The sequence below is a fragment of the Musa acuminata genome, chromosome BXJ1-3 (assembly GCF_036884655.1).
Source record: "Musa acuminata AAA Group cultivar baxijiao chromosome BXJ1-3, Cavendish_Baxijiao_AAA, whole genome shotgun sequence".
Lineage (NCBI taxonomy): Eukaryota > Viridiplantae > Streptophyta > Magnoliopsida > Zingiberales > Musaceae > Musa > Musa acuminata.
Window position 1 is genome coordinate 37108079 of NC_088329.1, and position 114422 is coordinate 37222500.

The window sequence follows — 114422 nt, forward strand, 5'->3', positions numbered from 1 at the left end:
CTATATAATTTTTGCGGCGGGGGGGGGGGGGGGGGTGGTTAAAAAATGAATGATGAAGATGAGATCTAACTTATCGGATGATGATCTGATCTATCAAAGTTTTTATCAATTAAACACGACACTTATGTCATCACTAAACCAATGTTTTAGGTGTGGAAAAAAACAAATGAATTTGAGTCCACATTCTTTGGTTGATGATTTTAATGAGCAGTAAGATTCTTAAAAGAGAAACCACACATGCTTAAAAGATTCTCAAAATGAGTATTAGAGTAGAGTTGGAACTGGACTTCTTTGAGTTCACAGCAAAAGATAGTTGCAAGTAATGCTAATTTATTTTGAGATCTCCCTGTTTTCCCCAACTTTCTATGTAACAACAATGAAATTAATGTCAACTGTTGGCATTCTGATCACACACAATCTGTAGATTTATAGATGCACAATACAGAAAAAAATATGGATGGATGACGCTAAAAAGGGCCTGTATGGCAAGTTGCAAGGACAAAAGTATTTACAACATAGGCTTAGCAAAATAGAAGCTAACTTCCACCAAAAGTATTTCCTCAGAATAAAAAAGGCAGGAAAAAATATACATTTCTGCTGAAATATCCTATATATCTCTATTCCACCGAAATCGATTAAGTAGAGATCAATTTCAGATCTTCCATATGACAAATGAGCAAACATAAGACAACACAGAAAGACGAACCAAAAACATTATGGCAGGCACCTTGTACTTCAAGAAATTATAGAAATTTCATGATTTCAAAGTTTACAAAACATAATCCTTCCTTTCAATTGTGATTAAAATATACTGTTTCAGAAAAATACTTAACCAGAAGACAAATAAATTGCCTGACTCTAGTATTGTTTGGGTTAACCGTTGCAACTCAAGCAAAGAGCTAAGATTTCGATTTAGACATTTTTTGACCAACTCATAGGATCCCATATAAGAGAACAAAATTTTGATATCATATAGGGAAGATGGAGAAACTATCTATCATGAATAATCGGCAGACTTGGGAACTTCTGATAATCAGCTAGCCCTCCAGTTATACACACCGCATTGTGCATCTCAGCTGTTGTGCATTATTTGTTATTTTATACACACTGCAATATGTCTCTGCTCATGTCTGTGATTTGTAATTGCCAACAAGAACTTGTTGTCAAATCAGTTCATTCCTCCTGTAAAACAAAATGGAAATTCAGTGATAAAAGATGACACTGGCATATTAAACTTAGAGAGGAGGATGAAATATGAATGCAAAAGAGATCCAGCAATTTGATGGCATTACCTAAGGTATAGGGAAATCTCGAAAGATGTGCATTGGATCCTCAACGTTTTCTCTTGAGGCTTGTGCCTACAAAGTTAAAGTACTAATAAATATCGAAGCAAAGAAAGATCAATCTTGTATCTCATTCTCTGAGTAAAGAATGCAGCACTATTACACGGACCTATCTAAGAGAGTACCTGAAACATAAGCAAGTTTTCTTCATACAAAATTCTATGTAAGATGAGGTATAGATAAATCCAGACAAATGAGCCCTAGTGCACCATAATATTCAGTGTCTCACATCAGAATTATTCTCATGAATGCCGTTGCATTTTCGAAGGCAACGTCCATATGAGTTATTTGGCTCATCATGTTCTTGACACATAAAAACATCACTAATGAGTGTTCTATTTAGAAAATTTTTTTGCATCCAAGATAATATATTGTAATAAATTGAGTTCAAATCCAATCACCATGGTCCACAAAAGAAAAATACTAAACAAATATGAACTTATGATTGAAAAGTCACCTTTGATGGCCCCAGCAGTTCACAACCTCACTGCCTACTGAGCATTTTCATTGAAGATGGAAGATCAGCAAGGACAACTGTTAAATAACTTGGAATCCATCTAATTATCATGCTGCAAATCAATGCATTTGAAATAGCAACTAGCAAACGGCGCTAATGCTGGTCCCAAGCCCCGATGAGAAAGATGGATGATTGCATTAGCTCACTGACAGCCAGCAAGCATAAGACCATGCCAACCATTTTCAGTATAGGACTGGGTCATCACTCAGAAATAACACGAGGCACCTTAATTGGCTGACTCTGAATGGTTGAGCCATTATGATTTTTTGTTTTCTAGTTGTTGTAACTTGTAATAATAGCAACTAGCTCTTCAGTTGTTTTAGTGTCAAAACCACCTGCTTCATTGATGGTCGAACAGAAAGAGACTCCACTGTACAGGACAACGCAAGCTTCAACATCGATACCAACTTATCTTTTGGTCCATTCTCCCAAAGTAATTGAGAGAACAGCTCACCAGCACGGTCCTCCTGAATCAATAATCTTCCCCAAGCAACGATGGTAAAGCCATTCCCATATTCTGAGAATGATGGATCCAAAGATCTCTTTCCAGACATCAACTCAAGAAGCACAACACCAAAGCTGTAAACATCAGCCTTATCTGAAACCCTACAAGTAGTTGCATATTCAGGTGCAACATAACCAAAGGTACCTGCAACATCAGTCGTTGCATGTGTCTGTGAAACTTCTAGAAGCCTTGCTAAACCAAAATCAGATAGATAAGCATTTAGCTTCTCATCAAGTAGGATGTTACTTGGTTTGATGTCCCTGTGAACTATCCTGGGGACACAGGAGTAGTGGAGGTAAGACAGGGCCTGCGCGACATCTAAAGCTATCTTATGAACCTCATACCAAGTTACATTTCTGTTGGACATATGGCGGATGAATGTCTCGAGGTTCCCACCAGAGAGGTAGTTATAAATTAGAAATGTGTCGATTTCTCCCATATGATACCCAATGAGAGTTACGAGGTTCTTATGTCGAACCCGACCAAGTGTTCTGATCTCAGCATCAAACTGTTGGAGACCTTGGAACCTGCCAATGGAGAGCCTCTTTACGGCTACTAAAAAACCCGGAACCAGTTCTCCCTTATAAGTGGCCCCAAATCCACCGGTACCAATCAAGTTCTGGATGCTGAAATTACCAGTAGCTCGGACAACATTCTCATAAGTCAGCTCAGCTGGAACATCTGTAAAGGTCACGACCAACTTCTTTCTTAAACTGGTGATTCTGACAAATTTCCTTCTTCCAGAAACCAATACAAAAGTTAGCACCAAAAGAACAGAGACTAAGACAGAGGCTGAAGCTACTGCTGCTATTGTGAAGTACTTTAACCTACTCTTTCGATGACCCTGATCAGGTATTTCAGTCTTAAAAGGAATTCCGGATGGTGCACTCATACTTGGATCTTGACATGGTTTAAGAAATGAATTGCCTAAGAAGAACTTACAGTCAGTAGAATGTTCTAGATGTGGAATATCTCCCGAGAGGTTGTTGAAAGAGACATCGAGCTCAATAAGTCGGTGAAGTGCCGAGAAAGATGGAGGAATAGTGCCAGAGAGTTGATTATTATTGAGCAACAGCACTTCAAGGTTAGTAGCATTTGCCAAACTTGGAGGGATACTGCCTGTAAAAGAATTTCTTGACAAGTCCAGCACAGTTAGAGAAGACAGTCCATCAAACTGAGTTGGAATTCCCCCAGAAAAGTTGTTCCCACCAAGCAGAACTTGTTCCAGAGCCTTCAGTCCCCTCAGTTTATCTGGAGTAGAGCCATTAAAGTAGTTATTTCTCAAATCAAGATGTCTGAGTAAATTTAAGTTTCTGATTTCAGAAGGTATGGAACCATGAAGCCGGTTGTTGGCTGCCTCAAAGCTCTTCAGCAGCCAACAATCTGTAAGAATATCATTGACACCACCAGACATCTTATTAACAGTGAGATTAACTGCAAAGCCGCTGCCTACTTGACATGATCCAAAGAGCTTACCAGAAATTGATCCATTGAACCCATTGTTGTTCAAAGACAACCCATAGGGAAAGCTATCATCAAGCGGCATAACAAAAGATGGCAATGGCCCAATAAAGCGGTTCTGGCTAAAGTCATGAAGAACAACAAAACTATTGTCAAGAACTAACGCAAAGGGGTTGTCTCTTTGAGTACTCTGAAGAAGATCAGCAGAGTATGCAATCAGAAGATTGTCCTCAACCAGCAGGTTGCCGCTCTTACTCAATGATGCCAAATTATATGAACAATCCAAGTCCAAGAATCCTGGCAGAGAACCAGTCACAGAGTTCTGGCTGATGTTGAAGTAAGCCATGCAGGGAATTCCTAATGAAGCAGGAAGCAAACCCTGCAAATAGTTTGAGCTCAAATCTAAGAATGACAGGTTTCTACACATTTCAAGCCATTCTGGTATCACACCAGCAATGTAATTCTGTCCAAGATTAAGAATCCCTAGACTACACGAACCGTTCCGGCTATCTGGCAAACTCCCATCAAGATTAGCTCTTGGAGCCCAAAGAATCTCAAGACTTGGAATCGAGAATATCTCTGCTGGCATTGATCCAATGAATGCATTAAACTCCTCGACATTGCTTGAACCACCAGTGGAATCGAAGTCCATCAAGTTGGTGAGCCTAAGAACAGAGAGCTTCTGGCAAAGGGCGAGCTCCCTTGGTATTCTGTCAGTGAGACTGTTCCTTGAAACATCAAGAACCCGAAGATCCAATAACCGACCAATTGCAGCCGGAATCCGACCTTCTAATATGTTCCGATCCAGCAACAAAGTTTGGATTTTGGTACATCTTCCGATCGCCGGGGGGATTCTGCCCACCAAGAGATTACTGGAGAGCCTAAGATGCGTTAGACACGAGCAAGAACCGAGGGGGTCAACAGTAATCTTCCCGGAGAGCTGATTGAACGACAAGTCTACGGATTTAAGGTTGGAGGATCCAATGAGGCTCTCCGGGATCGCGCCGGACAGCGAGTTATGACTAAGATCAAGGACACTGAGGGACGGAAGACGGCTTATCTCATCAGGAATCTTGCCGGAAAAGTTGTTGCGATGGAGGTCGAGCACCTCGAGGCGGCAGAGGCTCCCGATCGCCGCGGCCGGAATGTCGCCGGAAAAGGCGTTATGGGGGAGGGAGAGAACGCGGAGCTCGGTTAGATTCCCGAGGGCGGCCGCCAGCCTCCCGGAGAGCGGCGACGACGGGGTGCCGGTGAGGTTGAGGGCGGTAACGCGGCCGGAGACGGCGTCACAGGTGACGCCGCGCCAGGTGCAGTGGCGGCGGGCGACGGGGCTCCAGCCGGAGAGGAGAGAGGCGGGGTCGAGGGCGACGGAGCTTTTAAAAGCCAGAAGGGCGGCCTGGTCGGTCGAGGCGGGGCCGGGCGAGGGGGACGAGGGGGCGAGGAGAGAGAACGAGAGCGCGAGGACGATGAGGAACGCCATTGTGGCCAAGGGAGAGGTAGAAAGAAGCAGCGCGGCCGAGGTGGCCGCCGGGGCGGTGGTGGCGGAGGTGGCGAGGCTCCGCAAACGCTTACTACAGAGAGAGCGAGCGAGAGAGAGAGAGAGAGAGAGAGAGAGATGTAATTTGAAGGTATAGCTGGTTTGATTTCAGGGTGCCATACCGAGATCGGACGGCTGAGGCGAAGGGGTGGGATAGATCGGACGACTGAGGAGAAGGGGTGGGATAGATCGGACGGTGAGATGTATGGTTAGGCCATTGAAGACCTGCAATAAGAGGGAAGGGCCTAACAGGGGGGACCCGACGATGATGATGATAGTAGTAGTCAAAGATAGATGAGACTTGAGGAGGTGAAGGACAGTAGGAAAGGTGGTGTTTGTGATTGCGTGGTGTATTGGCTTTTCATGACCAAAGGGAAAAGAGGAAGGAGAAGATTGACGGATGGACGGATGGACGGATGCACAACTTACTCCACTAAGGTATTTTATTTGCACTACAAATTCCCTTCTCGTATTATTTTTATTATGTTTTCAGTGTTCCTCCATAGGTCGAGCGGACCATGAGTTAGCTCACGAATTCTTTTCTTTCCATTTTATTATTTTTTATGTAAAAAAAAAAAATTAGATTAACATATTTAATATTTTGTTTTAATTAATTTTCTATATTATGTTTTAGTATTAAAGTCTTTTTTTTCTAAAAAAAATATTATCAAGATATGGAAAGGCTTTTAATTTAAAAAAACCTTGTTAAATATGAGGGTAAAAGAGTTCCTTTCTCTTTATTAGATATAGAGATGACAGAAAAAAAAAAATGAATCTTCAAGTGAAATGATATACAAGAATTTGATTTGAGTTAAGAGATTTATAATGAAAGAACATTTGACTCAATATAATGTTTATTATTTATTATTTATATTTTATTAATGATTCATCATTATTTTTGAAGGTATGTTGCGAGCTAATTATATATTATCCTTGTAATTAGTTATATTATATAATTATATGATATAAATTATATGAAAGTGAATTATTTAATTATATTTCTCCTCACGACTCTATTGATAAATATATCATATAATTTATATGTCAATTTTATCTCACTTTGGTTTATGACCAAGCACGTGTGATATTTTCATCAACACAGTTGATAATATAAGTAAAAAAAATTAATATAATTTAAAATATATATATATAAAAATCGAGATGCTAAAAGTATCTAATTACATGTGATAGTCTATAATTAATCTGTCTATTGCTTCCACAATGTTTATTAGATTGCTGCAAACTGATAACAAAAAAATAACTTAATGCAAAATAAAATCCAATGACCCAACTTAACATGGCACCTAATGCAACCTTAAGTTGTAATTAGTGTCGTTAATTGTGTGATGCTTTGTTGGGAATGTACTGATGGGCAATTATATTTGCGGTGGAGACCGAGGCAGGTGTTGGTGAGGAGCCATGGGATTCCTTGTTTTGTAGCTTCACATGACCTACATAAAAACTAGAAAAGGCCATTGTCCTGCCACTCATCAGTAAACAAGTAGCCTTGGATTCAAGTGCACAGCCTTGTTATACAATGCATTGTTATGGGGAAAAGGCTCCCCACTTTGATCTAAGCATCAGAAGCTTGCTCTCATTGGCCTCTCCCTCCTCCCCTGCCAAACCCACCTCTCTTTCTCTATGTGAGTGATGTCATAACAAAGGTAACCTTTCCCACAGGTTTGGTAGCAGCTCCATGGGGGTAAAAAGAGGAAAGAGAAAGTACTTCAGTAGATCACCAAATCACGATACTTGAATCAGCTCAAAGTGACTGCTGCTGCTTGATTCGAGTGATGAGTTGAAGAAGAAGAAGAAGACTCTTTGACATTGATGTTCTTGCACTCAGGTCTTTTTGTCCTTGTCATGATGGGAAATATCAGGAATATATATATATATATATATATATATATATATATATATATATATATATATATAAACTAGGGATTCTCTTTTACCTTTTAATCTTTCTTTCTACTTCATTGGTCTTTCCACACTTTAATGCATGAGTCAGATTCATTTCCAATTTCAATCTCATCCTCTGGACCATGATAAAAGGATTCTAAATTAATGATGTGAAAAGTGAACTTTGGCTGTCCCATGAATCTCTGCAGCACTTTTTCTTAACAGGTTTTCAGATCCTTGCAATTACTTTGTGATGAATCTGTTTATGCATCTTATTGTTCTATATAATACAAACCTAAGCTCCTCTCCAAGCATCAAAATCATCTTTTAAATAGCTCCTCTAAGTTAGTTACTTACAAAAATATCACTGATACCACAACACCAATAAGGTCATAATTATTTAGGATCAGTTGAATTAATCTTTTATCACCATCCAAATATGTAAAAAGTCTTGTTCCTAGTTAAAGAGTATTTAGATGTTTATTTATAATTTAAAATATATCCATTAGTCTCTTCTGACTATATAATATTTATAGATCTTCTTAGTATATATTCTATATCACATATAAATAATTTATTTATAATTTCTACTTAGATATTCTTTATATTTTTTCTTATATCTTCTTTTAACTATCATATTTCTATAAATAATTCTTTTTTTATTTTTATCAAATATCCAAACTATATCTACAAATTTACACGTAGTTTATATAGTGGAAGCACTATATAGTGAATGCATATGAATATATTTCTGAGTTTATTACATATTATCCCGTATAATTAGTTATCTTTAGCATCCCGATCTCTATACTTTCAAAAATTATATTTGATTTTTTATATTTATAAAGATAAAATATTTAATCATGTTTCTCCTTACGTCATCGATGATAGAAATATCATAGGACTTACAATTAAGCATGTGTTGATTTTGATTGGTTTACAACTAAGCACGTACGTAAAGTATTTTCGTTAATAGAATCAATGACGTGAGGAGAAATGAGGTTAAATACTTCACTTTCATAAATATATGGATTCCAATATAAATTTTAAAAATATAAATATTAAAATATTAAAAATAAACTAATTATAAGAATTAATTTATAATTAATCTTAAACTCAACAACGGCACATTTTAGCGGCATGCCGAGAGGGGGGGAAAAAAAAAAAAGAAAAAAAAAAAAAGAAGAAAAAGAGAGACTGGGAAGCAAATCATTGGGAGCTGAAGCCAAGCATGGATGTGTTTACTGAAACCAAAGCCTTAACTCAGGGGCAAGTCATTGGGACGTGGGAGCAAAAGCCACACATCAAGCTGAATGTCTGTGTGGGAAACCCTCGTCTGTCGGCAAACCTTCTCTAATAACTAGAAAAGATTCCTTCGTTCCCAATGCTACATGAAGAATCATACATCCGATTACTATTAAAAACGTGACCATTGGATCACCTTAGCATCTCGCGACAGATTTTTTCCAAACGGAAACGATTCGTATAGGGATTTAGAAAACATCAGCCTAACAGTGCAGATTGCTGAACTGTGGCCAATAGGGAGGAGTATACATGCATGCTACTCCAGTTTCATTCGGTAGGAAAAGAACAAGCAAGTAGGGAAATGCAGTGAGACAAACATAGCATTGGACCACGGGGAAGTTGCCGGCATGGGCGGTCATAGACAAGTACTCGAGCATGGGGCCAGAGGCCCACAGGTAATGAGGTGAGGTTTTACCTGCAGGGTTCGTCTTTGGAAGAGAGAGAGAGAGAGAGACTTGATTTGCGTGGAAGTTTGGACCATGAGGTCATGCATTCACAAGCTTGCATCACAGGTGGACAAGGCTTGGTTCATATTTTCTCAAAAGAGCATATGCTTTTCGAATTTCCAACAAGATTTTCTTCCTTTATAAAAAAAAAATACACCGATATTGTTTTCCCCATTTTCCAACAAATTTTGGTACTATTGAAAAAAGTGAGATGCTCTACAAGAAAATGAAAGAAATGAATACCACATGTGTAGGAAAAGGAATTGATCCTTTCTTTCACTATTGAGTTTGTATTGTCGGTGCCCGTTATATCGCTCCTTCGCCGCCTAGGCGTGATCAGGTTTGAAACTTTAAAACATCACAGTGTACCTACTAAATAGAATCGACCCCAAATAGTTATTTTTGTCGTGTTTCTACGCAAACAATGTCATATTTAATGTAAGAAATTTAAAGTGATTAAGCTGTTAGTCTGGACTCAAGCGAACCACTTGGAACCCTGATAGGTTTTCCAGATTGATAAGATAATGATCAGTCTATGGTATCAAAAAGAAGAAATGAATCTTTAGATAAAATTATCAAATAACACAGAAAATAAGGATGTTGTCATCATTTGTATTACACACAGCCTCACTGGCATCCAATCCTGTCATCCACCTGGTAACAACGAACATCAAGTTAGAAGACAGTTGTACTCTTCATTACTACCGACAAACATAACAATTTTTTTAATAGCAATTTGTTCCCCAATATGCGAGTAAATTATCTTAGAGAAAACTGTGGTCATCCATGGTTCATACAGCTCACATATGTCCGTCCACGGAGGTAGGGGTCTGATGGTTAAAAACTATGCTGCCACAGAATGATCAAGTCATCCAAGATGTTATGGAGCTACCAGAAAATATGACAAATTGGTATTAGCCGTAAAGTCTGTTTGCAAATCACTCGATTTAACGTCTACGAACACCATCATACATCTGAACTATGGAAGACCTACTCCTTATTAAAAGGGCTGTAATTGGCAGTGCAAACCGATACTTCAAATCATCACACGCTTGCCCAAGAAAGACAATTTCGAATCAAGATCTCAACAGTGCGTACAAGTTTCACACTCCAAACTGTTAATAACAGAGGTAAATTTGTCTTTGCGACATGCGGTTTACGATACAAGTTACCATGGGCATTCAGATGAGGTTACATAGACATTAGGCCTCCACATGATGGATCTTTTCTTTTTTGTCTTAGAATTTCTGAAACCAACAACAGAACACGTGAGAACAAGTCAACAACTCAATCATATAAAGTACATGGCTAATGGCACAATGCTTAAACTAGAAATAGATACCTCAGCTTTTGCAGTCTAAGAGCCTCAGATATATTTCATTCCTGCAATTCTTATACGCCTCGATATCAAGAACTGACTTAGTGAATAAATCACTCCTAACAACCCTATAACCCTCACCGTTACTATGTCTGTTATCACAATTGATGGCAAATTTAGTGGCAAAGTCAGCAACAAAACTGAATCTGTCTGCTTCACATAGTCCCACATAAAGCGATTGAAGAGAATGTGGTTCGGCAAGGTAAGCATAAGGAGGGCCGCATTTTTAACGGCGAAAAACCACCCAGGCCCTCCAATTTCAAGACCCCAACCCATGTTGCCACGCCAGGCTTCCTCCCATATCCTGTACAAAGCAGTCAACACCAAGTAGCCCGATATAGCCAGAGTCACGGGGAAGTATCTTTGTCTGTCACCAAAACCAGCAAATATATCGGAGTCTTGGTTAAGAAGCAGAAGAATTGGCGCCAGGAAAAATATTGCACGGTTTGAGCCACCAGTGAGATGGATGTTAAGGATCAGGCAGATGATGAAGCACATAACCGTGGAGACATTGCCCACTGCAGGCATCCAAGCAGCCTCTGTGGCCAACCTCTTGATTGTGAAGGATGGTGCAGCTGACGGCCTCCGCTGTTGGATGAGTCTTGATTTTGGTGGGAAGCCTGATTTATGGTCAAATTGACTAGTTGGTGCACCTCTGCCAAGAGCCTTCTCACGCAACAATGAAGCCAACTCAAATTTGATTTCTAATGCAATAAGCATAAATATCATTGCATAAAGGCCCAAAAGTGACATTCTTGCGCCTTCAACAGCCAGGAGAGTGTTGAACCTTTCTGCTTCTTCTCCTTCTTCTATGTTCTTGGCTCTAAGCTGTCCTTCCAATAAATATGTAACTGGAAAGAGGGCTACCAATAAAGCAAATACCCATGGCAAAAGCCTCGTACTTGATGCAGACGGAAGGTGTGTGAAAACTATAAGGACGGAAGCACAAACAATGGTGGAGACAAGAAGGGGATACAGAATTATGGCCTCAAAGAAGTATTCTGCACATATGTAGATGCCTAATGTTATTCCAACTCCAACAGCATAGAAGGCCCTTAGTTCGACAATATACTTAATGGGTATAATGGAAGTGACTGCTGCAAGAGTAAGTAAGATGGTCACTATGAGCAGCCATGATGGCCATGTAGGCCGAGTAGCCACAAAACCATATATTGAAATATCATCAGAAGATTGATAAGCTGATTTAATCAAGTCTGAGTGCAATGCCCCTGACAGTGAAATTGGAGGCTGCATTAGAACAAAAAGCAGGCCCATGGACACCACCAGGACAAGGATTCTCTTCGCCAGCTGCAAATAGATAAATATTATAACTAAACTGCATCTCTACCAAATATCATCTTAACAAACTAAGATTATATTTGCAACAACAATTGTGTCACCAAGTCATATCAGAGTGAAACAGGAACAAACATCTATTTCATGGATTGGTAGTTGTAAAAAGTTATGGCATTAGATGGATAAGAGCAACATTGCATTGACCTTTTTTTGTGCACTGCATGACATTGAACTTTTAGTTGTAAAAAGGGAAAATAAATTGGCTTTTTTGTTTGTATATTTTATTGGTATTTTTTAGTTAAAAAAATACGTCAAGCTTACAAGCAAACAAGGCTCTTCTACCAGCAAGTTACTTGGCCTTAAATGCCAATTGGGGAAGTGGGTGTATGAATGCAACAAAAACATTTGTATGGACTGTTTACAAATGCAAACAACGGTATGTAACTACCCTGGGGAAAGAAAACATGACAAAAAATAATTGCTCATGCACCAAACAAATGCAGGCCACTTACTGCAGCATCAGTGCACTTCAATAGATTATCAATGTCTGAAAGCAAAATCCAAAATCCTCCTACTAAGTAACTAGGTTCTCAAATAACTGCATGAAGGGAGAATAAAAAAATATCAAACTGGTGACAAGTACCAAAGAATGGAATCATTAGATCCTATGAGAAAGTGATGATTGACGGGTGGGGCTTAATATATTGTTTAACATACATGGTTACATAAGGTGTATAAGCTTTTTCAAAGTTAAATTATAAATTTGATGACTTTAGCTCCACCTATCCCATATTCATTAGGTCTTTCAATCACGTAACGGAATAAATAAGCATACATCTCAGTTGATGTTTCACTTTGTTTGTACTGATCACTAGTATTGTCAAGTTCAAAGCAATTTTTTACCACCATTAGTTTTTACCTAATGAAACTGGACAAAGCTAATAACTAGCAAAACCAAAATTTCTTGAACCGTAGAAAGAAACCAAGTCTCTTAATGCATAATATAACCCAAAGCTCAAATTAAAATTTTTTTAATCATATATGTGTTGAAATCTTATTCTAATTGAAGCTCCACCGTCTCCGTGGAGGAGGCATATTGAAGCAGGCGATGAGCCAAGCCTCATTGTGTCGCCTGACTAGAAGTCGCATGTGTGTGTGTATATATATCATGGTTTGCAGTACCGGTCCGTACCGCCCGGTACAGGTGGTACGTACCGGTCCGACAGGCTTCCGGTACACGGACCGCCTGTTACCGGTCCGGTACTGTAGCGTACAGTAGCACTGCTAGCCTGTAGCCTGTTACCGGTCCGGTACTGTAGCACTGCTAGCCTGTAGCCTATAGTGCTACAGTAGCACTGTAGCACTGTAGCCTGTTACCGGTCCGGTACTGTAGCGGTACGGGTGTACCGAGCGGTATACCGTACCGTACCGGTACCGAGCCCAGATCGAAACTCCGGTACGGTACGATATTACGAACCTTGATATATATATATATATATATATATATATATATAGAAAGAGAGAGAGAGAGACCTCGGCTTTGGTCCATGTACTGATTGGCAGTCTGACCAATAAATACCCAGTCGAATTGTACCAAACCAACCGGTCTAGCAAATCTAATTCCAAAAATGTGTAATCTCAGCCTGACTTTAACATTATGCACCATCCCTTATTGCCTATATAGGAGAACCTGCTAGTTGGACCACAATCATATAGGAACTCTAGCATTCCCAAAGCTAAAAAGTTTGAACTGAAATATTTTACTATTCATTTCAGAACCTTCTCCCTTTCATTTTAAAAGTCCACATCCACAATCAAATATAAAGTAAAAAAAGACTTGTCCGTTCAACTTCATCTTTAAGAAGCTCCCTACTTTCTTATGATCTTATTAGGTTTGTCAAGGGATTAACAAATGCTTCCATATATGGGAAATCCATTTGATATTTTGACTCTTTGATAGATAGCATGAAATCTCAATATAAATGAGAAGTAAATTAATTGTGGTGGAAACACTTCCAAGATACTATAGCCTTCCTAACTAGCTTTGCTAACAACCAACCAAACCTTTTGAGCAAAGTCTTGCTGCAATGATCTAAACTCCAGTTCATGTGCAGGCAAAATAGCATCAGAACTTTTGATGGGACTAAGACATTGCTAAATATGTTTGTTCTAACACTAGCAAGTCAACTTAACTATGAGATTGAAAATAATCCACATAATAATGCACTATGAAAGTCCAAAATTTGAGATCCAATGCTAGCAATTCATACTCACTAGAGTAATTTGGCTTGCATGATAAATGAAATGAAAAAACTATCAACCTGATGTAGTTGTTTTTCATTTTTGCTAAACCAGTAAAAGGCATAGAGATGGATTGAAAATATTATTAGCATAACATTCTTTTGATAATAACATAATTACAAAAAAAGATACCAATAACCTGAATAGTAACTAAAATCAACCTGTGCAATAAAGATGCTGACTTGTGTTTTACCTGGACATGGGAAAAGTGAAGAGCAACTATTGGGATGCAAGCAATTCCAGCCAAGAGAATAAATGAACCCAAAAGCAAACCATCAGATGGAGGCCTTCCATTCCACCATTGAAGAGCTTCAAAAATTGTTTCTCGACATAACCAAGCAGATAAAGCAACCACAGATGCATGAGCATAACCTTGCCAAGATTTCATTTTCGAAGCTCCTTTTGACTTATCTCTGCATAATTGAAAACCAGAAACCAAGATGAATAGAATAAATTAATCTATTAAGCATTTAAAAGCAATTATAAAATATATCATTAAAGTAACAAATACTTTCTTAAAATAAACATAGTGAATGTGTATTTCATAGCAGAAGATATTAATTATATATGGCTTGGTCTATACTTGTAAAGAAGCAGCGGAGGGGAAACAGCCAATAGTAAAATAGCCGTCATCCACAAAACTGATTTTGATGTAATAAACAGCATTGCCAGCTTTGACAGGTACAAACAGGTCAAGATCCAAACAGCTTTTGGCCCAATCCGTTGATCAACAGATAACCTCCTCACCAAAGCCAAGCCCAGTAAAGTGGTTGTCAAGACCATGTAGCTAGGATACATAACATCTTCATCAAACCCAAAATAATAGATGACAGTGTAGTTGAAGAAGCGGTCCTCTATATAGCACAATAATAGTGCATGACCGGTAAGACCAATCTCAGTTAAAAACCGCAACTTCAAAGGAAGAAGTGCCAAGCCAGGAACAGCCATTGCCATGATTATGCTTGCGACTATCAACTTGCAGAAGGATTTTAAAGACATACCAGCGATCCATATATTTAGATCCCAGTAGTTATGTACAACAAACCATAGAACCATCAGGCTTGCTAACGCAACAAATGCAAAGTATGATGTCAAGCTTTTCTTTGTGAAAAAACGGGCAATGTAGAAGCCAGAGATCATAGGAAGAGGGAGTAACTGCCAAAGTGACACAAGTCCATTTCAATGATTATTAGCAAATAATAATATGACAAAATACGACACACAATAATAGAACAATGGCATACATGTACAAGATTTTCATGTAAACAAAAGGCATCAAATCAGAAAAACAGAACATCCATACACTCAAGTCCAACAGACTGCAAAAAATTCTTATGAACAAATGCCAGTAAATTCAGCAATACAATTGTATCAAAGATATAAATCTTTGATTATCTAAAATATAAATATTACTTGCCACTTACACTAGACATTTAGCTAAAATCCGACTTGAACATGTGGTTTTTATTATTACATAAAAGAAAATATGCTAGCTGCATCATTATTTTCCCCTTCAACCTAGGAGTTCTAAGCAACTCTATTTATGTCTTCTTTTGCTACTATTACATTTATCTTGCCTAATCTGCCATACTAAGTTTATCTTAATCTTTCAATCAAATCAATTCTAAAACTAAATTATATTAGTAATCATCTTCATGGAAAATGATTTTAAACCATGAAATGGAGACTAACTTTAAGACAAAAGAAGATTCTGCATACTATCCAGAGCAAAGAACATAAGGATCTCAGCCATTGTGAACTCTAATTTGTACTTTAATAATCACCTAAAAAGCAATGCAAAAAAAGAAACATTGCATAAAAAATTTAAAATTCGGAGGACTAGTAAAATGTAACAAAGGAATGACACAGAACAAATGTCAGAGGCAACTCAAATGGAAAATTACATACAATGAACTCCATCATGCATAACAACTAGACACTTTAGTATTCTAAAATCCACCACGGAATATCTTCAGGCATTCTATCAGATAGATGGCACTCTATCATTAGACCTCTTCAAAGATAATAAAACTCATAGTTTAAATAAAAAAATTCTGACCATAAATACTAGATGATTTTGCTCAGTCCAGTTTGGGACTATTTTCTAGTCCAGTTCAGGACTCTTTTTCCAATTTTTAAAATATCTCTAGCCAACTGTTGACAGCCAAAACATCTCTTCTCCTCCTCTACTGCTCTCCTCTCCTTCTCCATCTCCTCCTCCTTGTTCCGAATTCTCTCCATCTTTCTGTATGTTTGTACCACCTGGTACACCAGTATACCATGTGTCGATAGGCTAGCATGTACCAGACCCATACCGGTCCAACCAAAGATTGATAGGGGTCTGCCTCGAGATTTGAAACATTGATAAAAACAATTGATAGCATCCAAGATGAATCCCATTCTAACCAAATTCTACATCTTATAATCAGATATTAGCATGAATCAATATAACAAATAGAAGCTAAAAAAATTTGACCAGTTTTGATCAATTCTAACCACATTTGATAACTTCATGACAAGAAAAATAAGAGGGAGAGGACTGAAAGAAGAGGGAGAAGAAGAATGAATGACAAAAACAAAATTGACCATATAAAGTTGGGAAAATTTTCTAAGATAGAGAAAGTGATAGAGCATGAGGAAAGGAGAGGATAGACTAACGAGCAGCCCATAACCTCTTAAAAAGAAAATAAATTTTGTGACAAAGGCATCATGGGATTTAATGCCAAATACCATGGGTGCTCTTTCCAAATAGTCCTTTTCTTTATATGTCTATGCATGAGCTGACACTTCAACCACACAACACTTCAACGCCAAATACCATGTGTGCACTTTTCAAATAGTCCTTGTCTTCATAAGTCTATGCATGATCCAACACTTAATCCACACAAAAACAATAGAGGCACAGGAGTCAAATGGGTGATCACTATCTCCAAGGCTTTTGAATGTCTCAGATTCAATGCTTACCTTGACTAAAGATGCAAAAACACAATTGATCAAACCAAAGCAACATTGGCCAAATATGTATACAGAAGACAGCAAAATTTAATAATCTAGCAAAATATTATCATTAAAGAAACAATCATAGGATAATCAGTATTAGAAAGATTACTAATGGAAGATCATGAAGACCAAAGGAAATAGAGAATCAATGTGCCAAAACAACTACAAAAAATTCTATCCTAATTAAATAAGGAGGCTCAAGTCCAAATGGAAACCAATACCGAAATTATATGATGCAGCAGTAGTTTTATTCACTGATTCAATGACATGTGACATGGGCATCAGATTATACCACTAGATTATGAAGCAATATAAAAGGCATGCATCCCGGCTCACATATATATAACATCATGAAGGTCACGAAGATGAGATCCATGCAAAATCTTTTAGATATATCATGTGGTTAAAATTGAACCTAGTTCAAATTAGGTTAAATTATATTAGGTTTGACCAATACATTCTTTAGGTACCTAACTTCTTTAGATATTGCATCAAAACTCATTTAATATACAAATTTAAGGAAATAAAAATACCTACCCTTATATCAAAAGGGACCTTAATTCTGAAAAACAATGCTTTAAAAACACTAACTTTAGAAAAAGGAACTTCTGGTGAGAAAATAGAACATATATCATACAGTGATTATACCCTAAAAAGACTTATATTTGAGTGAAATTATAGTCAAGCATTTATATGTGAACGCTGTTTCATAATTTTTTGGTTGAAAATGATGACAATGTGTTTTGATTATTGTATTTTTTCAGCTAACGGACCTTGCCTCGTGTTTTTTTGCATTCCCTTGTCTCTCAAACTTACTCATCTACCCCTTAATTAAATACACATTCTATATATTTATCATGCAAATGTCAGTCAAACAGTTGCTGCAGTTAGGCTTAGTTCAAATCAATTCCAAACTGATATGATTTTGACCTGTGAACTAGGGTGTGAAATTTGGAAAATGAGATATTATCACATCAGCTTAGCTCGGACCTCAACATAGAGGTCAGAATCTGACACTAAACCAACTTGGAAAGTACAAGAAAAATAAGAAGTGGTACAATGGTCTCAAGGAGCACCTGGAGTCATTTGTGGCGGGGTTTGCCCTTTCAGGTACTAGACCCAGTTTGACAATCTGTTGGAACGGTACATATCGATCACTAGTGCATAATGATGTTTTGACAAGGAAGAAAAAGAGGGTGAAGGGGAAGGGGGAATGGAAGAATAAATGCGGAAGAAGGAGAAAAGAAGACAGAAGAAGAAGAAAGAAGGGGAGAAGAAGTGAGGCGGCAGTGTCAAAGCGGAGGCGGCAGTGTCAAAGCGGAAGCGACAGTGGCATCATCACAGTGGCAAAAAGCTAGCACCCACAGCGGAGAAGAGGCAATGCCCTTGTAGCATCACAACAGCGAAGAAGCAACAGTGAGGGAAGAGGCAGCGCCCCTGTAGCATTGCAGTAACGAAGAGGGCTCGCATTTGCGAGCACTAACTTGCCCTTTTTTTTCCTGTTTAACGCTGAAATGGATTAGGGCCCACCACTTTTTATTTTTTATTTTACTATTTTAACACTAGGATGGTCTGTGTATCGATCAATGATGGGACTGATATGTACCACTTGTATAGTACTGTCTCAAATGGCACAACAATCATTGGTTTGAGGTAATCTGGAGCTTAAGAAAAATTGAACTAGTAAATGCTTCGATAGTGGAACATTGATCAACAATAGCCTTTCATAAGGGAGAGGATGCAATTGCTTATTAAACAAAGAGATGATGAGTGATGATTGGAGGAACACATAAAGAAGAAGAGATTTTAGAGCATCACGAAAACTGATACTTCTTTCAATGCATGAAATTGAGGGATCAAGCATCAATGGCATACAGATGCATAATGTTCCAGTCCATATACATTGCATAGTAAGTCAAAATAGGCTGGATAAGTGAACAGCAGACAGCAGTGCAATTCATAATTATGGTTTGCAAGTACATGAGTTGCCAGCTAGGTACAGAGCTGTTGAAGGTTGTGGCATGGCTAGTTGCAATAGATGGTTATGTGACAAGATAATAAACCGACAACTCAGTGCAATTGATGGCCATGTAACTTGTTCATTGTCTCAGATATTATGCATAAACAGCAGAGTGCATGCAGTTTAAATCTTGAAAGATTAAAAGAAAACATAGATGATGTTTAGACCAATCCTGAACCACATCATAACCTGGTTGTTAAAAAATAAATAAATAAATATGCTCTTTTTGTTAACCGTCAAAAAAAAAAAGGATGTGAACATGAATGGAAAAAGGAGAAGAAACAAGGGAATTCCCAATGCATATATCGATAAAACTTATGCAAAAGATGCCACTGATGCAGCAACTTATTAGAATTGGAATCTGAATATAGAAATAAACAACTAAATCAAAGTATAAATAGTTAAGCAAGCCACTTCCAGTAACAAAAAAATTTAAGTTCCACAACAATGCCTAAAACACTAAAGCGAAAAAAAAAAAAGTTATCAAGAGATCAATATTTGATCTTATTAAATAGCCACTAAAATAACCTGAACAAGCAGATTGATACAATTAGCACTATAACACGTGACCAAGTCTTATCACTGACCACTAAAATAATCTGAACAAGCAGATCGGTACAATTAGCACTATAACACATGACCAAGTCTTATCACTGCTATATGGAACCATATATACTTAATTAAAACAATAATAAATTCAAAGGGATGTTGGGCTTCAATTTAACATTGAGTTAAATGGGTTTTTTTTATTAACCTGAACAGACCTACCTAATGGCTCCATAGTTCTCGAATAATTGTTTTACCATATTAACTAATACATGGAGACTATCAGCACACCAGAAAACAAGGGCAAAAGCACACAAGGTGGTGCCTATGTGTGTCTGTGCATCCATACCATGCATGATTGTTTAACAATGTAGCATTAAGCATGAGAAAGAATTCAAATCTTCAATTTGTCATGTGCCTTAATCTTGACCCACGAACGCACACCATGCATGAAAATGTTGGAAAATATCTAGAGCACCAGTTGCAACCTATGAGACGGAACATGTCCCAAGTTGGAAACTGATATAACTTTGGGTTTGTTATTAGCACCTGTTTTCAGTCGAGCTCTTCTCAGTAGCTATGTGGATCAGATGTAACCAGAAATAACAGCATTGTTCTAAATCTAACATTTTTCTTATACGAAGATAGCTTAATATAAACTTGGACAAAAACATAATCCATACAACTCGTTGATGTTGCTAATCACGACACCTAATCCAAACCTATTGTTATGTTTTGCTATATAAGCATAATTCCTGCAGTTATTTTCATGTTACAAATGCCCATAAAAGGTCAATAATGAGAACTTCGAGAATGCAATGTAATAACCATCAAGTGGTGCAGATAAGGTTCTACAAGTCAAAAATGGAAGGGTTCCTAAAGGAAGATAGGATCCAGAAGCTTAGTATCTCTAGAACATTGCAAAGATGTACAAGTTCAATTTCCTAACATATGTTTTCTTTTAAAGTCTTCTCCTGCAAGCAGAGAGGCTTACAGGCTTCGAATCAACATGCTTAGAGACAAACATTACCTTTTAAGATTTAAGAAACAAATTTTCAGTTAAAATAAGTCAACAATAAGATATAACAGTACAGCACAACATATTTCCCTTTTTCCGCATTATACTCGCAGACATAATAAACAAAAACTTAAGATAAATATTACAGAGATAGAAGCATACCAGAACAGGGAATCCAATAACTATTGCTCCAGCTGCACTAACCAGAACAGACAAGACAGTAAAAGCTGCCGAACTGAAAGCATCCCCCACCATACCAACAGCATAAGCCCCTACCCCAGATGCCCCCCCAAGCATTGTCACAGTGACCAGAAGATAGTTCAAGGGGGGAGGAGCATGCAAGTACCGTCCAAAGGAATGGAACACAACCCTAACCTCAAGGCAGATGACGACCACCACCATGGCCACCGCCCCATTGACCACCCGAATTTGATGCATCTGGTGGGCATCCCTCGTGACCCACCACAGTGCCCCCTTCATGGATGCATACAGCTGGAACAAAAAGGGGATGAAGAAGAGCAGTAGGAGATCACATACAGATGAGAAAGAGGAGAAGACAGTGGCGTGGTGAGAACCAACGCGGAAGAGAAGCGGCACAAATAGGAGATAGAGGGTGTGGAGGCATCCTTCGAAGGGGCCAAGTATCTGCGATTCACTGGCCTCATGCTTTTGAGAGTTGAAGGCGGAAGAGCGGGGGAGGGCGAAGAGCCAGTAGAAAAGGCAAGAATACGCCATGAGGTAGTAGGCAGCGTTGACCATGCCGAGAGCCGACACGGTGGCCCAGGTGAAGAGCGCGGGAACGATGATGGGGATGCATGCGAAGAGGAGTCGTTCCAGGGCCGGGAGGATGGAAGGGCTCTCGATCTTGATCCATCGGAACTGGAGGGAAGCCCAGACGCCGATCAAGAAGGTAGTCTCGGCACAGAGGAGAAGCGCGAGCCCGGCAAGCAGAGGGGCATAGTAGATGGAGGCGGAGAAGAAGAAGGCGAGCTGGGAGGCGATCAGAGAGGCCCAGACAGCGAAAAAGGCGGCGGACTTGAGGCGGAGCGAGTCGAGGAGGTAGGTGAGGATGAGGCCGACGGAGAGGACGGTGAGGACGGGGGCGCCGCCAAGGTCGAGGAGGAAAGCGGCTGCAGGGGCGAGGGCGAGAGCGACGCGGCCATTATGGGAGAAGGACGGAGGAGAGATCAGGCGGCTCTTGGAGGCAGCGGAGGAGGCCGACGCGGCCGCGGCGGCGGCGGAGGAGGAGGATGGGGAGGGGCGGAGGAGGGGGTTAGGGTTAGGGCTAAGCGAAGGGCTGCGGGAGGAAGAGGACGAGGGGCTGTTGAAGGTGGGGAAGGAGGGGGCACTCACAGAGGCGGAGATGAAGGCGCGGTGGCGAGCGAAGGGATCATCGGACATCATCGTCGCCGGCTGCGGATTTAGGGTTTAGAAATCTGAGGCCAGGCTTAGGGTTCAGAGACGGAGGAGGAGGAGAAGGGAGAGAGGCATAGGAATTGGGGTAGAGATTCGGGTGAGGAGAAGAAAGCCAAGAAAGGGGAAGAAACGGGGGACCTCTGTCCGAGAGAAGAAGGGAGCGCGAGAGAGACGACTCGCTTCGTTTGGGTGCGGCTCACATATCTCCGCCGAGCCACAGAACGGAAACACCCCCTCCATGCGATGGCCTAATTGGGGAGTTAAATTAACCGCGGTGCTGACGTCGTGACCGCGCCACGGTTAATCGGCAGGCGACGGTGGAGCCCACTTCAGCAATTAAGATCTGATTTATACGTATATATTGTGGTAGAAAGTTAGAATCAATCACATTAATAATAGCCTTAAAAGCTCGGATTTATCGCTAATGTATGAAATTACCATAATGCCCTTATCCGTCGTACCAGTTACTGAGCCGATCGAAACTCATCTAACTTAATTAGACGACAAACTTAGGGTTTGTTTGACCAATCTCGACTCTAATCGACTTCGATTGATTGATTTTGATATTAATTTTAATGAATTATTGTGACAATTGATCATTGTTAGGTCTAATTACTTTATACTATTTTATACCCTAATCGATCTCCGGGGACAAATATTTTTCCTCGTTTGAGATATTATCATTCCATCTGTTGGATTCCATTCCTTTAGGTTTGATAGAGTTTATGATGATATTACATATATAATTTTTAGAATTTTTCTTCTTTTTTATGAGTTTCTTTTAAGAATGTATTTTTAGTTAAGAAATAATGATGTGGATTCATAGCTACACCATCTAATCTACTATACATGATTGATTTGCTTCTCATGTTTCATGTGTATTTTCTTTTTGTTTGATGATCTTCCATAAGTATGTTTGATATGGTTCGAGGATTCTCTAACATTGATTTGGGTCATCGAAGGTTGTTGGGAAATTAGATCTAAATTCTTGATTTTTTTGTATTTTTTATTATTATTTATTGTCCTTTCTTATCTCAATTTTCTTCTTTCTCCATTTATTATTTTTATTATTTTTCTCGGTATTTTTGTTCGTATTATATTAACAACAACAACAATAAAAATCTCATAATTTTCATATCAATTCAATGATGTGTATTCGTTTCAAAAGCTTTTTTTTTTATGAGACTTTAGATCTATGTGCACAAAAAATTTAATGATTTTTAAAGACCAACGTTTCTTATTTTTGTATGTATCTATCAATCAAATTTGATTTTATGTATGATGGGTTATTAATCACATAAGATTTATCATAATCTTATTAGATTATATTATCTTATTTAATTAGTTAAGATATATTATAATTACGATCAATAAAAATAAAGTTCAATTGTAGTACAATTCTTTGAAAGATAATTTTGGAAGGGACTCTCTTAATTATCATTCTAAACATTTTGTTCTTGCTTATAAAGGATAGGATTTTCTTGGGACGTAATATCAATTATTATATATATATTCTCAATATCCTAATCCATCGCAAATAATGATTTTATCAAAAATAGAAAAAGAAAAAAAATGAAAGTTTAGTTTTTTTTATAGATCGATATCACTACCGCTTATGAATCCGACGACAGTGCACCTACAAATCAAATAAAAGCTTTCTGAATGATATCGAAAAGTATATATCATAAATTTGATCTATCTCAATTTTTATATTAAATTTTTTTACATTACAGTAATATAATTATAATTTTTTTGCTTATAATTGGTTTTAGAGCTATGTTTTAAAATCAAATACTTTAGATATGTTTATTAGTACCTTTGGTTTGAAAAAAAGATATTATTCAGTTTTGATTTATGATATTTAAATACACGCATAATATCATATTGCTTTGAGATTTTCTATACATCCAATTTCTATGAATTATTTTCTTTTTATAAATATTTACAGTACAGTCAATATCAATTTAACACTTATATTGATATAAAGATAATGAGATTTGGATTATTGTCGAGTCCTTATTTTCATCGGATAGATATCGATCCGATATGTTATCTTCACGTGGTCAACACCTCAATATCATTCAATCATTGTGGTGCTAAACAATTGAGACAACTTATTGATTGGCTCAGTCTTGACTCAATCAATTGTTATCCTATATCATCTAAGTGTGATTATATGTGATCACACTTACGGTTGGATAGAACGTGTAATCAATTTTGATTTTAACAATAATCTTGAATACATGATCTCATACTGTATTATAAAAAAAAATCTCATGTATACTTTTTGGCTTATCATCATGTAATCATACTTATACAAATTTGACACCAGAATAAATCCTCTACACGAAAAATTGACTTAAGTATTTTGGAGATTTTATCATACACATACATCATGCAGTTTTATAGAATCTCAGCTGGGATCCTATCTTCACCTTAACGCCACACCAACCTAAGACATGCATGAACAAATTCTCGATCGGATCAAAATGAATTTTCGTGGGAGATGCAAATTTTGAATTAATAGTGATAAGGGATCATTTGGTTGATCGATCATTGATGTGATTTGTATGCTTGTGAGGAATTATTCATTTTGGATGATGGACGTACCCATATGATTTTGTCGTTTCGAAGCATGTGAAATATAAAAGACGTCTCAACGGATTTATGAGCCATTGGTACCCATAATTAATGTGAGACTAAACGATCTTATTAAATAATAATTATATTAAAAAATTTTCTAACAAGTATCATTTATGATCACATTATTTTATTGAAGGGATTCATATTCAAAACCTTTATCCACGATATCAAAAAATTAATGGTCATAGTTTTTACCAATAAAGCATAAAAGTTTATGACTGAACTATGTCATGGAAAACATGCCGATAATTTGGATCATGGATATCATAATCAGTTCTTCATCGTAAACATCAGCGACAATGTATCTAATTTTTTTGTTCTGCTTTCTTTCCTCACTAACACGATTTTAGTGCTATGATAATAAGTTATAATCTAAAAAACTACACACAAAATTTATAGCCACCGATTCCTAATCGATCATAAAAGTTTCTTGGAACACCAAAACTCTTCCGATCTAACAAACATTATACCCTATAAAAAAATCTCAATTGATCCCTCGTTATCGACTTGGAACTAAAGTCAGTGTCTCGTTGCATGTCACTTGGGTCGAATTCCACAGATGCTGAGCTCTATACCACATCTTTGGCACTTTACGAAAGTCAACCGCGTGGTAGACTTGACTTTTTGTAGTCCTTTTATTGTTTTAAAAGAGCAACGCTTTTGACAAGCGAGGGAAGGTTTACTTGCTAGCGAAGATATATGCATTGACAATTTTCCTCGAGACAAGTCAAGGTCAACCACTTGAGAAATAGCCTATGTGAACGCTTACATAACTCCATGAGGTCAAAATGATATTGAACTTTTCCTTCTTATGAGAGAGAGAGAGAGAGAGAGAGGATACACTGAACTGACTAAGAGAGAGGAGGACTAAGTGAACGGAGTCTGACTGAGAGAAGAGTTTGTATGTTGTCTGAATGATGTGATGTGCTTTTTCTATGAGAAGGGATTGGTTTCACATTGTTGTTTAGAGATAGAATTGCCACTAAAATTATATGTAAGCTTAGCTTTGCATATATATATATATATATATGATGCAATTTTATCTTTTGTTAGGAGAGAGAAATTGTTGCATTAATATGAACGGCTAAGATATCAAGACTAAGTCTCGGCACGAGATATCAACGGGTGGGATCACCGTGATGCCTCGCTCAAGAAGTGGACGCATACGCGCAACCAACCGCGACCGGAAGAGGGAAAATAAGCGGAAGGTCTCCCTCTCGTCCGCGTGTCGTTCGACGAAATGACGAGGACCGTCTCCGGCAGATTCCTCCCAGCAAGCCATTAGCTCACGGCCTACGGCACCTAACCGCGTGGAGAGAGGCGTCCGCATCCCCAATCCATCTCACTACGCCTACTCTGAAACTACCGCCCAAGTGTTCTCCTCCTCCTAACTCTGCCTATGCAAGCGCCCATCCCTCTTCTCTGAGGAACAATCCAGTCGAAGCGTCCGGAGGGCGGCATGGATATCATGGGATTCGGGGCGAGGGATGAGCTACTGAAACGAGTGGCGGATTCTGTCATGCTGTTCTGCGCCGATGCGAGGCACGTTGATCTCGAGCAGGAGAGCTTCCGGAGGTTCTCCGAGTACATGGGCCTGCTCCATGCGCTCGTCCGAGAACTGACGGCCAGGAGGGTGGAGAGGACGCCGGAGTGGGGAACGACGACGGCGGCGCTGCAGCAATTGGAGGCTGAAATCAATAAGGTCAGAGAAACCCTAAAGACCTACGGCGCAAGGAGTCGGCTGTCTCGGCTGCTCGTTTGCCGCGACGTGCTGTCCAAGCTGCAGCGGTCGGCTCACGAGATATGTAGAGCCATCGAAAGCCTCAGCTTGGGGAACCTGGACTCCACCTTGCGATTGAAGTCCAAGGCGGAGGAGATACTCCACGGTCTAGAATCCGTGGAGTTCAAATCGGCAGCGGCAACCGAGGCCATCGTTACGGAGATAGCGAATTCGGCTGCGGAGGATGGGAGGAGCAGGGACTACACGTCGAGGCTCCTGCACCAGATATCGGACGCGATCGGTGCCACCACAAGTGCTTCACCTGGACGAGAAATGGCCCTTCTGAAGCAGGAGAAGGAAGAAATGGAGGCCAGGAAGCAGCACGCTGAAGCCCTGCAGCTCGCGCAACTGATACACCTGTTGAGCAGAACAGAGATGATCCCCATCCCAAGAGGCGAAGGCCCCACACCCCCGACGTCAGATAACTTCATCGGATCCTTCACATGCCCAATCAGCGGCGAGCTGATGCAAGACCCGGTCGCCGTTGTTTGTGGACACAGCTTCGAGAGAAAAGCCATCCTTGAATACTTCGAGCTGGGACAGAGAACATGCCCGACCTGTGGAGAGCTGCTATCTTCCCAGGAGCTAACCCGAAACATTTCGCTTCAGAATTCCATTCAGGAATGGCAGAAAAGGAGCTTGACGATTAAGCTGCAGAATGCAATGTCCGACTTAGCCTCGAGCGAACCCGATACGCTCAACCAAGCTCTGGAGACTCTGCTTGCAGCAATGGAGGTGCCCGGTTATATCGCGGAAATCTCCCAGCTAAATCCTGTTACAAAACTAGTAACCATGTTGAAGAACAATGCGGTGAATTCCAAATCAACTCTGAAGTGCCTCTGCTACTTGGCCAATCACTCCGCGGAAAACAAGGCAAGGAGCAAAGGGAACTCTTTTCATCAAGACATCTCCTTTACTTTTCCTTCTTCCTGTGTGGGTTGACTTGCTACTCTTTGATGCAGGAAGCCATTGCTGCAGCAGGAGCTGTGCGGTGCATCGTGAAGATGTTCTGCAGGGGCGAAACCGAACCCGAAGCTCTGCAGGTGCTACTGGATTTGTCTGAGAACGAGAAGCTCGCAGATCTAATTGGGAACACCAAGGATTGCATCCCCTCCTTGGTCTCTCTCGCTCAGAACTCTGTCCCTGCTATCTCGGAGAAAGCCCTGCATGTGTTAAGCAGGCTATCGTCAAAGACGCATTTTGTCATACAGATGGCGCGAGCTGGACACGTTCGACCTTTTCTCACCTCATTCCAACAAGGTGAGCACGCAGCGTTGCAGATGAAGCACATCAACTGGAGTAGCTCGCTTGATGGTTTGACTGATTTGATTCGTTTCTTGTGCTTCACATCTCAGTCAACACGGAGGGCAGAGCGCAGATGGCCACAGCACTGACAGGGATGCAGCTCCTGGAGAACACCGCGAGACACTTCGAGAGCGAGCAGTTCATCGGCACGCTGACCAAATCGCTCTACTCATGCGTGTGCAAGCCCGCATGCCTCGGCTGCATCAAAAGGTTGACGGCCTTTCCTGGAGTGGTACAGAAGCTGGTGTTGGATAGGGACATCATCCCGGCATTGCTTGGCCTCGTGCACTCTACTACATCCGAGCCACAGTGGAAGCAGGACGCTGTTGAGATCCTGATATCGCTCGTGGGCGCCAGCCAGCCTCAAGACTACTGCAACAATCCAAGCTTGCAGGAGCTGCACTCTCTCCACAACATCCATGTCTTCCTCCACGCCGCATCCGCTTCCTCTCCTCAGACCAAATGTTCCTGCTTGCGCTTGCTCGTCTTGATGGCGACGAAATCCAGTGATGCACGGGACCTGATGCGGTGTGATCAGAGCATGATTAGTCGCCTCTTCTCCACCCTTTCGGGAGATCACCGTAGCGGGGTGAGGCTGCAGGTGCTAAGGCTAATACACAGCATCGCTGAAGAGCATCCGGGAGGAGTTCCTCTGCCACCATCTCCTGAGAAAGAAGGTGCTGTCAACACCCTCATAAATGTATTCACCAGCTCGCCTGACATGGAGGAGAGATCAGCAGCAGCTGGAATCATCGGTCGGCTTCCATCGGATGACGCCGACATCGATGAGATGCTCTACAGGTCGGAGATCCTGAAAGCCATACATGAAGTCATCTGTGCTACACAGGGCAGCAGCAACCACCACCATGTGACGATGAATGAACCAACACCATGGCAACCAACGATGGTGATCAACTGTCTCCTGGAGAATGTTCTTGCATCGCTGCTTCGCTGCATAGAACCCAAAAGGACAGAGCTCCAGAGACAAGCCCTCAAGCTCGATCTTTCCACTTCACTGATCAGAGTCCTCTCGACAGCCAGCTCGCTTGCCAAGAAGCAGGCGATCATTGCGTTGTGTCACTTATCCCATTCCAGTGACCAGACCATGACGGGCTCGGCCATCGATCTGAAGGACCAGAAAGATGGGTTCTTTCCAGTCTCACAGTTGCAGTGGATCTTTAGGATGAAGTCATGGTGTGGCTTCTCTTCGGAACTGTCTCAAAGCCTCTGTTCCGTGCATGGCTCTGCGTGCTCCCGCCACGCGTTCTGCCTGGTGAAGGCCGGCGCCGTGGGGCCGCTGGTGCAGATAGTGGATGAGGCGGAGCCCGTTGCCTGTGAAGCTGCGCTGGTAGCACTTGAAACCTTGATCAGGGAAGAGAGAACGGCCTGTTCTGCTTCCATGGCCATAGCAGAGAGCCAGGGGGTGGCTGCAATTCTTCGGGTTCTGCAGCACAACTCTTCTCTGCCCACCAAGGAAAAGGCTCTCGACCTGTTACATAGCATCGTGAAGCATTCGGAGATCTCAGTGAAGCAATCCCCACGATTCAAGGAGGTTCTCATCAACCTCCTCAAGGTGGAGGAGCTGAGAAAGAAGGCTGCTTGGATTCTAAGTCAGATGCATGACATTCCGCAGATGTCTTCATATTTCTGAAGCTTTATCACCGTGCAGTCAGTTGATATTAGATTTCCAAGACATGTAAACTGTCCATGTTGTTCCATATATGTTAATTTCTTTTTCGTGTACAATATAGGAGTATAGCCATAAATCTAACGAAACTCCAGGACTAAAGAACAGGTTTGTTGATGAAATATTAATTATTATTTTATAAGATAAGACAGATCTTATTAGAAACGTCATCCCTAAAACAACGTAAAAACATCCATGTTCTAAACTTCCTATGCTGGATTGAACCATCTGCAATCGACACACTGTTTTTATAAACTCGATGAAAGGTAGCAAGAAACAAATTCTCATAATGATAAGATATCCACTAGAATCATTGCACAGAGAGATAACTATGTGCTTAAAATCATTTCTGTAAAGCTAATTAATGCAGACATTACAACAAGTCAGAACAAGGTTTGCTTTCTAAACAGACTTTAAACTTACATGCTCCAAGTTGATTAGGGCAAGTAAGAATAAGAGTTGATATCAAACAGGAGTAAATGCTACCACAGACAAGAGACATCATATCATGTAGGTCGATGAGATAAATAAATCAGCATAAGTTATTCAAATATTCCCCATTATGATTCAATCAGTAACATACATAGTTCATGATTCCATACCTAAAGTTGACGATGCTTCCTAGTAGGAGTCAGATGGCCCTTGAGAGCAACAGATGAGGAATATACCTAGGAATAACAATGATGCCGCAAATGATACAATAGATGGACCAATATGGAATTCCCAATAACAAACAACCTACAAAATGATACAACCATGCAGATAGTATACATATTTTAGAGTACATATTAAATACATGGACATGAGTAACTTTTTCTCCAAATACATCAATGTTCCCTTGCAGACAGTAAATTCTCTCTTTTTTCTCCCTTTCTCTCTATTGAATCAAATTGATGAATGTATTGAGCTAAACCAACAACCATTTTGTGGACTTGCCAAGTTTTCTTCACCAGCAACAATGGTTTGTTCCATTTCTTTGTCCATGCAGTGTCTATTGTTGGCCTAGTCGTTCCTGAACCACAATAAAATGTAGGACAAACTGAGAGCTGAGATGACACCAATAAATGAAGCCACAGAGAGTCAAAAACATATATGCATTTAACAAAGTTTCTTCAGAGGAAGTCATTACAAAATTAGGAATGTATACAATTAGATAGATCCAAATAAGCATATTGAATATAAACAAGGCAGATCTAATACAAATACCCCTTATATTATAACTTCCAACAAGTAATCAAGGCATCTTAAACAATGCAATGTAAAGCTATAAAAGATAATTTCTATGAGAATCATAGGGAGGAATTGTCTCCTTCAAGTAGGGAAGCCAATCTTTAGTTGAAGCAGGAATGGACTCGTTAGCTCGATCTCTATCTTCCCACGTCTCTCAATGTAAGATGATTGTTAAAAATTAGATCACTGAACATCATGACTCCTCACTACTGTTGATATTGAAAACCTATTTTACACTGCTCTAAGTACCATCCTAACTTGGTTGTGATTGCATCTTGCATTAGATACGCATTCAATGTTCCTGATAGATTCCAGGAGTCCTGCTACCACAAACTCATTTTACAGCCAGCACACTGTCACGGACAAACTTCTAAACAAGGTGTTTGATGTAATGCTTATGTATGTCCGTGTCTTTTGGCATGTTCATGCCTTGTACAGAATGTAAAGGGGCGGCCGAAGGCTTAATAGTCCCATTTTAGTTGGGTTGGTGGCCTCTTTAGGCTTGTAAATAAAGATTGTGTCATGTGGACACGCTCGAGAGCTTTTCGGTCTGTAATGGACCATTTTACCCTTTGTTGTGCCACTGTTCAGAGCTTGTAAAGTTTGTTTGTAATTTGCATTGTCTATGAAGTGTTTTTCGGAGATGTTTGCTTGTGGATCCCGTTGGAGGCGTTCTCTCTAACCCGTTCTCTCTTTTGGTGGTCCTAAGGGACAATGGGAGGCTTCGGGGAGGCTGACCTTTGCGGACGGACGCGCGAGGGTGCCGCACGACTTAGGCAAATCCAGCTAAGTCCGTGTCATATGGTATCAGAGCGGGACAAGCACTCATAGAAACACTTGACATGCAAACGTGGGGGACCTAGCGGGGCTGCGTTGAGGGCAGTCAGCACATGCGCGACCGTTTGAGGGAAAACGGGCATGGAGATGTAGGGAAAAGAGTCGCTCAGAGGAGCGGGCATCTGAGATTGGCATTCAGAGGAATGGCCAACCCTTCGCGCAAGAGGCACCACGAGAACAGGCAAGCTTGGAAGAATCTGGAGCGCACAAAGGTTGGGATGGCTGAGTTTGAGCTACGGCTCAACGTTGACAACTTTACTTGATGGTGCTCAAGGCAAGCGAGGCGCTTGGCAAAAGGACGAGACCATGCAAAGTGAAATGAGTTGCTCAGCGACCGAAAGAGTTGTGCAAAGCTCACAGAGGTGAGGGGAATTGCTAACTCGAAGAATTCGGTACTCATGCATGGGCTTGTATGCGGACGATGGATTGTTCGTGGCCATCCCAAGGCGACCGAGACTCGGCGCCATGGAGCATTGAAACTTTCTCTTCGGCATGCGAAGGATACGTCCGGAGGAGGCTGAAGTGTGCAACGAGTTCAGCATGTTGCTAGGCCTGGAGGGGTGCAGCGGTGGCTGTATTGACGTGGAGGCGCAATCTAGCAAGTGCGTTTGCAAGAGGCAGAACAATGCACAGTTTGTTCAGCAGATCGGAGTAGTCCAAGGGGAGGGTGGTCTCCGAAACGAAGAGAGATGTTGCTCCAACGGGACAGTTATCCAGGAGGGATAAGTCTCGGCTCTCCAGAGGGAGAATCATGTGAGACGGACTTCACATGCTGAGGAGGAGTACCTCACAAACAACAACTCCACGAAGCTCAATGGACCGAGCAAGCAGCGAGGAGTTGTCACATGATCTCGCTCGAGAGAATGCATGGGTGGATGCATTGCGAGATCAAGTGGGGGAGCGACTTGAAGCAACTTAAATGAAGGCACACTTAGAGTCGATATGGAGATCGGACTCAAGGGAGGGCTGACCCGTGGAATGGTGGGCGTGAGGGCCACCATCAACTCAATGCAAAAAAAACGAGGAGCGGAGCAACTTGGGGGTAACTTGGCGAAGTACTCAAGCCGCTTGAAGGGAGCCAGCATAGAAGTTGGAACATGGAGCAGAGGCACAGTGCTTTCCTTAGACAGAGGTCAAGGACATGAACTCTTGCAGAGGCAAGAGTAAGATCATGTTGTTCCATGGGTCCTTCATTCTGACGGAGCAGACTCATCTTGCATGGTGCCAAAGACGAAGGGAGCTTCGGGGCACATGCACCTTATCTCGGAGGAGCATTTGATGGAGGAACTAAGGCGACTCAATTTGCGGAGGCGAAATTGAGTTCAGAAGGCCTTAGCACGGGGCAAGAGGATGCAGAGGCGGGTACTCTTGAAGAATATGCCATAGTGTTGCCATTCGAGTTGCTATGAAGGAAGCGGTGCGCAGCGGAGATTGTGCTGGTAGGGGCAGAGGCCCAGGATCCAGGCAATGGTGCACAATTTACAGCGAAGTCGGTGGACTTCGGGAGCTTCTAGGCGACGGACTGTCCTAGAGCGGTGCTTCATCTAGGTGTGACCCAAGAGTGGGTGGATGAAGGTCGATTGCCAAAAGAGCGAACAAAATCGAAGGTGGAGGAGACCCTACAATGTATTGGCAGAGGCCACACATGGAGGGTTCACAATTCGAGTTTATTCCACAAGGATCAGAATGCAATGGAGATGTCACCAGGAGGCGACATGGTGCAGCGGATCGTGGTGGGACAGTTCGTGGCAATGCGATACACACGACAGAGTCCCGGGAGGGACTAGATCATATGGAGGTATGATCGGGAGCTACTGGGAGCTCCGCTTTGGTGAACAACACGACGGCAAGAAGGGCTATGGATTCAAGGAGTGAAGGCCATGGTACCGCACAAGCGGGTCTTCCGGGCGTGCACCGAATTTTGCATCGGATGAAAACCTTGGTCATCAGCATATGGGGGCTGGGTTCCACCAAGGGAAAAGTTCGAATGCAAGTACCAGTGAGTCCCATGAGAGGGACTTGATCATGCAGAGGTATGATCGAAGCAGCTGGAGAGTTGGACTGCTCCAGAGCTCATATTCGCTTAAGGGAGCCCGACAAGTCAGAGGACAAGGTCGAGTAAGCGAACGTTGCTACCAAGGAAGCTAAGGAGAACAGAATCGGTGCAAACCCTACAATGTGATGGCAGAGGCCATGCATGGGAGTTGCAGTCTGTCTTTCCATCGAACAAACAGACTGCTTGGAGAACACAGAGGTGTTGAAGCAGGAGGTCGAAAGGGGCGAGGAAGCGACGACAAGTCTAGAGGGACTTAGCTACCCAAAATCAAGCAATCAGTGAGAATGGAGGTGGACTCAGAGGAGTATCACAGAGACATATCTACTGATTGTGAAGAAAAGGGATTCAGAGGCGAGGCGACGGATAGTAGCGCCATGGGCATGGCAGCGCCATGGTACCGCAGAGGCGGGACTTTCGTGAAAGTCATTGATCCCTTGCTCTCACGGAGGGAGAGTGCTTGGTCGTGAAAGGGGCCGAGGAGGTGGAGCATGCAGAGGCAATCTCCAAGTACCGAGACAAGGCTGAAGGGCAGAGGCCAAGAAACTTCGTAAGACCGGTGTCAACAAGTTTCTCATCAAGATAGCCGTAAGTGAAGGACTTCGGGTCATGCAAGAGTGCACGACCAAGGAACGAAGCAGGCAGTACGTGGTGCTGTACCTTTGCTACTCAGTGGAGTAGGCGGCAGGGTTGATGGAGAAGACGGTACAATCCCAGAGGCGACCTCATCTATCAGAGAATTACTCCAAGTTGGGGTGAAAACTTCCTGCATTCCAGAAGTTCAATGGCATTGAGAAGGTGAATCACAGTAGCTAACTCAACGCAAGGAGTGCAAACACTTCAAGTGCTTCAGAAGTGTGAGCAAAGAGCAGGCGAAGGCCAGTAACCAGCTCGATGCATGAAGTACAACCTCGAGGAGGCGGGCGAAGTCAAGTAACCTTTGCCTTCTCAACTCTTAAGAGAATGGGCGAAACCGAGTACCCCAGTTCTCTTATCTATCCAGCAGAGGAGCTCTGCACAAGTTCAAAGACCCTTCGAAGATAATGGAAGACAATAGTTGTCAAATCCTCACCAACGGTGATCAGTGCTACTGAGAGTAGATTGTCCGCTTCATTTCCCAACGAAATGCCAATCGAAAGCGGAAGTGATGCGAACCTACTTGGATGTGACAACTAACTGAAAGAAGAGTCAATGAGCAGATTTTGTGGAGGAAGGACCCAAAACTTCAGAAGTTTGCGAGGCGATGCTCGTTAAAGCTCCAACAAGCATCCACCCAGTTCAAGCAGCATGTGGAAATTTTGAGAAACTGGCGCAGTAAGAATGGTCTTTTCCTTCATTTGGTGGATCCGCAGGAATCAACGAGGATCAACACAACTCAGCCAACCCCACACCAGAGTCAGAGTCATTGGCGAGTTGAAGCAGCATGGCGGATCAAAGGTTCGACTACTCAAAAACAGCAGCTGGGAGCCAGGAGGCGCATTGCAGCTGGAGCAGAAGATTGAAGACTTAGCAAAGGCGAAGAGTTGCAGTGTTCACAAAGGCTTCGACGAGGACGTCGAAGGGATAAGTGGGGGAGAATGTCACGGACAAACTTCTAAACAAGGTGTTTGATGTAATGCTTATGTATGTCCGTGTCTTTTGGCATGTTCATGCCTTGTACAGAATGTAAAGGGGCGGCCGAAGGCTTAATAGTCCCATTTTAGTTGGGTTGGTGGCCTCTTTAGGCTTGTAAATAAAGATTGTGTCATGTGGACACACTCGAGAGCTTTTCGGTCTGTAATGGACCATTTTACCCTTTGTTGTGCCACTGTTCAGAGCTTGTAAAGTTTGTTTGTAATTTGCATTGTCTATGAAGTGTTTTTCGGAGATGTTTGCTTGTGGATCCCGTTGGAGGCGTTCTCTCTAACCCGTTCTCTCTTTTGGTGGTCCTAAGGGACAATGGGAGGCTTCGGGGAGGCTGACCTTTGCGGACGGACGCGCGAGGGTGCCGCACGACTTAGGCAAATCCAGCTAAGTCCGTGTCAACACGGTAAAAGACAAATATGAGGGACGCTATGCTTATTACCGCTTCTACTCTTGCAGTTAAATACCCAAGTGAACAACCAAGTTTTGAATATAAGAGCAGATCCTGTACCTGATTAGTAATCAAAAGCAGTGTGTTAAGTTGAAATGTACAAACCTGAAGCATCTGCATTAACTTTGGATGCTGCTCTAAAAGCTGGCAAAGTTTATCCCGGTCGCTCAATAAAGACTGTTAAATCAAAACAAGAAAAAGAGTGTCTAAAGCATGACCCAATATGCAGAAAACTAGAATAAGAATTACTTCTTTATATATGACAGACGTATACAGACCTGAATGGCTTCAGGAGAGGCAAAATATTGCTGTAAAGTTATCCCTGAATCTTTTTGCTGCAGAAGTGAATTATCAGCTTGGATATTCTGAGTGGATTGTTGAATTTGCTCAGGCATTGGCTGTAAGGGTTGCAAAGCAGGTTCCTGCTGTTGTGGTTGATAATAAAATTGTAATTGGGGAACCTGAAGCTGCTGGGGCACCTGCAATTGATTGACCTGAACTTGGAAAGAGTTTTGCTGGAATGACATTGCTTGATCGGATAGTGTTTGTGAAAGTTGATTAGGTGGTCCAGGCTGCTGAGAAGGACGTGGAAGCTGTGCTTGAGGTAGTGGTGGTGGACGGGGTAGCATAGACTGCAAAGAGGATTGAGAACTTGAAAAAGGTTGCGAAAAAATTGATGGGGTCTGAATATTTTGCAATGTCGGTGAGGTGAAAAATGTCCCAGGTACAGTGTTAGGTCGGCTAATAAATAAAGGTGGTGCAAATGGAGGTAATGAATAAGTAAGGCTAGTTCCAGAGGCTGACAAAATTCCATAATTTGTGCTACTCAAAGGAGTGGAAGCAATAGAGGGCTGGGCCCCAACATTACTAATCTGATTACTCAATGGAGCCTGGGACCCAGAAAATAGTGTGGGTGACTGATTAACTGAGGCAGACAATGGTGGTGGCAGAGGTGGGAGTGGTGGCACTGGCCGTGCTGAGGTGCCAGGAGCGAAGATGTCAGTATGCAGCCTATTGCCAGATGCCACATTCCAAGATAACTTGGTATCAAGACCAGGTTGAGCATTTGGGAGTGAACTATTGCTAGTTGATGGTGGATTATCTGATTGAAGCTGAAAAAAAGAATAGCAATGACATTCATTTCCATTTGAAATTGTAGATGATGCAGCTAAAATAAGGTGCTGTGGCAAAAAAAAGGTCATCAGATGTGATCCCGTGACAAACATTACCAGTACTTACATCAAAAGATCGAGGAGGATATCCTGAAGGAACTGGAGGTTGTAAATCCCTGGCACTGTTCAAAAATGGTAATGAGTGGCTATGTGCTGGCTCAGCAGTCTGGGCTGACACAGAAGCTGGAGGGGGCATTGGTGGCAAAGGTGGCTGGTTGATTGGAACATTTAATCTTTCATGTGAACCAGACGATACTGAACCATCAACACCTCTCTGTGGGCTGTTGCTCTGATAAAGTGATGATGGAGCCAATGGTTGCACAGAGGATGGAGCAGGAGATGCATTATGTGTGTGTGATGGAAATGCTGTATGCTTCGTTGAGGGATGGATAGTAGAAACCCTTGATCCAGCATTAGGGGAGACATATTTTGATTCTTCAGATTGTTCACAGGAAGAATTTTCTGCTCCTGTGCCTCCAATGTTCTCTGAGGAAGCATTTGCATCTTGAAATACTGGAACTTCATGCCGTGAAGCTAACTGTCTAACAGGAATATTCATATGTATGCTTCCCTCTCTGGTTGCTGGAGGTGTGCTCAATGGAGAAAACCTAGAAGGATCATCTGCATCACCTTCAGTCTCCCCAACAACAAAACTTGGTGAACTTTCTCCAATGACAACAGGAGGGCACAAATTCTCATCTGGTTGAGGGAACGGTAGTCTATCATCAGATTCTGACTCCTCATCAAAGACAATATTTATCTCTTGAAGATCATCATCAAGATCCGCCTTCACATGCCGTGGTTTATCCAGCTTAACAGAATAATTAGGACTCGCATGCGTTAGATTTTTAAACTGTGATCCATCACCAACTGCTGCCAATGTGGGGTTTTGGCGCTCTTTTTGTCTTGCCATAAATTCATCTACATGAATTGATGGAGGTCTACCGCTAGTGGGCATACCACGCTGGGAAGAGCCAACAATACTTGGAACATTACTTGCACCATCAATGTTTCTCTCCCTAGCAACATAATCATCCACATGCATGGAAGGTGGCCTGCTGGTGTTGGGCTTCCGCTGACGAAAGGTGTCCCGTCGAGTAGGCCCAGAAGGACCACTGGGCATATTCAATCCTCGAGAGAATGCACCAGATCCTACAGATTCAGGCCCAAGACTATCGCGTGCACGTTTGTTAGATCCATCTGCTAATGCCAGTTTCCTTTTAGAAGAGGATGTTGGCATCAATTGTCTATCGAGAGAAGAATCAGGACATTCCCATGTAAGCTTCTCTGCAAATTCTCCAACTGAAAAGTCATAGACAATTTTCTCAGCATCTTGTTCAAACTTCCAAAAGTTCGACAACATAAATGCAGCTTCATCATCCACAAATGTTACAGTCAAAGATGGCATATTCTGAGAAGTGCTATCCAAAGGTTGAACAATATCAGAGGAGGCAGCTGAGGCTTCACTTAGTGTGGTGCCTTCCAGTTTTGTTGATGAACTGGAAGAATCCTGTAGGAAACCTAACATCGATTTTACTGATTCCCTAACCTGGAGAGAGAGAAGAACATTGTTTCAAATCTCAAAGTAAAGGAGAGAGAACCAGCTAAACAAAGCTATATTCATCACACCTGATACAAGGTTGGCTTCCCTACTTTTACAGTTACATTCTCATCATCATTAGTGATTCTCTGCTCCAATTTTTCAGTTATATTGTACACTTTCCTTAACTGCTCCTCTGAAGAAACTTCAGAATGATTAACATCATTTGAAAGTCCAAAGAGCCATTTCAGTATCGAGACTCCATCCAACCTAAGGAAGCATAATTACACGATTTAAAAAGTCATCTAATGTTGCATAAATATGTTAGTTAGAAATTTAAAACACTACGATGTAGAAAAACAAACAATCAATAAGCAAAAAACTAGCAAGGAAAAAGTTGAGTACCAAAAGATCAAGAACTATAACAAGAAAAAATTTTCCTTCCAAACCACCAACCCCATAATACTGTAATCAAGATCAGTAAATACCTGAAAAGTTATGCAACCGAATATAAATAAAACAGGCAAAGACAACCACAGAACCACTGAAACAGAATAGAACTAGCACTATTTTAACAATTATAATCATTCAAAACCCAAATAAAGGTCACTGGGCAGGTGTAGGACTTCAGACAAAAAGTAGAATAAATCTGCTTACAAATGTAAAAACAAGTCAAAAGTTTCGCAAGGACCTAGATTTGCAAACTAGGAGATGGGGAGTTCAACATTTTTTCTGTTATAAAAGCATAGAAAAAGATAGAGGAAGATTGGAACCAAGAATAACAGTGAAAAAATAGCTTATGCCTTATATGCACTCAAAAAGGACAAAAGTGGCCTAATTCCTATCACAATCTTTGTGGAACAACAAGAGGTTCCTTTCAAGCAATTGATGCCAAAGATTTCACAACACAAGCAACATGAAAACACAAGATAATTAAAGACGAACTAAAAGCTATTGAACATATAGGCTATGACTATCAACATTACATTAACCAAAACTTTGAGAAAATGCTAAACCATAAATCTATTAAGAACTAGGTAGATGACCAAAGATATGATGGAAAATTTCATATGACAATGGGATTCAAAGCAGTAGTATCACAGTTAAAGATAGGGTTTTGGACCGGAGATGAAGCACAACGGCAGTGCTTTCAATCCATGAGTTGGCAATATGTGAAAGACAGAAGATAAATGACAGGCATGTCATGAGTCTAGTGGTAATGCAACATTGATTGAATGTTTTGATGTATATGAGGTGTTCGTTGCATAAGTTTCAAAGTGTTTTAATAACTTTCAGATCTTAATAGCAACATATTATGCACCTTTAAGAGCTGAAGCTGAAGATTAGGTGGAAAATGAGGTCAGCAGATAATTTAGAAAAGAGGCCATCTCATCTCAAAGATGTTTAACAGGTCAGACATGTCTTATAACATGGCCAGTTGCACAAATAGAAGGAAGCTATATGAATTTATTCTTCTGTAGTCTCAGAAATGGCAAGCAACTCACCGTGGGAAAAATAATTGACAGTGCAAAATCATTTCTGGGAAAAATATGAGCTCCAAAATCTGACCAAATATCAAGGAAAATGAGATCAACAACTAAGATCATGAAAAGCAGTGACTGGTCCCTCATAAAGTCCTTCAAAATATTAGCCATCCATTTGAAAAAGAGGCAGGCAATATCAACAATGGTAGTGGGTTCCAACTCTTTTGGCCCTCCATCACCCTCCTTTCAGTATCAAGACAATCTAAACATTCTAAACTACATGTTCTCATTCTCTTACCTATCCAACTTAATTACAAGACTTGGCAATCTATACCACTTCATCTATAATATAGCACTTGCAATCCACTCTTTAATTTATAGATATGCCACCCCTATAAGCATGGTTTCCTAAAGCATTGTAGTTGTAGGTGTAATGGGATTGACACAAACATTAAACACCTATAGTTGCTTGGAAAATGTAAATTTTTAATTCAATCTCTATATAGTCTATATATGCACAAAACTAGGTCATAATTCCACTAATCATATGTGAAGATTTTAGTTTTATACCTGCATCCGATTACTAATCTCTATATGAACAATCCAACATGGCAGCACACGAATTGTTTGGAGAATTGACACCACTGATGGTACATCCATTCTGACTACATTGGTTGTGGTGGCCAAATGCATTAGGGTATCTCAAGAAATCAAGTTCTTAAGGCAATTTTGGATGGCAGGAAAGCATGTTATGAAGATAGATCAATTACTCTCTCTGATTAATGGTAATTGATGAGCAAGAATTATAACAGAAAAACGTGACTTCTCCCTCTGATTCAAACTCCATAAGGTCCAGAATGATGACAGCAGTGCAGACAATATTGATGACAGTGGATGGAAAATGTGTGCAGCTGGGCAATGCAAAGACAGTTCTTGGGTTCAAAGAGATGACAGAGTGCATAGCTGAAATCAAGTCAGAATTTTATCCTGATGGTAGCCTATTTACCAGAACAGATTTTTTCTTAAGCCATAACATGACGCCAACAATTGGTTCCGGTTTGCCAAAAGTGAAGCATGATACAGCTCAGAGCAGCATGATGATGATGGCAATTATACTACTCAATATCCATCATGATACACTACATAAAACTGGATCCACATCAGCAAAGGTAGCAAGACCACTTGCCACTATCAAAATCAAACTTATAGATCAAGATACCATGACAACTGCTAATCTTATTCAGCAATGGTATACAGTTCTATTAATATCAAATGTCATGTGAGCAATATCATTTGTAATTTGTACAAAATTATAATATTAACATTCAACCATATCCTATTGCAGATCTAAAACTACCTCCCCAGGTAGCATGACATTCATGCCAGTGGTACTAAAGGCGACTAATACTAAACTATGATACAAGTCAGTGACTTGTATATTTGTGATTGTGGTTCATAGGACTTAAAACATATAGTGAATCACTACTAAAGCAGATGTACTAATTACTAAAAAGGTTAAGGTTTGAGAAGGTTTAGGCCTTTGGGAAAGGCAAAAATTAAAACCAGAAAATTTTAAAATTCATGGTTTTTAAGGGTTTGGGGGAGTCTGGAACTGGAACCAACAGGTCCAGATAGTAGCAACTTGGTGCGGGTTGACAACAATAGGTAACAATCTAACTGAAGACCAATATCAGTAGTGGACCAAGGTTTTAAACATGGTTCCAAGTTCCAACCATCTTTTTTTATTTGCCACAAGTTTATCTCGTTTGTGTAAAAATATACCTTTGTGATTTGTACATATAAATTGTTTTTTATAAAAAATTCCACCCAAATTTTAAAGTAAATTTTGCTTCAGCTAACTCCAAGCCATGTATAGGATACTTCTGTTCATACGGTTTTAACTGTCTTAAAATATCTGCAATTACTTTACATGCTGCATCAACTCACATCCTAGACCTTTCCTACATGTATAATTATAAATGACAAAGACCACACTTGAGGAGTTGAGGACAGATGCAGCTTTCAATCTTCTTATGAGTTCCTAGGAACTATATTAGTTTAAACTACACATACTGCACATTCAGGAACAATAGTTACACTTTAAAGTTTAAATGGTAAAATAAAAAAAACAGGTAAGAGTACCAAAAATAAGGACAAATTAGATTATATACTACAGGATTCAATCTAGACTGATTTAAAGAGAGCTACACAAATATGCAATCAAACTTCATAAATAAATTACGGAGCCTTGAATCAACAGACAGATATGGACTGCACAGAAAAAAAAAAAAGCTCCATGAACAAACTAAAAACAACACTGATTACTTCATGGCCATGCTTATTTGCATTTTGCGACACTGTGGAAACTAATAAATTTGTTTGCTTGGATATTGATAGCCTGAATGAAAATAGTAAATAAAAGAGAAACAAGCACAAAAGAAACTTACTTGTCATCCTGAACGGAGAGGCACATCGCACACAAAGACAATGTATAAAGTATTTCAACCACATCCGCCACAGTACAATTGTTGGCATCCAATGACCACAGAAGGTTTTTCAAGCAACATAGAAAAGGAGGAGAAGATCTCCAATCAACCTCATCAAAACTATTACCGTCACCAGTCCTTTCATCTCGTTCTTGTTCATCAGGAACAGCAGATGAAATCTGTGAAAATAAGAATGCAAGAGCACTTCTACCGTGATTGCATGTAACTATTGCCATAAAAGTGACAAGACAAGATAGCAACTCCCTTCCAACTGGTAAAACCTGCAATCAAAAGGACAACTGATCACAGTTCAAAGATAAAAAAATTGAAATGGTTTCATGGACATCAACAAAACAAGCATATAACTGGAACTGCAAAATCTGTAAAAAGGGATTCCCTATTCAACCAACAAGATGCTCCAACTTTGAACTACCAGTGTTGTGCTTGGAACACCAACTGATCATATCAAAAGGAATTTCAAAGGCATATAAAACAAGAAATTAGCACTTGAATGACAGAAAATAAAAATTCATAGTAGATCAATGCCATAATAATCAAGTATCTAATTGAGTCAGAATCTGTTCATAAATTTGACTATTTGTCCTAAAAAATAACATTACTAGCAAAATAACTTGTGAAAAGAAGACAAATTAGATCAGATGAATTACCAAAAATAACTTTCAATGACTTTCTTTGGTCAAGCATTTTACTTAGACATGCTTTATTCAGAGATAAACTCACTGCAAAAAACAAGCTATCAGCAAATTCAGTGCAATGTCAATTTAACATTATCATGACCACAGCAGTCCTTGTCAATTGATATTACATTAGCATCTTAATTTTCTAACAGACATTTGTTCAAACTTATCAAGGTTCCTCAGCTTCATATTAACGTATTATGTTATCCCATTTTTATAAGAATCACTTCAAGTGGATGCATAAAAATTATCACTTATGCATGTGATGTTCTATAAATCAAGGATTGAAATTTCGTACCATACCGGAGTTTCGAGATTCGCTCGGTACAGTACAGCACTGTATACCGAGCGGTACACACACACACACACATATATAAGTAGAAAAAAGGGCAACTGCCTCGTCGCCCTTTTTGGCATGTGGGGGCCACACGAGCAGAAAAATGAGGCGACGTCACCTCTTTTTACTGCATAGGGAGAAGGTGGGGAGAAGAAACTGTTTCCTTCTCCCCACGCTCATCGCCTTGTCACCTCATTTCTTCTGCCTATGTGGGGAGAAGAAAAGCCGCCTCGACGACGCTCGGTTTCTTCTCCACGCAACGTCGCCAAAGATTCTTCTCCCCGCGCAGATGAGGAGAAATCGCCGACAAGACCGAGACCTCATGGCCTCAGACAAGGAGGGAGAGCGATGTCGAATCTCCAGGTTCTCTTCTTCTCCCTCTTCTTTCTTCTCCCTCGGTTAATACCACCCAGTAGCGGGTGGTGACGACTGATTTAGGGTGGTAACGGAGCATTTATAGCCCCAATCGACGGTACCGCCCGGTAGCGGGTGGTCCACGTACCGATCTGCTGGCGGACCAACACGTACCGCCCGATACGAGCGATATTATTCGAAATTAAAATCCTTGCTATAAATTACTACATTCTTCATTAAATATTACTTAATGGTCTTTTAATATTTGATATGAACTCCCAATTTAACCTTAGTGTCATTTTAGAAATTATATTAACAGCATTAGTATCTCGAAATCTCTTTCATTGAATAGGCATGAATTTGAACACTGTATGCATTGGGCCATATAAGGTGGCATGATGTTTTCTACTAAAAATAGGAACTGCAAGCTGTGTATCATAATGGTGGCCTCAGCACAAATTCAAAAGGTACAAGACAGAGTGTTTTCGTACTTACTTCAAGGTATTATAAGACAAGCTCATTACATCAGTCCCTCTCTATTTCTCGAGTAAATGAAAAAAGGGACATATATTAGCTACATAGAAGGTGAGAAAGATCAGGCTGCATGACCTCAGTCTCATTACACTCATTGCATTTTACTTCAGAGAAAGATAACAATAACTCGAGCAACTAGGACAGCCTTCTTCTATCTCAGTAGCAGAATGTTGAATATACAATAAATATCCAAAAATTGAAATAATAAAAAAGATATGAAGATCCTAGGCCACCAGAAAGATGGAAGAACAAAGGATCAATAGTACAATGCAGGATGAGCATGCAGTTAATTTGAAAGATATAATATGGAAAAGAAGAAATGTTCAATGTACTTGTTAGCATGGACTTAAATCTCATTGTATACCATGAAAGACTCAAGTAAATAAATAACACAATTAAATATCAACTATACCAGTTGAGATTCTATTAATTTTGGGGTGTTTTGGGCTGATAACTAATAGATTGCAGAGCAGAGACCCCTTAAACCAGTCTAAACCTTTTTAGAAATTCATTTGTATAGCAAATCTTCAAATTCCTTTGAAGCCCAAGGATGTGAGCTTCATGAAAAGCAATCCCTTGACTCACTTGGAAACACTAGGACAAGAGCATCAGTAACAAAGTGCGAGAATGAACTCAAACAGCAGAAGAAGATCGAAGAAAGAAGAAGAGGTATACATTAACCTTCTTGTCATACTCTTTTTTTCCGTCTTATTTAGTTTGCTTTCCTGATTGATTCAATTCATATATCTTCTGGTACAACTATATTAGCAACCCCATGCTACGTACTATAAACCAAGGTTCGCAATTTCGTACCATACCGGCGTATCGAGCTCAATTTGATATGGTACGATACGAACATACTGAGCGGTACACTCTAGCATACCGCTTGGTGTGTATATACATAATATATATAATATAATATATATATATATATATGTTAAAAAATAAAAAAAGGGCGACATCGTCTCATTTCTTCTCCCTGTGCCCCGCGTGGATAAGGAGAAGTCGCCAACGACGCCGAGGCCTCGTCGCCTCAGACGAGAAGGAGGCGACATCTCATTTACGGCATCCGGCGAGAGAGTGCGACGATCGATCGGAAGTATGGAGGGAGAGTGGTACCGGATCTCCAGGTTCTCCCTTTTCTTCTCCCTCTTTTTCTCCCTTTTCTTCCTTCTCCCTCAACTAATACCACTCGGTAGCCAACGGTGACAGTCAAAATCGATCGTTACCGATCGATTTCGAGGGCAGAAATAGTCCCAATCGACGGTACCGCCCGGTAATAGGCAATCCGCGTACCAGTCTGCTAGCAGACCGGTACGTACCGCCCGGTACGGGTGGAATCATTCAAAATTAAAATCCTTGCTACATACTGCTCCTTCATGAGTGAAAATGCAAGATAGCTAATAATACAAAAAAGAAACGTAGAGTAAATTGGATCAATAGAGTAGGTCTTAAAACCACAAATAAAAGTAATATGAATAAGAGTATGAGATTGTTCTAGAGAAGATTAAGAGTTATGTTCAATTTCAAAAGCATATCTCCATAGAACCTCAATTTGCTTATGACAACAATCCTCAAGATTTTCAATCTAGAACAAAGTTTGATTTTACGTGATTTAATTTGGGAAAGAAATGCAAATTTAGAAGGATATGGTACACAAGATAGTTTAGTGTTAGTGAAAGAAAACTCCCAATTATTTGAACAAGCTCCAATATCACACTAAAATCTGGCCTTAAAACTTCTAATCAATCCTCAAAAGATGCATAACTCAAAACTGCATTCAAGTAGGCAACATTTTTATTTTCTATGACTCTTTGTAGCCAAAGTGAGAAAGAAACAAGTTATATAAGGATGAAAAAGTAGAGAAAGAACAGAAAGAATACAAACTGAAGCTTCACTTTAATGAAAAGTTCCCTGAAAGTAGAACTTTATTTATACAATGGTACGATGAAGATGCGATTGAGCAATGAACAATATTTCTGAAGATCATTCCAAACAAATTCTTTATTTTAACAGGGGTTACACACATGAATAGGCCCAAAAGTGGCAAATCTACAAATTCTTGAAGGACAAAGGAAATTGACGAGGCCATCATAACATTGATTAGATTACACATAGAATGATGAAACAGAACTCTTGCATTATCTAAATGTTGTAAAAATCTCAATGTTGTAAAATCTCTAAAGAAACATTTCTTTTATGCTTATACTTTCATTAAAAATCCTAAATCCTAACAAAAAAAATGAACACAAAACTCCAAATTTACCTGCAGTAACTTGAGGAGTTGATAGACAACACAGGAACTTTCTTCAATGCAGATGTCATCTAACTTCCTATAGTTTAAAAGCAAATTGAGTTTATATTCATGAAAGACAAAATATACAGGATCATCAAAAAGAGAAAAAGAAAAGCACCACATATCCTGACCTCTCAGGTGATTCACTTTGTTTAACCGGGGATTGTGAACTAAAAATCAAAGCTAAGGACTTCAATACAGGAAGACTCCAGATAAGCAAGGAAACATTTCTAGGGAGGACCCTGCTTTCTAGAATCAGATTTCCATCTGTTTTAAACACAATGATATATCTCCGAAGTACTTTTCCCAATATTTTTAAAGCTCCCATGTTAAGCAATAATGCCTGAAAATTCAAAACAACTAGATCAGAATACTTTTTTCTTATAACTGCTAACAAAGTGAAACTGCAACTGAAGTCACCTTGGCATGGGGATGCTCCAACAAGCTAGCAATGAAATGAAGCAACTGATATACCTGAACAATAGATAAGGACAAATTGTTGGATCTCTTGATCAATTAAAATAAAATAAAATTGAAGTTTTACCTTAAAAATATCCATCTCTGATGGGGAGGTTTCATCGACATGATTATCTATCCAAGAAATCATTGGTTGCAAAAGGACAACTGCACATTCTGCTCTTTGGGTGGCAACGCGAATTATGAAAACCCGAAGCATATCTTGTACAACCATTAGGGCCTGTGGAAAACCAGCAATTAAACTATAAAAACTTATTTCAAGCTGGCAGAAAACTTGGAAAAGTAGTACAAGAAGGAAAAACATACAGAAAAGGCAAAATGCAGAGCAATTTGTGCAATTCGATCAAGTTGCGGTGTCAACTGAATAAGCAGCACCATTAGGTGTTCCGGCTTCAAGTACCAATTGACGTCTTTTTCTACTTGAGGACCTAATAATGTTCCAACACTTAATGTTCTAAGGGCACTCAATGGTGGCATTTCATTTTTCCACGACCAGATACCTTCATCAGGAAATAGATCACCCTTCACATGCAGATGGATTATATAAGTCAATGAATGTTAGATGACAAAAGGGGAATAATAAATTCATTGTTAGGTCAAACAGGTGCAAAGGAAAAAAAAATCTAAAAATATGAGTCATATAAAGAAGCAGACCAAAAGGCAAAAGATACTGCAGGCATCCTTTGGACCCAAAGCTAGGGAAGACGTTGCCCGAACACTTTCAAGTACACATTGAAACAGACCAGGTGTCCAATCAAAGATTGGCCAGCATGCAAGTGCTGACGTAAGGAGATGACAAACAGCACCAAAACCAAGGGTCGAGCTAGGATACGGAAAGGACAAATCTGCGGCACTTGCTGCTAGTTTCAGGCTGTAAAAGTAATGTTAAGGTTTAGAATGCCACAAGTTGCAATGGAAAAAACAATAATACACAATGTTTACCTTATTTCTCGATGCAACTGCAAAAGGGCATTCAGTAACTTTTTGTTGCGATACTGCTCCTTAGCATCCTACAAACAAATAGATATTTTGTTTAGAAATAAATGAAACAAAAGAATTAAAATCAAATCCAAGAGCATTAAAATAATTATTAGGAAAACATCTCCTGTTTCAAGCAGCATAACTGAACCAATATGAGTTCACAATGGGGAAAAAAAATCTGATGCTGAGTTCATTAATGTATTCCAAAGCTTGAAATGAACAATAAAACACAAATCACAAATTATAATTAAAGTAACTTCCAGGCTTATCAAAGTTCTGGATTTAATCATCCAACTTCATATTGAAATTCAAGAGAGATGATGTCAAAAGACAGTATAAAGCTCCCATGACAAGAAAGCTAGAAGGGTCTATGTGGTTTTCCCATAAGCATGTAAGTAACATCCAAGAGGCATCAACTAGTAATAAAATATTATTTGTCCAACAAACTTCATACTTGAGAAATTCAAATGATCTGGAAGCACCAAGACAGACCAGCTATCTGTAATTAGTGCATCCTCATAATAAATTTGCACAAAGTAGACCAGATGAGACATTCATGATATAAAAGTGTGTCTAATAAAATGCCTGTGCCAATTGATGCATGCCTGGTCAAGCCCGCATGAAAAGAATGGACTGCTAGCAATCTCCTGCAACCTACAGTTACATGTATAGCCAATGCCTTAACTTGCCAAGACCTGACATAATATTGGTTCACGTGTAAAATCAACTAATAGTGTGGGCATGTGATATGAGAATGACTTGACACAGCCTATGACCAGCAAGAGCACAAAATCCACAATGGAAATTCTCATGTATAACCTATGAGTAACACACCACTCTATCATCTTACATCTAAGAAGGGATTTAATTGAGGCGACATTAGCAAGCATGGATTCAGACACTAGTAAGTACACACCATATTGACCAATATATGCCGATCCAACCAAGGACCAGTATTGAACCATATAGCCTGGTACTGTTTGAAATTATGTTTTCAGGTGATACCAGACAATATGGATCAGTATACCACCTTGTACACTATAACCATACCAGTCAGTAGAGTATCAAAATTGGTATCAAATCAATATTTAAATCTTTGTTAGCAAGTTACAATTTTAGGAAGAAATGTTAATATCCAAGACATTCAAAAGATCAATAAATCACAAAAAGAACAGAAGTAAGGAGGTAAGGATAGTATGATGCTAAAAAAACTCAATATAGATTCTATTAATATCATCAATACTAAATAAAAATTTAAGATATTGATACAACATTATTAAGTATCTTGGATCAATTATTCAATAAGATGGAGAGATCAATGAAAATATTATTCGTAGAGTAAAAACAGGATGGTTAAAAATTAAAATGACGAGAGACATCAAGAATCTTGTGTGATCATTGGATAATTTTAAGATTAAGAAGAAAATTTTATAAGACCATCGTAAAACTAACAATGCTTTATAGATCTGAATATTGGACAGTTAAGAAACAACATATATAAAAAGTTTGTATTACTGAGATGAGAATGTTGAAATAGATGTGAGGAGTTACAAGGAAAGATAGAAAAAGAAATATTATTATTCGTGAACAATGATTGAAATTTCATGTCGTACCAGAATTTCAAAAAATGATCGGTACGGTACTATATACCAAGCGATATAATTTGGTATACCGCTCGGTATACCTCTCTTCTCCCCACGCGGGGCGACATCGCCTCTCTTTTCGGGCAACATCACAGAAAAAAATAATTTTACGATGTCGCAGAAAAAAAAAATTGTGACGTCACAGAAAAAAAAAAGAAAAAATTGCGACATCGTAGAAAAAAAAACATCACCTCGAGCGATGTTGCATCTCTTCTCGGGCGACGTCGCAAAAAAAAAAAAAATCACTAAGGCATCGCCTCTCTTCACCCCACGACACCGATACTCTTCTCCCAGCGTGCAGATGAGAAGTCGTCGTAGACGAGGTGAGCGGCGCCGATCTCATGTTCTCTTTTTTTTTTCTTGTTTCTTTCTTCCCCTTCTGCCTCTTCTTTAACCTTCTCCCTCGGTTACCATCGACTCCCTCTTTCTTCTCCCTCGGTCACCGTCGACGATAACGGCCTCAATCGACGTTACTGCTCGGTAGTGGGCGGTCCGTGTACCGGTCTACTAATGGACCGATACATACCGCCTGGTACGAGCGGTATCATTCGGTATTGCAAATCTCGATTTCGATAGAGGATAAAATAAGAGAAAATTGTTTAAGATAGCATGAATATATGCTTAAGAGACCTCTGGATGTGATAGTCAAAAGAGATGAAATGATCAATATTAATGGTACGATGAGAGATAGAAGAAGACTTAAAAAGACTTTAATAGAAACTATAAATAAAGATTTTAGTACTTTGAACTTCACTAAACATGTGATTTTTTACATATCTCAATGGCAACAAAAGATCCATGTAGTTGGCCTTAAATAGTTGGGACATGGTCTTGTTGTTGTTGTTGTTGTTATTGTATTACTCAAGGTTCGCTGTACCGTACCGTACCGACGTTTCGACCTGGGCTCGGTACCGTATGGTACCGGTGTACCGGATGGTACATCAGGGCATACCGAGCGGTACGCCCTGATGTACCGAATATTTTTTTTATTTTTTCATATTGTAGCAGTGCTACAGTACAATACTGTAGCACTGTAACGGTACCGACGATTCGCATACCAATAACTTGTCGGACTGGTACGTACTACCCGGTACAGACGGTACACTTCGGTACGACAGACCTTGGTATTACTAATTATAAGTTGAACAGATGAATGTGTTAACTAGCACTCAAAAACCCAAAAACAAAGCTATAAAAAACTTAAGAATACCAACAAAAGATAAAAATTCCAAGAGTTCAAAGAACACTAGCATGCCCATATGTCGTACGACGCCCCATATTAAGATGGCAAATGGTGGTCCAACTTGTTATGTTGATAAATGCTCCTCATTAAGGATTTCAGTTTGCCAGCACAATTGTAGAGAAAAAGATGTGCCAAAATAATAAGGGACAACACAGATCTCCATGCTGGTACCATGCTAACACATGGAAATTAATTACTATGTTTATAAGAATTTCACTAAATGTAACATTGCATATTTAGCAAGACTATGAATGTATTAAAAATTATCTTACATAAAAGAACAAGTGACCTTCAAATTTGGAGAAAACTTATGACAAATTGACCAATGACAACATGTTGGAAGGAATTAGGAAGGACGCAATTTTGTAGCCGACTTGTAAAGAAGTCATAAATTTCAGCTTCCATTAAAGTATACCATAGCGTCAGAACAAGAAATAACGTGGGAGGAAAAACTTAATACACTAACTTGGATTGTGCAATTCATTGCAGTATGCAATTCAAGTCAGTCAAACATTCAAAAAAAAATCAAACAAATAAGTCCATAAACCACAGCCAATGAAGACCTCTAACAAAGATAATCAACATGGTTAAATTCCAAAGTATATGAAAACTCAAACTGTGAAGAAAAGCATCAATTACTTTATATTGGATACAAATTCAAGAAAGAAAGCTTCCTAGATCTTCCTACAAGTTGAGTCATGGAAGTATACATGACATGAACTTAGCACAATTACGTATTTAGGTCCATCAGGAAAGTAATAAACACAACTTACTCGTAATTTCTCGAGAAGGTTTAACAGCAAGAGAAGGGAAGGAATCATCAGATCAATGAGGCTCTGTTCATGACTTCGTTTGCGAAGTAAATTAGTTGTAGAATTATATTCAGCTCCTTCATCAACAAGATAATCTGAAATTGAAATAAATATAATTCTAATAAACTAATTCATTTCATAAGTTTATTAGAATATAGATTATATTTGCCAAAGAAAACATCTTCGGCCCCCTAGCAAATCATATAAAAGCAAGTATGACAATAAATAAAAATTCTGGAAAACTAAAATATATAGAAAATAAATTAGTGCTACAAGTAACAAAATGTAACTAGCTATACCTTAAATAGGCAATAATCAGCAACTATGTACTACATCAAACCTCAACTAAGATATGATAAAAAATGTCGCAACAGGGTGACAAGATATTCCTCTTCCAGCAAACTTCACAGGCTTTGAAGAATTGGGCTTCAGCACTAATCATCAAAAATGAATCTGAAATAGTGTTTTATCCAAATCCTAGATGAAGCCCAAACTTCTTGTTATCAATCATAACAGGGAAACGTAACAGAAGGGACACTTGCTTTACAATCAGAAATGCCGAAGCTTAAAATATAAACTAAGAGATTAAGATGAATTAAGCTAAAGACAGAAATCTCCTAGCAAGTAAAAAACCAAAGATACAAGCTAGTGAAGGATTGCTTTGCAAGTTACATACATAATTTTCCTAACCAAAACAATATTGATAGTTTTTCTCAATGTAAGTAAAAAAGAGTACAATTGTCTTGCATCACGATCTTTTCCTTAAACAAATTCATTAGTAGTTGGTTTGAAGGTCAATGCTATAGCTTTATCACACAGGACTAAAAATGATGTCCATGACAAGTTGAGTCAAATAGTTGGATGTTCTTCAAAAATACATGTAAAATATACCAAGAGAGATAAGCACACTGTTAACAAGTCAATAAAGACACTTCATAAGTTTATAAGCATAAATCCAACTTATGGTTAAAGCAAAAGATAAAAGACCTCACCATAACTATTTGACAGTCTCTCAAGCATGGATTTACAACTAACTAGAACCACATATACGAGAGTCACTGCTCCTTCTTCAAAAAGAGAAGCTGCTACAGCCTTCATCAACAAGAAGATGATAACGTAAAATAAATGTCACATGGTTACCGCAGAAAATAAAGCAAAGCAGAAATTAAATTCTTACTGAATCATCTGAAATAAACGCCAGAATACGAAATGTTGTCGTCAACTGAACCACAGAACTATTGCATAGAGTAACTCCATCAAAGTACTTATCCGAGACAAGCTTCCCGAGAAGATTATCCACAACCTGAGCATCGGAGTTGTTTGTCGAATCGCCAATGACATTCTCAACATCAATCGAGTCGGATACTAGCACACTTGATGAACTAAGATGAGCCTCCCTACCAGATGCTAAAACTGCCGCATATCGCAGAAGACCAATAGCCCCATTTCTGTGATATACAACACCAGCATCTATCCACTCTAGCAATCTCATGGGTGCATCCTTGCTATTGGTCCTTGGGGAAGCTAGGTGTAAAGCTTTGTGAAGTTCCACTGCATGTCCAATCCAAGAATTGAGGGATGATGCAGCAGAATCTGTGACCATGACTTCAAATATTTCTGCAGCTGAATGGAAGATGGCTAGACTTAACCGAGAAGTCCCTGAAGTTCAGAGTACCAACAGAATAAGTGCAGAGAAAAAACAAGAGTTAAATAGAGCTGAAACTAGTAAGGTATCCAACTCATCAGAAGCAACCAACAAAAGAACATCAATACATGATCTATCATTCTTTTTACCAATTGGCTCTTTCTCTCTGTATGAACGTAGTGCATCCATCAAAACTGATATAACCTGTAACATCACAGTTATCAAAATGAAAGGGAAAAAACAATTTTTTAATTAAGGTATAAGGTGATAGGACAAATAATATGATGGTAAGGTACCTCTGGGAAATGTCCTAGAACCAACAATGCTTGACGACCAGACTCAGACCTGTATATTAGCTCTAAATTCAATACAAAATTCAAAATTTATATCCATAGAATAAGTCAATAATGTAGAACCTGGAAATGGCACAAAGCTCCCAAAGAATCCACAAAAGATCATCATACTGAGGACCAGTGTTAAGCAACCGATCAATAGCAATCCCCTATAAAGAAGCGTAACCATGGATGAGTGTCCCAGTACCACACACCATGACAAAAGAATCACAGCGTCCAAATATTCATTTTCATATCTTCCCTACAAATGGTGCTTTTTCACCTTAGACAAAAACTCAAAATAAAATAAACCTCAAACAAAATTAAAAAAAGTTACACAGTTTCCAATTAGATAATAATTAAAATTAAAGTGATATTACTGCAGCTGAACATGGTTAGTGTGTCATCACATTGGTATACATGTGCAGATCCACGCAAAGATGCATTAATCAGAATGATATCAGGATGGCAAGTTGGCAACCTGCTTAATGTACTTATTCATCAACTAGCTATCTTTTAAACTAATGCATCTGGGGTAAAATAAATTATAGGTGCTATAAATAGTTTAATTTCTATTTAAATCAGTTTTGCTTTGGTACAAAACTAACCACTTTAAGATGGAGCTCTATGATCATGGCAACTTCCTGTGGATGACAAATAAACCCTTTTGACAGAAAAACAGCTGCCTGTCTGAGAGTCATGCACTCTTTTTTTGTTGCTTCTTCAACATCTTGAAGAGAAAGAATCACAAGTTCGGTTGCTTCAGGATGGGTGAGTAAAAAACATAGACCTGGAAAACAAAGATGATTATTTTGATGACATCATGTTTATTGTCACGGTCAAAACATAGACGACCAAAAGAGGACCTGAACGATGAAAGAGGAGATTAAGAAGTATATATTCAACTGAATTTGCAATCTCCATAAAAATGACTGTCTTCTTGTCGTTTGCTGACTGCAATGTAGGAGATGATAAAAGAGCAGCTGACAAGGGGAAAAATCCTCTATCCTGTTACAACAAAACAATACATAGCTTAAAAAATTAGTTAGAACTTGGCTTTTTAAAATTCAAACATGCATTCAAAAGTTATTATATAAATATTCTGCAACCACATCACATTTCCCAACATGAATAGTTAACAAACTTCCATGACTTCTAGCCATCATTTTTTCATCTCTATATTTCCTACATCACCATCACCTTTGTGAATGGACTCTAAGTTGAAAAAAAATAAAAGTTAATTACCTCAAGAAGAGTTAACAAGCACATGTCAATATCCGATCTAGCAAAAGTACACTTAGATGTGGTTATGCAGTCGATAGTTGCTTTGTACGACAGTAATCCTTCTGATTGCTCCAAATTGGATAACCTTCGAGCAAAAGTGAGGGGCGACGGATCTTCAACAGGCTCGTACAGATTTATCAGTTTCTGGATGAGAATTCTTGTCAGCAAAAATGTGAAATTTACAAGAGTTCCATCTACAACATTATGATGTATAGATTTAAGTTGCAACACATCATGTGTATGATAGCTGGTCAATGGCATAGTAATTGTAGTGATACATTACACAACTGACATGTTGTGCCATGTAGGCTTATTATCCAACACAGGTTAATGCCATGCCATGTAGTTTGGCACATATGTGCTCATGCATGCCTGAATTGCATCTACTGCCGCAGGTATTCACTCACTGTACTCCTTGCGGCATGTGCAACAGTACACTAGTAACAAGCAATGCAACAGTGCATATAATGGTATAACAGAGGTGCAACTCGTGCATATACTAACCATAATTTGCTTGAGATGAGAACTGGCAGTGACAAGTGATTCAATTCCATCAGCAGCGATCGCAGAATGATCAGACAGATTAGCCAAGGAAGATAACACTGCAGCCTAAAACCACAAGAAAAAGGGAATAATTCTTTGAAGGTGTATAAATAGCACAAGTTAGCAACAAAAAGTTGTACGTTAACCTCATATCTGGTAGCAATTTCATAGAAACGCAAACGGTGTAGTATATATGCTGCAAGTGCAGCAACATCATGCCGTTGCTTCCCTAGTAATAAGCTTAACAAAAAAGAATAGCCATCGCTGTTACCAACTGGAACATTCTCATCTCCACGTGGCCACCAGCCCAAAAATCCTTCACATCCAATGCCATGTCGAGTAGCACATTCAACAATGCCTAGTAACATTAATGTAATAGCAGGAGAATTCTCTTGACTTAATAACCAAACAATTTCCTCCATTCCACCATTATTGACAAAATGAAAGCAGCCCTCTCTCGAAGAGCAAAATAGAAGAGTCAAGCCCAATAGTAAAATCATGTGTTTGGTCTGACAAAAAGAAAATACATCATAACAGTGTAAGTTGATGATATTAAAAATAAAAAAGACTTGTCTAATCCAGAAATCATTTAAGCAAATGGATGTACCTGAGAAAATAACTGTAAATCAACATCTGATGTACTCTTGAAAATTTTGTATTTATTGAACATGTCAATTAGCAGTTCAGAAATAAGTGTTTCAGCTCTTTCAAAATCGGCTGAGGCTTCTGCTGACTGACTATCCACACTTTTGGAGTTACAAAGTTCAAGGGTTTCTTTTCTAGCCTGAACAAGAACATCATTTATTTTCTCCATATCCTTCTTGTGGTCAGTGACTCCAACCAGCATGTTTTGGTCCCAGTAAAATGTGTTGTTGCTACTGTCACTCCTCCCATATGACAGAACAGGTGATACAACAGTACTTACAATCTCAGAAAGTTGGTTCTCAAAATCAGTAACTTGGCAAAACTTAACAGCTAACAACAAAAATTGCTTCAGTTCAGGAGGAATGTCAAACATAGCAACTGGAAAACCGATGTATTTTAGAGAAGTCATTGACTCTTCAAACATCAACTTATTTGAACATAATGCTGGTGGAAGGTCTTCTGATTTTCCTTCTGATGGAGAATAAACAACATTTGCCAATGAATTGTCCAGATCAAATTCAATATTAAACTGTCCAAGATCTTCAGTAGTATTTCCATAAACAATAAGAGTAAGACTTCGATAGCTGCCCCTAAGAACTAAATGATTTGTAACTATAGCCTGCATCATGTGTATCAACAATACGCATAGTAAGGGATCCACTAAGAGAACCAAAAAATATTTGTAAATGACGTCAAACCGTGATATACAATTCTTGTAACAAAAACTAACAGTCTTCAACAATATCAAAAACTTCTCTCGTTAAGGAAATAGAAAAAGGACAACATAGCAATACGAACCTCTCTTTTGTCATCTTAGATCTCTATGTGCATGAAAAAAAAGATGGCCACCAAAACTAGACTAGACTTATTAAAAATAATAGATTTAGTAGTAAGAGAATGAAGCAATGTAAAGCTGGAAGAGATCTGATCTAAATCTTCATCAGAATATTGTAACCCATTGGCCTACAAACAAGCCAATTTATTATAGTGAAGCTTTTCATTTATCATGGCCAGGAGGTCTTGGCCAGACAACAAAATAATATGTGCAAGCAATCATGTCATTTGAAGCACTGAAAGCCAAAAATGGAAAATAAAAAAAATCCCTCTTCCAAAAATTGTTCTTCTCCTATAATCAGCCTCTTCCCACCAACCTAACTAATGAAACAAGGGTGACAAGTCCAAGAACCAAAGTCCAGCATCAAGCCCAAAGTCCTCCAGCATCTAACCACTCCAGCTTCCTTTCTAACAATATTAGGTAGCAGCAAATCCACAAGTGGTGAACAAGAATAATAAAGCCCAAATGCAAAAGTTGAAAGCAAATGATTAATTTTTAGGCACTAGCTGTCTGAATCAAAACAAGTTGGAAATTATTGATTTGATTTAGCAACAAATATCAAACTTATCCTCTTCATCAGATACCTTGGACATCCTATTTGCAGTGATAATTGAGTGAAACAAAAGATTGATCCATTACAGACAGAATGATTCCAAAACAAAAACAAGAAGCCCTGAGATTGAGCCATCTTCTCTCCTATGTTCTGCAACATCTTCCCGCCTCTCCAGCTAGGTTACCCAAGTAGCTAGGTCTGACACAGCAGGGGAAGCTAACATCCCCATTAAGCATCACTGATCTCCAAAGTCATTGACAGATGATGACCCCTTGGAATGCCCTTTTTGCATTTCTTTATCCTTCTTATCCTATCAAATTATAACCAACGAATTTCCTTAACCATAACAATACAATCCAAATGGAACTAATACCTGACAGAAATCAATGCGTAATTCCATGGTTGAATTATTCTTAAATTTAATAATACTACTTATTTATCATACCAGTACGAGTCAAATACAACTAATACCTGGCAGCAATCAATACTTGATTCCATGGTTGAATTATTCTTAAATTTAATAATTATCAGATTGCTGTGAGTGGTTAATTCAGTCATGATTAGAGCATAAACTGAATAACAACTGAGAGGGTTGTTTACATCATAACAGACTCACTTTGCAAAGGCTCCAATAATCATTAGCCCTTATTTCAACTTAGCTACAAGCCTTTATCCACTCAATAACTTAAAACCAAGCTGTGGCTGGTTTTGAAATTTTAGTTGATTCACAACTGACTTAAAATCAGCCCAGCCTAATCAGTCATATCGAATTGGCAATAGATTAGCTTGTATCACCATGTTATGTATAATATTTGTTTGAATCAAGCTGAACCACAGTTTGCTGCCTAGTTTCACCATATACAAGTGGTCTTCGTCACAATCTTTGCTTGAATGGGTACATATAGCCAAGGTTTATAGTATCAATCCATACCACTCAGTATGGGCAGTACGTACCAATCCGATAGGGGACCGGTACGCGGACCACCCTCTACCGGGCAGTACCATAACCTAACCCCGTATCAGGCAATATGGGGTCTGTACCGGGCAGTAACGATCGAAATCCGACCATTACCAATCAAGGGCTAAGATTGCCCTATTTCAAACGGTCAAATTGACCGTTTGAACCATAGGGAAGGGTTTTTAAACTCTTTCCTCCCCCCTCTTTCAACTCATATTACTCTCTCAATCTCTTCACCTCCCTCAAACTCATTTTTACTCATATCTAACAATTCAAATCATTTCTTTGCAAATAATTCAATATTAATGGAAGGACGATTCAGTTAACACCACAAATCTACTCCTTAAAGCTCGAAAAAGATGTCACTATTCTTTCCTAATTTAGATTATTTTTCGCTAAAATTATACTAAATTTATATTTATTTCTGACTTAAAAACCTAATTTAATTTTTTTTTCTATTTTTAGGTAATTTTGGACCTATTTTTGATTTTTTTTAGCATATCGTCGATACGGTTAGCGTACCACCGTCAGTATGCCTCGGTACATACCGTGACATCAGTACAGATCGAAATTGCAAACCTTCCATATAGCCTGGATGAAAACTATGAGATTTCATCCATTATCTTTATTTTTTTCCCATTGAGTCATAATTAATCTCCAAAGAAGATAGAATTAGCATCTAGTCAAGTAGTGCAGCAGAGTCTTATGGACTTCCTTAACTAAGTATAGTAGGACCTTATGATCAGATTTTTTTTGTCAGCAACCATGCATATAGATCATCATCCCTTATCTAGAAGTTACTAAAAAACAACAAGATTTAGTGTGGCTTTAAATGTGATATAGCTTAAGGAATGGTCAATTTTGTAACTCCAAACATGAGATGATAACTTGTTAGACACAATTTCCTTTATAGTAAAATAATACAGGAAGACCAGCAGCCATCCAATAAAATTATGGATCACCAAAAAAGATTAGAGGTTAAAATTAAACAAGTAAACATTTTTTTTTATCAAGAGGCAAGATAATTATATAATCAAATAGATTATGAAAAATACAAAATGATGATAAACAACTACTTATGCAAACTATATTGGTTCAATACCATTTAACAATAAAAACAACCATATTGCATCAACATGAGACAGATTGTTGGGTCAAACTAAGGTATAGAGGAGAAGATAGTCAGTTACCTCAACTTCTAAAACATTGGATGAAGAGTGTGAATAAAGGAAAGGCTGGCAAAGACGCCTAAATCTTGACTCTCCTTCACTGTGAACAAAAATCTCTAAAGCAAAAGAAGGAGGTGAGGTAGCCCTGCATGAGAATTTTCCATAAGATTTCAATACTATGGACCTTCAAATTTTACTTTACTGGGAAAATATTAATATCAAAAGATGTGCTTTTGACTACTCGTAAGTCATAACCACAAAACATTATGGTGTTACTGCACTGTTTCACTTCACAAGATTAGCGCATGGGCACTCAACAATTAACAATAATATGGAACATCAGAAACCAAATATCTAGGAATGATCAACATTCTACCCAGGGTATACAGTTTCGAATGATACTGCCCGGTATGGGCAGTACATACCGGTCCGACAGGTTACCGGTACACGGACCGCCCGTTACCAGGCGGAACACTTAAAAGCGCCCCGTATAGGATGATACGGGGTTATATCGGGCGGTAACGATCGAAATTTCGACCGTTACCGCCTAGCACAGCTCGGGAATGGTCGAAATTTCGACCGTTACAACTCGAAAACGATCGAAATTGACCGCTACAACTTGGTAACAATGCTCCAACGGTCAAATTGACCGTTGGAGCCCTTTCTCATATGTTTTTAAACCATTTTTCTCCCCTATTTCACTCCATTTCATTCTCATACTCTCTTAAACTATCTCAAACTCTTTTTTTTCTCACATTTGTGCTCTCTTAAACTCTACAAAACAACGATTTGTGAATTGAATCAAAGCTAATTTCGGATAATTAAGAGGAAGAACTTTCTAATCAAAAGATATGTATTCTCTTTCTTTAATTAAAGAGTAATTAAGATATTTAATATTATGATTAATTCGAAATTAGATACTATTAAGTATCTAATAGGTGTACCGCTCGGTATACCTAAATTAGATGTACCTAAATTAAGTATCTAATTATATACTATTGATTAATTCAGAAGATTTTACACCTAAATCAGGTATATCACTCGGTACACCCTGGCGTACCACTCGGTACATGGCACCATAACATACCGAGCCAAGCTAGAAACACCGGTACGGTACGGTATTTCAATTCTTGATTCTACCAGCTGCCACTTTATTTGAGGAAAAGACAACATTAGACACTGTTGCATAATATGCTTGATCTAAAAACAAGAGAGAACCTATGGCTTCTAACTCACCCCATTAGACATGCTACATTAGTGTGTTGTCATACATCAAGTTCCATTAGTAAATCTTCCTAGCTAATAAAATAAATTTAACCAATACAAACTTGAAATGAGCAAATGAGCGAGCTTGCTGCACAAGCAAAGAGAACAAAAGAGAACATGAGAAGAGAAAAAACTAACCAATAAACACGAGTAACCGTGACCATATATTAAAAGACAATCTTACCTCCACAAATATTGAGACTAAGCTGGTTCAGTCTAGAACTAGCTACGTATGAAACACAGCTTAAAATCCAAAGCTGGGGTGAGAAACAAATCCTTAAGTAATAGAACAAGAGAAATGGTCACTAGGTGGAAATCCCAGAATCACACTTTCATGAAATGTAATCCTTAAGTATGGGAGGTCAAATGAGAGATACTATAATTTGTGGCCACCAAACATACATGCATACACAAAAAACATGATGCTAGAGTACCAAACAAAATCCAACAAACGAAGCACCAGACTAAGCAACCAATTTACCCACTATTGCATCAGTTGTGGTTTTTGTTTCCTCTCCGGGAACATTATTCATACTAAAATACAACTTCAACATGATCAACTCAATACAGTATTCATCAGAGACACTTTGCATGTATCTTATAACTATCACTATCACTTACTGAGATTACTTATACTTGATATGACACTAAAATATTTTATTATCTATTGCACATGAACCTACACATGCACCCATATACCACACATGCACTATAAAAATACTTTAAGTTCCTGCATAGCAAAGCAACTTTTTCAAACATTGATCAAGTCCCCATCCATGCTTCTTTAATCGCACTAAACCAACTCTGTCACTGCCTTGATTATTGAACCACTTCAAAATATGCTAAACCTAGATGAGGCATTCACAATAAATCAACATCTCAACAGAGCTATACAGCTTATTGCATATGACAAGTAATAAAGATAAGATACTAAAAATCTATATATGCTAGACCAATCACATTTTTAAAAGTAATGGTCCTCCATTAGGGAGGTTGCTGTTTGCAAAACCAGGGTGATACCACAAGGCTGGCATGGTCATGATTTCAAGAAAATTTGATTAGCATGTATTGGACAGTATTTACTGGTCCAGGGCTTGAATCAACAAGCAAACCAGGGATTATTCACTCTGTCGACCCGATTCAGTTCCTTTTTATAATATTTAAGGTCTTCAATTACTGTCCTTTGCATCACCAGCTGCCCACAAGCCATCGCCGATATTTTCGAATGAGATCAGATGAATCAAAATAATTTTCTTTATGCATGCAGCAAAATATACGTCAACAGAACTAGCAAATTTTTACCCAAGTAGTGGTACATTTGGTGCAGATGGAGATGCATTCTGCTCAAGAAACTCACAAGCAGTAATGATAACAGGTTCCGCAAAGAGGACCTGCATAAAGACAATTTAACATGTCATGAAACCTGATATTCAGTAAGTCAAAATTTCCAAGAGAATGAAAAGCAACAATGTTTTAGGTATTTAGATAACGAAAATCTACTGTATAAAGGAATGCATACGTGTTTCTCAAAGTACATGAAAATATCCCAAAGTGTCTCAAGTAGTGCTGGAAAAATCTTTTCAATGTTAGGTTTACACCAAAAGTCTAAATTATAACAACGAGAATTTAATCAAACATCTTCCGAAGTCATGAATTGTTTCAACTATTTATCCATTTTTTGTACGATAAACACCTTCCCCGATGATTCAGAAATATTTATAAAAGAAACAGTAACATTTTAGCCTTACTTGAATGCAGGAAAGACCTTCCTAAGGATTGGAAATACAAATACACAAAAGAGTAGCATAAAGCATTTAGAGCCTCAAAAAGGTTGAAAGCTTTGAGATTAATTAGATATTGGACAAAAGCGTCACTTCGAACAACGTTCAGTATACTCATAAAGTTGAAACCGAAATCGACAAAAACCCAAAGTCTAGAGAGATGGCAAAAGGGAAAACAGAAAAGAGAGACACTAACCTCATCAACATATTCATCAAGTTGAGAATGAACGAACGATTGGGCAAATAGAACGCATGGCTCAGAACGCCCCATCTCCTCCACCTCTATCTCCTGCTCTTCTTCGCCCTATTCTTCTTTTCTTCTGGACTAGGTGGGCATTGCCGTCAGAAGGAAACAGGAGATTAGGAATCGAATAAGAGGCTGTGAGAGGAGGTGTCGGCCGAGTCCCGGAGGTCGTACTGTTATTCGAAGGACTCGACCGCGTCGGGATCGTCGGCGGTGGCAAGGGAACAGAAGGGCTACAGAGGAAACCGAGGGAGGAAGGGCGGAGTCAGGGACAAGCAGAGCTGTTCCTTTAACCCCAATCTCAATCCGAATCCGTCTTCGGACCTGAATCCGAATGACTTGCGAGGGCGAGTGAGGTTCCTTGGCGTCTGTTTTCTTTGCCCCAACCCGACTCGGATCCGAATAGCATCGTTATTTTTCTTATACCGACGGCCGACGCACATCCGGACCCGACCCGACCTGAGATGGCTTCCCATGGCAAGTGGGCCTAGACTTTTTCGGATCCGGATTCAGAATCCGGTTGGGTTCCGCCAGCATGAAACGACGTCAATCTTCTAACAAGCCCGAGACAGGGGACAGGAGTCCTGCCGGCCGTCGGTGCTTGTGCTAATTCCTGCGCATATCTTAAAGCATGATGGATCCATATCATCCGTTGGATTTCAAGCGCACAAACAAGAGGCGGGACGACTATGATTTGTTATCGTCACAAAGATTGCACAACTATTACTGCTGTTGTCATTATTTCGTTTGACTTGTGATTTTACTCAATGATGATAGGGTGATCATTTGACTAGGGAGTAAGGTTAAAGGTTGCTTTAGATGTCTTTATATGAGATGGATGCATTAGGTATAGCTGATGTTTTGCTCGATTATCAAACATTGTGTTTATGTCTAGTGCACATTGCATCGTATGTAGAAAGATATTTTACCTAGTATAGTCATTTCAAGTACCTTGATAACTATGTCCTCCTAGGTAGATGCATCGTGTGTAAAGACATATCTTATCATGTCATGGTTCATTGTATATTTTATTGTTTATATTTTGAGAGAATGCATCTTTGAATAACATATTATTTGCTTGGTTAAGATGCATCATGCACTTTGATGTTGATGCCTTGGATAAATGTATAATGTTATGTAAAATGTCTTTCTCGTGAATCATATACCTTGGATGCTTACGTATAATAAGATAGATTGATAGATGCATGACACGTAAAAGAAAGATGTGTATTTACTTACGGCTCATTGACTACTATCATACTAATGTGTGAGATGGATGTAATATTCGTAAAAAAAAATATGTTTTACTAGTTTATAGTGCATCGAATGTTCCAAATGCTTGTCTCATATAGATGCAACAAGCATGAGAAGATACTTGTCGAGTTAGGAAATATCATATGCTTTATATATTTATATCTTGAGTGATACGTTATGTGTGAATGAGGTTAAGTATGGTATAGTTTGAGCATATCGAGCATGATATTTTATGATTGATACTATCCTTAAATTAGAAGCTCGTTATATGAAATTCCTTTTTATAATTAGCAATCCTTTTGCTATTGACAACCTCTAAAAATTAATAAAATATAATTTTACTATTTATAATCCCTCGACTATCAATCTTATCTTCTTCTTTTTTTTTCCCATAACTCCTTTAACATCATTGGTCGCCCCCCACTATGCTTGTCGCTCTCTCACCACATAGAAAGATGAACGTTGCGAGGTTAGACGAGATCCCCGAAAGAGTGATATGGATAGGCCTTCTCCCAATTTCATCAATCGCATATCTCAATTCCTCAATTGTACTTCCCTCGACGTGGGCATGCCTTTCCCGAGCTTAAAAAAAAAAAACAGAAAAGGTAAAAGCAGTAGGAGGAGAGGGATATTTTACAAATAGAAGAGGAAGAAGAAAAGTATTTTAAAAATATTAAAAATTACTAACATGATATTATAAATAATAAAAAATGATTACCTATAGCAATCTCCTTAAAGTATTAATGACATGGTTGTAAAGCGACTCTTCCTTATAAGATTAAGCCAAAATTGAAGTCCTAACAGGTAGAATAATATTTTTAGATAAGCTTGACAAGTCCAAGTTGGGTGTGGGCTAAGATGTGACCTGACTTGGGTGAGTTGAAGCTGATAGTTTACATAGAAAGGGTTATATGACCAACCAAGAGTTCGGTTCGGCACAATAAGAAGTTAGAGTTGCAGGTAATCGACAGTTAGTTTAGTTTCTTATTAGAGTTGCAGTTAGGTTCTAACTGTATCAGCTTTGGAAGAGGAGAGATGATAGTTTGTATCATCCTGATTAGACCTATGAAGTCTAAAGTTTAAGGAAGATGATAGTTTGTATCTTCCTGATGATCTGATCCAGATTTTTCAATAGGGAGGGAAATCTAAGCTTGAGTTGAATTGGGCAATTTGTTGTCCCAATTCATGGCAAAGGGAAAGGTATTAGATGGAAACCAAGATAATTACATATATAACCTCATATAATTTACTATGATTAGTATCTCGATTCTTATATTTTAAAAAGTAACACGTCCCTATATTTTTAAAAAATAATTTTTTTTACGTAGTTAATTTTTTCGACGAAAAAAATCGCACATCTTATTATGTGCAAAAAGGGCACGATTATATTTTTAATTATTAAATATATATTCTTTAAAATACCATAATCGTTCTTTCTCTTCCTTATTACCATGCGATCTCGATCGTCGCTGCTCAACCTGTGCTCTCGACCATCGCCTCTCTTGCACCGTTCGTCATCGTTGCACTGAACCCACTCGACCATGATTGCTCCTGCTCAATCCTCGTCGCACCTACACCGCCCGCCACCTCTAACATGTGAATGAAAGTAAAGAAAATGAGCTAGAGAGTTTTGAAATCAAACGTCATGGCTTGTCGATCTCATTTTTTTATGCTCAGCACAAATGAAAGTGCAACCTGGGAGAGATGCTTAAAGCAATTACAGCTAGCTAGAGTGGAACAAGAAAAGGGTTATGCTATTAGAAGAAGATTATATGGATGATGGTTCTGCAATCCACCTAAAGCAATTTCGACTTTGAAGGTACCAGCCAAACTTTGCAATTGGAATACGGATTACAAGAGCGACGACGGTCAAGCACAACCAACAATGTAGGAGAGCTAAGACGAGCTAGTTCAATACAACAACAACAAGCGATGCAGATGAGACGAGGTCAAGCGGTGCAGGAGCGACAACAATTGAGAGCACAGGTCGAGTGTTAAAAAGAGAAGAAAGAACGATAATAATTAATATATATATATAATAATTAAAAATAAAACTATATTTTTATCTTCCTCAATCGTGTCCTTTTGACACACGACAGTACATACGATTTTTTTCGAAAAATTTAACAACGTAAGAAGAATTAGAATTAAATATTTCACATGGACCCCAATATTACTTTTAAAAATGTGAGGATCGAGATACTAATCATAATTAACTATAGAGGATTATCTATAATTATTCTTGAAAATCATGGTACAAATTTTATAGCTCAAGTCATAAATAAACATAAAGCTTGAGAACAGATCCAAACAACTTCTGTTCTTGAAAGCACAGAAATTAATATTCAACATTCCAAGTGTCAATCGCACAAATATCTCAAAGATTTAGCATCAAGCTCTCTTGCATTTCTCATCTGATCCACGGGGTCATTAGAACAGCTGAATGCAGATTTTCAGCCTGAAACAAAACAAGTCTAGTTGAATAATTTTCATATCATGGTCAAACATTGATGCATGTGCAAAGAAGAAAATTGTTTAGCAAAATAAACCATTAGGATCAAATGCGACGACTTACAGTGACGTCGAAATGAACATCTAAAGGAACACCAATATCGGTGTCAGTATCTAAAGTTGCTTCCAACCTTGCCAACTAAATGTTCTCCATAAACAACCTTCCCAAACTTGGGACTCCCCCCCGTCTTTTGCATACAAAAGTTAAATGGCTCGACAGCTGCATCAAAATTTGGCTGTACAAGTAACACAGAAGTTAAGAGGGGAAGACATGTAACTAAGAAGGAGATCAGATGGGCATACCTCATAAAAGAAGGCAACAGAAACACGATACTTTGGCGAGTTGTTGATTACTCTATGAAGAGTTGACTTGTACAATCCGTTAGACCAAATCTAATATCCGTAAAAGCTGTGACTTGTTAGTCATTAACTTTATTGGAATTGAGCAACAATCTAGAAGCACAGAGAATATCATAACCTTTAGCATGTCTCCGATGTTACATACAAAGGTACCAGGAATGGGAGGTGCAGAGATCCATTCACCAGATCTGTTTCTAACCTGCAATAGAAGGTGCCAACTATAACCAATACTCTTCAAAAAGATAACTACAAGATTAAATAAATAAGTCAGATTATATTTATTCTCTCCCCAATACTTTGTTAGCTGGTGAGGATAAGCCTCAAATTCTCCATCATGATCTCCTTGTTCATTGAGGGTCATTTTGTCACTCGCTCTTCAATTGGGAGGAGGTCAGAACTTACAGTGCGAATCACAAAAGGTTACATGTTTCAAAATATTAATGAACAAGCATTGTGGACTTAAAATGTGAATTCATGGCAATACCTAACAAAGACGCAAGAACATTCACAAAAACTGATCAACTCCCTTGGACATAGGAGGTCACACAATTTGTAGAGAGCAGACCCCAAATTGTTTACTTTTTTGTTTGATGGATAATATATATGATGCAAAACATATATACCGGTGCAATCATACTGCAATATAGAAATATATGCATCAAGACACATATGAAATTGTGTCCATCACAAAAGATGAGTCCATGGTTGTTATGTCGGGATATGCCATTCAATTGTACATAGAGCAGGAAGCCATCGACACTTTGAGCATATGGAATCAACAGTGATGCTACTTGTGCTCTTTATACATGAATGCTGACTCTCACAATAAGTCTGTTACATTAATAAATATTCTAGCAAGCAGCCATTTCCTATGGGATGTTGATTCTTTCTCTTTAAAAGACATCATAATCTCTTGCTACATGTGATTGTTAGAATGGTTGATTTAAGTCTAGTTGTTGATCTTGTTACCAACTTGGTCTTAGGTAGTATCTTAGTTTGCACTTTGGGCATTTAGTGATGCTATTGCTGGTTCTTTTGTTGACAAACATGGCACATGCCTATACTACGAGTATTTGAGCCATAAGCTCACAGAAACAAAAGTGTAATATGGAAGACAACCAATTCCATCTTTGTTGTAGGATATTTGAAAAAAGCACTAATAGGTGCAGTTAGAACTTTGAGTGGATGGCATTTCAAAGTGGAGAAGGATGGGAGTCATCTTGGGTGAACCAAGTGGTTGTTACAGAGTTAAAGCTAGATCATTTCCCATCACATATGTCCAGGCACCACAATCACAAATTCAACCTTAAATAAGATCCTAAATTTATCATTTTGGAAATACTTTGCAAGGGTTAGTAACAAAAATATGGTTTTACTGCTTTAAGAGAAGGCGATAACAACATTAGAGAAGGAAGAAGAGGCTGATGCATGGATCCCAAGATGACCATTCTAAATCCTAGGTGCTTGCTTTGATGTTGTTGAAGTTTTGAGTGAATTAATGATAATAGTAAAAGAGGACATGAGAGGATTATTTAGAGAAGGTTGGGATTGGATGGAAGGTTATGTGGCATCTAGTGATTTCTCCTAGAGTAAAACATTATTCTGTGGAAGCTTTTGTGAAATAGATTAACTACTTCAGACTGGATCTCTATATTTGTGTAGTCTAAAACCCAACTTGTTCCATCTGTAACCTCTTTACAATTTCCATTCGACCCTTATTCTTTGATTATTCCTTTGCCAAATCCTATTGGTCACTAGTGGGATCTAAGTTAAACTTTTCCTTTAAATACTGTAACTAGTGGTCCCATGGTGATTGGCTTTATGAGGCCAAAGATTTGGATAAATTGATGTCTCATCAAATCCTAAGTCTAGTAGCTTCCTTTGGATTAACCACAATGATTATCATTATCGCAACTGAAGAAATCAATTTTACAATATACAAAAATTTGTGGTACATAATAAATTAGTACCTGAAGAGCATTTATTTCCTCATCTTGGTTAACCAAAGTCAAAAGGCCTACAAGTGAAGAACCAGTTGATAATGTATAAATATAATCAATAAAATCTTTACATGAAAAAGAATGCCAATGTAACAGTAATTCCAGGATAGAATAGCTAGAGCATAAAGACAATTTAGACAACAAAATATGGCATGACTATTGTAATGCATCCTTTATCAGAAATCATCTTACCGTAATCCGTGTGTGCTCCACTGCATTTGCGTATAATAGATATGCAGGGAAAAGGAAAAAAGAAAAAACATAAGAATTTACAATCAACGAATTTAAATTTGAATAACAACCAAAAAGGCAGTTGAATAACATAACTGCAGTACCATCCTGTCTCAGTGCGTTGCAACTCTGGGATATCAGACAAAACTGGATATCCAATTAATCGCATTACCCAAAAAGAATCACCTGCTCGATCACCTTCAAATGCATCTGGTGGTCCACCCAGTGCTAAAGCAATTCCACGCATAATCTTTCTTGAAAGATCTGCAGTTAATGAATTATTCAGTAGTATGGCAAATGATAGCTTGTGGTGAATCAGGGAAGAAAAGGATATTAACAATTGAAAATAGACCTGTAAGCAGACAAATATACTCTTCCATCACCACTTTGAAATTTGAAGGATAATCTGGCCTGTAATAAGAAAAATGGAAAAGATAACGTAAACATATCTTTATTTTCATAATTTAGACAATGACTCTCTTGTAATAAATCCACCATTAAAAAGAAAAGTCCTAGCTTCTAGTCTCCTACAATGTTCCATAGTAGCGCATGTATGTGAATGAACAACAATAATAGGTTTTGGTAGGGATCATATTCAAATAATAGTTAATGGTTCACAGATCTATTTATGATGAGGAATAACTTACTATCATTTTCCAATTATAGCCAATCGAGTCTTCGAATCGAATCAATCAAGCTGCAAAATATTGTTTACTGCTACACACATTCCCTAAATTGCAATTGCTGTTGTTCCCGTGTTCTCCAATTTTTTTTTAAGAAACTAGCCTATTTCCCATATTTGAATCAAGGAAAAATATTATACTGCAAGTCAAATCGACCAGCCGTGCAAGTCAAGACTCATCAGGCTGCTGAAGCCATCGATATCCGCAAGTTGAACCGATCAGCAATGTGAATCAAGGCTTATCATTCTACTGAAGTCGTTGATATTTACGAGTCAAACCGGTCAGCTGTGTGAGTCAAGGCTTGTCATGTTGTCAAATTAGTCAACATATGCATCGAACAGGCCATTCATGTGAGTCAAGGCTCATCAAGTTACTGAAGTCATCCATATTTGTGAGTTCAAACGAGTCAGCCAAGGGGATGCGGCTCGTCCATTATTGAAGTCATCAATATCTATGAGTCGAACCGATCGATCATATGGGTTGGGTCGACTCTTGTCATATTGCCAAACAGCCTTGTTGTCATAAAATTTTTTTTGTGTAATAAATATTTAAGGATAATATTTTCTTAAGGTTTTATACATTCCAAGCCTAAGTTTTGGAAAGCTCTGAAATTCTGGAGGAGACAATGATTCATTACATATGGAAGGTACTGTTGGAATGAGCTGGACTGGTTAGTAGCATTTGGACAGGTCTCAGACCTATCAAAACTAATAAATATCTTGTTCTTTATAATTTTTTGTTCAATAATAATCAAAATAGGTTTTTAAGATCTAGTGCAAACCATATATAAAAAAATGCATAAAAATAATGGAAAAATACTAAATAGGACACATGATATATGTACTTAAATATATAATTAAAATTTGAAAACTTAAACCACTTGTAAATCAATAGACTAGTGAAAAACTAAAAGCGTATATGCCATGTCTTCTTAATGTAGTTCCAAATCCTTAATGCAACTTGGTGTAACACTGAGGAACAATTGTAATTGTCGGTCTACAAAAGGTATACAGTTTCGGGTGGTACGTACCAGTCCGATAGTAAACCGGTACGCGAACCGCTAGCTACCAAGTGATATTTTTTTATTTATAAATTATATATATATATATATATATACTGAATGATATACCGAGCGATATACCGCTCGGTATATAGTACCGTACCATACAGAGAGAACTGTACAATATTTCGAAACTTCGATACGGTACAATATTTCAATCCTTGGGTCTACACACAAATCAGTTACCGGACTACTAAATATCGGTCAGTATAGAATTGTAAGACTGAACATTTAGACCATACTTGATAGGAAATTTCATAAACCATAACCCAAAGTTTTTAGTTCCTTTTTCCATATAGTACAACTCGATCATATGAACATAGTGAATAGTTCTAACTTCAAATAGGAAATTAGTGTCAAAAATGCATAACATACACCAACACATCTTTAAATTTTACATCGACAATTATGATCTTTGCACTTGAAATTTATTCACATTGAAATTCAGTATTTATTAGTTCCTATATTACTAATGTCACATCAAAATTCCATTACCACCAAGAACATTGTAGAATGGAACATTTTATGCAAGGATTACCATGCTTATCATACTAGCACATGGCTGTACAATTTTTTGGCATGTATTTGATGGTCCAAGAGGCATTCCACCAGAATGACATGTAGCCCCGCAACCCCAGCCGTTCCACCTCCACTCCCTCATCCCCTCGAAACCCCACACCACAAAAAAAAGGAAAAATGGTATTCAATTCACGTTTTTGGCCTGTGCTAGGTGGCACAAGAAGTGTATTGACCAAACGACATGATACATGGAGTACAAAAAAGTCACCAATGTGACCCCCCAGACTCCACTTGGTTTGCTGTACCCTTTTCTAGGAACAATAATATTGCAATTTCCTACCACTAAATTATAAATAGAGGAACTTTCCTAGATAGACCAAGAGCAAAAAATAATGTGAACTATACACAAAAAAAATGAAACTTACAAAAAACAAAGGAGTCTAAGACTCTAAGTAGTAAGTACCATAAATTAGAACCCTCTAAAAGTTGACCAAGGGCTCCATATTTCCCAGCTTCCATTTCCCTATAACACTGAAAAGCACAGGTTTAACTAGGTCAGCAAAGCCCTCTTAGAATGACAAATAGTAATGTTCAGCTAAGCATAAAATAGATACATACTGATTACTATGAGTGGGTAATATAAAACTTACATCAATTGCTTCATGCATGTCAGGCTTCCCTAGAGTTATATTTTCTGCGACTTCTTGGTAACCTCTGATTATAAGTAAATAAACAATGTGAATTGATTGAACTTGCAAAAACACCAAGTGCAAGTTGCAATAACCAAGAGAGAATAATGTATGACCTGTATCCACTTGCTGGTGTCATCTTAATCTTTACCTTTTCCTCATTTGGAAGGTTAAAGAATTTGCTTGTTGCATCCTTTACTTCTTTAACCAGTGAATCAGGAATACCATGACCTTTCTGTACATAATTAATGATATCAAGTTGTAAAAGCTCAAACCTCACTTTGATGACAAGTTCTCTTGGAGCTCAACACAGGCGCTACTAGAATTGAAATAAGATTAGAATGCACTAAAAAATGGCTCATTAGTTTAAAGGCACTGCTGCATCAGCTGTAAAATTCAATAACAAAAAGTTGTTAAAAGTAAAAGTAAAGACGTCAAATCATAGAATTTGCCTCTTGCTTATAAGGCTAAGGCGGCATATGACCCTTCCTAGATCCAGCATTGGGAGCCTCATGTGCCGGAGCACCTTATAACAAATAAAAGAAGAAATTTGATGAACTGTTATGCCAAAACTCAAATTGTTGAGTCTCTTTTTTCATTTATAGTGAAAGAAAAAATCCTCATTAGTTAGCCTCTTTACTTCTACAAAAAAAAAGCAAGATATTCCCTTCTACAAATCAAGGTTCGTAATTTCGTACCGTACCGAAGTATCGAGCAATATGCCAGAGCGTACCGCTCAATATATATATATATATATATATATATATATATATATATATATATATATATATATATATATATAAGTTTTAAAAAAAAGAAAAAGGGCGACGTCGCCTTGTTTCTTCTCCCCGCGAAGCCTCGGCAACATGCTTCTTCTCCCTACGCGGATGAGGAGAAGTCGCCGACGACACCGAGGCCTCATCGCCTCAAACGAGGAGCAGGCGACATCTCATTTACGGTGTCTAGCGAGGGAGGGCGATGACGGATCGAGATCGTCAAGGGAGAACGGTGCTAGATCTCCATGTTCTCCCTTTTCTTCTCCCTCTTCTTCACCCTCCCTCGGCTAATACTGACTGGTAGCGGGCGACGACGGTCGAAATTGATCATTACCAATAGATTTCGGGCAGTAACAGGGCGAAACAACCACAATCGACGGTACTACCCGGTAGCAAGCGGTCCGCGTACCGATCTGCTAGCGGACCGGTACGTACCGCCCGGTACGGGCAGTATTATTCGAAATTAAAATCCTTGCTACAAATAAACCTGATTTAATATCTTCAGTTACACAGGATTGTTCAGTGTCTTTTAAGTGTTTCTGGGAGGCTAGTCAGAATTCTTGACGTTAAAGCAAGGTCAAGATTAAGCTTAAACACAAATTTAAAGAAAGTTGGGACTACAAAGAATGCAAACAGGAATAAACCTTGTTTCTCTGGAATTAAAAAAATATAAATGTGCAATATTAAATTGAAAGTTTATAAATTTGATGAAATTTAGTAGCATAAGGAAATTAGTAATATGGGTAATTCCTGCAAGGTTAGAAGCATCTTATTCAGCTTCATTAAGCAAAACTAAGATCTCACAAGTTATGTATTTAAAGGAGAGTTGCCAAAAAATGATAGCTTTGGCTAGGAACAAGATGTCTTGAAACTTGGTGACTTGATACTCGAGATTGTTCTTTTCCAATGCTACTATATATCTACATATCTATCCATGCACTGCATAACAATGTCATAAATCTATAAGCAACTCACTAATACCCCATCAAACTTCCTAACTTTCCCAGCATTTCTAATTTGTCCAGAGGTGTTCAGTATTTGATTTGAATTATCAAACCAAACCAACAAATACACAAAAGTGTAGTTTGGTTAGGTTTGAATATTAGGAAATATAGTTTGGCTTGACAACTTTAGAAAATAATGACTTTATGTTTGGATCTGCTTCTTATGCTTTTGCAAACATACTAGTACATAAATCATAATTACATATAATTATTTACATTATAAATCCATATTTTTGTTTACACTCAATTTTAAATATCAATATTAATGGTCCATTTTTTTGTTCACCGTGTTAAAGTTAAACATTATCATCTTGGTATGAAACATAGAAAGGGGAATTCTTTCTCATGATTTTAAGACTTATCTCAGTCTCCTTTGCAAATGGATTCTTGATGACTTTTGGAAGTTTTCTTCATTAATCCTACTGCAAAAGGATGGCTATGTTCAAGGGATATTACAACTCAACTATTTTTTTAATGGAAAAAAAGGAAGAATTATTGTAGATACAGCAAATAGCCATAAAAAAATCCAGATTTCAGTTAAATTTGCAACAAATTTAAATATGAAGAAATCAATCAGCAAGCTGACCACAAAAATGTTGGGATATTATGGCTTGTCGTTGTTGTTGTATAAACCAATCAGCAAATACAGATTTCAAGTTAATATGAAGAATACTATATCAAAATGATGTAGAAAGTAAAATTAAAAAGAGGAAGAAACTAAAACATGCTAATCTAGAATTAGAAGTAATCAAGTCGAGAATGAGACTTATGACATAAGACATTAGTTTGGATCTTTATCTGTTGCAACTGAAATAGAAGATAGATTAGATAGAAAACTATGCAATAGGCCAGATCTCAGATCCATTAAAAAGTAGACACAGTTGTGCAGAAAATAACACCATTGAGAGAAAGGAATATGGAGATTAAGGATGGAAGAAGGGAAAGAGCTTTATATTGAAGATAAAGAAGCATATAGCAGACAGATAACATACAGCATAAACTTTTCTTTAACCAAGTTACTGATCATAAAATCTGCACACTCTAGAGTCTAGATACAATACCATATATACAGATAATATTTAACAACAAGCTGTTTTCAACATTAGCAAAGTGCTGCAACAGAATGAAGAGAAGTTACCACATAGAAGAACCCTGCTTCTTTGCAAGCATCATCCAATTGCCTAATGACCTCTAGCAGTTCTTTGTCATCACCCATCCTGGGATCATCAATCTTTTCCAAGAAAGCACTGATATCTAAAGAAAAAGAAGCAGTAAAATAAGAAGGTAAACGATTTAAAATGTAAATAATGAGAACTAAAAGAATACAAAATTCACTTAGCATAATAGGTCTAAACATCAGAATTTGGCATCAATTTAACTTAATCTACCGGAAATTCTAAATAGGTAGCATTACAATGTCGGGTCTTTCTTTTATCCAACTACTGTGAAGATCTAATTTATTCTTGAATCATGACCTATACTAAAGTAACTCATTCTTCAGAATAAAGTTAGGATTTTCATAATTGTCATCCATCTGTTTTGTATTAAAATTTATAACTCAGATAACTATCTTTCATCCATAATCTACTCATGCAATTACATAAGCCTGGTATATCTATTTCTAGTTGAAAGGAATTAGACCCCAAATTAAACATTACTGAATAACTACCAGAATGATGCCCGATTCTATAACTACCATTGGAGCAGCTAACAGCAATTTCCAGTAATCTTATTGAACTTAATATGCACTAACATCAAGATGGAGCCATAAGTTCTAAGGCTACAAGCATCATAAAATATTATCAATACAGTTTAAGATACAAGCAGACAATTTCCAAAAGAATAAAACATGAGAGGATACATTTTTTTTCTTGAAGATACAGCTCACATATATTGCTTAATGTTATAACTCAGATAAAATAAGTCTCCACCTATTTATCATGATGGAAGAATTACCCAAATTAAGCCAAATTGATTTGCCACGTATGGAGCATCTAAAGCAGCATCCTCATCATCTTACTAAATTAGATGGTGAATTAGATATTTGCATCAATGTATGAGTAACAAACATCATCAATTATAGTTATTGATTCATAATTCTAGGTAGATTTTTTTCCCAGAAGGGAAAATATGAAAGGATATGCATTATCACTAAGATATTGTTCACAGCTAGGCAAACAAAGAAAAAAGATATTACTCACAAAGTCACTTGGTTCTCTCAAGGTAATTCAATATGGACAGTAACTAATCTCTGAGCCAGAAAACGTTAACTACTTACTCTCACCAGTTGTCTAATGTTTATACATGGGACATCAAAGAAGACTACTAAGTGCCTTTGATGTCAAAGAATATGTGAACTGTATCTCTTTTTGAAGACACATTGAGATAACTATGAGTAGGTGTGCTTTGCCACAATTAATGACAATGATCTAAGAAAAAATCAAAAGAAAGAAAGACAATGAAAGAAGAAAACCTGCAGCCTGAGTGTGAGAACAAATAATATATTCAAATCTGAAAATTTGCAGCACTACGTCAATACCTTGAATGGACTCCTCTGCACCTAGTACGGTTAGGTAACAATGGAAGTAGGGTTATGTAGATACACCTTACCATATTCTTGATATTGCACCCAGCTGAACAATTTTTTTACCTAAACTTATGAATCAACCTGGGATTCTTGTTAAAAAGAATTGTGAAACTCATTCCTCGTTTAGAAGTCATAGAACTGCAGTAACCACTACTCAGTTACTTCAATCAGAGACATAGAATAAGCCCTGTTCTGTTTGTAGACACCAAATGTAACTGATGTAACAACTCAATTTATACCATGACAGATTCTACACAACTTTTGGATAATGAGCTCTTATGCACAACATCGATTAAGGAACTTGTTCACCACCAAATTCCCATTTCCAAGCTTTTAATTATAATTTATCTGATTATTATAATATTGTATTCATCTCATTTTAATAATATCTCTAAATTAATAGACCTTTTCTTTCTTCACCACCACTTGAGCTACTTCAGATGGTTCACTCATTTGACATACCAATAAACTCTTTATACTATCAAGGTGATTTATTGTTTGATAAATGATACAATATTAAGTCGACTAGATTACCAGTCATAGCTGCAGAATGGAGGGCAAAATCATGAGTATATGAGTATCTAAGCCGTATGGAATGGTGACCAAACAGTTACCCCCCTTGCCCCCTCAGGGGTAACAGCAGAAGAAGTAGCCCCGCCAACACAACAAATTCAATAGCTAAAACTGCTGCCTGAAAGTTTTAGATGTTTCTAACTCATGACAGACCCACCTGTTTTGGAAACATGTTTTTGGATGCACATGCATTTTAGGGCATTTAAAATGATCGGTAGAAATTGTATAAAAAGGCCCCTCATACTTTTAGGAGAAGAATTAGTTATGATCTATTGACTGATATCGCTGACATCCCCTCTCTTGTGAGTGACAACTAGCTCAAACCCAACACAGGAACTTGAATTGATCTTTCACATTGTATCTTTAATACGTGAACCAGATAAGATTTGAACATAGGATCTTTCACAATGATACATTCTTTAATTTTTCATAAATGTTATCTAAAAGCTTACATCACCTCAAGTAACCTAAAAAAGAATATAAATAATTTTCATTCCAAAAGCCCCTAATTTAAGAGCCCAAACAGATTTTGAAAGAATATACAATCGGCGCACTAGTGGAACCTTGGCGAGAACAACTCAAAAACAAGGATACATTATTCTAATTGATCCTACAAATTCTAGCATCAAGCATTTAATACCCACGATCTTCGACCGAAACAAGCCAGTAGTAACCGGAGACGAGGGGAGACCAGCGAGATACGGATGCATACCTATGAGGGGAATAGCCTGGAAATCGGAACCCATGGGCAGCAATCCGATCGCAAATCCTTGCGCTGGTGAAGAAGATAGTGAAGAGGAGCTCTCAAGTCCGTGTCGAGAAGGAAGGCGTTTCTGTTCTCGCGTAGCAGCAGAGGGCGGCGTTCGAGGAGATCAGATTCGAAAGCAACAGGCGATTGAGGCTGCCTGCCCTAGTGTGAGACCTCACCAAACGAAAGAAACGACGAAGGCAGTCCACGTGCTAGAATCTCACCGACTTCAAACAATAGCAAGTGGGTGAACATCCTCATATCGGAGCCTTTCCATATCCGGCCTTCATTGTTTGAAAAGAGCATATTAAAGCTTCTAAATTTTGTTGTTGGGGATTGAATTGAAAAGAGAAAAATCATATTTTCAAGTTCCTTTAGCGTTCTAATCCTTGGTTAATCTCAAACTAGTTCTCATGTTCCTGTTAAGTCTTCTGAGATTGTTGTTAAGAGAAAAAGAAAAAAAAAAGAACGTAAAAATTGTTGATAAGCTTTTGAGTTATTGGCAGTGAAAGGTTAAATATGATGTGCATCATTTTCTTATTAGACTATTTAATTTATATTTAACAATTTAGTTATAAACATGGAATAAAGCTAAATGATCGAAAGATTGCGTGGAATGAAATTGAGATGTAAATATGTGGCATGAGTATGAACAGTGTTAGAATGCATACGCATACGTCCAGAACAAAGGTGACATGCACATCCATGAATATTCTACATGTTATGCACATGAAATGAAATAAAATTTTCTATTACATACAACACTTCTTTTTAAGATTGATCTGATTGGGTTATCCTCGAATTCCAATAAACAAATCTATCTAAACCGAAATGAGCATTACAAAGAATCAACTGAATTTTGCAGCATGACCTTACTATATCAGATCAGCATGCCAGTTATGATGGGGCGATCAACCTGCATGCAAGCATAATTTGATAGATAGATCAGCATCGATATATCAAACCTTATGTTTAATCTCCTCACCATGTTGGGCTCATCCTTCACACGTCATGACAATTTCTTGACCACTTCGACTTGGTTTAGCTTTCTGGATGCTAATGCATAGTATCTTCAACTGATGAAGTGGAAATCCAGTGTAAAATGCTGACACTCAGATGTATCCAGCAATGCTCCAGAAAAAAAATGAAATAAATATTAACATTTCCTGATTTAGGAATGCAATTTTCTTGAAGTAGATAGGACAACTACTTTTCTTGAACGAACTTCAGAAAGTACGACGAAACTCTGTGGAAATTTTGGAGGCATGACTTTTCTTAGCCTTGGGAAATCCCAGGAGCTTCAGTATCCACTTGCTGTTCATGCTTATTTTCACCATCAGCATCATCCCTCGACCTGGATGACCCAGTCTTTCTTAAAAAATTCATATCAAACATATCTTTGTTAGCAATCATCGTTTCAGATGGAAGTGCATCAGGTACATCAGTCATTCCAAAAGCAGGTTCTATAGTCCATCTGCAATGCAAGAAGGCTTGTTTGTCACTGGAACATTCAACAATTAAAGCCTATCAAAGAATCATATTACTAATGAAGTTACATGCCAATTTCTTGGATTATAGTGCACACAAAACAAATTAAGCTCGAAGACAAAGAGAGTTGAATACCAGAGGATTCCTGTTGACACTAAATCACGCAGCATATGATAAAACAAAGTGGTTTAGTTGATGGGTAATTGCATTAGATACAATGGTTAAACAACAAATCATCCATATAGATTATAGAAAACCAAGATAGACAAGTGAAAATGAAAGTTGGTGTTACATATTACTTGTTTCATCAGTTAGACTATGTTCAGAACTTCATTCCACGGCAATAAAAATTAAAAAGAACAGAAAACAGAAGAATAAACCCATATAAAGAAAAGTTAGGTATTCGGTTGTCAAAGTATAGCCACTATCTTTCTGTAGGAATAAATAAACTCAACTTAGGCTCCATATCGAACTAGGACTTTGTGTAAACAACTATCAAAACTGTAAAAAATCTACTTAATAAGATTTCTTGTCTATAGATTAATATCATATGTCAATAAATATGGCCTGTCATTTCTTGTGAGTTTGACTTTACTGCTCTTAGTAAATTAATGAGCTTAGCTGCTTATCCTTCTATGAATCATTTCATGAATTGATATACTGCTGTCATATTTCCAGCAAAAGCACATACTTTGAGTAAATTCACAAATCAATAGCAGATATAAGAAACTCTAAATAAGTTCTCAGTTATGCTTCTCAAGCATTTTCAAACAGCTGACAATTTAATCATTGGTGGGTACCATTCCACACAAATGAATAGCCAAAGTGGGTAATATGATAGTATTTGTTGGCAGAAGATGTTTTAGCTAAGGTATGAGCTAGTCAATTTAACTCCACGCCATGGCATGCCAGGAACTTAGTAGCACAAGATGATGGATAACTAAAGCATATGAGTGCTTTCTATGGTTTCAGGCAATATCTTTTAAATGCATCTTTGTTCTATAGGGGGCATAGATTACAATAACGAAAGAGTACTTCAAATCGGGTAATCAACTTCACTATCAATTTATTAAGTGTTAAATATACATAAGAAACTATCTTTCCAAGTGATCAAGTAATAATTGGAGAGACATACATCGACATGTTATCATGAATACATACCAAGGGAAGAACTTTGAGAATGTTGGTGTTGGGATCATAATTGACCTTTAGAAAAACATGGCTCTTTTAGACCATATTAAACAATTTAAACAATGCCCAATTACCTTTGTGAATAAACAAAAGGGCTAAGACATTGATCGTCCAGAGAATGCTTAGAAAGAATAATTTCATTTGTACTATCTATATTCGACAATAAATAAGGTTTGCACTTTACAGAAGATTAGTTGATCTTGATCTGATTACTCACTTATCTATATCAACCAAGAATTGAGATCAATCAGCCAACTGCAATGCAACTTTAGCTATATAAGCTAAAAATCAACTAGTCACTTCACCTAGTGCAATTGGTTGCATGGTTATCTTGATTGTGAACTATTTATGGTTGTCATACATGGGTGAGTATGAAGTGTGACACCGAGTTTGGTTCATGATGCATGAGGAATAGGATTAGTTGGCCGTAGTACATGTTGTAACACTAGGATCTATTTTGGTGATAGGATTAGGTGTGATTCCCTCTTCTCATATTCTACGTGCTATTACAAAATCTGGATAAAGATATGTATGGCATGTGATAAGTCTATGTTGAGTTGTTATGATCTTAATTATTGTTTTCATCAGTTTCACAATTTCTTCTTTTTCTTGTAATTCTCATTTTATATTTTTATGAATTCTTAAACCATTTTTCACAAAAAAAAAGAAAAAATATCGAATAATATGTTGGTTGATTGCATTCATCTAAATTCCAAAGCTCACAGTCAATCCTAACTTCATGAACCTTGAAACTTGAACTATAAATATTCAATCACTAGACCTCAAGAGAACTAGTAATACATGGTGACCATAGGTTCCTGGTAAGTCTTTTATTTTGTCTTCGGTATAGTTAAACGCATATTACATATGTGACTTTTAGTATTGATGCTTCTTGTTTGAAGCCAACTTACAAGTCACCTAGGCTTTATAAGTGGTAACCCTTTCAAGGTCAAATTTATGGTTTCAGAAATTTGATATTGCAACCGTGCACTAAAAATGATCTAGTCCTTCTTGAACTGCTTGCATGCTAAGTTTGTGATTGATGCCTGATTGGAAATTATGATGACCCCCTTAAAACTTATTGTTACATATTATCTTGTCTTGCCTGATTTCCACAATCAGACCTTTCCAGGCTACAAGGATAGGAAATTGTGATGGCAGGTACCTAATCCAAGCCCAAGTGCAAATTGAACTAGGACCATTATTATCAAATTGGTCCCATCTCCTACTAGGAGTTTGGGTGGACAAACACACAAGGAAGGGAGAGAAATAACTAAAGTAAAGATGATAAGGTAAAAGAAAACTATACATACTTTGTAGCGAAAATGGAGAGAGAAATCTTAGTCCCTCTGTCTTGAAAACCACCTCATCTCTTGGTGATATTTCTTTCTATCAAAAACATGTTAAGGTGCCCGTGAGTGTCTACTATTCCTCAGTCCCACACCTCTTCTCAAACCTTCTCTATGATACCATTTACTTCCTTTGAGAGAAAAATGGGTTTACAGTTTACACTTCTAAATGACATGCTAGTTTTGGAGTCATCTAACTTCTTTTATTATTTCCTTCATAATGTGTAGCTTGGAGTTTCCAGAGCTGAGCAAGTGAATTTACGAGTAGAAAGAGCCTTGGTAATAAAAATTCTTTTTTGAAAATGCAGTCTCCTATAAAATAATTTAAGAGCCTTGGTAATAAAAATTCTTTTTTGAAAATGCAGTCTCCTATAAAATAATTTAAGAGCCTTAGTAATAACTTATCTAGTTTTCACACTGGGCTTTTGCACTCGTATAACCTTTTTACTCATCATTTTCAGAGATCAAACATAATACTACAAGGGAACTTCCAAATGGATGAGATGGATGCAATGTGAACATAATACATAGAGAGACTAGATCAAGAGTGATGTCGACTGAAAAAAACAAAAAGATCTAGGGGTGATCTTTTGGCATCATATACAAATATCGGAGGTATTATCCAAGGGAATTTTAGGTCCATTACTATGTATGTTTAGATGATGTGCAGCAGTTATTATGTTTAGAGGATGTGCAGATTATCTGAAAACACAGAAAGTTATGGTATTGATCAATAGAACCTCCATATATGTAGTTAGACACCTAATCAATGATTACATTGATAAAAATTTACCTCAAACACATTTTGATTACCCAGAACAAATTTTTCAATAGACAACTTCTTACCCCTTAAAGATCAGAAGGCATGATGATAGACCTAAATTGAGAATATGATAGAGTTAGTTAAACTGTTAAAGGCTAATGAACAGTTTAGCATAACAATAGGGCGACTTGGACAAAGTTTTATAAGGTAGTACTAATGGTAATTCTCTAGGAATCATGGAATTTAGGCCATAATTCTACAAGACCAAGACATGGCAGACCACAGGGGAAAAAAATCTAATAAATTTGAGCTGTTAACTCCACAATGCAAATAGCTTATGATAGTTAAATGAGAAATGCTTGATAGATGTCAACAGAAAGTTACAGAAAGCTAATACATTCAGTATCAATTCCTAATGAGACAAAAAGAATTCAGAAGTCAAATTAAATCACCAAGCACAATTCTATAATATAAAAGGTTACTGTAAACTAACCCCGGTGGGAATTTGCTATCAAAGCAGGCTTCAACACGGAGCCACCATAACAGGACGTTCTTGCCACACTCACCAAGAGGCTCGACGAAGGACTTGTCTTTTAACAGGGCCAATGGGCTATCAATCTCTTCCCTGTCACCCACAGCATCAAGATCACGAAACCAATCAGGTTTTCCCTCAGCTTCTTTCCACAGCAATCTCGAGTTCAACACGAAACCACCCCACTCCATCTTCCCCGGAACTGTTGCCATCTCGCTCATAGGAGTTGCACTATTCTGTGCATATGGCAAAGAATTATGAGTATGCCAGCCGATCAGGTCCCCTGATGAGTTACAAGCCGGGCCTTGAACGGGCATCTGAAACTTCTCCTTTCTCTTGTCATTACCCATTGTCTCAGTCATTCCAGAATGCATTAGAATTCCAACTGAGAGAGCACCCATCCACTTCACCTTTTGAACCTCGTCGAACAGCTCCATGCTGTGCACATTGCTATCATCGGCGAACACCACAATCCCGTCCAGCTTCCGATCCCTCACCACTCTGTTCCATAATGCCCAATCAAGATCCAACCACTACACACAAAGAAAGAAACTAAAGACAACAACGAAAATCCTCAAACCTCAGTGCGTGAAGACGCATCCGAGCTTCGACGATATGTCGTTCCAAGAGTCTCTCCGGGATCAAATCGAGGAATGGGAAATGGAGGAAGTTAAGCTGGGACTCAGCAAGGATGGAGGCGGTCTCATTCGAGGCCTCGGGTGACTCCACGACGATCCAAGTGAGCGGGTAGGGCACGAGCATGAGGGAGTGGGCGAGGCTGGTGAGGTGCAGTGCCTGGAAGGTCCGGGAGTAGGTGGGCGTGACGACGATGAGCGGGCGGGGATTCTTGAAGCCGTACTGCAGCCGCTGCTCGTGCTGGACCCTCTCGATTATCTGGTGCGCCAGCAGCACCTCGGCAGGCTCGGGGTGCGGCCACGGCCGGATCCGGATCCCGTGGCGGCCGACCACGACGGGGCCGTGAGTCCGGTTATGGAGCGGAAGCGGGGCGGCCGGCGTGGCGGAGGGCAGCTGTGAGATCGTCACGGTCTCCGTGCGGGTAGTGGTGGTGGTCGTGGTGGTGGTGGTGGTGGTGGTAGTAGTGGTGGTGGTGGTGAGGAGGAAGGGGGCGGAGGTGTAGAGGGTGGAGGTGGAGAAGAGAAGAAGGAAGACAACGCGGGAGAAGCGGAAGCCGAGCACGAGGCTGACGAAGCAGCAGAGCCCGTGGAGGACGAACCACAGCATGGTGGAAGGGGATCTCGACGCGCCATCGGTTGCGGTGCCCACGCCGGCGACCTCCGGCAGAGGGGGGGACGGGCGGTAGCTGTTGAACCGGCGATTGGTGGCATGGTTCTGACCCCAAGGGAGCTTCATCTTTGCGCTTCCAATTTTGATCTCCTCTCTTTCTTCTTCTTCTCTCCTATGACTAAAGAGAGGGAAGTTGGTAAGTCTTGACTTGAGCTACATTTTTTTCTTTTATTTTTTTACCTAAATTACTTGACCCAAACAATTGTAGTTATATTAAAATTTAATTTGATATTAATTTCCTTAAAAAATAGTGAAGCTCATAAGACTAAACAATGAAAGAAAATATTTTTTTAAATAAATATTAATCTTAAATAATTTAATGATAAGTATGACCGGAAATATTAATTTGAGTTTATTCAACGAATATTGAAGTAATATGAAAGATTTTAAAACTTTAAAATTACAAACTTGTGCTTTATATCACTATTATAAATAATCTTCTTAAATTGATCAAAAATATTATCTTAAAATTTACACCGAGAATCATACGTAATTAAATAATTATATATATATATGATAAATTCTTGAAAAAAATTATTTCAAAAAATTTCAAACATATAAAAAATATTTAATATTTTTTTTTATCAAAAATAGATATATTTTTTTAAAAAAAATCGCTTATATAATATTTAATGTTTTCATTATTGGATGATAATTAAATTATCGTTAATAGTTCAGTGACAGGGATGGAGAAGGAAGGTAGTAGGTGACGAGTGAGAGGAGCGGCATCTCATGCTGATCGAGATGTACGAACGCGGTCTGCCGCCGTTGGCGGAGAGGGGATATAAGAAAGAAGCAGCCGGTGGGAGGTCGCCATCGGCTCGTGATTGCTTGGAGGGAGACGACGAATTGGTCGCGCGCGGTGGTGGCTTGTAAACTGAGGCGACCTTGGACGCTTCTCTTCCCCTTAATTGCAAGAAGGGATCGGTGAGTTAGTCGACGATGATGATCTTTGGACGCCGGTCGCTATAATTTAAAGGATTGATTCATTCGATCGGTGTTGATTGTTTGGCGTTCAACGTCGCGACAGATCATCTTAGAGAGTTTTATTTCTTTCCTTTTCCCGAACGAAGAAAAAACAACAGCATAAAACGTCACGAGTAAGTTCGAACCGACGTGTCCTAAGAAGTCTCATGCGTCTTTAGCACTCATGTGTGGTTCCCAAAGACTCATTAAATATTTATTTTTTATTTAAAATAATTATAGAAAAAATATTCTAAAATTATATGAGTAAATTCTTTAAAAAAATCTTATTCTTTTTTTTTTTCACGGAAAGTATCTTATTTTTTTAAAATGAGATTACTCTTAATCTTCTCTCAGTTAGTCGTCATCCGATCGTCTCTATCTCTCGTTATTGTCCATCGTCTTTGTCTTATCGTCCTCGTCTTCGTCCATTGATTATGGTAGGGAATGTTCCCACCTTGACTACAAAGTGACAGTTGGCAATCATCGAGGAGTCGACGTGGAGCATGTGCCTAGCACGTGTCAGGAGAAAGCACAGTCAACTTGAGCCTAAAAATATCTCATCTCGGGTCTTCGGGGTACGGGTAGTACCACCACCAGTGCTAATATGACACTAACACTGGGCGGTACCACTGCCTAATCTGACGATACCACCGCCTGACACCCTAACACTAGGCGGTACCATCGCTTGATACCCTTTCGGAAATTGTATCTGGGCGGTACCATCGCCCAGACTGGCGATACCACCGGTTGACATAGTCTTGGAGACTGTGCCACGATGGTGTCACTTGTTGGGTCTTTAGGTCTTTCATTGGACCCAACACAATCTATACATTGGCCCAACTAGCCCCTAATTGGGTTGACATAATTTCAATCTCAATTATATGCTAACTATGAATTCTAAGACATTTACTACACTAAACAAGTCCGTAAGTCTAGTTTTCTTCCAGCGATCTTCCGACGAACTTCCGACGATCTCTCGGCAATGGCTCAACTGGCCCCTAATTGGGTTGAGCCAATTTCAATCTTAATTAAGTGCTAACTATGAATTCTAAGACATATACTAAGTTAAACAAGTTCGTAAGTCTAGTTTTCTTCCGGCGATCTTCCGGTAAACTTCCGATGATCTCTCAGCAATGTTCCAGCAGACTCTCGATAGGCTCTTGAATTTCACAACGATCTTCTTGACGATTTTCGACGAGCTTCTTTGGCAAGTTCTTGGACTTCTCGGTCAATTCCGGTAGAACTTCCGATGAACTCTCGAACTCCCAACGAAATTACGTTCTTGACTCCGGGATTTCATTTTGCTTTATGCCTTGCTATCATAGTTAATCCTGCACACGTAAAACCTACTTCGATTTAGACGATTATTACAAAGCTTTGAATCATATTGTCCGGCATATCATTGGGTCATCGATGCTTTGTCTGATTCTTCGACATATTGTCATCTCTTGTGGCCTATTGCCTAATCGGCCAGTTAACATATGCAACTCCGATATCCTTGGTGCAATATCCATTCTTCTTGGCCCGATGCCCGAAACCATGGCCCGAAGCCTTTTGCCGATACGTCGATCGATCCTTCGGTGTGACGTCCAATCTTATAACATTTTTCTCCAGCCCAACATGATTATTCTTGCTTCAAGTGTCTCTCCTTGATCGAAGTTTCTTGCATCACTCAAAATGTATATCAAATCATAAACACTATCAATTGGTTTCATCATCAAAATATGAGATTTAACAAATACCTTTCTCAAAGATATCATGAGAGATAATAAAAGTGAGGGCGTAAGTGATAACAATGAAGGTGAATAAAGGCAACGGTGGAGGGCATCAAAAGAGGACGAATGTGGTAGGCGAAAAGTAATAAATGACAGTGAGAAAAAGAGATGACGATTGACGGGGTGAAGGACACGGGTAATATTATTTTTTAATAATAAACAACGCTATATGGAAATAAACAAAAAAAATACTTTATCAAAAAAAAAATTAAAACCTTTTTTAGAATTTATCCAAAATATATTATGCATTTATAATAACTTTTTTATTTTAAAACAAACTAATTACTTGCACCTAAGACATGACATATCATCTTAAAAGACAATACATGGAGATGGAATCTCACTGAGTAGTGCTCTTTCACATGCAAATGGTGCCTTAAGACATCGTCAAAGAGGGCGGAAGGAAATAAACGCGTACGATATAAAGCATCACAAGCGAATTCCAATCAATACCCACGAAAAGAGTGAATCTTATATTGTATTTGGGAATATATTTATATTTTAATGTATATTAAAAAAATTTAAGTGGGTGTAATTATAGAATGCCTTGGTAAATAATAGATAAAAATTATGTTTTAAATATTCAGTAACATAGGTGTTTTTTGATAAAATTATATTTTAGAAAATATATTAAATATTATGTGATAAATTTACCCTTATATTATTTTTAATATATATTCAAAGTGAATATTTTTTTATTTAAATTAATAAGTAAATAAATAAATAACTATATGTGATTTTATAAAAAAAATATATGGTCCATATTTGTGACAAATAAATAATATAAAATAACTTATAAAAATAAATAAATAAAATTTTACCTTATAAAATATATAAATAAATCATAAAGTTGGAGTTTCTAATAGGTACTTTAAATTTTTTAAAATATCATATTAGCATCATGCAAATATTAAAACACTAGTGTTACTCTAAGATAGCTTCAGTATTTGAGCATTTAAAATACAATATCTAGGTTATATATAATTCAAAAAATATATATCGAGCACCAATTTACATTTAAAATATGTATTGAGCCCTCAATGCATATTTGAAATGCATATCTGAACACACCATTAATCACTCAAACAATTGAGTTCAACCATAAAGACATGTTGAATATTAGTTTTTATCAAAAATAAATATTTAAAATAAAATGTACTTTTAAAATAAATATGTTCTTACTTACCATAGATTATAGGTTCAAATACAGTTCAATATATTTTTATATCAAAAATATTGATTTAATGACAATGTACCATTTCTGATTTAGGTTTTGATATATCATTCAACATATTTTTCAAAGATATGATTTGTTTGGTAAAACTTTGTTAAATCACTTAATTCACCTTCACTATTTATCATTAAAAAAGAAAACTTGCATTCACCATCATCATGACCTAATCATGGTTCTTTAGACTCCACACGGGGATACTCTTTCGTTAAAGAGAACAAATAAAAAAGACAAAAAAAAGGGCACATTTTGGTAAATCTATTTTATCAAATATATTTACGTATCTTAAATGTTTCTACATCTAATTTTAGTAAATCTAGTTGTTATACCTTCCCAAAACATAATACATCATATATAATATTTATATCAATTAATCAAACTTCTTTAAGTACAATCTTTTATTTCATTTACATATTTTTTTTAACTTGTGAATGTAAGATTGATGAAGGTACTATCGATGCTATGCGAGTCTTCGTTAACATTATTAACATTATACTACTTAGCATATTATTGCATATTGATAGATCTTATATTTGAATCTATGTGAAAACATCTCATATATCATTTAATCTAATGAATAAAAATTATTTTTTTTAAAAAAATAAAATTAGATAAATCTAATAAAATCAATATTAACTCTTGATCTATCGGTCCAATCACTACTTCTCACCCTTCTTCATCTTATATATATATATATATATATATATATATATATATATATATATATATATATATATATATATATATATATAAGAATTAAATATAATATCTATAACTATATTATTAATATCTAAATGAGAAATGAGACGAAGATAAAAGATAAAAAATAAAGACGAGGAAGGATGACAGCATGCAAGTTGTCATCATAAAAACCATGACAGCATGGAAGCCATATAATAGCATAATAATTAGATGATTTTAAATAATTTTACTTAATATCAAGAAATGTGAATAAGTGCATAATGCTACTATAACAAAGAAGGTAAAGATATTAATATCATGAGTCGAATCTAGTCGCTTAGTTCATGAAGGAAAAGTTCTACCTTAGACTCTAAGATTAAGTATTAGATATGATATATTTTATAGATCAAGTGAACTCCAACAACAGATCCGGTCAACGGAGCAAATCGGCCTTGCAACTTGAATGGTTCTATGATACACGAAAAAAAATCTGTGTCAATGTGATGTGAAGTTGACTTCAAAACCACGTCACTTGAAACCAATTCTAAATCTACGAAACCTTATCTTTTGTCCCCCACTTGCACTTAAAAGTCAACATCGAGGTAATTAATAATTGGTAAATTCCATTGTTTATTTAATATTATTTATTTTGAATCGGTCTAAGTTTTGAATTATTCAATCGGTTCAAATTTAATGATTTCGAAGAGGGAGAAAATTGTGGAAAAAGATAAAAATATGAAGATAGAATTATAAGCAGACAAATAGGATTTTATTTTATTTTACGTCAACGGAATAGTCAACGTCTAACGTGCCGACAAGTCAACGTCTTGCTACAGAGTCTTTCGAAGGGCATTGCGATGGAGATCTCTTCGGTCTCTCTCGGTGCCTCCATCGTTATTACATCACATACGGATACCGAAGGGTTACGGACCTTTCTCCCTCCCACCTTGACCGTTCATCGCAGCATTCTGATATGATGTAGGGTGCTGATCAAAACCTCACCTATCCGCGGATTACGACATCCAACTCAACCGCGTAGAACGGCTCAAGATTCCATGAAGACCACGCGGTTTGTCACGTGGCGATCACCACTGACATTATTTCTGGACTCCTGCAGGAAGCTCACGACCAACTCGCCCTCCTTGCTTTCTCTCTCTCGCTCGTCATGTCGATCCAAGGCCAGCTTCTTGAGGTCACAGGTTAGCCTCCAGTGTTTTATCCCCTTGCTTCTGTGCTGAATGATCATTACAGCTTTGTTCCTCCTCTGGACTGGTACTTTTGCACCTTACCCAGTGGTTGGATGCAACAAGTTGAAGGACACCGAGTGGATATCGCGGCAGGACCCCTATGTAATCCTCGAATACGCCACCACCAAGTTCCGAACTCGCACCTGCACAGGTGAATCCTGGGTGATATGTCGTTGGGTTGATGTGTGGACCAACTCTTTTTAACTTTGGTGCTGATGATGGACCGCAGATGGTGGCAGGAACCCCAGCTTCCAGGAGAAGACGGCCCTGTCTCTTATAGAAGGTCTTCGCGAGATCAGCGTCTCGGTCTGGAATAGTAACACTGTCTCCCACGACGACTTCATCGGCAGTGGCAGGTATCAGCTAACCTTCCCACCAAATGTTCATCTCTTTCACGCAATTGATCGAACGCAAAGCGTGCAAGTTCAACGGGATCTCTTCTCAGGGTGCAGCTGAGCAAGGTCCTTGCTCAAGGATACGATGACTCTTGTTGGTCGATCCAGTCAAGATCTGGCAGGTAAGTCCTCTGTAATCGCTCTGAACCAGAGAAAGGAGGAGAACAATCTTTTTTTTGGTTGCGACGATTTGAAGCTAATTCCATTTGTTATTTCCTCTGCACAGGTACTCTGGTGAGGTAAAACTTATCATGCATTACGCAAACGCTGGAAAAGCAGAGGTTATTGTCATTCTCTTTTCAGCCCTAATTTCTTGATCAGTTAGAGCTATATTATTGTAGACTGTCAATCCATCTAAAAACTTGAGCTGATACATGCTACAGAGTTTGTTCTTTTATTCAATTGATCAGTTCATTTATTTCCTAAATACTTAATGCATGGCTGCAATGATAAATCTGCCAAAAATAAACTCAATTCATGTATGCATGGCCTTGCAAGATTGTCTTGGAATGAAAAGAAGATTTGGCTATTTTGAAAAATACACGAATATTTTAAAAAGATTTCAATATATCTTGGAATAAAATAAAATCCTCTTGAAAGGTGTAATATCAACAGTGTCAAAATTATAGGCATATATTGTAAAGAAAATTGAACGAATCCTTAGGATTAGGTTTCTTTTGAATTTAGCCGATCTATAATAGTGTATTTTAAATTCCTATAAATAGATGAGGCAAGTTCATTGCGCATACAAAGTTGAACTTAAAGCTAATAAAATAAGATTTTTATACTCTTCTTCCTCTGTCATTCTAGAAGTGTATTCTAAATCCTTATAAATAGATCAAACGAATTCATTGTGGCCGTAAGGTTGAGTTCAAAGTTAATAAAGTTAGACTTTTATACTCTTCTTCTATCATTCTATTAGATGAGTCAGAGTTCATTGTGCAAGTGAAGTTGAATTTTAAGGTCTTCCTCCTCCATCATTCTAGAAGAATATTTCAAATCCCTATAAATAGATGAAGCGAGTTCGTTGTGCATGTAGAGTTGAATTTGAAGCCAATAAAATTAGATTTTTATGCTGCTCTTCTTCATTGGTCACTCTTGGGGTTGACACAGAAACCTGCCAAGTCTGCCACGCCTTCAAGCTATGCTCCGACCGCTCCTCCGTACAATCCAGCACCGCAGTACGCTTCTCCATACATGCCCCCAAAAGCAGTAGATTCTTTCTCTTATCCTCCGGCAGCCTACCCACCAGCAGGATACCCGCAGGTGCCCGATCCTGCTCTGTATCAGCCGGCAATATACCCTCCTCCCCTGCTGCAGCAGCAGTACCCTCCGACATATCCACCCACCCAAACATACCTGCCACCGCAGCCATACCCTCCGCCACCAGGCCAGCCCTGTTACCCTCCAGGTAATGTATTATCAGATTCAACAGTTGGATACAGAATGTATTGTTTGATGTCTGATGGATGAAGTTTGCCTATGCAACAGCTTATCCAGGAGTCTATCCACCACCACCATACTAAGGTGGCGGCAGCTGCAGCGGGGAATGACTTGTGATTCTTGTTTGTGTTTGTTGAAATACCTGCTGAGCTAGGATTGGAATGGGCACAATAGAGAAACACAATGTCATAAACATCTTGGATTGTACTACTTCCTGATGACATGTTTCTATATCAGAAATGTTGTTTCCTGCTACTCTCAACTTTGCCGTCTCTTTAACATGGTTGCATGGATGCAAACAAGTTGTTGCCCGTTTTTGTATCACCTGTTCCATGATCTCCTACTTGTTGCTGCCATGGAATATCATTCACAGTTTGTATGGCCTCTTTGATGTATCAGAGTTGTTACGGTTCACATCGACATTCATCCTGTTGACAAAGAAGCTGAATGACTTCTGCTGCCAAGTCTTCATGAAGATTTCGCTTTAACATTATTTATGACATTCTAATTTAGTCCTTTATCGGAAGTGTAGTAGTTTTGAGTTAATTTAGGTAGTTAAACGATTGTACTATTGTTAACTTGGATCCAAATATTTTAGAGTACGTGCTTCTTAAGGTCGATGATATGTGGCACCTTACATTAGATGTGGAAGAATGTGAATTGATTTAAATGATTAAATGAGTCTATTAATCATTTAAATGATTATATCTGTTTCCTTCATAACTCTTTTCAAAAAAGTCTTTAGAATCATAAAGTCGTAGAAGCAAGCCGGCGCTAACAAACACCCGAAGAGCGAGGCTCATCAACTGTTGTTGCTTTCGTTGATGGTCTTAACGGGGGTCGTCGACCTCTGCCTTGTGCTCCCTCGAATTAAGATGGAAGAGGAAGAAGAAAAAAAAAATTACATACAGAGTGATAATTTAGAAATATTAAAAGTTCTTATACTCGGAACCTAAATGATAAGAACGGTTGCAAATAGAAATTTCTATATAAATTAAAAATTAAAAATGAGAGAGCTTCCATAATAACGGAAATATGACGGGGCCTTTTTGCAAAACTTTCTATCTTGGATCGGACGGCGGGCTTGGGCGCCCCCATTCCCGTCCATTTGACACCCATCGCTCGATCCGCCTCATTCGTCGGCCATTCTCTCCCTTATCTTCTCGCGGGGACGTTTTCGCTCTCGCGGCAGCGGCGTCGAAGTAGGCGGCGTAAGTTGTTGGGCTCCTTTTGCTGCCTCGTCTTCTTCTGGGGATCTCCTGGGCCGAAGGGGAGAGAACTGTTTCGGTCCTCTTAAGGGGACCTTCGTTCGTTTCTTAGTAATATTTTGATCTTCTGGTAAACCCAGTGCTAACGAGTGCGGGGAGGAGTTGGCATCAAGCTATGAAGCTTCCTTTTGTTTAGGATCTCTTCCATAACTTCCGTTCTATGGAACAAATGGAGAAACTGTAGATTTATGGTCTCTCTACTCTTTACACGGACCAAATTGGTTCGCAGAATAATAGTTCTTTAGGTACAGGTGCGATGACATTTATGCCGTAACTAGTTGCTGCAAATTGTTCAGGACTCAGTCTTCTTTCTCTCAGAATCATAGTTAATACTAATATGCTTGTAGAATTGTCTAAATGTGCAATATGCCTGATTTACTTCGCAATCAATTAATTAACAACCCAATTTTTTGGTTATCTTTAATTAATAATATTTATGCATTTGTTGTTAATTAATCTTTGATTTCCAGCAGTGCTTGTTAACCAGTATGTCATCTGAGAATTGTGGTGTTGGTCCTAGGAACGCTCATGATCTAGTAGAAGCCATAACAGTTTTCTAGTTGCTTTGGATATAATGCATGAGAGCCCATAATACACTGTAAGCAATTCTTGCTGAGTGGGAAGATGAGAAGTTCTTCGGCTGGTCTAATCATATCATGATAAGCCACAGTTTAGTAACTAAAAATAAAGTCTTCATACCAGGCATATAATATAGAGAGTGTTAAAAGATGAAGTAAATTTCTCCCAAATAAAAAATGAAAAAGAAGGCTGAACCAGGCCTGACCACCTGAAAAGGCTAGTCCATATGCCGGTTCACTGTTGGACCAGTAAATACCACCTGGTCCAGGGGGTATTTAGAACCTTGCTGGCCCAGTCTGATTCTTAAATTAGCCTAATTTGGCCTGATTGGTAAGTAATTGCAGACTCTTTTATTTATCTGTTGGGATATAGTAAATGACTGATGTGTTCTTCTGATATGTTTTCTAATCTTGTGCTCTTTCTCAATATGACTTATATGATTCTAGCTAGCTCTACAGAATATCCAGAGTAACTTGTGGTTGTAGTAATGCACATCTAGTAATTCTGATTATGTGTATATAAGGTACTAGATACCGACCATGCTGCATGATTTTTATAGGTCTCAATGGATCGTCTACCATACATGGGCTATTTCTGTAGTTTCTTTGTTAATTCTGATCATTGCAATTATGCAGGGAATTCACACATGCTTTATTCCATGAGGTGATGAAGTCTGCAGTGTACACCGTTTATTCTGCATTCATCCCTCGTCATCTTCATAATATTACAACCCACGGAAAGAAAACCTTTGACATACCGAATGGACCTTCTCTACGGTTCAAGAGATTTCATTCTTGTATGGATGAAGATCTTGTTTGTTCCAGAACCACTATCGATCGGAAATATTTTCCACAGTTGTTTAGGTACACAGTGTAGATCAACAACAATGTTTCCAGAAAATCTGTTTCAGATGCTTTCAGCTTATTCAATGCATGCTTATTCTGTGTTGTAGCATTGCACCCATGATGGACTGGACAGACAACCACTACAGGACTCTTGCTCGATTAATATCAAAACATGCATGGCTTTATACAGAAATGGTTGTCGCAGAAACTATTGTTCATCAAAGTGAAAACCTGGTAAAGAACCATTCATTTGATATGCTGTTTTTAGATATGATGAAACTATCATAGACAAGGTTGAGATGTTGCATTTGAATATTAACAATTTTTTCTCGAAATGCTAACATCCTTGTTTAGCATTTTCCTGTTAAAACTTCAAAAAAATTGCTCAAAGCATAACACACTTCGGAGAAAGCTAAGTTACAGATGTTAGAGATAAGTTGCAACCCTGATGCCTTTTTGTCTTAAATGAGATGATGTTTATTTGCTAGGATTGGTTTTTGTCATATGTTTTCAGACATTTTATCAATACACATCTGTTTGATTTTATTCTTTTTTAATTCTTGAGATCCATCCTCAGGATATGTAATGCAGCTAAGATATGCCACATATTTCTGGTTAACTGTGAAAGAATATAATAGCTGATTTGGCAATTCTGCCCCATCATAGAATGTTCTATTTTCTTTTGGACCATTAAGTTATCAGGTCCACAACTGATTAATGGTTTAGAAAACCATCATATCTGGGTCTGGGACTATATTTGTGATTTAGTGAATTTGCGCTTGATGCATCTAATGGTTTAGAATCTGTCAGAATTCCCAATTAAGTGATTACTTCTCAATTTGATTTTTTGGTGGGTACTTGGGCATCTTAACATAAATTAGTGGCAGGTTAATAAATTTATTCTTTCACGAGCCTTGCTCGTTTTCCACTTATGAGAAACTATTTTCTTCTTGAAATCGAAATATTACAAAACAAATTTATGCATTGATTTATCTTTTGATGTTTTAGGATAGGTTCTTGGCATTTTCTCCCATACAACATCCTGTTGTTCTACAAATTGGTGGGAGTAATTTGACAAACCTGGCAAAGGCAGCTGAGCTTGCAAATTCTTATTCTTATGATGAAATTAATCTCAAGTTCGTATGAACTCTTCTTTAGGTACTTCATCCCTTTCTTTGTTAGCTTATTTTTACTTTATAATCCTTAATTCCTTTGTTGATTTGTGCTAGTTGTGGATGCCCTAGTGGAAAAGTTGCAGGCCATGGTTGCTTTGGTGCACGTCTAATGTTTGACCCAGAGGTTTGATGTTTTATTTATACAAAAATTACAATATAGTATGGTAATGTTGCTAGGTTTTTGTAGCCTTAAACACTTTACTTTTTGGAGCATACTCTGAGTGTCTTCTTTTCTTTTTTTTTTGAACAAATGAAGTTTGTTGGAGATGCTATGTCAGCCATTGCTTCCAACTGTGATGTTCCTGTCAGTGTGAAATGCAGAATAGGTGTCGATGATCGTGATTCTTATGATGAACTCTGTAAGGGACTTTCATGATTCTCCTTTTCCTTGAAAAAGTGCATAAATTCCTACATAATCCAGTCATAGTGCATGAGTGTGGTGTTCATGGATTGGCAATAGTTAAATTCATTCGTTGATGATACCCATAAGTCAAGCAGTTTCGTGAATGCCATGCATATGACCGTAAAGGCGTAAACTGCTGATGTGGTTCACTGCTACCAAAATTATTGAAATGTTTATTATGTTATGTTGCTTAAGATTCTAATCTATGATATGAAAGTATGGCTTTCCTAGTTTAAATACCATATTAGAGTTACTTTAATAGACTAGAAATCAAGGGGGTGCCTTCTTTAGGCACACCCTTGTGCCAACTGATCACCAAATATTACTGCAAACAATAAATGCTTTGCTAGAAAGGTATGCTGTCTTAACGTATGTTCTGTTGGTATGCTAGAATGATGTATTGACTGAGGCTTGTGCGTAGAAACGTAGAAAACAATAGAAGGAAAAACAAAGGAAAAGAGGAGAGGAAGATGAAGAAAAGGTTGCTAACATCAAGGCAATCCGTTTGCCTAGAGTGGTACAAAACAGGCAGTAAGTATTGGTATGGGCGAAACAAATTTTCTTATATCGAGACCATCGTTTCAGATGGTCTCAGTGTAAAAAAAGAAAAAAGAAAAATAAAACACCCATTAGGGCTCACGAATGTGAGTCCTCTTCTTGCAGGGTGTGTGGAATTGATGCTGCCACCTATCTCCCTGGTATAGTCCGTTCTCTTCTTCCTTATTCCTTACAACCTCCTCTTCTTTCTTCTTCCTCATGGTTTCCTCTTCTTCCTTCTTCTTCCTTATGCAACTTCCTCTTGTTCTTCCTCCACATACATGTGGATCTTGGTCAGATCTACAAAGATCTAGGTTGGATTCATGCAGATCAAGGCTCAATTGGGGCTGACCTAGGCCCTCTTGATGCTGATTTAGTCTAGATCCACACAAATCTAAATTACATTGAAGTAGACCTACTTGAAGTATGTGCAGACTCGACCTTAATTGGTAAAGTATCAAGGCTTCAGGCAAAAAATTTTAGCCTTAATAAAGCAAAAAACTAACTCTTAATCAAGCAAACAAATAACCGTGGTATTAAGTTCTAGAGTTACCTTGTTCGGGAGAAAAATCAAATTGGTTCTTAGGAAATCCACCCTATACCAAGAGAAAGGCTCCAGTTCTAAGTTACTTGAGAAATTTGATGCAAATGAGAACAATTTGGGGAAGAAATAAAAAAAGAAAGCGAAGAGAAAGAGATGAGAGAGGCTATTAGTGAAGAAAAGTGAAGAAGAAAAGAGAGAATTGGCTTATGAAGATTTATGGTTGAGGAGGGTGTTGGTACTGGGTGGTAAGTTTACCATCTAGTACAGCCTGATACTATTATTATAGTTGGTGTTATGCCCACTATGATAAGTATTGGGTATTGAGCGGTATGTCTATGTGGAACTTGACCAGGTGGAATCGTCCATATGGTCAAAACTTGAATCCTTGTTTTGCATAATCACCGTCTCCAAGTAAAGGACTTCTAAGTCCCCATGTTTCTTTTTAGAATTATAAACTAAGAAATTAGGCATAAACAATTATTATTTACTTTTTCTCTGTCTAAAAAAAAAGATTCGAGTATACTGAGAGATTTGATAGAAGAAAAATAAGGTCGTTAGTGAGAGACTTTAAAACTACATTAATCAGAATTAATATCTCCTCCCCATATCAAGGAATTCACTTTTCCCGTTCTTCAGCTATCCAGTCAAAAATCAAATTTTTTAATAAATTGATTCCAGTGCGATTTTATAGTAGGACATCACAGGATGAGTCTGAGATAAGAGGATAATATGAGACATTGAAGCTACGGATGGAAATCAGAAAAGAAACAATACTAGAACATATCGCCTTGTTTTTATCAAAATTTATAGAAAATCATGTCAACAATTCAAAATAGTATGGTATGTTCCTTAGCTTTATAGTGCAAAAGAATGTCGTTGACAGATTGTAGTAAAAGCAAATTCCCCAATCAAGGAGTCTTGCCTACTCAGCAAATCAGATCTCACTCCACTGATCTCGAGAGAAGGCTAGCAAAAATTCTACTGCTAGCATTGGGAAAGAAAAGATGATGGGTCTTCCCCTCTCTAGGACTCTCCTTAGGGCAGAACCACACAACAAGAGACCCATTAATGAAAGTTCAGATTTTATTTGAACAGAATCTTTTGGCAAAAAAAATCTGTTTCTGGCCAAATCCTCTTGCATCAAGCAAAGAAAAGTTGGAAGTCACAGGAAATTCAGTAAAATGCTTTCTTGAAGTTCAATTTGAGAATAAGGCCACTAAGTTTTGTCTTATACATGCTGACAAGGCTTTTCTGTAGAATCTGTACTAACTACAAAACTTTTAAATTGTCGACTTAACTTCCAAACTCGGGGTCATATAATCCTCTATATGCTATGGTCTCACTGCTTCCATACAAGAGCTTTTCTTCCAGTTATATGGTTGCTGGTGGTTTTTATTACACGATGATGTTCTTGGATTAATTCATACTTGTGTTTGACATTTTAGTTGCTTCATACTTGTTTTGAACATTGGTAGCCTAGAAGATCTTGTAGTTATAACAAGGACCTAGATGCAAATTTCTTAGAAAATTTAAGAAAAACAAGCATGAGATAGGCATCATCACAGAGAGCTTAATGTGTAATCTATTCTTCTGAGTCTAGCATTCATCAGGACTGGAGTACATAGTTTCATTTTTTTAATGTTTTCTGGTAATACTTAACATTACATAATTATTTGTATCTTTTCCGGTAATGGTAATAATTCACAATTCATGTAATTTCTTTTCCCAGGTAATTTCATACATACTGTTAGTTCTAGATCACCGACTAAGCATTTTATAATACATGCAAGGAAGGCGTTGCTCAATGGCCTCAGTCCTGCTGCGAATCGGAAAGTTCCCCCTCTAAAGTATGTCAGTAATTGGTATATGAAAGAATATGGTGAATTATGTCATTGATTAGTAAGATCTGGCATTACTTGTTGTTACTTCTCACATGATTTTGAGTGGGTAGCATGATGGGTAAAATTTTTGAGCGGTTTCAATTGGTAGTTATTTCAAAATTTCCAACTATTGGCTGTTATATCGAGTCCATGCAGATTAGCATTCCAATGCACATTTCATGAGGCAAATCGTTCTAGTTCATATTGCATATTTTCCTGCTATCATCTAATATCTATTAATTCTGGTTAAAACTTACAATTGCTATGGTTTTGCTAATAGATATGTTTTGTTCAGTCCATGCTGCTAGTTCATATTATATACCAAGTATAACATTATATTTCTAGATCACTGTAAGTTTGTAACATACTGTGCATTTCAAGGATGCAATGTGTATTGTTTTTGTTGCTTCTTATGTATGAATGTTATCGTCTGCATTTTCTACTTTTGCAGTTATAGATGTGTAAATTGCTGTTATGTGTTTTATAACTAGATGCTTCATTCAATCTCCAATCAATATGGTCTTTTTTTGATGCATTACATATCTTCAACCATGTGCCTTGAAATAGGGTGTGTGCTCCATCTTCTTGCATTCTAGTCGATCTCTTAGTTGCATGACTGCTTGAATGCTCCAAACTTAGTTTATAACTTATCAAAAGATCAATTGATGTATTACATAATTTTTAGGTAAAGAATGGGAAAATGCCTATTTATCTCATTTCATTAAGAAAAATGGTTTAATTAGGAAAGACAGAGAAAAGCATTGCCCATTTACATACCTTGACACATCAGCTAAAAATTAATTGGGGCAAGGTTTGCTTAATCTCCATTTATTTTTCATTTTTATCTATAATATTTTTTTATATATTAGTTATATTTTCTTAAAACGGTCAAACATCTTATTTAGTATGAACAAAAAATAATCTTTTAGCATGTATTATTTTTATTTTTACAAATTTTATTTAATATTTTACTATTTTTATAATTTTATTTGTATATTAAATTATTTTCTTGAAGAATCTTGATCTTGCTTATTAAATTGGACAAATTTCACCGATACCAATCATAGTTAAACCTGATTTTGATATCAATTTTATGAAATACAAACTTTAATTGAAAGATTAAAATCCCAATAGACATGTTTGTTGGAGCTAAGATTAAACTTATTGTCTTTGAATTATAACAATTGTTGGAGCTAAGATTCAAAGTCCCGTCATACTAGCACATAGTATATCGAGATATGTGATGGTTTTGAGATAGGAGTGTGGTAGGGGAGGATGAGAAGAGCAGTAAAGGAGGCAGAGGAGTAATAGGAGGACCGGGTGGGCGGATCGATGACGATTCTTGTTGGTGTGAGAAGCGAGCAGTAGTCATCATGAAGGAGGTGAGCCATGGGAGAGATCAAGAAAGTTAAGGCTGGGTCGACTCTAAATAAAATTGGAAACCTTGAACTGGATCCCAGAGACTGGAAAGCATTGGTCCATATGTCGGTCCACTAGCAGACTGATCCACTAGCAGACTGATAAATACTGCTCAGTATGGAACAGTCCATACGGGTGTTAATAACCTCGGTTGGAGCATTCCATCTGCCATCTCTTGTTAATTAAGGTTTCTTGTGGAAACACTGATGTACTAGATTGGAGTTGAGTAATAAGCATATATAGCTCTAGTGCTTTACATTTGTTTTTGGCATTTGGAATACTTCTCTATGCCTTGTATGTGTTGAATCAATTTCATATGGCTAAATATTTAGGTGCCTTGTGGAACTTAACCTTTTCTCTTCTAACATTTTTAAAATAATTATTTGAAGACACTTGGTTAAGTTAATGTGTACTTTGTTTTACTAGATTGCATGTTTTTGTATGATGCTTGTGTATATGTTTCTTAGCTGTGTACCTTTGTCTACAGATATGAGTACTATTTTGCCTTATTACGTGATTTCCCGGAAATTTGTTTTACTATAAATGGAGGCATCACATGCATTGATCAGGTAAGTCTGGAGCAGCTTTCACCTAATATCTTTAGATGAAAAGAAAATAAAAAATGCAATGATATATAAATGTAGTATAACATTTCAGTCTGCTTTGTTAATACAAATGTTGAATGTTATAAGATTAATTTCATCTTCCATTTGGGTGATCTGAGTTTTCATGATTATTTCACCCATGGTTCATAATGTTTGTCAGACCGGTATGTACAGAGCCATACTCAATAGTGCGGATGTGAACTGGGCTGCGGACCACCCTAAAAGTTTTTCTTTTTCTTTAAAAAAGAGTGGTGAGTCTTAGGGTTAATCGGTCTTGCGTTCTTCTCTCATACGATGTCACCACCGCCTACGACACCCTCCCCCCATGAAACTCTCAGCAGCCTGCCTGTCATTGCCGGCCCACATGGTTTCCTGGTATATCTTTTTCTGCTCCTCATCCTTCTCATCTTCTTATCCTCCTCCCCCATTATGCCTCCTCTTCATCCTCCTCCCCCTCCTCCCCTCTCTTGGTGCCACAATGTCACGGCCTTAGCTGGAATTGCCTAAGGCGTGAGGCACCCTTGCGGCCAAAGACGCAAACTTAGCTTGCGTTGCCTAAGTCGCGAGTCACCCTTGCGGCAAAGACGCGAACTTAGCTTGCGTTGCCTAAGTCGCGCTTCGCCCTTGCGATATTGCTTCGCAAGGATCAGCCCACTTGTAACCTCTCGCAGGTCCCGAAGGACCTGTAAAAAGAGAAAGTTGATTAGTTCGAAAGAACGAGCGGTGGACAAGTCCCGACGTCTCGCGAAAAGGGGAAGCTTTACAAGCAATTCAGCGAGCACCTTGCGTGCACAAGAGAAAAGAGGGAGAGGGGGAAAACAAGGGCTTTAGAAGGTTGAACGAACAACTGCAAGCCCACAAACAGTCGCTCACCTGGTCCCGGGCGCGACAACAAGTTCCCGTTAAGGTAACGTGCGAACTTGCGAAAGAGTGTTCAACGCCCGATATATATCCGAAGCCTCATCCAGCCCTGTGCCACCCGGGGGGTTCAAAGGGGCTGAGATGGTTGACGTTTTGGTGAGCGGAGGCAGATTCCAGAAATCAGCCCGCGGTACGCGAAAACGGAGCTGTTTTGCTCGGTTCGGTGAGCGGTCGCTTTGTAACGCTGCAGCTTGTTCGAACTTATATTTTTACAAGCAAAATGGCCCAAAACTAAGAGAAAACATGTTGTTAAGCAGCTGTACATGTAGGTGTGAGCGACGAATGGTTCGTTGAACGGAGTTGTTGTGAGTGCGCGACGACCGTTCATGACATTCTCCCCCACTTAAACTGTTGACGCCCTCGTCGACGCTTGTTGGTAGTTGTTGATGATTTCTTCTTCATGTCGCAGGGCGTCTTCAGGCTCCCAACTGGCTTCAGTTCGGGGAAGCTTTCGCCACTTCACCAAGTACTCTGTCTGCTCAGCTCCGTTGGGTAGCTTTATCTTGCGGTCCGCCAGAATGGTTTCAACTCGCTTCTCGTAGGAGGCTGTGATGGGAGGTAGCCGAGTTGGAACACTTCAGGAAGCATCTTGCGGATCCGAGTGGCAGGCTTTTAGGTTGCTGGCGTAAAGAACATTGTGAATTTTGAACCACGCCGGCAGCTGCAACTTGTAAGAGACGTTGCTTACCCTGCTGATAATTGGGAAGGGCCCTTCATACTTGCGCACCAATCCTTTGTGGACTTTGTTCCTAAAGAATTGGAGTGACGCCGGTTGGAGCTTTACCAACACCAAATCGCCAACTTTAAACTCTTGCGGTCGCCTTCTCAAGTCTGCCCACTTCTTCATCCTTTTTGCCGCCTTCTCCAAGTAAACCCGCGCAATATCTGCATTTCGATGTCACTCCTTTGTGAAATGATAGGCTGATGGACTACTCCCAGTATACCCAATTGCCATGGTGTGCGGAGTCGACGGTTGTTGTCCTGTGATGATCTCGAAGGGGCTCTTGTTGGATGCAGAGCTCCGCTGCAAGTTGTAGGAGAATTGGGCAATGTCCAACAGCTTCACCCAATCTCGTTGGTTGGCACTCACGTAGTCCGGAGATATTGCTCCAAGAGCGAGTTTATTCTTTCAGTCTGGCCATCCGTCTGGGGGTGGAGGCTTGTAGAGAAGTATAACTTCGATCCCAACAATTTGAATAGCTCGGTCCAGAATCGTCCCAGGAACCGAGCATCTCTATCACTAATGATATTGTGTGGGACTCCCCAGTACTTCACTACATCCTTCATCAACAGCTTGGCCGCCTCCTCTGCTGAACAGTATAGGGGAGCGGCAATGAAAGTTGCATACTTCGAAAATCGATCGACCACCACGAGTATCGATCCGAGTCCCCCTACAAGTGGCAAGCTTGATATGAAATCCAAGGAAATGCTCTCCCACGGCCTTTCCGGTACGGCCAACGGCTCCAAAAGTCCCACCGGCTTCCGTTGCTCCACCTTGTCTTGTTGGCAAGTAAGGCATGTTGGAATATATTCCTCCACATCAGTCCCCATCTTCGGCCAGTAGAAGGCCCTCTCCACGAGAGCCAACGTTCTGTGAATGCCTTGGTGTCCAGCCCAAAGGGAATCGTGACACTCTTTTAAGAGTTCACGCCTCAAATTGTCCACTCGGGGAACATAAACCCTATTCCCTTTTGTGTAAACGAGTCCCTCCTGGACCCAAAATCGTCGTGCCTTGCCTTCTTTGATGAGCTGCATCAGGATAACTACCTGGGGGTCACTATACAGTCCATCCCTGATTCTGGAAAGGAAGTTGGAGTGCAACTGACTTGCTTGGTTTCCGCCCTCCACTTGTGCGGCATTCACATGCTCCACCTTCCGACTCAATGCATCGGCCACGACATTTGCCTTCCCAGGCTTATACTCCATTGCCATATCAAATTCAGCAAGGAAGTCCTGCCAACGCGCCTGCTTTGGGGAGAGCTTCTTCTGAGTTTGGAAATAGCTCAGAGCGATGTTGTCCGTCCTCAGCACAAATCGCGATCCGAGGAGATAGTGTCGCCAAACTCGTAGACAGTGGATCATTGCTGTCATCTCCTTCTCATGCACTGGATACCGTCGCTCGGTCTCGTTGAGTTTACGACTCTCATAGGCCACCGGATGACCCTCCTGCATGAGTACTCCCCCAATAGCGAAGTCTGAAGCATCTGTATGGACTTCAAAAGACTCCCTATAGTCTGGCAATTTGAGTACTGGTTCTTCCAGAACAGCAGCCTTCAGGTCTTGAAATGCTATTTCACATTGGTCACCATTTCCAAGGTTGCTCCTTCTTCAGCAACTCCGTCAGTGGGGTTGCACGCTTCGAATACCCCGCTATGAAGCGTCGATAATAATTGACGAAACCAAGGAAAGATCTCAACTCTAGCACCTTCTTTGGAGTTCGCTATTCCGCAACCGCTTGCACCTTCGACTTATCCATCCGAATGGAGCCATCACCGATTCGATGTCCCAAGAATAATATCTCAGTTTGAGCAAAGTAGCATTTCTCCCTTTTCACGAATAAAGTATTCTCCCTGAGAACCTTGAAAATCGTCCGAAGGTGCTTGACGTGCTCCTCGAGCGTTTGACTGTAGACGACGATATCGTCCAAGTAGACGACCACGAACTTATCCAAATACTCCTTGAATAGTTGGTTCATGAGAGTGCAGAATGTGGCCGGAGCGTTGGTTAAGCCGAAAGGCATCACCAAGAACTCAAACACTCCATACCTGGTCACACAGGTAGTCTTCGCTTCGTCGCCTTTAGCAATGCGCACCTGCCAATACCCTGACCGAAGGTCGAGTTTTGAGAAATACTTAGCTTTGCCCAATTGGTCGAACAAGTCCGCAATGAGCGGGATGGGATACTTGTTCTTCATTGTCACTTTGTTGAGGGCTCGGTAGTCGACGCATAATCGGAGGCTCCCATCTTGTTTCTTCTGGAAGAGAACTGGAGCTCCGAAAGGTGCTTTAGAGCTGCGGATGAGACCACCGCTTAGCAGTTCACCTAACTGCTTCCTGAGTTCTAGCAACTCTGGCGGGGGCATGCGGTAGGGTGGTCTCGCTCGAGGTTTCACTCCTGGCTCCAGCTCGATGCTGTGATCCACGCCTCTGCGTGGTGGAAGAGTCTTCGGTAACTCTGGGGGCATAACGTCCTTGAACTCTTTCAGGACGTTCGCCACCGCAGCAGATTCTTGAATGGCCTTCTCGTTGAGTGGCTCTAGCTTCATAGTAGCCACGAATGTCAATTCACCTTTTCGCACCCCTTTCTTCAGTTGTAATGCCGATATGTGTTGGGGCTCCTTAGTTCCTCTCCGAGAGACGGGAACCACGCAGGGGTCATCGCCTCCTATCATACATAGGGAGTTCAAGAACGACATTGGCACCAACTTCGCCGCGTGCATAAACTCCATTCCAAGAATCACTTGGAAGTCATCTAGAGGCACGGCCATCATGTTGGTGCTCCCGCTCCATGTCCCGATTTTGATGGGAACGCCCTTCGCCAACCCGGAGATTCGCCTGGCCTCCGAGTTCACCGCCTTCATTCGACTTGGGCTCTTCTCCAAGATCAACCCAAGTCGCTGTGCTTCTCGATCGGCTATGAAGTTGTGGGTAGCGCCCGTGTCCACCATTGCACGGGTCGTTTGGCCATTTAGCTTGATGTCCACATACATCAACTCACTATTTCCTGCTTTTTGTAGCTTTGTCTTGATGTTCTCCCCCATTTGACCCCGCATGGCGTTCAACAAACGCATTGCTCCCATTCGGGGTCCTTGCGACTCCTCGTCGTCACTGTTGGATTCAGAACTGCTCGAACTAAGAGCAACAGCTTTGCCCTTGTCCGATCGGGGGGGGGGGGTGGATGGAAGCCGTCAAAGCATTGAGTGCCTGTTTTTGTGGGCACTCCCTCACCATGTGTGATCCTCCGCATAAGAAACATCCTCTAGGTTTCGAGGCCTTGCCTTTCGGGTTTGGCCCTTTGTGGGAACTCTTCTTCTTTTGGTCGCCCCCGAGCTCCTTCCCTCAAGAATGTTTTGGAGGGCGATTGCCTGAAGATTGTTTCATTCTCCCTGGGTCTTCAGAGGAAACAAAGTCGGTGAGTCTTTCTGCAGCAGCAATTGCCCCGACCACATCGGTAACATTCCTTCGATTTAGCTCCTGTTGAGCCTATGACTTTAAACTATCGAGGAAACTGAACAACTTGTCCTTCTCGGACATGTCCTGTATGTCCAGCATTAGTGCAGAAAATTGTTTTACATAGTCTCGGATGGTGTTACTCTGGTGGAGTTGTCTCAACTTCCTTCTTGCGACGAACTCTGTGTTCTCCGGTAGGAACTGAGTTCTCAACTCCCGCTTCAAGTCCTCCCATGTGTCGACTCGACACCGACCTTGTTGGATCTCCTCCCAACGGGTTCGCCACCAAAGTTTCGCATCTCCGTTCAGATACATTGTTGCTATAGAAACTTTGGTATCTTCAGAATCGGGCCTCGTAGCTCGGAAGTATTGTTCCATGTCGAACAGAAAGTTCTCGAGCTCTTTGGCATCTCTGGCCCCTCCATATCCATGAGGCTCGGGTGCCCTCAAATTTTGTGGCGGTGCAACGCGGGTGTTGCTTCCTCCCGCATTTAGTGTTCTTGTGAGCATGACCACCTTTGAAGTGAGTTCCGCCACAACATCCTGTAAGTGTTGCACGGAGTCTTTGGTGTCATCCGACAGTCGGTCGACTAGGGCCTCGACCTTGTCGATCCTGGACTCCGCTTCCTCTTGCGAGCTCTCTACCCCAACAAGCCTTTGTTGGCCATGGTAGAGTTCCTCCATGCTCGCTTCAAGAACATCCAGGCGGGTTTCCGCCGTTGTGAGTCTCTCCTTGTGACTCTTTTTCCCAGTTAGCGCTCCAGATTGCGCTTCCTCCGCTCGCGGAGAGTAGCCAACTTCTCGCTCATCATGTTCGCTGCCGCGCTCCTCTTGAGCGGCTCCAACAGCATGAGAGCAAGTGTGCACATGCAGCCCACCTACGGCTGTTTGGGGCAAGGGTCCGGCTTGCCTCGTCTTTGCTTGATTCATCACGATGCTTTGCCATGGCGAAGTTGCGAAGTTCGTTCGCTGCTCGCACGAAGTGCTTGCCCGCTCTGATACCACAATGTCACGGCCTTAGCTGGAATTGCCTAAGGCGTGAGGCACCTTTGCGGCCAAAGACGCGAACTTAGCTTGCGTTGCCTAAGTCGCGAGTCACCCTTGCGGCAAAGACGCGAACTTAGCTTGCGTTGCCTAAGTCGCGCTTCGCCCTTGCGATATTGCTCCGCAAGGATCGGCCCACTTGTAACCTCTCGCAGGTCCCGAAGGACCTGTAAAAAGAGAAAGTTGATTAGTTCGAAAGAACAAGCGGCGGACAAGTCCCGACGTCTCGCGAAAAGGGGAAGCTTTACAAGCAATTCAGCGAGCACCTTGCGTGCACAAGAGAAAAGAGGGAGAGGGGGAAAACAAGGGCTTTAGAAGGTTGAACGAACAACTGCAAGCCCACAAACAGCCGCTCACCTGGTCCCGGGCGCGGCAACAAGTTCCCGTCAAGGTAACGTGCGAACTTGCGAAAGAGTGTTCAACGCCCGGTATATATCCGAAGCCCCATCCAGCCCTGTGCCACCCGGGGGGTTCAAAGGGGCTGAGATGGCTGACATTTTGGTGAGCGGAGGCAGATTCCAGAAATCAGCCCGCGGCACGCGAAAACGGAGCTGTTTTGGGGCTGTTTTGCTCGGTTCGGTGAGCGGTCGCTTTGTAACGATGCAGCTTGTTCGAACTTACATTTTTACAAGCAAAATGGCCCAAAACTAAGAGAAAACATGCTGTCAAGCAGCTATACATGTAGGTGTGAGCGACGAACGGTTCGTTGAACGGAGTTGTTGCGAGTGCGCGACGACCGTTCGTGACAACATGGTATACTGTTGTGAACCATGATGTCACCATTGCTTAAATAAATTAGAGATTCTTTAATTGAACCCTATTTAATGGCACAAAGATGATAAGCATGAATTCAAATGAATATTCCATTGCTTGATTTGAACAAATGATCTTCTTTGGAAGTTAGTTTTCTTTAGCATCAACTCTGTCTCTAGACGACCCAAAATGATGCTTTGCTATGGTTGATGCACTCACATGTTATAGGGACTGCTATATAGTGACATGGACATGGGAAAGTTCATGATTCAGTTGTTTGTCATACTTTTTAAATCTACAGTCTCTATATTTAACACTGTAAGAATTAATAAGTGAATTTTTTCATGACCTTAAAGTTTCATATGGATTAACTTTCAGTATTTTCCTTACTGAAAAACTTCCTCTATATATATATATATATATATATATATATATATATATATATATATATATATATATATATGTTGTGGCAAACTATGGTGAGATAATTGATATTACTAATGCGAGGAAACATAGAGGGAAACTTAAGAAGACTTTATTTAAAGTTATAAACAGTGATTTGAATACTCTTGATTCAACTAAGGATTTTGCAGTGTACAAAGCATAAATGGTGAAAAAGATTCATGTAGTTGATCTCAAATAGTTTGGACATCTCAAATACTTTTATCTTTTTGCCTAAGTGGCCAAGCAGGATTCTATAACTTGTGTAATGGGTAAAGTTGGTGGAATCACCCTTTTCTATTTTCTTTTGGTTCATCTATTTTGCTATTAAAATTAAGTTTTCTATTTTTTTAACAACACATCTTTGATCGAGAGACAATATATCGTTTGCTGGTATATTTTGACAAAGTAAAAAATCTCCTGTCCAATTTAAAACAATTAAACCGAAGAAAGATAAAAGTGTTGTATTTCATATTTGACTTTTTTCTTTTACTTCATGACAGGTTACTGCAGCTCTAAGAGAAGGAGCTAATGGTGTCATGGTTGGTCGTGCTGCTTATAATAAGTATGCTCTCCAGGAGTTATCCTTTTGTATGATCTAGCTTTGTGTGCTTCCACATCTTTTAACTTATCATCATGGAACTGCAAATATGGTAAAATTATTTAAATTTTTAAAAATTTAAAATTTTTATATTTGCTCAACTCCTCCAAAGAAAAAATATGGCCAGGCTTACTGATCTTTACATCAGTTAATGAAAGGACTCAATGCAATGAAATGCCTGTGGAGTCTTTCAAGCAGTTCAAATCATTTTGATAATAATCAGCTTGATCTGCTCTACAAAAATAGTTCAGTGGTTCAAGACTTCAAGTCATTATAATTTTAAGCAAGCTAATCATTTGATTTCACCAATCATTATTACAATTTTCGCCTTATTCTATCGGCAACTAACTTGAATTTCGAAAGCTTGTCTTCAGTACTTCCAATGTGAAATTTTGAAGCTGGAGTTTTCTATTTAAATAAAACTAGTTGTAAAACTCTCAAATATTATAAGACTGCTTGTCCGTATTATCTCACAAAAATATACTAGGCATTGTTGAACAGGTAGGCATCTTTTGCTCCTAATGTTTCATCAATTTATTCTGTGTTTTTTCCAATATTTCCTTATATATATTTGTTTACTTGGAGGACTAATTTATGAATGAATGTTTTCCAGCCCATGGAATACTTTGGGACATGTTGACAGTGAAGTATATGGTGCTTCAAGTTCAAATCTTTCTCGCCGTCAGGTACAGTAAAATGCTATAATTAGTTTTTATATTACCTTTTGCTTCTGACATATTTTCATGATTTAGATCCTTGAAAATTATCAAATGTATGGTGACTCTGAACTAGGAAAATATGGACCCAACAAGCCAAATGTTAGACAAATGGTAAAGGTTAGTAAAATAATTCATATCCTTTGTTTTCACAATTAGCAAGTTTAATGCTTCCTTTGTGGTGTTTGTTGTACCTGCAATTTGTGATTACTAAATAGACAATCAAAAAGTATTTTAGATCAAAATTGTAATCGGAAAGTAAGGCTTTAAATACAAGGCGGTATACCAACCTCTATTATTTGATATCATTGAATAATATAATAAAAAGTAAAATGACTAGAATATATATCGGTATCAGGCCATATGATTTGATATTGGTTCTTGGCCAGATTGGTAAATACCGATTAGAACATATCAGTTTAACCAATATTTAAAACTTTTGTTTGAAATAATAGCTAATCAAAATTCAAATTAAATCAATTCCTTTCATTTTATGATAGAGTCAAAGATTAATCGCTTCATTCTTCTTGCAGACTGATGTCATTTTGTGGTGATGTCAATACTTATCTGCTATCATGAATAACTTAATTTCAGACTTCTTTAAATTGGTGAAAGTTATATTAGGTATTTTGTTTTATCTATGAGTTAACAATTCAAGTACTTGTCCTCTTTATAAATGATAACATATTATTTCCAAGTTGCCTACTCTCCTCATGAGTGCACTAGCTGCCCTCTCCCACCCTTTATGATCTGCTGTCGCACTCTGTCATCATACTCAACACATCACACCAGTAACACTAAATTGATTTTCAGAAATATTTGTTTCATATCTTATTTAATCTTTAATTATTTTTTCCCAAATTTTTACGGTGCGACTCATTATCTTGGTTCCTTGATAATTAGAATAGTCTTGGATATGTCCCTTTGTTCTGGTAAATTGGTACTTCTTCCACCTTTCAAAAGATATTTTTTAAAATCTCAAAATTTTGTTGAATAAGCTGGTCAAGCAAACTAGTCCTTGCTCTCATAAACTTTTCACACCTCAAGATGGATACCATAGGTCTTACACTCTTACTTTTATTTTTATTTTTTAATATTATTTTAGCTCATCTACTCTCATTTTATGAACAAACGTATGATTGCTAAACATACTACTATTGTTGATCATTACAACGAAGTTATTTGTTTAATGCTAATAAATAATTTTCTCTAATTCTCTTTAATCTCATTATCATTAATGTATCTTTTAATCTTCATCGTTGATACATCTAATATTACCTAAATTTCTGTGCTTTCTTTTCCTAAACTTAGCAGTTCAAGTATATCCTTTTCACCATCCATAAGTATATACCAATATTAAAGATAATAGAAGAATATAATGTTTGCCCACATCATCGTTGACTAAGCCCTAAATTGCCAGCCACATCATTTCATCTTGGTTCTCCTTCCTTTTTGTCTTCATCTTCTTTCCTCTCCATCTCCTCATCTCCACACAATCTTGATCCCTAACCTCCACCTCTACCTTACCTCGACTGCCTCCATCTCTCTCTTCACCACTACCTCTTATAACTATATCGCTCCAACACCATCATGATAATAACCACCTCCTTACATTTGCCTCCCCTCTAGGACCATTTCCTCAATGGAGATGGAAGAAGAGGAAGAAGGAAGTAAAAGGAAGAAGATGGGGAGGAACAAGAAGCAGTGGAGGAAGAGGAGGCAAGTTAGATTGGGTGGCTGACGACGAGTGGTAGCCATGCACCCCATGTAGGCCTCCTCGTGAGCACGAGGAGTCCTTGAACCCTAACTAAAAGGGGAGAAAAAATATTAGATATACAATATTTGAACTGGACCGGACCATCTAGTTTGGGCTTGTCTGTGTACCAATTGACAGTTGGATGGTAAATACCTGCCGAACCATTCTGAACTGGCTGGTTTAGCAAACCATGATTTTGGTTACTTGGTTATAGTAGAGTGTTCATCTGTGGCACCAACCCTTCTATGTTTCAATGGAGCACATTTCACATTGTTTATCTACTAAATTGATGTTCCTCTCTTACACTGTTACAGCCAGTCTAATAATGTTCCTCTTCTGATACAGCCATTGTTAAACCTATTCCACTCTGAGCCTGGTAATGGTCTTTGGAAACGTAAGGCTGACACTGCTTTGCGACACTGCACGGTAAGTGGAAAATGTTATGTTCAAGTAGTATGTAGCTGTGTTGCATATCTGTATGCTTCATTGTCCTCACTAAGCCTCTGGAGAATTTTTTCGCTTTAATGCATCTGCAGCTAAATTTTGCAACTTCATAGAATGACTGGAATGGTTCATATCTTTGATTAGTGAATGTTTGACTTTTGCATGAGAAACAAAATTGTTCTGTTGTTTGTAAAATTCTGTGCGGTTATGCAAACATGTGCTTTGACCATTTGAAACCCATTTTAGGTGAGATTATGAGCTTCGTTTATTATCTTTGACAATGAACTTAACATGTATAAACAATGATTATTTATCTAAATCTGAGATGCACGGTATCAGTCATGATCTATGATAATAAAAATTACTACTAAGAGTCTCAGCTGTCACCAGAGACTTCTAGATAAAGGGGGCCAGTATAGGTCGTGTGTGCTGGTAGACTATTGGACCGTTGAAACCTGCAGTAAACTGGACCGGAGGGTATTGCAAACCTTGGTACGTGCATGTGTACTGGTAGGTGGCCACATGGCCATGTTCGGTTACACTGTTGATACATGTCAACGGTAGTATGCCAAGTTCGGAGGTACAGTTTTGTTTTCTCTTTCCTCTGTTATATCCTTTTCTTCCTATGTTGTAATAAGTCATGAATATCGTCATACTTCATGTTCGTAACTTTATGAATAACATCCCAGTCTTAGGAGGATCATAGTGTTGTTTCTTTGTTTTAGATTAAATATTGAAATGCATATGTTCTTCTATTTACGATTTGATTTAACTGCAATCTGCATACTGTATATGCGCTAACAGAGAACAACCATAGCACAGAATCATGCATGTCTGATATTGTTCATGATTAGGAAACAGATTCTGTTGCCTATGTTTTCCTATTTGTAGCTTTCCATACTGTATATGCACTAACAGGGAACAGCCATAGCACAGAATCATGCATGTCTGATAGTGCATTCATGATTAGGAAACAGATTCTGTTGCCTATGTTTTCCTTATTGTAGATTTCCATATCATCAATGATCAGTGGTCCATGTTAGCCATCCTGTGTTCTTGTTATTCCATTGAAATCTGGTGAATATTTGCTACCAACCTGTGTTATCTTTATTATCAGTGTTCATTCTTCTTTTTTCATTGTTCCAGTGTTCTATTTTTTACCAATAATGTTAAATTTGAATTCTGCAGACAATCAAGTCCTTTCTCGAAGAAACCTTGGATGCCATTCCGGACAATGTGTTAGATTCGACCCTTCTAAAAAATCCATCAATTGGGGAAGGGGGATTTGCTGGCATCAACAGTTTGCCACCTCCCCCCTATCGATCATGTGAAAAACAAGCCTTGAGCATTATTGGTGCATAAGTGATTAATCTTCTACCAAAATATCCAATTTGACCACTTGGTTCTGGTGGATCCTCGAAACTGGGTGTTGTACATTCAGTCTGCAGCTACTATGCTCATCTTGCATCATTATCAATACGGCAAAATCACTGTTGTTCGGCTCGCCCTGCCAGCCACAGAGCATGTTAAGCATGATGAAGGTTCTTGCTTGCTTCTGGCCATAGATTGCAGGTTTGTTTGGGAAAACAAGAGGCAACATATGGAGCACATCATTGAATGTAGAAGTGAATTTTGGGCCCTTCCTGTATAATGTTATGCACCTTAAAGACTACTGAAATTAATATTTATTATTATTTATCTTATTATAAACACTTCGTCATCTCCATACTTAATTGTATGAAAGTGTGGAAGTTAAGGAACTGATCAGCATCCAATTTGTTTGATTTCAATTATCACATCACCACATCTCTAGCGTTCTGAGCAGCTTCTTTTGTTTATGATATTTGAGCTGACATGTATGTGCAACTTCTCTAGCCTTACCAATCTATGTTATGTGGTATTTGTATTGAACCAATCACACTTTAGTACCTTTATGGATAAGATAATGAATGACTCCTATCATGGAGTTATTTGGTGAAGATGAGATTTCTTCCAAAGATAATGTTGTTAGTAGTCAAGGTCTTTAGCATGGCTAGGTTGGCTGATATC

At 38.7% G+C, this 114422-nt stretch overlaps 8 protein-coding genes across 15 annotated transcripts; 3 read left to right on the forward strand and 5 right to left on the reverse strand.

The window, feature by feature from the left end:
• Positions 1-785: 785 nt before the first annotated feature.
• Positions 786-5591, reverse strand: LOC135584444 (LRR receptor-like serine/threonine-protein kinase RPK2). 2 transcript variants are annotated; one of them, XM_065133433.1, is made up of 4 exons: positions 1801-5591; positions 1469-1646; positions 1293-1358; positions 786-1182 (listed from the first exon to the last, which is right to left on the reverse strand). In XM_065133433.1, exon 1 carries the CDS (start codon positions 5304-5306, stop codon positions 2163-2165), a length of 3144 nt encoding a protein of 1047 aa, XP_064989505.1. In that variant the 5' UTR covers positions 5307-5591; the 3' UTR covers positions 786-1182; positions 1293-1358; positions 1469-1646; positions 1801-2162. The 2 variants fall into 2 exon arrangements, with proteins under 2 accessions (XP_064989505.1, XP_064989497.1); XM_065133425.1 differs by lacking the exon at positions 1469-1646.
• A 4477-nt stretch (positions 5592-10068) lies between these two features.
• LOC135627362 (uncharacterized) lies at positions 10069-22221 on the reverse strand. Its single transcript, XM_065133441.1, has 5 exons — positions 20738-22221; positions 14575-15146; positions 14185-14404; positions 10359-11702; positions 10069-10263 (listed from the first exon to the last, which is right to left on the reverse strand). Exons 1-4 carry the CDS (start codon positions 21977-21979, stop codon positions 10383-10385), a joined length of 3354 nt encoding a protein of 1117 aa, XP_064989513.1. The 5' UTR covers positions 21980-22221; the 3' UTR covers positions 10069-10263; positions 10359-10382.
• Positions 22222-25800: 3579 nt separating this feature from the next.
• On the forward strand, positions 25801-29465 carry LOC135627369 (U-box domain-containing protein 44-like). The gene is made up of 3 exons (XM_065133451.1): positions 25801-27287; positions 27377-27674; positions 27770-29465. The coding sequence occupies exons 1-3, from the start codon at positions 26094-26096 to the stop codon at positions 29368-29370; spliced, it is 3093 nt and encodes a 1030-aa protein (XP_064989523.1). The 5' UTR covers positions 25801-26093; the 3' UTR covers positions 29371-29465.
• A 465-nt stretch (positions 29466-29930) lies between these two features.
• LOC103979351 (protein virilizer homolog) lies at positions 29931-63191 on the reverse strand. 2 transcript variants are annotated; one of them, XM_009395467.3, is made up of 28 exons: positions 62865-63191; positions 62190-62278; positions 59643-59766; positions 56069-56725; positions 55608-55970; positions 55423-55527; positions 54880-55062; positions 54501-54642; positions 54243-54424; positions 53719-53804; positions 53599-53647; positions 53452-53506; positions 52835-53316; positions 52650-52749; positions 51619-51752; positions 47921-47988; positions 47633-47849; positions 47285-47500; positions 47046-47198; positions 46922-46975; positions 46633-46844; positions 46472-46538; positions 42244-42563; positions 38402-38582; positions 36840-38321; positions 35879-36712; positions 35706-35777; positions 29931-30418 (listed from the first exon to the last, which is right to left on the reverse strand). In XM_009395467.3, exons 1-28 carry the CDS (start codon positions 62937-62939, stop codon positions 30398-30400), a joined length of 6723 nt encoding a protein of 2240 aa, XP_009393742.2. In that variant the 5' UTR covers positions 62940-63191; the 3' UTR covers positions 29931-30397. The 2 variants fall into 2 exon arrangements, with proteins under 2 accessions (XP_009393742.2, XP_064989539.1); XM_065133467.1 differs by lacking the exons at positions 59643-59766; positions 62190-62278; positions 62865-63191 and adding an exon at positions 57526-57742.
• A 3184-nt stretch (positions 63192-66375) lies between these two features.
• Positions 66376-78160, reverse strand: LOC103979350 (2-oxoglutarate-dependent dioxygenase 33). Its single transcript, XM_009395466.3, has 13 exons — positions 77872-78160; positions 75138-75253; positions 72336-72454; positions 72181-72244; positions 71994-72061; positions 69621-69679; positions 69373-69532; positions 69230-69249; positions 69008-69054; positions 67156-67236; positions 66981-67070; positions 66742-66913; positions 66376-66624 (listed from the first exon to the last, which is right to left on the reverse strand). The coding sequence occupies exons 1-12, from the start codon at positions 77903-77905 to the stop codon at positions 66785-66787; spliced, it is 987 nt and encodes a 328-aa protein (XP_009393741.2). The 5' UTR covers positions 77906-78160; the 3' UTR covers positions 66376-66624; positions 66742-66784.
• An 888-nt stretch (positions 78161-79048) lies between these two features.
• LOC103979349 (probable beta-1,4-xylosyltransferase IRX14) lies at positions 79049-84659 on the reverse strand. The gene is made up of 3 exons (XM_009395465.3): positions 83811-84659; positions 83192-83731; positions 79049-79381 (listed from the first exon to the last, which is right to left on the reverse strand). Exons 1-3 carry the CDS (start codon positions 84599-84601, stop codon positions 79183-79185), a joined length of 1530 nt encoding a protein of 509 aa, XP_009393740.2. The 5' UTR covers positions 84602-84659; the 3' UTR covers positions 79049-79182.
• A 5578-nt stretch (positions 84660-90237) lies between these two features.
• Positions 90238-92535, forward strand: LOC135627404 (elicitor-responsive protein 1-like). 2 transcript variants are annotated; one of them, XM_065133503.1, is made up of 7 exons: positions 90238-90387; positions 90482-90586; positions 90665-90791; positions 90881-90952; positions 91057-91111; positions 91944-92241; positions 92322-92535. In XM_065133503.1, the coding sequence occupies exons 1-7, from the start codon at positions 90354-90356 to the stop codon at positions 92354-92356; spliced, it is 726 nt and encodes a 241-aa protein (XP_064989575.1). In that variant the 5' UTR covers positions 90238-90353; the 3' UTR covers positions 92357-92535. The 2 variants fall into 2 exon arrangements, with proteins under 2 accessions (XP_064989575.1, XP_064989568.1); XM_065133496.1 differs by lacking the exon at positions 90238-90387 and having other exon boundaries at positions 90394-90586.
• Positions 92536-93361: 826 nt separating this feature from the next.
• Positions 93362-114099, forward strand: LOC103979347 (uncharacterized). 5 transcript variants are annotated; one of them, XM_009395461.3, is made up of 13 exons: positions 93362-93484; positions 94756-94983; positions 95073-95199; positions 95974-96101; positions 96195-96264; positions 96397-96499; positions 99354-99471; positions 101411-101492; positions 109360-109421; positions 110071-110143; positions 110210-110293; positions 112275-112355; positions 113562-114099. In XM_009395461.3, exons 2-13 carry the CDS (start codon positions 94787-94789, stop codon positions 113733-113735), a joined length of 1299 nt encoding a protein of 432 aa, XP_009393736.2. In that variant the 5' UTR covers positions 93362-93484; positions 94756-94786; the 3' UTR covers positions 113736-114099. The 5 variants fall into 5 exon arrangements, with proteins under 5 accessions (XP_009393736.2, XP_018679489.2, XP_064989597.1 ...); XM_018823944.2 differs by having other exon boundaries at positions 93438-93786; XM_065133525.1 differs by having other exon boundaries at positions 93456-93592.
• Positions 114100-114422: the final 323 nt, after the last annotated feature.

Bases quoted from the DNA above. Each gene is read 5' to 3' on its own strand.
- LOC103979350 (XM_009395466.3), bottom strand. From the start codon at position 77,905: ATGGGTTCCGATTTCCAGGCTATTCCCCTCATAG. The intron at 69,680-71,993 runs GTACTTACTACT...TTCTTATTACAG, and splicing joins TTAGAGGGTTCTAATTTATG to GCCAGATTATCCTTCAAATT. The intron at 67,237-69,007 runs GTACTAATTTAT...CTTCTATTGCAG, and splicing joins AGGAAATAAATGCTCTTCAG to GTTAGAAACAGATCTGGTGA.
- LOC135627362 (XM_065133441.1), bottom strand. From the start codon at position 21,979: ATGATGTCCGATGATCCCTTCGCTCGCCACCGCGCCTTCATCTCCGCC. The intron at 15,147-20,737 runs GTATGCTTCTAT...TCACTTTGGCAG, and splicing joins TTATTGGATTCCCTGTTCTG to TTACTCCCTCTTCCTATGAT. The intron at 11,703-14,184 runs GTAAAACACAAG...ATCTATTTGCAG, and splicing joins TTCACTTTTCCCATGTCCAG to CTGGCGAAGAGAATCCTTGT.
- LOC135627369 (XM_065133451.1), top strand. From the start codon at position 26,094: ATGGATATCATGGGATTCGGGGCGAGGGATGAGCTACTGAAACGAGTG. The intron at 27,288-27,376 runs GCAAGGAGCAAA...TCTTTGATGCAG, and splicing joins ATCACTCCGCGGAAAACAAG to GAAGCCATTGCTGCAGCAGG. The intron at 27,675-27,769 runs GTGAGCACGCAG...TTCACATCTCAG, and splicing joins TCTCACCTCATTCCAACAAG to TCAACACGGAGGGCAGAGCG.
- LOC103979347 (XM_009395461.3), top strand. From the start codon at position 94,787: ATGAAGTCTGCAGTGTACACCGTTTATTCTGCATTCATCCCTCGTCAT. The intron at 96,500-99,353 runs GTAAGGGACTTT...TTCTTTTCCCAG, and splicing joins TGATTCTTATGATGAACTCT to GTAATTTCATACATACTGTT. The intron at 110,144-110,209 runs GTACAGTAAAAT...TTCATGATTTAG, and splicing joins CAAATCTTTCTCGCCGTCAG to ATCCTTGAAAATTATCAAAT.
- LOC103979349 (XM_009395465.3), bottom strand. From the start codon at position 84,601: ATGAAGCTCCCTTGGGGTCAGAACCATGCCACCAATCGCCGGTTCAAC. The intron at 83,732-83,810 runs GTTTGAGGATTT...ATTATGGAACAG, and splicing joins ATGCGTCTTCACGCACTGAG to AGTGGTGAGGGATCGGAAGC. The intron at 79,382-83,191 runs GTTAGTTTACAG...CTTGCATTGCAG, and splicing joins GATAGCAAATTCCCACCGGG to ATGGACTATAGAACCTGCTT.
- LOC135627404 (XM_065133496.1), top strand. From the start codon at position 90,427: ATGATCATTACAGCTTTGTTCCTCCTCTGGACTGGTACTTTTGCACCT. The intron at 91,112-91,943 runs GTTATTGTCATT...GGGTTGACACAG, and splicing joins CAAACGCTGGAAAAGCAGAG to AAACCTGCCAAGTCTGCCAC. The intron at 92,242-92,321 runs GTAATGTATTAT...CCTATGCAACAG, and splicing joins CCAGCCCTGTTACCCTCCAG to CTTATCCAGGAGTCTATCCA.
- LOC135584444 (XM_065133425.1), bottom strand. From the start codon at position 5,306: ATGGCGTTCCTCATCGTCCTCGCGCTCTCGTTCTCTCTCCTCGCCCCC.
- LOC103979351 (XM_009395467.3), bottom strand. From the start codon at position 62,939: ATGGGGCGTTCTGAGCCATGCGTTCTATTTGCCCAATCGTTCGTTCAT. The intron at 53,648-53,718 runs GTTCTACATTAT...GCTAATATACAG, and splicing joins GAGCTTTGTGCCATTTCCAG to GTCTGAGTCTGGTCGTCAAG. The intron at 53,317-53,451 runs GTAAAAAGAATG...TCTGAACTTCAG, and splicing joins CAGAGAGAAAGAGCCAATTG to GGACTTCTCGGTTAAGTCTA.